The 126,681-nt window shown below is 37.7% G+C and overlaps 1 protein-coding gene across 8 annotated transcripts; it reads right to left on the bottom strand.

The window, feature by feature from the left end:
* Positions 1-7,595: 7,595 nt before the first annotated feature.
* On the bottom strand, positions 7,596-110,354 carry Kidins220 (kinase D interacting substrate 220). Of its 8 annotated transcripts, none has more exons than XM_076833957.2 (31): positions 110,213-110,354; positions 102,340-102,483; positions 94,882-94,980; positions 93,860-93,958; positions 90,986-91,084; positions 90,535-90,633; positions 84,889-84,987; positions 82,361-82,558; positions 78,669-78,767; positions 75,518-75,616; positions 73,823-73,921; positions 71,818-71,995; positions 68,691-68,855; positions 67,597-67,776; positions 66,593-66,758; positions 63,654-63,805; positions 63,183-63,472; positions 60,951-61,091; positions 59,678-59,921; positions 59,454-59,542; positions 57,820-57,964; positions 51,306-51,468; positions 31,930-32,108; positions 30,274-30,500; positions 28,096-28,209; positions 27,332-27,388; positions 21,159-21,191; positions 16,095-16,226; positions 14,865-14,963; positions 12,943-13,179; positions 7,596-10,661 (listed from the first exon to the last, which is right to left on the bottom strand). In XM_076833957.2, exons 2-31 carry the CDS (start codon positions 102,445-102,447, stop codon positions 9,399-9,401), a joined length of 5,352 nt encoding a protein of 1,783 aa, XP_076690072.1. In that variant the 5' UTR covers positions 102,448-102,483; positions 110,213-110,354; the 3' UTR covers positions 7,596-9,398. The 8 variants fall into 8 exon arrangements, with proteins under 8 accessions (XP_076690072.1, XP_076690071.1, XP_076690074.1 ...); XM_076833956.2 differs by having other exon boundaries at positions 90,535-90,636; XM_076833959.2 differs by lacking the exon at positions 21,159-21,191.
* Positions 110,355-126,681: the final 16,327 nt, after the last annotated feature.

Raw genomic sequence — 126,681 nt, forward strand, 5'->3', positions numbered from 1 at the left:
AGCCCTGGCTATAATTTTTTTAAATATTTATTTTTTAGTTGTAGTTGGACACAACACCTTTATTTTATTTACTCATTCTTATGTGGTGCTGAGGCTCAAGCCCAGGGCCTCACACGTGCTGGGTGAGATCTCCATCGCTGAGCCTCAGCCCCAGCCCATGGCTGTAAATTTTTAAGAAACTTTTCTAAAACAACCCTTTGAGAAAACCCAAAGCCTATTTCTATTTTTCCATATTTTTATTGGTGCATTATAGTTATACATAATAGTGAGACTTGTTGTTACATCTTCATACATGCACACAATACAGCAATATAATTTGGCCAATATCATTCTCCAATATTTCCCCTTCCCTCCCCTCCTTTCGCCCCAGTCCAATTCCTTTCCTGATCTCCCTTTGATTTTCATGATATCCTCCCACCCTCACCTGCTGCTTTCTTTTCCTCTCTAGCTTTCACATATGAGAGAAAATGGGATCCTTGACCTTCTGAGTTTGACTTAATTTGCCTAACACAATGTTCTCAAGTTTTATCACTTTACTGCAAAGGACTTAATTTTTCTTTATGGCTGAATATATATTGTACAAATATACCACATTTTATTTATCCATTTATGTGTTGATGGTCACCTAGGCTGGTTCCATAGTTTGGCTATTGGGAATCATGCTGCTATAAACATGGTTATGCATGTATCACTGTAGGAAGATGACTTCAATTCTTTAGGATAAGCACCGAGGAGTGACACAGCTGGTGGTTCTACGCTTAGTCTTTTTTTTTTTTTTTTAAGAGAGAGAGAGAGAGAGAGAGAGAGAGAGGGAGGGAGGGAGAGGGAGAGAGAATTTTTTTTAATATTTATTTATTTTTTTAGTTATCAGCAGGCACAACATCTTTGTTTGTATGTGGTGCTGAGAATCGAACCCGGGCCGCACGCATGCCAGGCGAGCACGCTACCGCTTGAGCCACATCCCCAGTCCCACACGCTTAGTCTTTTGAGGAACCTCCACATTGATTCCCTAGCGCTTATCTAATTGACAATTTCACAAACAGTATAAGAGTGCTCCTTTCCCCCACACCCTCTCCAGTCCTTATTATTGCCAAACCCTACTTTAAAACAAGTAGATAATGCTGCTGGTGGTGTTATAACAAATAAAACTAAAATTCAAATATATCTTGGGAATATGTAAGAATTGACTTCCATAACTGGTAAAGAACATTAAGAACAAATATTTTCTCAAGAGTGGGCATTATGTAGCTACACTGCCTGGGCCTGAATCCTGGCTCTACCAATTAGGAGCTGTGTGACTTTGCAAAACCATTTAACCCTCTTTGTGTCTCAGTTTCTCAAAAATGAATTGAGCATAGTCATGACTATTGTTATAAGATTGTCATGAAAACTAAATTAGCATGTATGTATAAATGTCTAAGAATATTGTCAGGCACAAAGATATTTTTATTATAATAAATGTATAATGATACTTCAAATATCTAAATGAATGCAGAATGACAAATAACTGATAAAATACTTAGCATAAAAAGTTGAATTTGAACGATCAGCTGATCATGAGTCACCATTAACCCATTATATTGCTAAAGATACAAATGAATGTGACCATGCCATACATTAATATCATAATTTATTAAATCCAAGAAAGACACTGTCACATATAGGGTGTCTTATTAATTTAGGGACCATTAAGAAAAATATGCTGCCATTGCTTCTATTGATTGTAAAACACATTCTACTTTCAGACAGGTCAAAATGTAAAAAGAAAACCCAATGCATCTTAGAATTAAAAGAAATTCTGATACAAAACAAAACAAACAAACAAACAAAAAACCAACCCTGGGAAGAGTTCATAGAGTTAGATGGCAGAAGAGTTTGTTTGCAATCAAAAGTGCAGACCGTGCCTGATTGCCCACTGCGGGGGTGGGGCTGTATTTCTAGGACAGGAGAGCTCAGTGGAGGAGGGTTTAGCTTCTCACTGATGACCATCCCTGCTTCAGACAGGGATAGGGCAGGCAGCTGGGGTGAAGGCTACCAGATGCACAACTGCTACATCTAGAGCTACCAGAAGCCACCATGATTCACCATTGCCATTGCTAAGGGCTGGGGAGGGCCAGGGGTTAAAGAATCCATAGCAATAGAATGTTTATATTATCAATATTTGTAATTAAATCTCAAAATCAAGCAGATTCTGGGTGGATTTGATTGTCTGAGAGTTCTTTGAATGAAAGGAATTCTAGGGGTTGTGAATTTTGGTCTTCCTACAAATTATGCCACATTGGAAACATGTTAAGCTTCTCAGAAGCATGGAAAGAACCGACTTCCTGAAAACTACACTCTCCAAAAGTCTTTCTTCCAATTAGGTGTTATGATTTTAACAGACTTTCCTAACAGAATAAAAACTAGACGGCTGGGGATGTGGCTCAAGCGGTAGCACGCTTGCCTGGCATGCGTGCGGCCCGGGTTCGATCCTCAGCACTACAAACAAACAGAGATGTTATGTCTGCGGAAAACTAAATAAATAAATAAATATTTAAAAAAAAAGAATAAAAACTAGAGTAACATTTAAGAGACATCAACAGAAAGAATTAATTGCCGCTACTGTTTAATACTAGAAGACCACCATGTTTAAAGGCTATGGATAATTCATGTCAACTCTCAGTGTTCACCTGAATGGTCCCCTTCCTCCAGCACACATGGCCACACCCAGCTTCTGAGTCTCCCTTGATGCTCACAGGGGCCGGTGACATAGGAAGCCATGTGGACAGGGGCAGAAAGCATTGGGTGTATCAGGCCAGCCTTAACATCCCTGCCTCCCTCTCTTCTCCTATGGATTGACTGAGTGCAGAAGGTGGGCCACAGGGCTCCACAGCCTTGGAGGATGGCAGAGCCACAAGACCAAAGAGCCAGGTCCTTATGTCTGGATGTGAACTTAGGTAATACTGAATTTATACAAACAGGAAATAAACTTCAAATGTATTCAATCAATGAGATTTGAGGATTGTTGTTACAGTGGTTTGCCAACCTCAACACGATAGATTTTCAAATACATAGCGGTCTATTCATTATAAAATATTCGATATGGAGTCCTAGGTCAAACTTGATCAGTGGTTTGAGATGGGAAATGGCAGAGATGGGTGGGGGTGGTCACTGAAAATAACAACTAGCCTTAGGTTAGGTTTCAGGTTGAAAAACTGAACTAGATAGGGTAAACCTCCATCTCAGACTCTGCACTGGTCCTGATATTAAAAATTCTCATTACATATCCCATTTGGGGGCTCAGAGAAAACTTGCCCAACATAGCTAAGTTGAACTTCAACATATTTTAACATGTGTTCATATTTCAACATTTGTATTAGAACATATTCTAATGTAAAATACAAAATTGAACCATTTTAGTTTGATTCTAGAATTATATTGATTTATAAGGTCAGAATCTCTATGAAGGACCAACCAAAGGGCTTAAGGCATAAGAGAGGATTTTCAAATACATCCAGTAGGACACCTCACCTAGCACTTTAAAATGACAAAGCTTATCAAGACGGGCTGTGGAGATCCATCCTGAGAGCCTTTAACACAGCATCGTATTATTTCTTGAAAGATCACTGGAATCACCAATAGGAAAGCTTATGACAGGGTGGGTATAAACTGAGAGGGAGGGGCCTATAAAGAAGTAGGGCACAGATAGTTTTAAGGCATTCACCATAGGTCCCTCAAGACCCCATGTGGGATCTGGGAACAGAGTCCCCAGCTTTGCTGCCTTGGTTTAGATGTGCTTCATTAAAATTCACTTAAGCATGTGCTGACGTGCACAGGCTCTCTGAATTTTTCTTTTTTTTTTTTTTTGGAGCTGGGGATCGAACCCAGGCCCTTGTGCATGCAAGGTAAGCACTCTATCAACTGAGCTATATCCCTGTGGCTCTCTGAAATCTAGGATCTGGCCTGAATGCTTGCTGAGGTTTGGCATTCTCCTGTGGTACAGGATGAGCACAAGGCAACTGGGGCAGGGGTGGGGAGACTCCCAACACAAAAAGACTGAACTCAGGTAAAAGAGGGAGAAAAACGCAAAGAACTAAAAAAAAAAAAAAAACCTCTCAAAATAAAAAGTTTAATTTGCATTAAGTATAACAATATGCAGTCTACATATGCTCAGAAATACAGCTAAAAAGTGCAAGTGTCAAGAACTATGATAATTTTGAAAATAACCACCTAACTTTTTATTAGATATCTGACCAAGAAGATGCTGTGAGATCTGTCAGGTTTTGTAGATTATTTACATGCTTTTTGCTATACATCCGGGCTTTTACCTAAAATTTCATAAAAGGAAACTTCATTAAAACTATTTTAAATTCTACAACTACTGAGAACAAAGAAAACCGGTAGAGGTGAACAACTCTCTCATCCAGTCAACAGGATAGTGTGGTCACCAAATGGTGGACTGTGTCTTCTTCACCCCATTTGGTGAGGAAGGCGGCTGTGAGAAGTTAACCGAACAGTCAGGAGAAATGAGAGGAAGTGTTGCGTGGGTCTATGGGCAGGGTATTGGGATCTAGAGTCCCTTTTGCCTTGAAAGAAAATGAAGTAAATGAGTATAAAATGTTAAAATTAGGAAATGGTAGTGAATAATCAAGACAAGCTTAATTATTTCAAACAGCTTCTTAATTTGGATAAGGAGGTCACAGTCCTACATTTTTAAAACAATTTCATTTATTTGTGTTTTACTAATTCACTTTAATGTTATTCCATGTCTTGCTAAAATCCCGGCAAAATTATGAAAGGACTCCTAACACATCACTAAAATAAACTACACTACAAAAGAACCAGAAAGGTCAGGACCTGGGTGTATCCATGATCCACCTGACAGCTGATCTCCAAAGGCAGATAGGAACATGTGCTCTCACTGCCTTTATTCCACAGCATGATGTCATCCGTGCTTCTTGCTAAGTTAGGGAGGTATTCACTCCAGCTAGGTTTTATTGACTTTTAAATAGCTGTCCCACTGCTTTGGAAAAACAGATGGTCCCTCTTAGGATCTTCCAACTTCACAATGGTACACTGGATGGAAAACCCTATTTGGAACTTTCAATGTGGATCTTCTCTTGGGCTAGTGAGATGTGGCCACACACTCCCTCACGAAACTCAGCAGTGGCAGCAGCCTCCCCGCCCAGGTAGTCACCTAGGCCAAGGTGGACACTGACATTCCAAAAATGCCAAAAACCGCTGTCACTAGGCTGTGATGTTCAGTAGGTCAGGACTGTTTGCTGCAACTTGACACAGGAGTCACTCCTACCAGGAAGTGATCCTGCCCCAAGTCAAGGAATATCTGTGATCATTCTTCCTTCTTGACTAGCTCCCCGCCCCCCCCCCTTTTTTTTTTTTTGGTACTAGGGGTTAGACCCAGGGGCATTCTACGACTGAGCTACATCCCTGGCCCTTTTTGAGACAGGGTCTCAAGAAATTATTGAGGCTGACCTCAAACTTGCAATCCTCCTACCTTAGTCTCCTGAGTCCCTGGGATTACAGGAGGGCACCCATCTATTCTTATACATTATTTTCCAGAATGCTTCACTGTACTGAAAAATTAGGACACTGTTCACTCTACAACCACTGAGGCCCCACTCAAAAAGGGTTTCAGCCCAAATTCCAGAAAGCGCCTGTGAAGCGACCTGCCCACAGCCCGGAGCTATAGACACTGAGGAAGGTGTAGCAGGGCTCCAGCTTGCCACTCCTTGCACAGAAACGTTTTGACCATGTAGATGACCATGGTTAATTCCTAGCAATCATTCTAGATGCTTCTTGTCTATGCGGAATAGTAGCGAAAATATAAATTCTATAGTTGGTAAGAACTGTTTTTCAGTAACTGGCTTATAGCTAGTAGACCTTGAAAACTTTTTTTTTTTTTTTTTTTTACATACCTGTGTTTAAACTGGATCCTCTGAAGATCTATCTATCTCAAGAACAGCATTTTCTTCCTAGGTATGAAAGGGTTTAGAATTACATAAGATTTTTAAGTCTCTATTTAATCAATCTCAACCAGGGATTCTCAACCTTTGATAAGTGATGAGCCTTTTAAAAACCATCCATTGCTGGCTCACTGTTATGGATAAATTTCTATTTTCCCAGTTCATTTGTATAATCATGGCCTATGCTTACATTCTGAGGGAATGGCAGGGGGCACCACAACCTGGAAACTAATAATGCAAGCATTTTGGACAACTTGGCCAGGCCCTTCCACACTGCACCCGTCACAAGCAGGAAAGCCCCCCTACTTGTTGCTTCCCGGTGCCGGTGTCAGCAGGTCCCCAAGAGAAGCTGGGGGACAAAGGAGCCTGCTGCCCAGTCTCAGGTGTTTGCCAAAAATGCCAATTTTATTGCCCTTCCCTCTGCCTGTTTATTCCCAAGGTCACTCACCCAGGAAGTAAAGAGGACTGTGCCCTTTAGTCCTCCCTTGTCCTAGCAGTGCAGGTGAGTTACTCAGGAGTTAGCCAGGAATCCATGAATTCTTAAACTCTGGGATATTTCTAAAACAGGCTGAGAATTCCTGGTGTAGCCAAAAATTATGTGGTCTTAAAACATTTTGAATTTAGTATTTTAGCCAGAAAAAAAAAAGGATTTAATTTCATTCAAAAATTTCTAACAATTAGTATTTGTAAGAAAAAAAAAATCATGACAAGAAATACATTGTACTGCAGCACTACAGCATGCAAAAGAGTTCTCAAGATGAGAACTGTGAATATATTCTAAAATTACTTGGCTAGGCAATTAAAATCATTCTGACCACTACATAAATAAAATTTACAGAGGTAAAATATAACCTGAAGACAAATTTTCCTTTTAATATTGAAAATGTTGGTACGGCTATGAATGCTTAAATTTCCCAGTATAAGAAAGCTGATCCTTAGAACACTCAGCAATGTGAAACTTGTCTCAATTGAAAAATACCAACAGTTTCTTTTCATTCCCAGTCTTCTCCACTGAAGAGGCTGCACTCAGAGGTAGCACTCCATAAGGCCACAGTGAGCACATCTGGCTTGAGAGGGTGCTGCACCAACAGACCTGAGGCCTACAGTGGAGGGAGAATGATTCCTAAAATATAACACTCCTAAACGAGGCAGAACCTCAGGGATCAGCAGGACTACAGCATCAATTTTCTATCATTTTTCATCCAGCTTAAAGCAGAATTGTGCATACATGTGAATCAGACTGAGCTCTGCATTATAAATAGATATAGACACACACACATTGACACAAACTCAAAGGGATGATGGTGACTCAATAACCCATCTGGTTTGTCAATTTCTGCTCAGTGTGAAAAAGCAAACTTGTCTTGAACATTCAGTAATAAGCTAATATCCTCCAGAGATCTGGATAACCTGCCCCTTGGAGCTGCAGAAAAGCACCATCTAGTGCTCTTGATATCAACATGCTCTTGGTCCCTGAAGTTTCTGGAACACACCGTTGAGGCACTGGGACCTCAGAGCCAGATTCTCTCAAAAAGACTCACAGAGGCATTTTTACAACACTCTGCCAACTATGTGACTGTATGTGAACCTAAAGTCTTTACAAGCTCTAGATATGAACAAAACACACACACACAAATTACTGTATTTTTAATCAAAAGATGAATCATCATCACTGTAGTGAGCATAAATCCATGAGTCAGAATAGCATGCAATTTTTTATTATTTTCTAAATCTATTTGTACACTTAATACTCCAGTATTAATTTCACGAACAATATCAAGAATATCCTCCCCAGTGACAGTAAATTGCAACCACTCACCTAAAAAGGAACAAAACTCTGCCTCTGAAATATTTACTAATTATACAATATTGAAAATGAATAAACACTGTAAATGTTAAAATATTGAAACTTTAACATGTCTGCCTTTTTAAACATTTAAAATATTTGTTAAAAGATCATGCAGAATAAACACTTCATGAAAATGCTCCATGACACTCAAACATCAAGGCAATGAAACACAAAAAAGCAACTATCTGCACAATGACTGGGCACATAAATAATTTAATCAGCATAGCATATTAATAAAATTGATTAAGTGATAAACATCACAAATATAACACTAAATCTAGGTCACGCATCTGCGATCTCACCATCTAGAATCCCACCTGTGACTTAGGATCTACTGCCAGATTAATTCTCCATAAAGAAGTTATGTTAAACCGACAAAAAATTTTAATGCATGATGACAGGCTATACTTCTCTGGTCTACACAAAACTTAAATGTGATCATTCTCTTCACTCTGCTAACAATAAATGGAAAGTATAGAGTTTCATAGTCATATTAGTTTTACCTTTTTTTTAATTCTTGCTTTGTTACATGTCTTTAATTTTTTTAAATGCATTTTATTTTCTATAATTTTTCCCTGGAATTAACATGGTGATTTAGGAACAGATGAAGTAGACAAATTCTGCCCTAATTTAGAAATTATTCAGTTTTACCTAATATTGCCTTGCTATTTGTCACTAACCTGATTTCTTCATGCGCTCATTTCATTAATAATTAGTGCCTATTATTCATGTACCCCTAATTCTCCAGAGAAAGAATTCATGTTTCTTTCCCTCTGACTGCTAAGCTCACTAAGAAAAGTTGGGCATAGGTGAGAACAGACTAGGGTGGCTTCTAGGGCACAGGTGGATGGTGCTGGGATTTGAAGAGAACTCAGATACTATGGAGGTTATCAGTCTGCCCGCCCCTACCCCCAGTCTCCGAACAGCTCATAATGGCCTACTTATACTACTATGGGTACTGTTGGCTCACTTTCTTGTCAATTTTTAAAGCCCTTCTTGTTATATATTATATGGTTCTACTTAAAATTTAAACTTCTTTGATAAGCAATTTGACACTATATAGAACACTGATTCTCAATCTACTAAGTATTCCTTCACCTTTAATATGTGGGATACTCTAAAATATGTAAATTCTTTCCTAGATTAAACACCTTAAAAACAAAATTTGCTTTTCTGCTTCATCTAACAGCATGATTTTCCTTAAATGTTTGATGAATGAATGTTCTACAAAAGGGAGCACTAGTTTTTTCTTTTGCAAATTAAGCCCTTTAAATTCAATAAAACATTTCTGATCTATCTTTATAGCATGATCTTGTCTCAAAAAGTTTTATGGAGATATGTCCCAACAAAAGACTTTTAAAAGTAAGGTTTTATGCTGCTAAATATAGAGATGATAGAGGCTGGCTGGTGAACTGCCATTTCTTAGGTATCCTCTGTTGTAAAGCACATACTTCTTTCACCAAAGGCTTGACCACCTATTAACAAACTATAAATGAAATGCATACAGGTGATGTACATGATGGTTTCAAAATATAGGAAATTTTGTTATAAGTATAGTAATACTATTCCACTTTTCCTTGCTTTTCTTAAAGAATGCTTTCTCTTTCTTCTCCGAAAGCTGTACTATCAGAAGGTGCCACTGTATGGAGCTCCGGGGAATCTTTCGAGAGCCTTGTGTAACTTGAACGCTGGCTACGCTTGTGTGTCATGCTTTTTAGATTTTCATTCTGAACAGCAGTTGGGTTGGGACTGGATCCAGGCCTCAGAATGACTTGAGAAGTCTCCCTCATTCCCTCCATTTCATCAAAATTTTGATTGGCTCTATTAGCTGGAGCAGTGTTGTTGTTCAGGGTCATGGTACTCGGGGTTCGATTCAGATTATAGGTCTTCTGGCACGCAGGCCAGCTCTCTTCAGGGCTGCTAGCTATCAGGCTACATTCAGAAGGGCTTTTCTTGTCTTCTGAGCAAATGGACATCCGAGCTATAACTGGATCTTGCAGGCCACTCAAGCTATGTGGTATTCCCCTCTTCCCACTATGACTGTCATCTTCCAGCTCGATGAGGTTTGCCTTTTCAAGCTGAGAATCATCAGCTGCTTCATTGTGCAGAGAGTGATTGGGAGAACTTTCGTTGGATCTCACTCCTGAATCCGATGAATCCTTTTTGTCAAGGAGGGCATCAGATAAATATTCCTTAGCTTTAATGAAGGTTCTGATTGGCTCCGTGCTGTGTTCTGGAGACTTAGATGCTCTCTCTGCTTTGCCTTCAGCTTTTTTCTCTTTGTCATCTTTAAGCAGTGGAGTATTATCTGATTCTTCTGCACCAGATTCATCTTCATCACTTGGAAGTTTCTGATAGCGCAGTCCACTTCCCTTAAGCTTCAGATCTGTCTGGAAGAGACTGGACCTTTCTGAGGATTTCTTGCCTAGAAGTAGCTTACTACCCGACTGGTCAGATTTTTCATCCTCTTCAGTAATAGGATCCAGGGGTGAGGCATCATTAGTGGAAACCCCTGATGATGAATAATCTATAACATCCCCCCTCTTCATTAAAAATGATTTCCTCCCATCCTCTTGCTTTGGCTCACTTTCCTTCCCCTTTTCTTGTTCTAGATTAGAATGAATAGAGCCCCCTGATGAACTCTGACCCATGTAATACGTGCTATGTGGAGAAGATCTGCCACTAATTGTTGTAGACCCTGTGCCCCCTTCTAATTGGGACATTTGAGCAATATATTCTCTATATGCATCTCTATACTCGGCCTGCACCTTATCAGTAAGCTTTGAAATTTCAATACTGGAATCCTGGGAATTGAGACTCGAAAGACTTGGGGTTCTGCGAGTTTGTGACTGTGAAGACAGAAAAAAAAATTAAGAATTCAAATAAGCAAAAAAAAGAAAAAAGAAAAAAGAAAGACATAACAAACATCAGCTTAGAAAACATATATATACAATAACAATTTTAAATCATCAAAATACCAAGTTCTTTTAAAAGAACTCTACCTAACACATGTTAACGAAAGTGTGAACTTACGACTGATTCTACTGTTATTAGGAAGTTTTATGCAAATTTTAATAAAAGTAATTTATCATTAATATTTAAAAGTATAATTAAAGTTTATATTAACAAATAATACTAGCATTTATTTTCATAATGTTACATAAAGTCACCTCACTGATAAAAACTCCTCTTGGAAGAAAGAAGGACAATGAGAGTTAAGACATATCTCAAGACAAAACACTTGCGTCTTCAAGGCATGATAGAAGGAACCTGCCTCAACTTGTGAGACATGGAAGTTTCTGTCAAATTTCAATCCAGAGGAAAAAAATGTACTTCAAATGCCAAAGGGGAAGGATTTAAAAGGAATAGAGTATAACAGAGAAGACAAAGATTTCTAATAACTGCAATGAAAGCCATGAGGCCAGAAGCTGGGCCCTAGTCAACACAGAAAATGAAATAATTTTAAAAGTCTGACTTCCAAAATAAAGTTTTGGGATTAAAATTGCTTTAGATCCCACGAAAGCTAATAAATGAGCAATCTACAAAGTACAGACTGGGAAACAGCAGTGGGCTATGGAAGAAGAGGCATCACAAGAGTTTAGAAAGGGGCAAGAGCAAAGCCTGATCCTGGACAAGAAGCAGGGCAAAGCCTGCTCTGTGGAAGGTCCTGGACCCTTGAGAAGGCTCCGGACACTGTCAGACAGGAAGGACAGTGCCATCCTCCATCCACAGTACAGCTGTTCCCAAAGGCAGAGTGTGGCCCCTGACAATGCTATCTCCCCCACCCACCTTCATCCTCCCAAGAGTGCCTACGGAGCTGCCAAACCTCATGCAGGAGACATAACAGTACTCAAGGCAGCAGCACTCAGGGGACCCAATGTTCTTCTACGAAGCCAGGCATTAAAGAGATGCGCAAAATAATCCCATTCTCACTAGATTTTATTTTGTTTTGGAAAACAGCCATTCTTCAGAAAAATATTAATTATCTTAACATGTATTTAGTTTATTTTTAAATAAATTAATAAATATTTAGAAAAAAATTTGGTTTATATTTTTAACACAATAAATATTTATAGTTAAACATATAAACAAAATTCTTTGGGGTCCTCAATGATTTTTAAGAGTATAAAGGGATCCTAAGAACACTTTGAGGACTGCCGCATGAATGGGAAACAAAGAACTTTCCAGGTACAGATGGAAATACCAGGAATAGTAGAGCTGAGGCTGAGATTTCTTAAGAAGTTTTAAAAGGAATCCTAGGGAAACGAAAGGCACTATTGAAACACAGATAAAAGAATAAAATGTGGGCTTTGTTTATTATAAAATACATAATTTTATCTGTGTTAATATTCAATAATAAAATGGTTTCTCAACTTAAATAAGATAGAAAGAAGAAAAAGGATGAAAAAAGTATTTTTACTACTAAACAAAACACTCTTAAGAATGGTGGCCCTGCCAGGTACTGCTCTTCCTGACCACTCGTCAGCAGAGGTTCCTTATGATTTTGCTGTTTTCCTCCCTTGACAGCTTCTGGATCCTGCTGTTTTCCACTAGTTCCTCTTCTTATTCTGCTTACTCCTCCTCCTGGGTCTCTCACTTGTATTTCAGTTCTTGCTTCTCACCTGTCCTCCCTTTTCTAAGACTATCCCAAGGGAGATCTCACTTATGTCCAACAGCAGGTGACAAAGGGAGGACAATACCCACAAGGAGTGTGTGTATCCTGGAAAATCAAATTATAGGCTGGGTTCACTGGGAGGACGGGGCTAACTGTCAATGAAGATGTGCTTCAGGCAGTGATGAACTGCCCTCCCAGGAACACAGCAAGGGAAAGGCGAATCTGCAAGCACCCTCAGCACTGCAGCCCAGTCCTTCTTACTCTCCACACCATTGCCCTACTTTATTTTCACTGTTCTTGTCAATTTTTGAAACCTCTTATTTTTTCCCTATTTTACTGAATGTCCCTTACCAGGTGAACACAGCTGCCTGAGAGAAGGCACTCCTCTATCTTGCCCACTTGGGTACTCATTAAGCATTTTCAGAGGTGACTCTATTAGCATACTACTGTATTCTCAGTGAATCAAATACTGCCCTTATTCTTCAATATTATGACATATGCCATGCAGTAAATACCTGCCAACTTAGATTACTGTGACGCGGGGCGCCTTCATCTAGACCAAGTGTGTTCAGTTCTTCAAAGCTGAAGTTCAGTGTGTAAGGAGTCTGATTGGAAAGTTCAGTATGAGGCAATTCGCTGTGTGAAGACCGACGAGCAGATTCCCCATGAGGAATTGGGGCACTGGTGTTTTCATTAAGAAAACGAGGGTCTTCAGGGACCACTTGGTTTTCTGCATTTCTCATTTCTAATACCTTAACAGAAGAAAAGACATCATGTCTACATTGACAAATCACAATTAAAAACTTTACAAATAGTTTTTAAAAATATAACAATATAGGGCTGGGGATGTGGCTCAAGCGGTAGCGCGCTCGCCTGGCATGCGTGCGGCCCGGGTTCGATCCTCAGCACCACATACAAACAAAGATGTTGTGTACGCCGAGACTAAAAAATAAATATTAAAAAAAAATTCTCTCTCTCTCTCTCCCTCTCACTAAAAATATATATATATATATATATATATATATATATATATATATATATATATATATATAAAACAATATAAAGATATAACGGGAATGAGAAGGCACACATACTCTAAGTGAATTTCTAATGAATTTGTACTTTAATTTAATAACACTGAAAGAATGGCAGAGATCATCTAATATATATACAGTTCTTACTCTTAATTTGTCCATTATATCATTAGTTTAGTTAAAAATCTGAGAGCAAAACAAAATGCAACTGGAGTGTGTCAAAGAAACCCAGAGCTAGGGTATAGTCAAAGCATTAAAGTAGATTTCTATCAGAAACTATTGCAGTGAGGAAGACAGCCTCAGTCTAGAGCTGGCTCATCACAGCAAGGCCAAGTGGAAATTCACAGCCAAGGAGCAGGGAGGGTTTGGTTGTAAAGAGGATTCTGACTCAACAGATTTTACAGAATGCTTAATGAAGGCAGGGGAGGGGAGGTTGGTAGGCAATGAGGAATCTGATCAGATACCAAAAGCAATCACATGTTGAGGCCAGGGGTTCCTTCTAAACCAATTAACAGGGATTCTTGCTAGAACACAGCCAAGTAGGCCTGGTAATGCTGGACACTGAGGGTTGAGGCCTGGAGGGCACATAGGGGCCTGATTAAGTAGGGAAAAATGAAGGAACTTTGGATTGTGCAGAGGGGAGGGAGGGGAGGGGTGGGGCTGTGAGGATGGGAAGGACAGTAGAATGAGACAGACATTATCACCCTGTAAGCATGTATGATTACACTACTGGAGTGACTCTGCACCATGCACAGCCAGAGGAATGAGAAGTTGTGCTTCATTTGTGTACAATGTGTCAAAATGCATTCTACTGCCATGTATAACAAATTAGAACAAATTAAAAAAAAATAAAAAGTCCATGTTAGTTAAAAATAAATAAAGAGAGAGAGAGAGAGAGAGAGAGAGAGAGAGAGAGAGAGACAAACAACAGACACACACACACACTCTTTGGCAAGTGAAAGCATGGAGAGTTGGAGAGTAGTCTCTTCCTCAGATTTCTGGGAGAAATGCCCCAAAAGGCAAAGATTACCACATACTGCTGTGTGTACTCTACATAACACAGGATGTTACACAAGTATAAAATTCAATTAAAAACACTTTTTGTGTAGTGTTGGGACTTGAACCCAGGGCTTAGTACATGCCAGGTTAGTGTTCTAGTGTTTGGGTGCACCCCCAGCCCTTTATAAATTTTATTTTGAGACAGTGTCTCAATAAATTGCCTAGGTTGGCCTGGAACTTGTAATCCTCCTTGCCTCTGGCTCCCCAGTAGATGGGATTACAGATATACACCACCACACCAGTTTAGGCCAGTGCTTGTTGGTTCTGGTTTTATACAATGTTGTAAATTGTAAATAATTTAATGTTTTAATAACAGTGTTATCCATTCATAATAAATATCTTACTGTGCTTCTGAAAAGGTGCCAGTCTCCAAAATTCATACTCATTTCTTTCTTCAGTTCATCGATATTACACTGAGCTAATACCCGGCCATTTATGTTTGCCTGAGTAAAAATAAAATCAAGTATAAAGACAAAGTGTAAAATATTCTGAATCACTAGTGATTAACAAGTACTCTTATATTTGGTTTTAGAGTCATTAAAGACTACAAAGGTTGATCTCTAAAAGGTTATCATCCACAAGACAGTAACAAACAAGCTTAATTTGCAAGTGTCAAGTATTCACATAAAACATCACCCTTCAGAGATCCACCCACAAGCTAACTCTCCCAGCTAACTCCAAAACTATTTACCCTGCCATGGGTAGCAAGAAAAATGTTAGGGTATATATATAAATGTAACTGTGGAAAAACTGACTATATCTGGACTTGGTTGACCTCAGATAGGAAATGACTTCCCTGCAACCCCAGGCATCATCAAACTGTGTGGCAGAAACAGGATCTCAAAAGAGACTTCCATGAATGCATTAGCCTTGCAAGTCCAAAGCTACATGCTTTCATTCATTGTGACAGGATCATAAATCTTATATGTCACAAAAATGTGAAGTTGTGGGAAATGTGTTGCTAGTGTGACCTACTCTGATAATTACTAAATATACAAATATAATTATAGGCCGAGTATTCTTATCCAAAACACTTTTGACCAAAAGTATTTCACATTTCAGAGTTTCCAAATTTGGGAATACTAGCATGGGCTTTTGGCATTGAGTAGTCCTAACCTGAGAATCTGAAATCTGAAATGTTCTGAAATCTGAAACTTATATTGATCCCCATGTCCAAGAAGCTTCAGACTTCAGAGGATTTTGGATTTTGGGTTTTTAGGTTAGGAACACTTCAACGGTTATTCTCAAGCTTCATGGGAAAAGATGTTCACCTAAATGTGCAGTCCCTTAGAGCTTTCAATTTCTCATCAAGGCATTTTTTTTTTACTTATATTAGGGCATTTTTTAAAAAAATAGCATTGTAACTCAGCTACTTTCTTTTGTCCATTTGTAAAATAAGAGCTAAAAGGGCAATTTTAGGACACAAAATTATGGCTCCTGCTTTTCATTTACAGCCTTCCTATTTCAGCAGATAGCCCCTGTTTGAGAGGCTTGGTTTGAAGTATGCCCCGTTCAGGGCCTTGTCTTCCACACCCGCAGGCCGTCTCCACTGGGCATAAGGATGCGCATATCACCTTTTTGATGGTAGCACAGTACTGAGGCAGCATGCTCTGGTCCAGCCCTTCTATTTGTTTCAGTTTCTCACATACGGCATCCACATTCATGGAATTCAATGACAGTACGGTTCCTGTGCCTGTGCCTGATCCCTAGATAGGTCAAGGAAAAATACATGCATGAATACCATCTAATGCCAGATACATGAGGTCATGTGACAGAAAAATCATTCAGTTACATTTCTGAAATAAACACAACAAATGCATGTAACATGGTAAGGAAACACCACTGGGAACAGATTTAGCTACTGTTTTACCTTAACAAGTAGCTTTTATTATAGCAGACACAGCCTGATCAAAACCACTTTTCTAAACTAGAATATGGCCTACACCAAGTTCTCCAAGGTTTATAGCCTATTCTCAAGAGAGAAGGGTCTTCAATAAGAGAAAGGACAGCTGGTTATAGTGGTATACGCCCATGATCCCTGTGACTCTGGAGGCTGAGAAGGGAGGATCACAAGTTCAAGGCCAGCCTCAGCAATGTAGCAAGAACCTGTTTCAAAATAAAAAGGGCTGGAGATATATGTAGCTCAGTGGTAGAAGAGTGCCCCCTGGGTTCAATCCCCAGTACTGCAAAAAGAGGGGTGGGGAGAGAGGTGAGAGGTTAAAAGGAAAAAAACATGAAAAATTAGTGATGCTTATATTATAGGACTACAAAAGATCAAGGGATCTAAAACTTTCCCTTCTAGAATATGTACAATGATCATGTAACTCTCAACAGTATTACTGCTAAACACATGTGAAAGTAAATAGAATCTAGAGCTGTTCTCATTTAAAAAGAAACGTCAAAATAATAATTCTAGTACTCAATGAAGAAAAACATTTGTTGTGATGACATACTATGGATTTGCCTGTGGTGCTCTCTTCAGTTATGGTTGTGCACATGGAGGCCCAGGAGCAGCATAAACAGTGCTGGATTTGGACCAGAACCCAACTGACGAGGTTTTATAATTTCCTATTTTCTTTCATACAACTATTTTTGAAGATGTTTTGGGAACTATAACCATAATACAGAGAAGACAAACCAACTGATATAAAGGATAAAGATAATGACATTTCAAAGAATCTTCCTGTTTACCGTTCAATCTAATCTTCAAATGATAAATAAGGTTTATCATATCCTCAAGGGTATATTAATTTATTAATATTTTCTACTGCTTTTATCAGTATCTGGACAAAAAGTAGACTACTGTGTAGTTAAAAATGCCTGTTAGGCACTTGATAAACATTGTTTGTCATGTGAAAACATAACATAGTATTCTTACTACTAACTGACAAATACATATATACACAGTATACATACAGCACATGCAAATATTACATATAAGCATAAATACAGCCAGGGAAGCAGATGCTATTGAATAGACAGTTGGAGTAGTAATTTTCTAAGTGTTAGGAAGTCTTATCAAGTTTATGAAGTATTTTACAGGCTCATAAAAGTTTATAAATTAATTACCTAGAATACACATTTCTCTAGACACATTTACTTAAGGTTTTAAATTGATTACAAATTTAAAATGTTCCATATATTATACTGTCCAGGGCTGAACTGCTTTTAAAATATGAATGGCAAAACACTAGTTCTTCCACAATTTAGTTTTAATATCTCTATATAGAGTTCTGTTTTCTGCCTGGATGAGTACAGCCAATATTCAAAGTGTTAACTGTCTACTATCTACTATGGCAATATTTTCTATGGATTTTTAGTGCCAAGCTTGTTTTTTAAATTTTTCTTTTAAACAGCTTTACTGAGAAATAATTCACATGCTATATAATACTCTCATTTAAAATATTCAATTCAATGATTATTAGGTCAATATTTATATCACTGTGAACCATGACTACAATTTTAGAACATTTTCATTACATGGAATATTTATTCTAAACATTTTATACCAGCAGAATCCTATGTGACCTTTTGTATCTGATTTCTTTTTCTTACCATGATGTTTTCAGGGTTCATCCATGTTACAACATGTAACAATCAATATTTCATTTTTTTTATTGCTGAATAATATTTACTCTGTGTGTGTGGGGGTACTGTAGATTGACCCAGGGTGCTCTACCATCAAGCTACATTCCTAGCCCTTATTTTTAGATTTTAGTATTAATTAATTAATTCTAATTAGGTATATACGATAGCAGAATGCATTCTGATTCATTGCATACAACTACAGCACATTTCATTTCTCTGGTTGCACACAATGTAGCATTGCACCATATGTGCAGTCATACATGTACCTAGGGTAATGGTGTCCAACTCATTCCACCATCTTTCTTGCCCTCACCCTACCCCATCCTCCCCTTTGCCCAACCAAAATTCTTCCATTCTTCCCATGCCCTCCCACTGATTATGGATCAGCATCCACTATCAGAGAGAAGATTTGGCCCTTGGTTTTTTGGGATTGACTTACTTCACTTAGTTTGATCTATTCTTAAAGTTTGAGACAGGGTCTTGCTAAATTGCCAAGGCTGGCCTTTTTTTTTTTTTTTTTTTTTTTTTAAAGAGAGAGAGAGGAGAGAGAGAGAGAGAATTTTTAATATTTATTTTTTAGTTATTGGCGGATACAACATCTTTGTTTGTATGTGGTGCTGAGGATCGAACCCAGGCCGCACGCATGCCAGGCGAGCGCGCTACCGCTTGAGCCACATCCCCAGCCCCGAGGCTGGCCTTTTTTGATGCTCCTGCTTCAGCCTCCTAAAATCCTGGGATTACAGGCATGTGCCACCACTGTATGACTACATTTATCTTTTAAATAATCTTTAATTCTGTTTTTCAAATTATTTTATTCCTCAACCTGTTTCCTTGCTCTGGATACATTTGCTTTTTTTGTTGTTAAAAAAAATCACAAAAGAATAGTTTAAGCAACATAATAAATGATTGTTGTGCTGGATTATAATTCATATATGAAATAAATATTCACACTCCCTACTGATATAACTAAATACTTAATACTTTTAGAAATCCAATTAATAAATGTGAAGAGAGAAGCAGAAAATGACCACCAATCAAACATCACAATAATGGAGGTTGTACTCAAGATCCACCAAAGGATGTTAAAAATCATGGGTAAGAATAAATAGAAACAGGACATTTTTGGAGTTTCCAAGTATCTACTCCAAAATATTTGTTAATATGTAAAGAAAAAATAAAGCCCTACAGTGTTGAAACCTGGTAGATGTCACCCCAACCAAGTGACCCAGGTTAGCGTTCCCAGTGGCAAGGCTTATGAGTGTCAGGAACCCTCTACCATGAGGCACTGGGAGGCCACTCTGTCGTCTTCTTGCCATGCACAACCTCTTTCCACCATGCAGAAACATCAGAGAAACTCAAATTGAGGGAGCCCCTATAAACTAACTGTCCAGTATTATTCAAAAGTGTTAATAAATGTTATGAAAATGAGGTAAGATCAGAGAACTATCACAGATTAGAGGAGACTAAGGAGAAATAACAGAACATAACTGGAGAGGCCCCTGACCAGAAAATAATATAAGTGGAAAAACTGATGAAATGCCAGCAAGTCTTAGTGTAGTACATAGTATTGTACTAGTTTTAATTTCTGCCTCTGATAATTGTGGAATTATAAAATTCATTAATATTAAGGGTATACCATTTTTACATCTTTTCTTTAGGTCTAAAATTATTTTTATAGTAAAATATTGTTTAAAAAATCCCAAGAGCGACCTGGGGACATAGCTCAGTGTTAGACAATGTATGAGGCCAAATAAAAAATTCCAAAAGAACTCTCTTTCAGGGGCTGGGGATGTGGCTCAAGCGGTAGCGCGCTCGCCTGGCATGCGTGCGGCCCGGGTTCGATCCTCAGCACCACATACAAACAAAGATGTTGTGTCCGCCGAGAACTAAAATAAATAAATATTAAAAAAAAAAAAAAAAAAGAACTCTCTTTCAGATTAAGCTAAGACAGTCAAGTATAACAGAAATAAACCATATTAACTCTGTCAACTAGGGTAAAAAGTATAAAATGACAGACATACATGCAGAATAAGATTCCCATAATTCCATCAAAACTACAGTCTGACTTTTGATTATCTATTTATATAAAGTTGGACTCTATCAAGGGAGAAATTATCAATTAGCAAAACTGTGTTATAATGTTTCTTTGAATAAAGAAAAAACAGTAATTACCTGCCAGGTCTTTTTTCCTAAAATAATCATAAATGATAAAATTATTTTGGAATCAAATAAATCTTATAACCAAAATAATGATTTTTGGATAGAAATTCCATTTTTTAAAAAAAGGAGAAAAGAGTATAAAAGTGATAAGGAAATAACAAAAAGCATATTCAATAATTCAGTAGGCAAATTCTTAATAGAAACTAAATATATTACTTTTCAAATACAAAAAATAACTCAAATGATATGTTTTAACATTTACCATGCATTCTTACTTAAAATTTACCTGTTGTAAGTAAAAAACAGATCACTTTAGCATATTGATTTTATAAAGCAGAATTTACTTATTAGAATATTTTCTAATTTGGGGCTGGGGTTATGGCTGGGTGGTAGAGCGCTTGCCTCACATGTTTAGGCCCTGGGGTCGATATTCAGCACCACAAATAAATAAGCAAATAGAGTGAAGGTGTTGTGTCCATCTACAACTATAAAAAATATTTTAAAATTTTTTCTAAATTGTAAAATGCAATGTAGCAAATGTTAGTTTAAACTGTTAAATATAAACTTCAAAATGTGAACAAATTAGAATTTTTCCAGGTATAAATAAGCAACAAAATATTAAAATTATTTTTGGGTAAATGTTTCATCTTATATTGTAAGTAGATTTAAATTGTACTCTGAAATGTTATCATCTTTGGTAAATTTATTAAATGAGCTTAAAATTGATTAGGCAGAAATGAATGCCATGCAAAGGCTGAAAGCAACTGTTGAAATACATCCGAGGTACCAAAACAAGCAGAGGTTTGTTAACAGCCAAGCATGAAGAGGCCAGTGACTGCTTTTAATAGTCTAGTAAGGAAAGAAGGAGAGCTCACTCAGAGTTGCTGTACCTGTCTCTGTCTGTTAAACCCAGAGTCACTCGGCTTTAAGGAAGGAATAAAACAGAGTGAAGGACACGAGGACAACATCACAACCACAAGCAGTGTGAACCCAGGCAGCACCCTTGGCATGCCTCATATTTCCCCTTCACTTTGAACAAACCACCCTGACAGCATCACAGAGCAGATGATGCATACATGTGTGCACATGCGTGCGCGCACCCACACACACTTATTTTCATTAACATGCACTTGGTAATTTTAAAGTTATAAAATTTCTCAAATTTTTTTTCTATTTTCTATTATTTTTCTATTTAAAATTCATATTTTCTATTATTAATCATGTACCATATAGTCAAAAAGAAAACTGGGAAATTAAGTCTGCTATAAAAAGTCAATATTCCTCCTATATATAAGTTTAGAACTTAAAAACATTTATTAAAAGGGCTTATTTAGCTTATTATATGATTAACTTATAAAATAAAATATCATGTGGATAAGATCAAACCATGTTATATGCATATAAGAATATGCCACAATGAAATCCATTATTGTGTATAACTAAAATATACTAAAAAGTAATTTTTAATTGCCAAAAAAAACCCCAAAACAAATTTCTAGCTGTATTGTAGTTAATTGTCAGAGAAACACTTCTAAATGGAGGTTTGTTTCATTGGGTATGTAGACCATAACAGATGACCTATAACACCATATCAAAAGAAAGGCCTTAAGAGTCTCACAGTCCAAGAAATCACAAATGTGATGGAGAGAACGCACATACTATGATTAACATAGTATTAGTTACATGAATTTTTTAAAATTCTAATTCAAAGCAAATAACAACTGCTGTTAATTTTTTCTATATGTATTTAATTGGTGGAAAGTACTCTTGGTATGTTTAAAACAGTCTAAAGATGATGACAATATTCTTCATTTACAACATCACTTTAGTAAAACAACAGTCAGGAGTTCTGCTGGTCTAATGTCAGATGTCTTTCTTTTAACATAATATCTGGAACTCATCATGAGAATCCCATTTTTACATTTATATTATCAAGCTGATTATAAACAAAATTTCAAAAAGTGACTATCTATGGATATTTGCAAAAATATCAAAAAAGGAGTGCTAATGAAATTATGCTTCACTATAACATACTCAAATCACAAGAGAATGCTACTCTTAACTTAGTTGGAAAATGTACTCTCCAAAGTAACTGAGAAATAATAATTTTGTCAAAGTTGACAGATAAAGTTTAGTACATTCCAAGGGAAATATTTTTTAAAACACAGGTATTACACAATTACAATGAATATGATTTGTTATTTTTTAAAATTTTACATGTATTCTCAGCTATAAATGGTAACATTACTGTAATATATCTGGTGAATTTAATTGAAGTTTATCAATTGTTTAGGAAAAAGGTTTCTTAATTGAAATCTGACAGGAAAGACTTTGAAGCAGGAAGTAAAAACACTTTTTGCTACACTTTAATAAAGGAAAAAATGAACTGAAATTATTCAAATGAAAACTCGTTTCTAAAAGTGTGAATGATGTCCACGTTGGTTTTGCCACCAGCTCCCAGGACCCCTGTCCAGAGCACCTGGTCTAAGTAAAACCTATTGTCCCAACTCCTTACCCACAGCATCTTTAACTTTCTTGTCCAAGTCTTCTCCTGAACAATGAGAGACATCTTGGTTTGAACACATACTTTGAAAACAGGATGTAAGTTCTAAGCCAGTGGTGGAAATATGAATTGTCTACAAGTGAGCCCCATCTTTTTTTACTTGGTCACTCCATGAACTCCTGTTTAATGAAAATCAAGACCTTCATTTTTAATGCCTTTATTAAACAATAGTTTTCTTCAATCTCTGCATGTAAGAGCACAGTGGAAGCTGTGTTATTGTATTAAAGCTGCATTTGTAATTCTGAAGTTCTTTATGTTTAAATTTGGTGCTATTTATTGTCATGCTTTTTCAACAAGGCATAAAGTGATCTACAGATGTCTCAAAATGTCAAGAAGACAAGAAAGAATGACTTCTTAATATTGCTAACTCCCTTGGGGGCCTTCAAGGCCACAGCCAGCCATAGAGGGCAGGACTTCTAGCAGTTGTTACCTGCTATACCCTGGCTGGCAGTGCCTTGCATGCTCAATTAATGTGTGCTGAACAATGAATGACCACACAGGCACTGCGGTACTCCAGGCTCCATCAGTCAGGGAAGGGTAAAAGGATAAAAAATGCCATGTTATTCCTTCCTTTGAAAAATGTTTGTCAGTGAAATGCTGTTACCACAGGAACAGCGAACTCTAAGTCACACCATTCTTGTGGTGACTACATAGCACAATGCCATGGGGGAATGGGAGAGAGACCTGGCTCAACCCAGCCTTCCTAAGCTGTCACAAAATGATCTCAGTGCCACTATGGTTGACCCTTGAGCAATAAGGGGATTAAGGACACTGACTCCACACATCGTCAAAAATTCAGAGAATTTCTGACTCCCCCTAAACTTAACCGCCAATAGCCTGCTGTTGACTGGAGGCTTACCAATGACGGCTGATTAATACATTTTGGTTGCTGTATGGATTACATACATACATGAGCACCTTGTGTCTGTCCAGTCACCTTGGTAAGCAGCTGACTGGACAGACAACTGCTCACACCAAGCTGGCCAGCATCCCACAGTATTTTAAGCAGAGTGTCCTAACACTTGAGCTCCTGACAAGAGCAACAGGAGATTGCTACAAAATTATTGCAGTAAGTATTACAGTTAATTTTACGTAGTTATGATTTTATACTGCACTTTTTACATTTCTCTCATTGCAAATGCACCATGGATAGTTGGTATGCATAAGTTTGAATAAATTTTAACTATAATAGATTTGTATATATTTTGTGGAAGTAAATGATAAAATAGACTTATCTATGCATACTTTATGTATTCATGATACACCATATTTTCTTAGTTTTTCAATATTTCTAGATTACAGTTTGTAAAGTTTTTTCAAAGTGTTGCAAATCCCAATGAGCACATAAATGGACTCAAATAGTCCAAATCTGTGTTGTTCAGGGTCAACTGTAATTCTCAGTGAAAACTGCACTAAAGAGGCTAAACACACCAAGTAAAATTTCCCTGAAAAGCTTTCAAAATTTTAAAGTACAGTCATACATGTATAACATTTCAGTCAACATGGGACCTCATATTATTGGTTGGTCCCATGATGTTGTACCATCTGGTGATGTCATAGCTGTTCTAGTTTGTATAAGTACACTCTAGGCTGTTTTATACTACAACAAAATTGCCTATTACTGCAATATTCAGAGCAAACTGCTCTCATTAAGTGATGCATGACTATTTAAGTATTCAAAAAAAAACCTAGAAATTCTTCTAAATTCTAAGAACACAAACCAAATTACATCTTTTGAGTCTAAGAAGTAATAACAAGTAAACTGTCTTGAGTGTACCTAGATTGACTGGAGTTATTTGTACACTGCTCCCACTACTGAGACAAAGGTTATTTAATCTGAAACTTTTTAGTTCTGAGTCTTTAAAGCTCTGTGGAGTTTGGCTTTGGAGTAGTTGTAATAATAATAATGTACTTAAAAGTATGCTAAGGCTGAGTAACTCTTAACTGAGACCTAAGAGGAAGGTGGGCTTTTTCTAGATTAAAAAAGTTGAGAATCAGAGAGGTGAATAAACTTGTCCAAGGCTAAGAGTTCATCATCAGCATCTATTTAACTCAAAGACCAAAGCCCTTCTTCACCCACAACAGAAATAGGGGCAAAGCAGGCAGCAGGGTGCTGGAGAACAACAGGCTGGGACATGGGACATGCTCATTCTGGCCCTTTATCTGGCACTCCCCTCCTGTACCTCTAGCTGAGCCTCACAGGGTTCAATGTGATGGAGTCATTTACACTTGACTTCAGGTTATTAGCTGTCCCTGAGGAAAGCTCAGGAGGAAAGGCAAGTCCAGGTGGGGCCAGAGGTCTGCTCTCCCTGATTTTATGAACTAGAGTTCTGATGAGACTTCATTTCTAAAAAAGGCTTCTCTGTCTAAAAGGTAAAAATAACTGGTTCTTTTCAGCTCTAATATTCTGGGGAGCATATATTAGGTCTAATATTTTCCCCATTTTTTCAAGATTTGGCACTTAATTTTTCTCAGTCATAAAATCCTAGGAAAAATATTAAGCATGGAAGCGTATACTTGAAATCCTCACCTTTGAGAAACACTTGCATATGTCTATATGTAAGTCCTTGGCTGGGCTTCACAAGGTATAATCTGAACTATGTCATGTGAGAAAACCCAATTGTTTTCATAAGAATATGCTTTATAATCGCTTATCAGAAACTCTTTTGGTTAAAAAAAAAGATGGGTCTACCTCTATTTGAAAAGACCAGAGCTGGCTAACACTTTTTGGTCTGTGAGCAGCCCTCCCCCATCAATAGCACATGCTGGGGATAGCTGACCATGTGGACATGGTGTCCATTGTCCATACTGTTGCCTAAGACAGAACTGGAAAGCCTTAGGAGCAGAAGGACTAAACATTTTTGCACTGAGAAGCCTTTTGGTCCCCAACAATGTTCCCACATACAAGTTCTTCACATTTCCACCACTGTTTTCAATATACCTTTGAACTACATGTTTACTTTTTACGAGTTTTTTTACAAAACACATTTTATATGTTATTGTCATTGTTAATTTCTTAAAAGCAAAGAAAGCATGGTAAGTACCTAACCCGACTAGGTCAGTTACAAAACTATCTTTTACTATTATAAAAACAACAAATAGTTTGGTTATTTTACTAAACAAAGGCACTAAATACAGGCAGAGTACCTTTACACTTTGTTACTGGGCTTCTAACCATATCTCAGATACTGCATTATTTTACCTTCCCAAAAACTCATTTTAATTTTGCCTCATGCTCCTTTTCTGCTGCTAAAAGAAACTACTGACACTTCTGATTACCAGTGTGCCCCTACACTTTTTGGCATGGTAATAGCTACTGTTTCAGCATATCTGTGCCATTAAGTCTATCAAATTCTTCACAGTCACTTATTTTCATCAAAAATTTGCTGAGGAATTTTAGCTCAGAGAATTGCACTGCATGCATGAAACTCTGTATTAAAGGCTCTCGTACAAAACAAAAACCCACTCTTGCATATAGCAGTGATGATTCATGGATTTAAGATTCCCTAAGCATCCAAAGAGAACTATTATGGTCTGCTACGTCTATCATTTGTGGATAATTGAAGTTACTCAAACACTTGAGCTGAAATGTTAATGACTTAAGAATCGTCAACCCCTAAAAGCAAACAAAATGGTGGTTCTTCTCTCTTACTAACATAAACTCAAAGGAAACTAAAGTTTAAAAAATTATTGCCTACCAAATGCATGCTTTAAGTCAAAAATTGCTGATAACATTAGGATGCAATATTTCACCCTCTGACTCAAAGTACTATGCCACATTTCAGTATAATTTTAGATTAAATTGATCATATTTACTTGGAATAATATATTCTGTAAATAAAACAATAAAAGTTATTTCCTCTACAAAGTTTTTGTTAGTAAGAACCTGCCTTAAGGTATTGAGGGGAGGCTTGAGTAACTTCCTTTAGATGCTGAACCAGCTCTGCATTTGTCTGGAAATTTTATTTTAATAAACAGAAAGAAAATTAGTACTGCACAAAGACTTAGACTACCTGTGGACACACAGGTTAAGAGACTCTATTACCTATGGATGCCCACGTTGAGAATATCCATTTTAGGTGCATACTATCTGGTTCATGTCTTCTTATAGTCTCAAAGGTGATTTTAGATATTTTCAAAACTCTTCTACATGTGCATTACCAGCTATATTCTTCATAAAAACAATCAAAGGTAAAAACAGAGCTCAACACTAAGAAACAAACACCTGAATGCTTCTGATGGTTGCTGGGAAAAACTTATGGGAGAATAAAAATCCTCATCCCATGCCAGTGATCAAAGGGAAAAGCAGGAGGAAGTAAAGGGTAAATATCAGTTTTTTAATTAATTCATGAGCTATAATTATTAGTATTCAGCTATTCTGCACTAGCTGCCATCACATAAATGCAGAGTTAGTGAACTGCTGCCGTGGCGATTAAGATGTCATTACTGCTGCAGAAGCAATAAGATGCTAGGTTCCACACCACAAGACTACTCCATTACCCTCGAGGAGTCTGTGGGTGAAGGAAGCCCCTCAGCAGCATCCTCCTTGATAACTTCCTAACAACATAAAACAGGAAAGCATGGGTGAAACGGTGCAGAGATAAGCCAGACTCTGATGAATGAACATGATGTTAAAATAATAATACATACAACATTGAATCATTTCTATGACTAGATTTTCCCTTCATGACATTTTAAAATTTAATTTAAATTATATTAACAGGGAGTTTGTTACTTGTTACTTACACTAGTTTATCATCAGGAACTCCTAATATATTAGGCAAAAATGTATTTTGTTTTGGATTAATTAGATTCAATAGTACCTTTGAGCGATTTCTCCTTATCCTGTTTAGTTTGTGACATTAGACTGAAATGTTTTCATTGCCTGCATCTATGTTTTTCATGGTGCTAATACATAATTATGCAGATATCACATATGTATAGCCTTCAAAAAAATATTAGAAATTATTAGAGGTAAAGATTTAGTTTTAAAAGTTTTGGTAACAAACATTAGTTTACAAGCCAGAAATCTCTGGTTGTAAAAAACTTAACATTAATCACTGAGATTGCTAATCATTTTCCTTCTACAGATTTTACCAGAAACGAAAACAAAATACATTTTGTGTTAGTAATATCTTACATTTCTTAAAACTATTTATAAAATAAGTTGCACTCTTTTACTCTGGAAAGGAAAAAACCCAATTTATAGTGCTATCTATGTTTATTATGAGATTAATATTTTAGTTACCCTTTTACATACTTACTAGGCCATTGTTCTGATCTCTGGGCAAATTCGTTTTTACTGATGGACGTGAGATGAGATGGTGGGAACTGCCAGGGTAATACCTTGGCGTGTAAAGGTATGGGGCAAAGAATGGCTATGGAAAAACATGTAACAAAAAAGGGCATGAACAATTATAGAAATAAAAGTGTAATGAGAGTTATCAAATGAAACTAACCAAACACACTCCAAAACTTTTAGTGCAAGTGACAAAAGAACAAAAATGCCTCCCTCATATTCTGTAAGATATAAAACCAAAATTTAAGACATATTTTTTACATTTTATATTATTCATTTAATTATAAGCGTTTTTAAAGAAAGCAACTGAAATTTTGTACCTTACAGTTTCGACATGTTTAACGTGTACAGACTTGTCAAGTGGCAGGTTCAAAGTGATTACATATATTAAGTCAATGTCTTTTTAAAAAGCAGACTGGTATCTTATTAGAATACTATTACTTACAAAAAAAAAAAAAAAAGATTAGCTCAAATAAGACCCAGAAAAGTCTGGATCATATGAGAACACTCCAGTATGAAATTCAGGAATAGCATCACTCCAAGTTCCTGGAGCTTCCTTATATCCTAACCATCCTGGAGTGTGCTCTATTTCTAAATAAGAAATTATATTTCGTAAAAATAGGTAGAGAATCCTGTTTACATGAAACCCAGAACTACGGCATTTACTTTTAATCAGCTTCACATATCAGATTATCTGGGCAAAACTACAATTCACTCGGATGTTACACTAATATATCATCTTCTCCCACCTTCTTTACCTCTGATGGCTTAAGAGAATTATTCTGTTTTTAACCTTGAGACTAAAAACCTCAAATAACTATAACAATAACTACTAAACCTAAAAAGAAAATTAAATGTTTTAAAAATAATAAAATATTATTAAAGCATTATCATATTATTGTTATTGTTTAAGTTAGTAAATATAAGAAATTGGTCTAAATGATCTGATAATTTTTTTTAAATAAACTTCTTGGTCTCAAAACTTCAAATGGTATTAATTGAATGAGTTTCTGTAAAATTATAGCCAATTTTAAGAATGTGATTAAAAATCTGCATTTGACATTGCCTATTACATGTTAAATTTTACAAGGAAAAATACACTATAAAATGCTATTGTTCTACCTTTGTCTCTTTGTCCATATGAAAAAAGGAATAACATTCCTAGGGTAATTAGGTATTCTGTACATAGAGAATTAGGAACAGAATACCTAATTACTAATATGGCCAACAGTTTTTAAAAATTGAAAATTTAATTTAAATTCTGAAAGTCCTTCTTTTGCCACATTTATTTTAAACTTCTCTTTCTTCTTAGCTCCTATTACATTTATTTAGCTAGGCAGTTGAAGTCTGTGAATACTAGCCCCTATATTTTCTTGAATTTGACAAAATAGGAAGATAACAAAAATAAGGAATTGCGATGGATCTTAGAGTACAGTCCAGGAAACATAATTCTATGGTTCATACTCCATTTTCTGGTAGGAAATATTAGTGTTTAATGTCATTAACATGAGAATAGATAAGCTGTAGGCTGAGCCCACTAAACCTCACAGTATTTTAACACCATTGATAATTAATTATACTCCCATCTTCTCATTTAAAAATTGCATATTTATATTAAGTATATAAGACAATTTGAAATAAAACTAAAAACAGGCTATAGTGGTATTAATTGGCGATTACACCTGAGTCTTACAAACAGTATTTTCCCATTATTATCTCACATTTCAAAGGTATAAATCTTAGTAAGTAGAGGTATAACAAACTACTATAGGAATTTAAGTTTATCACTGTTGTAAATGCTAGAATGAATTATACAAGATATACCAAAGGAACATTTGTTTATAAACAAAAAGAAATACATTCCTTTAGAGCACAGAATAGTCACTGCTGTGGTGTACACTTTCTTATCAAGAAAATAAATAAAAAGCATCTCTAATATTCAGACTCAAATTTTGAGATCTGTAATATGCTAAACTCCAAAGTTCTGCTGATTTTTAAAAACATATATTTTACATTTAAACTTCAGTTTCCTATTTTAAAGCCAATGTACAGTTTCAAAACAATAATAGAATCCACAAGAAGAAAAGTCCTGAGATTTTCCTGAAACAAATTCTTAAAAGCAAAGATACCACTGTGTCCTTACCCTGTTGTAGAAGGGATGTTGAGGGCCCGTCATGCCGCTGTAATAGCTGCTGTGAGGTTGTGGTGACACCACCCCACCTGCAAATGGCCCGTTGAAGGAAGTAGAGGAAGAGCAGACAGATGGGGGTTGACTGTAGCCCGAGGGTGCCCGAGGAGGAGCTTCATGTAGCGGAAGTGGAGGGTATGCAAGTCCTCCTATATTGATCTGCTCTCTCGCAGCACGGACATCTGAAAGATTCCACCATATTCCAGAAAGCCAAAGAAAACAGGGTAGTGGTTATTAGTCCAATCACCATTCCAGCTTTCTTTACTAGAGAGAAACATGGCTGTATCACTCTTGTCAGGGATTCCAACAGGAAATAGACAGAAATCTTGAATGTCGTACTGATCTTTCAGTTAAAAAAGCTCAATTAATGTTTATAAAAAGTTTTTCACCATTTGAAAAGTCACCAACATATGGATTCTGTTCTTAAGTTACCAAGCCTGCTAATTCTTCTTTTTAAAGATTTTTAAAGATATGTTAACAATTCTTATAATGCATGAAGTATTACCAACTGTAATAACCCAGATTTATCTAGTATCAACACAAAGTTAAATAAGACTACAGGTTTGTAGACTCAACCCTGTCCAAACAAAAGATTCCATAGACCCAAACACACATTTTACATCAGGCTTATGACTAATACCTATAAAAACTGCAGTAGTAATTTATTTTTAATTGCCACATAATAAAAGTACACATTTATGAGGTACACTATGCTACTCTGATACATGTATCTATTGTGTGGGATATTAGCATATTCATCACACCTCAAACATTCATCATATCTCTGTGGTGAGACCATACAAAATCTCCTCTTCTAGGTATTTTGAAATAAATATTAAGTTATGGTTAACTATAAGCACCCTGCTACTGTGTGATCAAAGTCAGAACTTATTCTTCCTACTTTGCTGTACCTTCATACTCACCACTTCTCTTCCAGTCCCTTTCTCCTTATCCTCCCAGGCTCTGGTAAGCACTGTTGACTCTACTTATCTATGAAAACAGTTTTCCAGATTATACATGTGTGGGACCAAGCAGTGTTTGTCTTTCTGTATCTGGCTTACTTCCTTACATAGCATACTAATTTAATTCCTGGAATACTCAAGGATAAGCCAGCAGAGCAGAAAGTGTGTTTCAATAAAGTTGTGGTATATATGTGTATATGTACACAGTGGTACCCCAAGAACTTCTTCTATTTCAAAATCTTAATGTTATGATCCTCAAGTATACAAATTTAAGTTAGAAACTTAAAAGTAATAGAAAGATTTCCTTAATCTTCTGGAGAGAGCCCTTTTAGGAACAGAAGACTGGTGACAGGAAATGATAATGGATTGACATTTAAATGTCACAACCATATGTGAATAAAAATCTGATTCCAAAGTTCCAAAGTAAGAATTTGGGGAGGAGATTATAATAAAGTAAGTCGAAACATTTTCTTAACATTCCCAAAAGAATAAGACTCCTAGTCCTTAATGGCAGTAATTCTCCTGTGTGATGCTTGGTTCAAATTTCTTGTTTTTTCATGAAGCAAAAGAAACTTATATGGCAACATAGAAACAGGGAAACATCTGAGGACCTTAGGGAAAAAAAATTAAATGTATTATCAACACCCACCTGCGATAATCTCCCGTAGTTTGGGATCTAAGTTTACAGTGCAAGGCAGAAATGTCTTTACATCTCGAGCCACAAGAACTGGGGTCCTTGAAGACAAAAATACTTCGAAATTTCTTATATCTCCATCAATTTCAAGCAGTGGTTCAACATCTTTAGTTGTTGGAATATTCTTTGATATTCTTCAAATAAGAAATAAATGAAAATTTTCATTAATGTCATTATAAGAAACACAAATTCTGTACAAATTAAAAACTTGTTACTTACACAACTAACACATTACACACTTGTTCTTATTTAAAATTGTTTTTTAAAGAAACCCAAAAAGTGGTATAGTTACAAAATTACTAAGGTAACAATGAACGATGTCAGAACCATATTGTCTTTAGCCAAAGGCAGACTTGACAGGGAAACACAGGTAGAACAGTAACACATACGTCAGGTATGCCACACACTAGTGGCTACCTCTCAGGGATGACAAAATAAGTTATTGGTGTACAGATGAGGACATGGGCCTCTGACATAGGAGAGGGAGTCGTGGCTCTGAAACTCATGATTTTTAAATAGACAATCACTGTTCTTCGCTTTGCAGAATTTTTTTTTCTTTTTCCCCCCTAATACTAGGAATTGAACCCAGGACCCTGTGCATACTAGGCAAGTGCTCAAGCATTGAGCTACACACTCCAGCCCCCAAATAAAGAATAAATTGTCTTAGACAAACTGGAAAAATGTTAGCACAGGTTTTTCTTAAACAAAAAGAAGATTTTATTTTCTATTGTAAAAGTATATATGCTTACTATATAAGCATTAATATGAGAGAAATACAGAAAAGTGGACTGGGAAAAAACACATTTATCAATCAGACACAGTAACTGTTAATAAAATGTATTAGTCTTTTATTAAGTAGAAGTTTGTGGAGAGTTGAGTTCAAACAGAAAGTAAACAATGTTGTATGAGATAGAGATACTTGAAAGTAAAACAAGTAACACTTGTTCATTAAAAATAATTATTACACATTCTACATCAAACTGCGTGAAACCTTGCTTTTGTAGGTTCAAATGGTGACATACAGATAACTCTGCAGGGTCCACCCAGCAGATGCCAGGCAGCAGGCTGATCTGAGGCTGCACTGGAAAATGCACCAGAGAGAGACAGAGATGAAAAAAAAAAAAGGAGAGTGGCTGAGACAGAAAGGTGGATGAGGAGAACTGGAAACAACCCCAACATTCACCAATGGGAGAATGGATAAACGATGGTATATTCATACAACAGAACACATCCCAGCAATAAAAAGGAGTGAACCATTGATACACACAACAGCATGGGTAAATCTCATTAAATGATGCTGAGTAAAAGAATCCAGCCAACAAAGAATGCATAGTTGTTTGTTTTCATTTATATTAAAGTAGCAAGTATAAACCAATCCATAGCAAGCAGGTCAAGGTCCTTGTGAAGCTGGGGATGAGGGAGGCAGGTGGGTGACAGAAAGGGATTACAAAGTACCAGTAGGAAACTTCTAGAAATGATGGATTTGTCCACTTTCCTGACGGATGATGGTGATTTTGTGAATAAATAAAAATATTAAGCTAGTAAAACTATACTATTTATTTGTCTGTTTGTTTTTGCAGAACTGGGGATTAAACCCAGGAGCACTTCACCACTGAGCTACATCCCCAGCCCCTTTGTAAATTTTGAAACTGTGCAATTATAAAATGTCAGTTTGCCATATATCGATTGTACCTCAAAAAACTGTTTCAAAATCACTGGCACTATCTTCAAAGATACTCATTTCGCAATCAAGAATATGAACTGTTAGGCTGTATTAAATGAATACAATTTCAGAGGAGCAGTAAGGTTTTCATGCCCAGGCTGGGGTTGTGGCTCAGTGGTAGGGTGTTTGTCTAAGCATGTGAGGCACTGGGTTCGATCTTAGGCACCACATAAAAATAAATGCATAAATTAAAGGTATTGTGTTCATCTACAACTAAAAAAGTTTTTAAAAAAGATTTTCATTCCCTTCAAAAATGAAATGGGAATCTTCCTTAAATAATTGTAACAGTTCTACTATTTCTTTGGAATCAGCACATTACCACTCAGACCCAGTACTCAGCAAGAAGCCAAATATTAAAAGTCATTTAAGGAAAAATCTAGAGAACAAAATTAGCAAACGAAAGAATAGGGTGCTGCTGAGAAAATAAAGACAGTAATTCTGTCTTAATGAATTTCAAGAAGTCCTTCTGTAGACATACATACCTGCATAAAACAGAAAAAGTTTTCTGAAATGGGATTACTTTTAATAAAGTAAAATGGCATTCAAACTGATTGTTAGATAAACTTAAAGTGGATGGAAAACCCAAAGATTGACTGCAGAAGCATCATTTGCAAAAGTGACCAAAATATACCAGAACGTAAATAGTTAAAAGGTAGTTCATCTATTTCAGAAGTTTAACCCACAGGGGGTGGGTGGGGGGAAAGACTAGGACTAGAAAGATTTAGATAAAAACATACAGCTGACAAGTCACATGAAACAAATTAACTGCATTTAAATGCCAGTGCTGCTCAGGCCTGAATGCGAACAGTGTTCTCAATGCCATGAACAATGGTACTGCTCACAAGCCAGCTACTACTGCCAGGTTCCAGATTGAAGTCTTTCTTCTAACCTTCTGAGCTCAATGCATTAAACTCTTCAGCTAAAAGAGATATTTATGTAAATTATAATCTTTTGGCAGAGGGCCATCAAAATCATATGGGCCTTCATTTTTTAGATGTTTTTCTAAAGGTTAACATTTAAAGAATTTAAGTAACTTCACTTTTCAATTAAAAATAAATTTAAATTTCCATTATTATGAATCATGTGAACTACAGTTGCCAGCAGTTAAATGGCCCACAGAAAGCATTTAAAAACTTGGGCATCAATGAGCTCCTGGTAAGTTTAAATGCAATTTCTTTTTATGCCACCAATGGAGCAGCACTTGTTAATGCCAACATCAATGTAAGTTAAAGCATTTTAATTACAAATGACAGTGATTTGTAGAAGTCCTTATTAATTTCTTGCAGAATTTACATAAACCATTCAGATCACTTCCATCCAAAATGAAGATTAAAATACATGGAAAAAAATTCTATTTGAAAAATATAAGTAGGTTCTTAGAGCATAATTTATGAAGAAGGTATTGTTTATCATACTTTTTCTGAAGAAAACTGCCTAGTAATGTCATTAGTTAAAAGGAAGTTAAAATTTAAGATAAATTTTTTAATCTCTCTCTCTCTCTTTTTTTTTTTTTTTTTTTTTTTTTGTGCTTAGGAACCAAACCCAGAGCCTCACACTTCTGGGCAAGCAGTCCACCAGGAGCTAAACCCTAAACCCCAGCCAATTTTTCTTTAAAAATTCTTAAATGCCTTAGAATTTTATGACCTTGAAACAAAATTAATTTCTAGTAGACTCTCAAATACCTTCTACCATGGATTGCCCACTTATTCAATACCCTCTATGCCATAAATAATGGAGATTCTGGGAGATGGATGGAACACACAGATAGAAAACAGCCACTGAGCACTATAGTTGAAGGGTCAGGAATAAACAGGAACATGAAATTCACTTGGATGACTACTGCTATCTCTGGAAATACAACCAAAACCCCTAGACTCCTCAGAAGCTAACTATCCACCCCCCACCCACCCCCGTTTTCACCTAGTTAATATCCTGTATATCAGCAAAACTTGCCCCTCATCAGGTTGGTCTTCTGAGAGCAGCACATACTCCTCTACTACAGGCCCAGAGCACATATACTTCTTGCATATTACATATCACAACTGGAACTGAACATTCACTAGTAGAATTATCTTCTTAATGTCCATATCCTTCTCCAAACTGTAAGTTCCATCAAAGCTGGGAACAAGTTTGGTTTGTTCACCATGGTATGAAAACTGTCACAACACTGTTGTTCAATAAATATTGGAAGAGTAAATAAATTACGCACAAAAAAAATATGTTCTTCCTAAAGAATTCTATTCTTTCAGAATGAAATAATTTTCACTTGTATCTTTTCTGATACTGACATAGCCTTGTGCTTGGGAAAGTGCAGGTTGACCCATTTTGAGTTAATTTTTGCACATAATGTGAGTTGAGGGTTCAATTTCATTTCTTCTTATGTGTGGAAATTTAATTGCGCCAGCACCATTTGTTGAAGAGACATTCTTTCTAATGAAGGAAGTGACACTCTTGTCATTTGTCAAAACTTGATTGGCCATAGATGTTTGGGTTTATTTCCGGACTCTCAGTTCCATTTGGTCTCTATGTCTCTCCAGTGACACAGTGTTTTGATTATTACAGCTTGGCAATGAGTTTGAAACTGGGAAGTGTGAGCCTTACAATTTGTTCTTTTTCAAGAATCTTTCAGTTATTTGAGTTATACCTTGCAGTTTCATATGAATTTGAGTATCAGCTTTTCATTTCTGCAAAAAAGGCTACTGGAAGTCTGATAGAGATTGTGTTGAATCTGTAAATTACTTTGGGTAGTACTGACATTCTATCATCTAGTTTTCCTATTCATAAACATAGAATGTCTTCCTATTTACCTAGGTCTTCTTTAATTTTAGTGATTTTGTGTGCATGTGGTTTGAAGGATCAAACTCAGGACCTTGTGCGGGATATGCAAATGCTCTACCACTGAGCACTGCCAGCCCTTTAGTATTGCTTTCTAGTTTTCGGGGTGTATGTCTTTAATCTCCTGGGTTAAATTTTTTAAAATATTTATTTATTTTTAGTTGTAGTTGGACACAATACCTTTATTTCGTTTATTTATTTTTATGTGGTGGTAAGGATCGAACCCAGGACCCCTCATGTATGAGGTGAGCGCTCTGCTGTTGAGCCACAACCCCAGCCCCTCCTGGGTTAAATTTATTCCTAGGCACTTTATTTTTTAAGATGTTATTATAAATAGACATTCCCTTTCAGATTGTTCACTGCAAGTGAACAGAAATACAATTGTTTTTTGTATTGATCTGTACTCTAAATTTTGCTGAATTTATTAGTTCTTATGGGATTTCCTTTGGATAGCATTATGTCATCTATGATTAGAAACAGTTTTACTACTTCCTATCCAAGCTGATAGGAATCCTCTCATTTATTTTTCCTATCTAATTGCTCTGGCTAGAACTTTAGTACAATGTTGCATACAGTGGATGAAGAGAGGGTATCTTAATGAGTTCAGGCTGTTACTATAGAATACCACAGACAGGTGACTCAAACAGCAGACATTTCTCACAGTTCTGGAGAACTAGGAAGTCTGAGGTTAGGATGCCAAATGGCCCAGTTTTGATGTGGGCCACTTCTTGGTTTGCAGAGAACTAAGTCTCTCCTCTTGCTGTGTCTTCACATAGATGAATGTGGCTCTCTTAATGTTTTTTTAGTAAGAGCACAAATCCCATCAGGAGTTTTCCACCCCACTAACCTCACCTAAACCTAACTGCTGGCCAAAGGCCCAACTCCAAACACCACACATTGAGGTTAGGGCTTCACAAATGAGTTCTGGTGTGACACAAATGTTCAGTCCACACACAGCTGGCGTCCTTGTCTTGTTCCTGTTTTCAGGGATGAGCTATCAGGTGGTTTTTTTTTTTTTTTTTTTTTTTTTTGGTTTTGGTTTTGTGTGTATTTGGAGTGGGTGTGGTGTGTGGTGCTGGGGATTAAACCCAGGGCAACCCAAGCACTTTACCAACTGAGCTATATCCCCAGCCCAGCTATCAGTTTTTCACCACTGTGCTTTTCATAAATGCTCTTTATCATATTTCTTAAGTCTCCTTCTATTACTAGTTTCCTGAGTAGTTTTAAAATTTTTTTTTCTAAAGAGAGAGAGAACTCTTTAATATTTATTTTTTAGTTTTCGGCAGACACATCATCTTTGTATGTGGTGCTGAGGATTGAACCCGGGCCGCACGCATGCCAGGCGAACACGCTACCGCTTGAGCCACATCCCCAGCCCTCCTTTAATTATTTTTTATTGATTTTTTAAAAATACATGACAGTGGAATGCATTACAATTCTTATTACACATACATAACACAATTTTCATATCTCTGGCTATATATAAAATATGTTGACAGCAATTTGTGTCTTCATACATTTACTTTGGATAATATTTATCACATTCCACCATCATTGGTAATCCCCTGCCCCCTCCCTTTGCCTTGCACCATTCTGCCCTAACTAGAATTCATTTATTCCTCCCATGTGCTAACTTTAATTATTATCTTGCCTTTTTTTTTTCTTTATCAGCCTAATAAGAGATTGCCAATTTTATTTTCTTTTTCCCTTCCTTCCTTTTTTTCCCTGCTATTGAGCTAGGGATTGAACTCACATTCATGCTAGGCAAATGTGTACCACTGAACAATATCCAAGCCAACATTTTTTTCTTAAAATAGACTTTTAAAAATTTCCTCTAATGTGAATTTTTTTCTTCAATGGGTTGTAAACTTCAGCAAACAAAACCACTTAGGATTGTTATTACTAACTATGTCATTGATCATCTCTACTAGTGTGGTAAAAAAAAGTTCAGATATTCATATTTTGAATGTACTTGCTATGATTTCTTTGATTAGCATTATTTTATTTAAGAGGCTGTGGGGCTAGGGTTGTGGCTCAGCAGTAGAGCACTCACCTACCAAGTGCAAGGCCCTGTGTTCGATCCTCAGCACCACATAAAAATAAATAAAATAAAGGTATGTGTCCAGTTACAACTAAATAATAATAATAATAATAAAGAGTTAAGCTGTGTGTGTGTGTGTTGTGAGTGTTGGCAATTTCAGGAATATGTGGTATACATTATGAGACAAGCTACTGACCCAGAAGTTTCATTTTGGCTCTTCTACCTCCAGCAAGTGATCTCAGGCAAGCCAATCTGCAGAACCTCGGATCCACATTCATAAGATGAAGGCAATAGTATCTGTCCTACCTACCTCACAGGGTCAACATATGTACATATTTTAGATACCTATAAAGTACTATAAAATGATAATAACAGATAAAGTTAGCAAGATTAACCATCAAAATAATTATCTCAACTTGATGCCTATAACCAAATCCTTTTAAATAAAATAGCTAAAAAGGCTCAGGTAAGCAAATAAAGACTATATTAGCCACACTATGTTCCTAGGCTACTCAATTAAGACCAATCTTGTTTAACTCACTTGAGGTGTAAAAATAAGAGTTAAGGTATTTATTAGTGTTTACACAAATAAGTTGCAACCATTAATTCAAAAATAGAAAAGTTTTTCCCAAGAAGAGTGCATTCTTTAATAGAACTATGGGAATAGAATTCCATACAAACAAATATATATATTTTAATATAAGAAAACAAGGAAGTAATACCTACATCACTAAAACAAATAATCAGTTGGTTCAATCAAGATGATTTATCTTTCCAACCAAATCTTTATCATTTATTACGCATTACACCTGGCATGTGTTGACAATCACATAACTTTAACATTTAGTAAAGTGAAGCACATTTGTTTGCAAAATGATACATGACACAATCACTTCAGATGATCAGCAACTGAACTGCTATCTGCTCTTTAATGTTTCAGTTCATCATTCTACCACCTCACAAAGGCTAGTGACTTTGCTTGCTAAAGTTGGCAATATTTGTCATTTTCAGTCCTTCAAAGCAGGTAACCCAAGTGAAGGTGCTATCTCTGTGAGAGTTACAGCCTGTTCCATGTTCTGCTTATTTGCAAATATCACTAAGATGGCTTTGAAGTTCTTCACCTTCTGATATGGCAACAACTCTGATTTGGAAATGCCAGTTTGGTATTGGTAACAGCTTTACTATATAAATGACTGCATCTATGTTTGGATAATAACATCTCCAGTATGGCTCTGTCCTTCTAAATTCCAGATTTGGATCTTGGAACTTAAAGAAGAAGAAAAAAAATATGTGTGTGTGTGTGTGTGTGTGTGTGTGTGTGTGTAATAAATCCAAAAGTAGGAATAGTGGTAGTGACTTTTTCAGCCTATAATTGCATAAATATTGTGGGATTTTTCAACTCATCTAACCCTCAAATTAAAACCCTCATTTCCTAAATTCCAAACAGACTGGATAAAATACATGAGAAGAGTCTACCATCAAATAGCTGTTGCCCTCATCAATCCTCAGAAACAGCTATTTGAGCCACCTCTGCTCATCCTGGCCTCCAGATTGAGCTTCAAACCTGGACTTCTATATTACTCATCAAATTTGTTATCTTTTCAAAGAAACAATTTTTGGTTTCATTGTTTTTATTGTTTTACTGTTACTCTGTTTTGCACTTTATTCATCTCGGTTTTAACCTTTATTATTTCTTTCCTCCTACCACCCTTGAGTTTCCTCCTCCCTTGCTTTTCTTTTTCTAATTCCTCAAGGTTTAAAGTTAGACTATGAATGCAAGATCTCTTTTCTTTTTCTCCGTCCTTCCTTCCTCCCTCCCTCCCTTTCTTGGTGGTGTTGGGGACTGAGGTCAGGGCCTTGTGTAGGCCAGGCCAAGTGCTCTACCACAGAGCTACACCCCAGCCTGCTCTCTTCTTTTTTAATGTATGCATTAACAGCAATAAATTTCCCTTTCAGCACTGCCTTTGCTACAACCTGTAAGTTTTACTCATCTCTAAGATCCTTGGAAAGATGCTTTGATAACTATTCCATGAGTCACCTTTCACACATTAGCCTAGAGGTCAGAAAATAGACACCTCACTATACCTAAAGTAATAAAAGTAAGAATGTAACCAAAGCTGAAATTGTCCACACAGTCTATCCAGAGTGAACACTGCTCACTAGATCAAAGAAGCAAAGCCTCACTGGCAGAAAAAGCATAGAGGCATCTGCGTACTTGAAGCGGCCAGCTAGGCACTCGAGACAGCCCTGGGAACAGCGTCAGGTGTTCTCTCTAGTATTCACTGTCCAGAGCCTACACAAAGATGTCAGCATTTCACAGGCATCCTATTCAGCACCTACACTAGGAAACAAGCACAGAGAATAGTCACAACAATTCTTCAAGTGTGTGCGTTTCTGGTTTTAAAAAAAGGCTTTTGCAAGTATTTAATGTGTTTCGAATTGTTTAATTAAGGATGGTCTAATTAGGGTTAAATAATGCAAACCTTAAAGGTGCTTACCTAAGTTGCCACAGAAACGACTGACAGAGCTTAACAATATTATTCTTTTACTTACTAGAAGAACTTCACATTTTTTTTTTAATATTTTTTAGTTGTTGATAGACCTTTATTTTACTCATTTACTTATATGTGGTGCTAAGAATCAAACCCAGTGCCTCATACATATCAGGCAAGCACTCTACCACTGAGCCACAATCCCAGCCCAGAACTTCATATTTTAAAACATTATTTTCCACTAAGGGTATATATTTCCAAGATAATCTACTTGGCCAAAACATTTGAGCCCAAAATTGCTTTTTTCATACAAATGGGGGAAACAAGTAGGCATGCAATTTAAAGGATAAATAAAATGTTCAGTATGCAAACTCAGGAGAAGGCTATCACACCAGTTTTCTCCACAGCAACACTCTGGCTAGGCCCTAGCTAGGTGCTAAGTACCACACCGTGGCAGAGGCACCACGTGTCCATGCACATTGAGCAGCACAATGGCCTCTCCTCCAGGTGATGCTCACTCTCCCAGATTAGAACTAACCAGAGAAACAAAGAGGTGTTTAAACTGAGGTAGGATCACAATAATTTTATAATATCCTTCACAGCAGCCCATTTTTCTAATTACATTTGTTTTACAATGTTATAATTTGAATAAATTGATTTATATTAATTCCACTTTACTTAATAAAATTCTATAAAAGATTTCATTTGGAAAAAGGTTTCCACTGATGGTAAAACTATAAAAATAAGTGCATTACAGGATGATGCCTACCCAGTTACAAATGCAAGTGATCAGATAACAGCAACTCAGATGACAAAACAAAAATTCAAATCTAGAGTAAGAGATGATTTAAGTAAAAAGAAGCAAAATAATTCACAAGTGATTCAATATGAAAATAGTATTTGTCATTAAAAAACACAGCCTGATTCTGGTATCCAGAGTCTATGGTATGATATCAATTTTTAAATGCTCAGATGTAAGTAAATGAGATCAAATTTTTATAGCTGTTTGAGGCAACACTAATAATACTGCATGTTGAGACCAGGTGATAAGATATCCATCACTTAATCATATATATGGAAACAAATGTTTTGTAATAAAACCCTGAATAACAAGCACAGAGAATAGAAGTCAACTATGAATATTTGAAGCAAAGTCAACTAATGAATATTTGAAGCAAAACCTTAATTACACAAAGTATCTTAAAATATTAGTATTTATATGGCATTTGCCAGTAAATGGATGGAACTGGAGACTATCAAGCTAAGGGAAATAAGCCAATCCCAAAAAACCAAAGGTTAAAGGATCTCTCTGATGTGTGAATGCTGACTCACAATAGGTGGGGGAGGGGTAGGAATGGGAAAGACAGTAGAATGAATCAGACATCACTTTCCTATGTTCATATATGAATACATAACCAGTGTAACTCTGCATCATGTACAACCACAAGAACAGGAAGTTATACTCCATGTATGTATGATATGTCAAAATACATTCTACTGTCATGTATAACTAAAAAGAATAAATTTTTTTAAATTAGTATTTAATATTTTTAAATCTAAATACAAACTAATAAAAAGATGTTTTTAAAAATCTCTTTTTTTCAAATCTACCCTCTGCCCAAATATTAATTCAAAAGATTTCTAGGAGAGAGCTGGGGCATAGCTCAGTTGTAGAGCACCTGCCCAGCACAGGTTTCCACTAAGGGTAACCAAGGGAGGAAGGGAGGAATTAATTAATTTTAGGATAAAAAGCTATTAGCAGGGGCTGGGGATGTGGCTTAAGCGGTAGTGCGCTCGCCTGGCATGCGTGCGGCCCGGGTTCGATCCTCAGCACCACATACAAACAAAGATGTTGTGTCCACCGAAACTAAAAAATAAATATTAAAAAAAAAATTCTCTCTCTCTCTTCCCCTCTCTCTCTCACTCTCTCTTTAAAAAAAAAAAAAAAAAGCTATTAGCAAACTTTAAAATTATACCACATGATTAGATTCATTTGCCTATAGTCATGATTCTCAGTGCTGGTAAATGTTGGGAGGGAGGGAAGTCGGGAAAGGAGGTGAGTAAATAGAGAGGAGAGAGAAGGAAGTATATGAAAATTCAACCTTTCATTAAATCATTTTCCCTTGTTTTTCTGCTATGGAAAGGGGGAACAAAAAGCATCACAAAAAACATTTCATGGTCAAACGTGCTGACGGTGTTTGCAGTGCCACACTCCCATCTTGTGGACTTGCTGAACATTGCTAACAGAAGCCACTTCTGCAGGTGGTCTTCCATTACCATTAGCACCTCATGTTATTTTAGCCTTGTAATGGCTATCGATTTTTGTGGCATATTATTCTAGTTTTTCTTGTATTTTAAAATGGTTTAAAATATTTTGATTTGAAAATCTGAAATCACAAACCTCCACTGAAAAAATTAACTTCAGAAAAAGAAAAGTTAACTGATCTCTGAAGACATATTAATTTGGGGTGGTAAATTTGAATTCTTCAATAATTAGATGTGTCTAAAAATATACTTACAAAATATTTTGCATTATAAAAAATATAATAGTTAATTTTATATATTAAATGTATTTTTAACATATTAAAACCTATTTTAGAAAAACTGACCTTGTCACTTGTTTCTAAAAAGCTTTAGTTAATATATTTGAGTTTTTCTTGTTGAAATTAGAACCACACAACTTTGGAACATTTAAAGTTCTTTGTTTTACATTTTGCATGAAATGCTAAAAATGACATTGAGTTAAAAGTTCAGAAAATATTTTAAAAATCAATTTTTTCTATAAAAAGTGAAAGAAAAGCTATTGAGAAAGCTACCTAGGAAAAAAATTATAGCCACTTACTAAAAAGAAAAATAGTTCAAAGGATTAAATAAACAGATGTACCAGCTGTTAAAGTACTAAATTAACACAAATGATATTTTTAAAGCTTTCCTTACAAAATCTACTGCAGTTACTAGGCATTTATTTAGAATTTTCTACAAGTTGATAAGAAGCTTGTATTTTTTTTCCAATAGAAATGACAAACTTAAATTATTTAGAAAAATTTCTACCTGAGGTACCTTCCTACTGATATGTATTAACTATTATAAATATTTATGGGCTTATCAATGAGAATTGAATAAAATATATCTGGAAATAAAATCAGTTTAATCTTGAGTTTCTACTATCCATGTGGCTACAAAGGCTGGCTCCTGGCTCTGAAAAACAGGCCTGGAGAAGCTCCACACAGTGGCTGGTATGTCTCCCTCCTGCTCCGCCTCCTAGGCAATAAAGAGAATATATTAAAGTGCTTAATCCAATGCACAGAACATACAGAGGGATCAAATAATATATCAGCTAGTACTTTTTCTAGAATGTGCCCAGCACAAAACAAACTCTGTATATGTTTAATGAATGAACACAAAAAGTTTTATCCTTTAAAATCACACTGAAAATCTATAAGAAAAAAATTGAAGGGGGAAGGATCCATCTAAGTCTGCCAACACAAAGCAACTCTACCATGACCTTCATGAAAGGATTATAAACATGAGAACCTCAGAAAGGCAGCTGAACTCAAAGTTACAGGTAAATGCTCAAGAAAAAATGACTGTGATTTTAGCATCACCTGACAAAAAAGCAGAAGCCATTCAGTGTGAGGTGAAGAACCCAATCACCATTCAATTTATATGGCCCGCGACCTTATTATGTACCTGGGACATACTGGGGGGACAACATAAGAAACATTTTATCCACATTTAGAACCAATGAACCAAGTCTAGACTGACAGTGTTCTTTTCAAAATGAAGTGAGTCTTCTCTTCCATTCCTCAATCCAAATGTCAGCATCAGATTTCTTTATTCTTTCATGAATACTCACTACTGTCTTCTCTATACCAAGTCACTGTAAAATTTTCAGCAAAAATGTATTTAAAAAGCTACAGTGCAAAAAGAGCAATGCAAATATTTGTAAGAGAGTACCTATGGCAAGCATCTTAGTACACAATGGATACATCTGAGATGTGGGGTATCTGGGCTTCCTGAGATAGTGGCAATTAGATGAGAACAGAATAATGAGGTGGGATGGAGAGGAATACGGGCCAGAGACAGGAGAGTGTGGAAAAGTGAACAGTAAGTGAGAAGAAAAAAGAACTGGTGAACCTTGCTAAGGTTGCTTGAAACTCCAGTAAAAACCTGAGTCATGCGTGGCAATTTTTGAGTACTTATTTCCCTTTATTCTTAGAACCCAGTGTGTTATGCAAATTCCATCATTTCCATTTTACAATGCCACAAATTAAATTCAGTGTTACTCTAAAAGTAGTTCATCAATTGTTCTACTGCCTATAATATCTTCCTACACCTAGAAGTCCTCAATAATACTAGACATCAGCTTTCACTCTCAAGTAGGGGTTTAAGTACTGGGAGGGCAGATCATGAAACCGGCTACAAGGAAGAAGGCAACTTTAAAATATGATCCAAAAAGTAGGCCCTAAACCTACCATTTTATTAGAAAATAAAGAATAAAGTGACCCTGAGACACCAGAAACTATTTCGACAGGAGAGATACACAGGGAAATTGGTCCTATAAATTCTGACAGATGTACAGAATAACTACAGGATTTTCTTTCAGTGCACTGAGGTTACTACCCAGCTCTGGCATAGTCACGGCGTGCCACCCATGCCATTTCCTCCCACTCATTTCATCTTTATTATGAGCTAAGTAGTTGGCAGACCATTTTCTGTACCTCTACTTATCTTAATTTTCCCACCAAGATTCACTCCTATCCCTTCCCAGCAAGACATTCATAAGATATGCTTCTCTTAAGCCACAGGGTTCCCTAGGACAAGTCTGGACAACCAAATAGTAAACGTTACAGCATCGGGGAGATGGACACCACTTTTTCTTTCTTATTTTAATGTGGGTTTTTTTTAATAACTTTATTTTATTTATTCATTTATTTTTATGTGGTGCTGAGGATCGAACCCAGGACCTTGCACATGCAAGGCAAGCGCGCTACCGCTGAGCCACAACCCCAGTCCTGACACCATTTTTTCTTAACCCTGCAATGAAACTTCATTTCCCTCAGAGCAAAAACCAAAGTCCTTATAGTGATCTTCCAGAAGTGGCCCATGACCCCACTCCTCCGACCTCCCTAAGCTCTCCTCTCCCCACCTACCCTCACTGCATCCCTTCTCAACAAGTCACATCCTTTGTTGTTACTGTTTCTCCAACATTGATTCCATGTGCTTTCTGGCCTTAGGACATTTGTCTAAATCATCCACTCTGCCCGAAAACACTTCCCTAGAATTCTGCTTGGCTAAATCTCTGGCCTCCATGCCTTCCTTTCCCAATGAGGACTGTCTGACCTGTACATAAGATGAAACCTGCCCTACTCCCCCTCTCCCTAACTCTCCTCTACATCTTCTATTCATGGTTTGCAGGCTCACTTTCCACACTGAACTTGGCAAGTATACTATTATTTATTTCTATCCATATAAAATGTGGTTTCTATTATTAATTATGTAATCTTGATTTCAGTATAAACTTGCTTACTTTCCTCTTCTAGATGGAGAATTATGAAACATGATTTTGCAAAGAATAAGATAGGGCTATTTCTTTAAGAAGATAATGATAAAATATTGAACCTCTGCATTCCAAGCAAATGTGTTTTGGAAATAAGAATGGAAATAATTATGTACAAGATAGTAATTTTATAAATTTTAAATGTTGACAACACCGTATCTACAGAAAGGTCCCATCATATCAATAACACAGAATTTCAGTAAGGTTCCAAGCTATACATTAAAAAAACAACAACAACAACAAAAAGCTAAACAGCATGCATGAAACGATGTCTGCAATAAATGTTTCTAGTGTCTGAAAATATTAATTAAGAGAAAATTTATCAATACAAAAATGATGTACTTATCTTTCTAATTTTTTTTGGTACTGAACCCAGGGATACTTTACTACTGAGACTCACTGTAGTCTTTTTTTATTTTTTATTTTGGAACAGAGTCCTACTAAATTGCTTAGGGTTCTCACTAAGTTGCCCACACTGGCCTTGAACTTGTGATCCTCCTTCTTCAGCTCCCAAGTCGCTAGGATTATAGGCATGTGCCCCTGTGCCTGGCAAAACGATGTTCTTTGTACTACAAGACAGGTGAGACAAAATTTCACAAACTAACTAAGGTCTAATTTTTCATGCCATTCAAATTTAAAGTTTAAGTCCATATGAAAAGGAAACAAGCCTGTTCGAAATCCACTCCAAATGATGAAGAGTAAAAATGAAAAAAAAAAAAAAAAAAGAAAGAAAGAGCAAAAAGAGGTATGAGATGACTAGAAACAATCAAATTAAGCTTTTGAAAGCTTTGTGTGAACACCAGAAGGAAACATCCTAAGACATGACGTTCATTCATAAGACATGATGGAATAATTTTAAAATATTAAATAGGTCTAAAGGCCAAAACTTAGACATCCACAGTATCCATTCAGCAAACAGCTATTTTAATGAAAGGAAAATGGCTACCATTCTCAAGCTGCCTCAAAACTTGTCCAATTGTTTTTTTAAAAAAAATTAAACGAGTAAAAAATGAAATATGTTATCTTTTACACAAAATGATTCTGACCATATCGTCCTGAGTAAAAGATGGATTGAGCAGAGCCAAAATAAAAATTTAAAACATTATCTTCACAAAAACTTTACTTAAATTGATTTTTTAAAAACCTTTATCATTGCTTAAAATGCAAGAAATAAACTTTTATCCTAAAATATTTTAACAGTTATCTAAAGTGCTGCAATAAAAAGTCAACAGAAAATCTATCTAGTTTTTATTTTACTCACATTCTTCTTACTAAATGTATGTTAACAAAAAAAAATCCCTCTCAAATGATCTAGACAAAAGCTTTTAACTCAACACATAATTGCAAGAAAATTACAATAATTGTACCAATTAAAATAATCTTGAATGAACAGTATGTCATCTTAATGTTCCAATGGTTTATAGAGGGATCTACTTAATTAGCTGAAATTGCTTTCCAGTGTTAGTATCAAATGTCATTTGTTAAAAGTTGAACAATTTAGAAAATAATTTAACAAAGCAATTTTACCAAACACCAAGAACCAACATTTTCTTTCTCAGATGAATAAAGCAAGCAGATGTGTCATCAAATTGCTATAAAAATAAATGAGGCTTTTTATGGATTAAAAAAATAAATTTTACTACTAACGTTAAAAATACTATTTTCTGATTGTTTTTACCAAATCAGATTTCTTTAATAAAATAAATGAATATCAATTATATACTGCTGCTTTTTATGGCTGTAAATAAAACTTTTTATTATTCAAATGACAAGCATCAAAGAACTCAACCACAGCTAACTAGAAACAGTTATCTAAATTATTGTAACATCCTCCAATATATGGTCTTTCAATATGCTGATAAAATTGTCTTCCTATAGTTAGTTGTTCATTCCAAATCATCTCATTATATTTAATCATCTTAAGTCAACTCCTCATCAATTCTCAAAGACTACTTTCTACACTTTTTCTTGGCCTGGCTACAAATATTCTTCGTAAGTATTTGTTAGCATATAAGAGAGACTTATTTCTCCAAAAAGAAAAAAGTCACCTTGAATCCAACTGACTCAAGGACTATGAGCTGCAAGGGCTGAGGTAAAAAACCAGTCTCTTACTGGTTTCATCACAAAACAAAGTTGACCTCACTTCATTATGCCTCCAACACACAATATTCTATATTGACTTGAACAACAACAAAAAAATCCCTTACAAAAAATTCACTCTGAGTTATTTTTGTTATGATGAAAAATGCCCACACCCCCCAAAATAGTTATTTCACAAATATTCTATTTTTTATAAGCAGGGTACAATAATTACTATTACCTTCAAACTATATGTTATTTATTCTTTTACTATAAAATACATTTCAATTAATTTTAAAACAAATTTTTGAAAATTTTCTACAAGGCTCAAAATGCTGGAAATTAGGATGAAAATTTTTAAAAGGTCAGGCAATTTTCTATTGGCAAAGAACAGTGGTTTTAGACTATGAAGTTTTAGACTAAGATTCAATCTGATACCAATTAAATTTAACTGCTAATTGCATAAGCCATCTTATTTTAGCTTTCCTCCAGTTGCTTCAAATGTGTTTTCTTTTAATCAGAATTCAGGTTCCTCAAAACTCAAGCATTTAGTAACTTTTGGAGCCTACCATTAAGATAATGGCTTAATCCCCCCAAACCAAAAGTTTAATGTTCTCTCTCTGACATGTGAATGCTAACCCACATCAGGGGGAGGAGAGAACATAAATTCAGTGGATTAGATAAAGGGGAATGAAGAGAAGGGAGGGGGGATAGGAACAGAAAAGATAGTGGGATGAATCTGACATAACTTGCCTTTGTACATATATGACTATACCACAGTGAATCTCAACATTGTGTACATCCACCAGACTGGGATCCTAATTAGAATAAGCTATATTCCATGCTTGTATAAATATATCAAAATAGATTATACTGTCATATATAACTAAAAAGAACAAATAAAAATAAAAATGATAATTTTTAGATTATGAAATATGTAAGCTGAGGCACACACATATGAACACCCTGTCCAGTATTACTCTGGTGATTATTAGCAGAATAAGGACTGGAGCGAAGGGACCTAGACTTCTGAGTCATTGCTCTGTTCACTAAATCAGGCTGCTGGGCTGGCTGTGACAGGTGCCATCACAGTGTGAATTCACTTTAATGTGACGCCCAGCATAACGACATCATGGACCCATTCTAATCACCTCTCTGAACTTTATAAAGAGACAGAAATATATAAGGCACCAGGCAGAGCTTCTGGTGCTAGGGAAAAAAGGCTGGCGATGCTAATCAACCTGCCCTACTTAAATAGTCCTGTGAGAGAATTAGCTCCCTGTAAGTATTCAAATTTCTTAAAAACTAGAAATGCATTGCTAGATTAATACATTAGTCTAAGAACTATGTCAATTCTCAGATTACTTCTGCTACGCCTTCCGAAGTCATCCTTCCAGTTTGGATAAAGCTTTTTTTTTTCCTAATTTCAAATTCAATACAGTTCTAAGGAAGATTTATCCTTTTCTCTGACATATTCTTATTTATACACAAATGATAACAACACAAATATCTCAAGGATAAATGAAAGTTCTCAAAGGACTGTTGTTCATGTTAAATAGGGCTTTATGAGATCATGAGAAAAATAAATCCCATGATATTGGTATTAATTATTATTAAGCAGTAATACTTTTTTAAAATTTTTAACTATTTAATAACTGTGCTTATCTAGCAAGCATTTATAATTTCACAGCTTCTGTGTTCTGATAGACCAGTTTTTTCAAGAAATAAAGTTAGTAATTACTGCAAAACCAAAGGAAAAACAGACTCATGTGTCTCATAATACTATGATTTCCAAAAGATCAAAGACCAGAAACAATTTGGTGCCACCTTCACAAGCCTAAGGGAATCGTGTACCACTCTACCTGCTGCTACTGGAACACCTGCAAAATCTGGTACTCTGGGTTTAATCTACTGATCAAACTACATAAATTATACAGCAAAACTTAGAACAGCTCAAAATCTTTAGATGAATACAATAACAAACTTCTAAAATTCTAAAACCAGTTATTTACCTAGAAAATATTTAATAAGATGTGCATAACAATAGGGATTGGAAAATTAGGAAAACCATTTGCTGACAATACTTTAAGGGAATAAAAATTACTTGAAATCTTAAAAGTTTTAATATATGAGCTATATGCTAAATATTTTGTTAGATTTAATATTTCATTTACATTTTCAAAACAGTTTTGATTAACCCAATTATATCAAACTATATAGTTCCTTTGTAATATCTTTTTTTCTAAAGAGAGAGTTTTTATAGAATGGGAATAGGAATTAAAGTTTTTAAAGGTATTGAAGTACTTTTGTAATAAAAAGCACTGACTTTATTTTTGAATTTGATAAGAAACCAGTAACTCTAAAAACTTTACATACCCGGAAAAAGAAAAATACGTCCAAATAAAGATGTAAATTTTACATGAAAGAAAATATACCTGTGCTAATACCACTCCAAAATTATAATGGAATTAATAAGTAGTTGAATTCAGAAGTATTCATTTTATACATGATTTTGTATTCTGTTTGCTTTATGTATGTTTAATTTTATTCTAAAATTTCAACCTTAGATGAACTTAGATACAAAGAAGTCAAACAAATTACCTTTCATAGATGGTTTTTAATGTCATTTGATCTGGAACACCCTCAGTCTCTTCCAAATACAATATTAGCCATGAAGTCCGATATGGCCACTGCTCAGTAAGGTTGATCCAGCTAGCAAGCCTGTCCCAATTGAAACTAATCTGATTGGCTCTCAGTAATCGCCCTTTGAAGAACACAGAAACATTTAAATATTAATATATGTGTAATATTATGTCAAATAAAACACTTAGTTATTCACAAATAACTTAAACTTTTAAAATTTGCCATTTGGTTATATTACAAATTCATAACTAGTATTTATACACTAAAATTCAGATTTTAAAGATAAAGACTTAAGCATTATTTTATTTAATTCAAAATTATTTTTTGTTTAATTTGATATTAGTGAAATACACTTCTTTAAACACATACATGCTGGCAAAAATCTTTCAAGCTGTGTATCACATAATCTCAATGCTTCCTACAAACATACAATGGAGCATCAATTCACCCACAGCAATCCCATCCTTTAAAGTACCATCAGCTAAGATCCTAGTTTTACCATGACTGAATGTGCAACCCCGTACACTTTCATTTTTATGTACTAAGGGCAGCCTATGTAAATGACCTAACAACTGAGCTATGTGTCCAAGATTTGCTGTCTACGTATCTAATAGAACAAGCCTGCCTGCTGCTGGAGTTTTCCGAGGACTCTTGTTCCACCACAGGTGGCTGTAATCCTGAGACTTTCACACCAGTGCTTCCTCTCACTGCACTGCCAGCTTCACTGTCATTTGGTAAGGATCCTGAATTGCGGTATTTTTGCTTTTTTCTTTTAAGATACTGTTAGTTTTATTTTCATTATCATCAATTTAGTTTGTCTGGACTAAGATAGCTATTTGCTTCAGTTCAAATATGAAGCATCCCTCTTCTTGCTGCTAATAGACATAGATATATAAACCCCAACCCAATTCTTCCCATATCTCCAGTCCCTCATTCCTTCAGCAAATCTGCTTCTACATGCAAACTACATTTTCATTCCTGAACTCTTTTTCCCTGGAAGGTGAGGTTTGGTCTGCCAGAACAGCAACAGGGTCATTACGTTCTATAGCTTATGAGCTATGGTCAAAAGCATTTGAGAGCTATGAAAACTTAAGAATTTCATAATCAGTGATAAACTAATGCTGGGGATAAAATGCTTAACAAAATAGATTTGCTCCCAAACTACATGAAGCCTATTCTCAGTGGAACAGAAAATAAATCAAACAACAAAAAAAATATGAAATGAATTAACCAAAAATCATAACGAAAGATGTGGAGATCTACTCTCAATAGAAAAGTACTCATAGAACTAAATGTTTACAAAAAAAACAGGCAATGAAAAGCAAAAAGTTAAAATATACCTGCAACACTGTTAATATACTTAGACTAAAACTTCTGAACTGAAAAATCTTTGAAAAACATTAGAAGTTAATTGTACTGGTAAGTTACAGAAATGTAGGATGAAACTTCATCCCCTAATGGCTGGATTTGATCCTCAAAATAACGAGTTGCTTCACTGAGTTTTAAAATTCACTCATTGAGCATGTTAGTGACTGATGACGGAGACATCATTACGTCTACATTCTAAAAGAACTCAAGACTGGGTTGAGCAAGAGAAGGAGAGAAAATCAGTTATAAAACCACAGGACACAAACACACAGCACAATCCAGAAGCAGCAGCTGGGGGAAGGCCGCCCCAGGGGAACTTCCTGAAGGAAGCTCTGAGGGAGGAGCAGTGAGCCCACTGAGGGAGAGTGGAGGAGAAGCCTGGGACCCGCCTGGGCTGAGCTGTAAAGGAACTAACTGATCACACACACAACTGGAAAAGTGTAAGTGGAAAAAAACCAGCCTTCTTCCTTAAGAATGTATCTACCCTGAATTAGTTAAGAAATAAGATTACAGCAAGAGAAAATTCTGTTCAGTGAAGGTTTTTAAGATTATTTTTAATTTAATTCTCCAACTTTACCCATAAAATAAAGCACATTGCACAAAATAAAACATGCTTTTTAAACAGAAAACCACTCAAGTAAATACTTACCAAAACTTATCTACTAAAACCCCAAATTAGTTTCTGATATGAGCCCGTCTGTCACAGGTCTTTTCTAAGAATGACAACCATTTGCACAGTGCTAACAGACAGCACGTGTTTTTACATAAATGGGAATGGCATCTTCAAGAGGCTAATGAACAAATCCCAGGGCTCAAACCCAAGACCTGTACCTTGACTTGCCCTTCCCAATAAAATATATTTCCTTATACACTTCCAAGTAATTTCCCCCAATTACATGTAAAATTCATCATGAAAACAATAAAAAATTCCATTAAAATACAAAGATTTCAGTCTGTAAGTTCTTGTTACTATAATACTTTTAATTTTAAGCAATTAAACAAATGGCATTCGATGCTTTTATGAAATGGAAATTTTACCAAGAAATCTTTAATTTTCAGGCAGGGTTAGAGCTGATGAAACATAGAATAAAAATATGTCTGGTGTAACAGTATAAAAAGTTTCCCATTAAAGACTAATATTAGATGGGGCTGGGGTTGTGGTTCAGGGGTGGAGTGCTCGCCTAGCATGTGCGAGGCCCTGGGTTCGATCCTCAGCACCATATAAAAAATAAATAAGTAAATAAAGGTATTGTGTCAGCCACAACTAAAAAATATTTTTTTAAAAAGACTAATATTAGAGAAGTTCTTAGATTTAAGATGTGATTTTGTTTCTACTCTGAAATATATAAACATCAGTATTTTTAAAATGCAAATCTCCGTATCAATTGTTAAATGATATTGATAATTTCAGCCTCTTTAGAGTGTCCCCAAATGTCTAACATATAAACATAATCTGAAGTTCTTCCTACAGATTTTAGGCCACTGGTTGCCTCTCTCACACCACTTCCACCCCTTTCCTCTTTTACTCTCCAAACTCCAACCACTGTGACCTCCAGCTATTCCTGGAGCCCTACCTCAGGGCCTTTATACTTGTTCCTCCTTCTGCTTAGGAAGCTTTTCTTAAGAAATATGTAAAACTTAGTTCTCACTTCATTCAGGTCTCTTTCATTCATTCACAACAGTGTGTCGCAGATATTGTGGGTATTAAGGAAACAGCAATAAACAAGAGAAGCAAAAATCCTTGCCATGTGTTTTACATTCTTCTGAGGAGAGATGGGCCAAAAAAAGTTAAACGATAGAATGTACTGGAAGACAGAGTTAAATCAAGCAGGAAAGGGATAAAGCAAGGCGGGTCGATGAGGGGAGGTCATTCTGTGTAAGACAGTGCAGGAAGAGCTCACTGAAAAGCAGACAATTAAACCAAAATTTTAAAAGAAGGAAGAAAACCCAGTATGCACAGATCTAAAGAATAATCAATACAATTTTCATTTCTTCAAAACAAAAGTGGGAAGCCCTTAAGTGGGAACATTCCTGGCATTTTCCAGAACAACAAAGGAAGCCAGCAAGAGATAAAGGGAGAGACAGGAGGAGAAGAGGTTGTGGGGAGAGAGAAAGACAGATCCTAAAGGGCCTTCTAAGAAACTGTAAGGACTCGGAAGTTCACTTTTAGGAAAATGGGGACACATAACAGAGTTTTAAGCAGAGAAATAACATATGACAGTTTCAATTTATAAGAATTACTGTGACTGCCACATCTCTAGACAGTAGAAAGAAAAAGATAAGAGGAGGGACCAGTTAGAAGACTGGTACAACCATTAAATCAACAGCGGTGAGACACAACAGTACATCAGATAAGGGCAGACTGTGGTCAGACTCTGAATCAGACCAACAGTAAAGAATTAACCAACAGAGGACTGGGATGTAGCTCAGAGGGGGAGTGCTTGCCTAGGCCCTGGTTCAAGCCCCAGTACCCTAGGGGGAAATTTTTTAATAAACTGAAGGTAGACAATAGGGTTTTATTTTTCCCCCAAGGGTGTAGCGAAAAAGTTGGATTAATACAAATAAATACCCACTTGAATCTAATGTATGAAATATGATATGTCAAGAGCTTTGTAATGTTTTGAACAACCAATAAAAATAAAAATTAAAAAATACAAATAAATAAATAAACATGCTAAAAAAGCATTTGATAAAATACATCACTTCTTCATGTTCAAAACACTAGAAAAACAAGGAATAGTAGGATCATTAAAAAATTTTTGATTAACAAATGGGAAAGACTGGATTAATATGGGGGCAAAGAATCAAAAGCTCAATTTTGCACATATAAAGTGTCAGACATCAAATGGGCAACTGGAGAGCTACAGGGTGAAAGATAGAGATTTAAGAGTCTAGGGCATACAGTCTAAGGTATTCAAGATGAGACAGGGTCACTAAAGGAGCTGTTCTAGGCAGAAGAGAAAGCTCCGAGAGCTAACCAAGGCCAAGGGTGTCCCATGTAAAGGTAAGGAGAGAGGGAGATAACCACAGTGTGAGAGAGGGAAATACGGTACACGTAGCTCTCTGGAAGCCAGAAGGGGGCAAATAACGAGGACTAAGACCTGGCCCCTGGACTTGTCACATGGAAGCCACCTTAAAAATGCAATTGTGCTCAAGTTCTAAAAGCAAAGAGTATGGGAGCATGCTTAGAGGATGAATAGTATGAGACCAGGGACAGTCAACTCTCTCAAAGAATTCTGCTGAGAAATGAAACAGGAACTAGAGGCAAGGGAAGGGAGGGAGAGCTCTTCTTGGAAAGGGAGAACAATCTGTGGATCCACAGGAGTGATTTCCACGTGTGTGGGGGTATGATCGCCATTTAACCACCGTGTGTTCATGGCACTATCCTTACGAGACATGACATGAAGCCTCCAGTCTTTCCACTCAGGGCAGGGACTCTGTCATGCTCACTGCATTCTCCCTGCAACATCTAGACCAATACTGGCCTAAGGCAGATTCACTACATATTTGTTAAACAAGTACATAAATGCTTTTGTAACATAATGAACAGTCCCATTGTTAAACATGGCCTAGTGAGATTGAGACCTCATTTAAAAGGATTTAATGATCAAAAATATTGTAATATATCAGATACAACCTCACTTGTCTTTTTGTTTTCTGTTGTGCTGGGGATTGAACACAGGGCTGTGGGTATGCTAGCAAGTGCTCTACTGCTGAGCTACACTTCCAACCCTCATAGCTTCACTTGTAATACAGTTCACATTATGAACCTCAACCTTAGTATAAGATATAATGCAGTTTAACTATCAGAGTCAATACCACCAGTTAATACCATGCAAAGTAAGAGATATACTTTACAAACTGAATTACAAATATTTATATGACTGCCCAAATGCTGATTAGTAATTAAGTCTTAACAAAACAGAGAGCAGAATTCTATGCAAAGAATTTAGTCATAGGGCAATAATCCTCAATTTTGTTGTCAATACCTTTTATTAAAATATTATATGAAAATAAAAACAGCATAACAGTATATAAAATCTAAATTTCAACATTTTAAATTATAAGTATAATCAATTACATAAATCAGCATAAAATTATCTTTATACACAAGGAAAAATTAAACCAGAGACAAAAAGAACAATTTTTAAAACCATCTAAGATTTCATCTCACCCCAGTCAGAATGGCAATTATCAAGAATACAAACAACAGTAAATGTTGGTGAACATGTGGGGGAAAAGGTACATTCATAAATTGCTGGTGTGAATGCAAATTGGTGCAATCATTATGGAAAGCAGTATGAGATTCCTCAGAAAGCATGGAACGAACCACCATTTGACCCAGCTATCCTATGCTTCGTTTCTACCCAAAGGACTTAAAATCAGCATACTTCAGTGATGCAGCCACATCAATGTTTATAGCAGCTCAACTCACAATGGCTGAACTATGAAACCACCCTAAATGTCCTTCAACAAATGAATGGATAATGAAAATGTGGTGTATATATGTGATGGAATATTACTCAGTCTTAAAAAAGAATGGATCTTGTCATTTGCCTATAAATGGATGGAGCTAGAGAATATCATGCTAAGCAAAATAAGCCAATCTCAAAAAACCAAAGGCCAGTGTTTTCTCTGATAGGTGGATGCTAATTCACAATGAGTAGGGTTGGGGGCAGAATAGAATTACTTTAGGTACAGGGGAGTGAAGGTAGGAGAGGAGATATGGGGGTAGAAAGAATAATAGAATGATCAGTCATTATTACCCTATTACCATAAAAGACCGGTGGGATTCCACATCATGTACAAACAGAAGAATGAGAAGTTATACTCCATTTACATATGATATATCAAAGTGCATCCTACTGTCATATATAACTAAAATTAGAATAAATTTTTCTAAAAAAGAAAAGTAATAACAGTGTACAACTAATGGCCGATTTTCATCTCAACTAACACTGACTTACCAGATCCATTTGATAAAAAGCTGTTATTCAGCAATGTAAAAATATAAATCTAACACATGCCTTTGCTTCTCAAATGAAACCACTTTGTTTATTTTAAAGCTTACTATCTGTCAGAGACAGTAAGAAACAAAATTCACCTGTAACAGATACGATATTAAGTAATCTTCTCATGGTCTGGGGACTGATATCACTGAACCAGTCTTCAGTAACCAGCAATTTTGTAAGATCAAAGGACATCTGCCGAGTGATGGTCCTCTGCATCTGCCTTCTTCGGTAAGTGTCCTGAAACAGAATATCATCAGTGAGACTGTGCCCACACTTCCAGTCTGAGAATACAGGGCTTTTTAAGAAGTTAATATATGTTTACAGCAACAGCAAAATGCACCACTTTAGTCAAAGAGGAAGATGATATGCTAATTAAGCATTATTATTACCACCCCCTGAGGAGAAACGTCACAGATAAGAGTCGCATTACTGACAACTGCATCCTATGCTACGGTTTAGCTTCACATGTACTGTAGTTTACAGTTGTACAGTCAGAGAAAGCTCAATGCCTTTAAGATAATCAGCAAACAGAATCCAGTAAAGAGAATTATATTCAAACTCTATAGAGGCTCAGTATTACAGGAAGCCTAGAAAAATAAAGGAATTACGCCTGTTTCCAAGGACTCCCAGACACTGGCCCTCTAACTCTCCTCACAGAGCTCCATAAAAATGAAAGGCACTCTACAGGGGGTGGGGGGGAAATTCCGTCTCACACAAGCATGGTCCCTCACCTAAGTCCTGGTGTAAGAGAACAGTGGATGCAACCATGAGGTGACCAAGATTCCAACTCCCAGGGGAGACATTCAAAAGATTATCGCAGACCCCTCTGAATTTAGTGCTATCAAATGTCATTTGTCATATTAACTCCCATCCACAACCATGAAGGGTAGAGACATAAAATCAAATGGTCAAAATATTACCAGACACATTAAAAAAAAAAAAAAGTCAAGTATCTAAATTTAATAGTAGCAAACCAGAAAAAAGACAAGGTGCTAGATCAAGTTGGCTGGTCCTAAGTGGCACAATTCCTGCAGGTAGACATCTTCCTACCTTATCATACGTAGACAGACATGAAACACACTCCTGTTCCACATAAACAAGATGGAGGCAGACAGGGACAACCAAAGTGTCAGAAGAGAAACACAAGGTAGAAGGAAAGGGCACAGAATCACTGTGGGTACCAAAAAGGAGCAAGTACTTCCTGCAAATCTCAGGAAAGAGGAAGGCAGGTTAGAAGACAAAGCCAGGAGCTTTCTCTCACTACAAACCTTTCTCCCCTACGGTTATAGTGGCAATAGGAACATCTCAACCAGGGGAAGTCATTAGGTGTACTTAAAAATCTCACTCTGAGCTTTCTATTCAACTGGCTTAGGATCTGGGTCAGCCCTTGGGCTGAGACTGTGCTGGGAGAGAAGGGCTCCTCCCATTTAGGGCTGCCAGAGATGCAGATGCAGACACTCCTCAAGACACTGCAAGGGAAAGAAAATCAGCAATCACATCTAACATTTAGCTGAAGAGTTTCAGGTAACACCACAGACGGTTGAGGTGGTATCTTTAATCTCATCTGAACAACAGCAATACACACAGCGCTGATAACAAACTGGACTTGGGGTGCACTCAGTGTTGAAGTGCTTGCCTGGCACGTGCAAGGACCTGGCTTCCATCCTGAGTGCTGTAAGACTATTTAATTAATTAATTAAATCTAGTAAAGCAAATGGCATCTTACCCGTCTATTGAGAGCTGTCCTGCTACCAAGTTTTGTCATCTCCCCAAGGCTGTTTTGTGAAACTCTCCTGTCAGCATCTTCCTGAATCCCTGAAAGAATGTACCAAGAGAGTACCATTTGCTCTCTATGTATTATAAAGGTATAAAATACTAATATTATTATTCAAGGTAAAAAAAAAAAAAACTACAAAACTCTTTTAAACACTTTAGGAGCTTGATCTTTACCTGTAGTATCTGAGCATGAAATGTCACCATTTGCTGTTGAAGTTACAAGATATTTCCTTGCATTGCTGAGTCCACGACTATTAAGGAAAACAGGTAAGTGAACTATGTTGCGCATATAGTCGTGCCCGTTTATATTTGAGTCGCGAAGCACACTACTGAGGTTCTGGTTGATAGCCTTTATGATAATATGTGGGTCACTTGCAAAAATGGCAATAAAAGGGCCTTTTGAAAACAGAACTCGGACCTGAAGCAGAAGAAACGTACAATGTGTCAGAGAGTTTAAGTTACCCCAAATAATAAAATAGCTTCTCAATATCTGTGCTTTCCTCTGATGACTATAAAACAGAATTCATTTTTTTGTCACAATGTATTCTACATGAAATCAAATTTTACTGATGGCTTGATCTGGGTTTGTCACATCTGACAGCAACAAAACCTGAAAAGAAAGCAACACAGTTCTCCATTGAAGCACTGCAGTCTACACAGGAGGTAAGATCAACACAGGTGAAAAATAACTGTGAACATGTGAGGTATCGGGTACACCAGCCCTTGCTCATACACTGCTGCTCTTTATAAGACACCTTCCAGGGCTGAGGCTGGGGCTCAGTGGCACAGCATTCGCCTAGCATGCGTGAGGCACTAGGATCAATCCTCAGCACCACATAAAAATTTAAAAAAATAAATAAATAAAGATATTGTATCCACCTACACCTAAGAAATAAAAATATTAAAAAAAGATACCTTACAGAAAGTCTTCAATGTGCCTCTCTTTAACAACAATAAAAAAAAACCCTGCACATTCTGTAGATTCCTTACATTATATCAGAATCTATTCATAACTATTTGCAAAGCAAAGGTGGGTTCACACTCTAGACTTAAGAGATACATTTGTGGTTTTCCTCAAAATGCCTTTATGTAAAAATTATGTAAATGACTTCACAATGAAACATTTACTCTTCTATGTCTCTGCATAAAGAATGGTTGTTTCCAGGGGCTGAGGCTGTGGCTCAGCGGAAGAGCATTCACCTGGCACATGCAAGGCGCTGGGTTCAATCCTCAGCACCACATAAAAATACTAACAAAAATAAAGGAATTGTGTCCAACTACAACTAAAAAAATATTTTTTAAAAAAGGAATGGTTGTTTTCAGAGGAAAAATCAGGAGAGAAAGACGGTACTACTCCCATAACAAGCACATTTTCATGAAGTCATGTTATCCCCCCACTGCCAGGCTATAGACGACAATGACAAGCTTCAAGGCACTTGAAACATACTGTGTCCAGCATCTGAAGCACTTTGTCCTGCTCACAGGCATCGAGTCCATCAATGATAACCACCAGCCTTGTCTGATTCTGGGTGAAGCTATCGATGGTCTTAGCCATCTTGGCCATCAATTCCACTTCACACTTCAGAACCTGCACAAAGCAAAATTGACAGAAAGCACTGAAGATATGAGAAGGTAAAGTACATTCTGATAGAATGTCATCCAGTAGGAGGAAAGAGAGGCACAGTCCTTGCTGCCACCTATAGTCCCACTAGAAACTGTACCCAATACTTTACAGTGCACCCAGCGAATACACATAACTTAGAGCAGTTCACCTTCAAAATGACCCTAGGATGTTGATGCTGCTATAGCCACTTAAAAAGGACAACCGTGGGGGGCTGTGGTTGTGGCCCAGTGGTATTGCAGAGCACTGTCTCCATCTCCATACCACAGAAACAAGCTAGTGAACAAATGGAAAAGGACCCCCTAGGTGAGCAACTGGCTTGCCCAAGCCACAGCTCTGAAGCCAAAGACTTGGATTTGAATGCAAATCCAAATATTTACTGATTGATTACCAATTTCCACACTGTCATTGGCGTCTGAATGACATGTTTGACTCTGGCCAAAGGAAGTAGCTGTAGAATTCTAGAAAGTCCCTTTCAGCAGGAAAAGTATGGTCCTATTTTATGTTTCCGTGGTTCAATTTGCTATTTTTTAAAACAAATCTGATTACTAGGCTCTAGTAGTAACTACACCTATGGAATAATCTACTAAGTCCTTTGAATAGCCTATAAAAGTCTACTTTATAAAAACATGCCATTGTGATAACCTTTTTCACTCTAAATATATATTTCCACAGGAAAATATAATAAAACTACAAATGTAGTAATGTCTGGTTTATGGTTCAGCATAAAAGCACTTTGGAAGTCATTACTCCTAGTGTGTGTGTGTGTGTGTGTGTGTGTGTGTGGTTGTGCATATGTGTGGCTGGATATTGTATGCGTGTATAGTTGTGCACATATTTCTATGTATGCATGTGTAGTTATGTGTCTGCATGTGCATGTGTGAAATTAAAGACAGCAATGATACAGAAGATAGAAGGGACTTCAAAGACTTCAAAGCAAGGAATGTTCTGGATAGGTTTTGGTTACGTCTTATCCTGAAGACCACAACAGACACTTTATCAAATATTTACAGATGGCAAAATAAGCACATGAAAAGAAGCTACACAACATATGTCATCAGGGAAATGCAAATTCAAATAATGATATGCCACTAAACACCTACCAGAAGGGTCAAAATCCACAAGACTGGTTATACCAGATGATGACAAGGATGTGGAACAATGGGAAGTTCATTCATTGCTAATGGGAATGCAAAATGGCATAACCACTTTAGAAGACAATTTGGTGGTTTTTAACAAAATTAAACACACTCTTGTCATCCAGTGATCATGTTCCTTGGTATTTACCCAAAGAAGCTGAGACATTTCTACCCAAAAATGTGCACACAGATATTTATAGCAGCTTTACTCTTAACTGCTAAAATTTGAAGCAAAAAAGATGTCTTTCAATAGATGAATGAATAAATCAACTGTGGTACATCTGGGCAATGGAATATTATTCAGTGCTAAAAGACGACGTGCTTCCAAGCCACAAAAAGATATGGAGGGCACATAAATACACATTACTAAGTGACAAAAGCCAATCTGAAGAGGCTCTGTACTGTATGATACCATTGATATGACATTCTGGAAAAGGCACAACCACAGAGACAGTATAGAGATCAGTGGTTGCCAGTGTTAGGTGGACAGAGAGATACAGGTGGATTGCAAAGGCTTTTATTGACAATGGAAATACTCTGTATAAGTATATTTGTATATTTGTCCAAATCCATAGAATGTACAAAACCAAGAGTAAACCCTAATGTAAACTACAAACAGGGTGATTATGATGGGTCTACGTAGGTTCATCAGTTTTAACAAATGTATCACCGGATGGGGATGACAGTGATAGAAGAGATGGTGCATATGCAGGGGGTGAGGGGCAAATGGAGTATCTGAATTTTCCTCTTCATTTACCTGTAAACCTTAAAACTGCTTTAAGAAAATAGTCTTGAATAAATAAACACACTAAATGCAACACCTTAACATTTGAAGATCATACTCCCTAAAGCCCAAATGATCATGGTAGGAGTAGCATATTCATGTTACAATTTTTTCTAATATTAAATGAGTGCTTACTTTCATGAATCCTTCACTTTTCAATTTGTGCATTTTGGAGGCAGCATTATGAAGGCGTTTTCTTTGAGAATTCAGCAGAGAGTCCAATACTTGCCACCATGTACGGCAGTTAAGCACAAAAGCCAGCCCCACTATAGATGCAATTGATATGAGGACAGCATTCACTGTCATGTGTTTTGGGTCAACTCTGAATATGGCCAGCAGAGTGATCCCAGCAATAATGCAGCCAAAGATAAAAAGGAAGATGACAAAAGATGGGAGACAACATGTTTTTTTCCATTTCTTTTTACCTGTAATACAACAAATGGTTTTAACAATTATTAACATATCAAGTATCTAGAAAAACCCTAATCATTACAGTCACAGCATGGATGATTCTGATGTTCAATTCATGTTTTCATGAAAATAAACTGAACATTCATCCATCTTAATGCTCTAGACATGAATACAGAAGAAGGAATGGAATCCTACCCTGAGCATCTTCAGTCTTGAATACTCGAAAAAGCCTGGTTGCCAAAAAGCCAAACTCTCTTTCACAAGCATCTGAGAGGGTTGCAATCATCTCAGCCAAAGAAGTTTCTCCACCTACACTGGACAGCCTATTGTAATCTGTAAACAAAAACCTGGGGAAAAGATCAAACAAAACATGATTCAGCTGTCTAAAGCAAAAATGAACTTTTTAAAAAAAATATTTCTTTTTTTAGGTGTAGATGGACACAACACAATGCCTTTATTTTTATGTGGTGAAGAAGATCGAGCCTGGGACCCGCCCGTGCTAGGCGAGTGCTCTACTGCTGAGCCACAATCCCAGCCCCCAACAATGAACTTTAACACACGTCAAGCTCTACATCCTTTACTTTTTTTTTTTAAATGTTCCTTTCAAAATATTGCTTTTAAAATTCTGAAGAGGGAATAACCTGTAAGTAGGTATCTTCTGCTTTCAATATTTTACATACTTCTCTATGGAGGGGCAGAATAAATGCTAAACGTAGGAGAGTTACATAAAGTAACTCAAGGGCAGAGGGGAAACAGCAATGACAGAGATTGGACAAAGAATATCAGACACCTGAGCAGAGCTCACTGTTCTCCATGTGAGAATACAGCCAAAAGAGTTGCACAAAGCAAGCTTTCTAATACCAACAGAAGAGATTGGAACAAAAAAAAATATTCCTTAGAGTCATTAAGTATTTTGAACCCACTTGAAAACTCAAGGTTTTCAAGCATCTCATTTTATTTATAGCTTTGACATCTAACAAGGATTTAGAAATAGTTATAAAACATTCTTTTCATAATTGCTCTTCAAAATAACTGAATTATTTGCATCTTGAGTTTCTGAATAATTATTTCTATATTAGTTCCTTGCTCTCCTTCCATCTCTAAATTAAACCCTCATCTCAATCCAGTAAATAAGCATTGCTTTCAAAATATAATTTAGGATCACATTATACTATACTGTATGGTCTTTAGTGATATTATTTTAATTGTTCAAAGTTTAAAAAATATTCTCATTAAAGTGTTTTTCTTGTTTTCTATAAAAATAATTACCCATGTATTTTATTCTATTGTTGGGTCTTCCTTTGATCTTTTTCTTTTTAAACTTCTCATTTCTTTTCTTTTTTTTTTTTTAAGAGAGAGAGAATTTTCATTTTATTTTTTTAGTTTTCGGCGGACATAACATCTTTGTTTTTGTATGTGGTGCTGAGGATCGAACCCAGGCCGCACGCATGCCAGGCGAGCACGCTACCGATTGAGCCACATCCCCAGCCCCTTAAACTTCTCATTTCTTAACTTTTTTCTTAATACTTGATCCAACCTGCTAGCTACAGTAGTTCTTCAGTACTTGTGGGGACTGTTCCAGAACTAGCTCAGATCCCTTTTATAAAATGGCATAGCACTATTTTCATATAACCTATACACATCCTTTCACATACTTTAAATCATCTCTAAATTATGTGAAATACTCAATGTAATGCAAATGATTTGCAAATGATTATTATACCGTTTAGGGAATAATGACAAGAAAAAAGTCTGTACATTTTCAGTTTTAAACCATGGTTGGTTGAATTTACCCAAGGACACAGAGATCTCATTGCTCTTGTAAGCTTTTACTTTTATTTTTCGCCCTCATATTCAAAGTATGGATATTTCATTTGATTTGGTCTTTTTATTTTCATCTTCAAATTACACATATTTTATCTTTAAAAATCCTTAATCCCTAGCTGGGCTTGGTGGTGCACACCTGAATTCCCAGAAACTCAGGAGGCTGAGACAGGAGAATAGTGAGTTCAAAGCCAACCTCAGCAAAAGCAAGGTGTTAGACAACTCTGTGAGTCCCTGTCTTTAAATAAAATACAAATAGGGCTGAGGATGTGGCTCAGTGGTTGAGCGCTCCTGAGCTCAATCCCTGGTACACCCCCCAAAATAAAAAAATTCTTAATCCTTAAATACACTTTTAATTCTTTCCTTAATTTTTTAAATTTGTTTAATTAGTTATACATGACAAGAGAATGCATCTTGACACATCATGCATAAATGGAGTATAACTTATTCTGTTGTACATGGTGTAGAATTAGAACAGTTATGTGATCACATACGCACATAGGGTAATAATGTCCCATTCATTCTACTTCCTTCCTATACCCATACCTCCTTCCCTTCCTTTTTTTTCCTAATTCTTATTGAATTTCTTTTAATTTTATAACCTTTTTTCTCCCTTCTTTGTCATTTTATTTTCATCAGGAGCCCTATATCTTTCCCCTATTCCTTGGCTTAAATTTTTTTCAATTTTCTCATAAATTTCCTATTTGATATAATAATTTTAGACAGATGAGGAAAGAGCCTCTCAGAGAAGCAAGCTGGGTTTCCTGAGGTCACACATTCATTGAAGAAGGTATTGGGTCTCCAAACTGGAGCTCTTGACACCAGGACTCCATCCTCAATCTAATGCTCTCTTCAGAGTGCACCAAAGAATAAGGTGTGACAAGGGAGGAAAAGGTTTATGCACAAATAATATGTGGGCAAAGTTAAACAGGCTTCTTTATGGAAAAATGATTTAATATGGGGTTGTAGCTCAGTGGTAGAGCACTTGCCTAGCACGTGTGAGGCACTGGGTTTGATCCTCAGCACCATATAAAGAAAATAAAGATATTGTTTCCATTTACAACAACAACAACAACAAATACACACACACACACACACACATATAGAGAGAGAGAGCGAGAGGGAGAGAGAGACTGTAAAGTAAATTTCCTAAATGCATTTGACCAGGAAATGTTTATGTTTTCACTTTGTTCATATAAAAGGTTCAAGGTACTGAGCATTATAAACTTTATTAAGCAAATTTTTTTTAACTTTTTAAATTTTTTTTGCCTTATCTAATAAAAGTTACTCTGTCAAAGGGACTGACCTACCTCACAGGTAAAGCTTTCGTAGTTTGCTCTGGCAGTTCAGGTGGGTTTACAAACATCAATTTGAAGAGGAGTTCCAAATACCCAATGTGTCTTGCCAATCTGGTACTGAGGACCCAGGCCCAATTCCACCTCTCTCCTTCCCTTCGTCCACCAAAATAAATGACAACTGAAATGCACAGTTTTTAAAAAGTATTGAAAACAACCATTAGTGAGGTGCTTTCTTTTCACCAAATAGTCAATTATGAAGTAACAACAGCTAAGCTTCCTTAACATTTTATGGCACAATAGTATTTCCTAACTACTCCTCAAAGAATTCCTCAATTAACACCAACCCCCCAACAAACAGAAGATGTGTGAAAAAACCGAAAGATGTGACTGAAATATGACCTAAGAATTACAATCAGAAAGATAATGTCTTAAACAGAGATATGCTCACAGTTCAAATTCAAATGTAAACAACTTTGAGTTTATCATAGTTTCCAAGTGTTGAAGCTGCCAGTTCCTCCAAAGGTGAATCTATTTCCTTTCTTGTAATGAATGGCACCCCAAGACCAGAGATTTTGTTTTTCAGTGCTGGAAATCAAACTCTTGCCTTATACACACCAGGCAAGTACTCTACCATTGAGCTACATCCCCAGTCCTTATATTTTTTTCTTACTCTGGTTTTAGAAAGTAAAAATTATAGTGATTGTCAAAATGCTTAAGAGCATGCTAGTGATGCCTATGAAGTTTTCTCTTCAGAAAAGACAAAAATGGGTCATTAATTAACATGTATAAGAGTAATTCCTGCTTCAATATTAACAAGCACCTAGTTTTTAAAGGTACTCTAGCCATGCTGTGAACAATGTTCCTCTGGGCCAACTTAAAAAATAGTAAAAAAGATCAATTTTTTCATCCAATTATGAAATTCACATATAGGTTTTAAGAGATAGATACAAATAATGTTTTACATTAAAACAATTAGTTTTGATACTTTTTCCATTTTTGAAAAAGTAAAGACTTACTGAAGAAAATATATAAGAGAGCCAGGAAGCTCAATGACACTGCTATTCCAAGATTTGGGTCAACCGTAAAAGCAAACAGTAAGCCAACACTTCCACACAGTAGCATTGTAATAAATACTATAAGCCATGAAAACTGAAAAAGGGGTTCAATCTGTTGTCCTGCAAATGTCTTCATTTCATCTGAAAGAGAAATTAATATAATAACTTTATTCCTGTTTCAAGAAATACAAATTTTAGCTTGATTTTCAATTTTCACATTTCCAAGATAAACTTTTATTAGGCACTAAGTCCCTAAATAGAATGCTGTTACTCAATCATTTTAACCAATGGTCTCATTCCATAAACACAGCACCTAATTTTCCAGAGGCTCACCTACCTGTCTTACCCACTGTCCTGTTTCACACTGAGGATACACAAAATCCTTTTCCATCTGTCAAGATTTTATGGATATTTTTGTGTTTTGTATTATATAAACAATAATATACTGTTTCCATATGCAAAAGTAAAAATAATATTCTGTGCCTTCAAACTGCATTTCACCAGCATTCTTCTCTGATCCCCTGACCCTCTCCCTCCAATCACACTCCAGAATCACAGTTCTTAAAGGTGTGTGGAGCCCAAATGCACACCATGCAAGCTGTTTTTTCTATAAAACTTGGAGCAATCTTTACAGGCAATACTAAAACCTGTCCTCAATGAATGAGTACATTTTGCCAAGCAAAAGGTGTGTTTGTTGTGTGTGGGGGGTAGCTGTGTAGGAAGCTCTTGAAAGAGGGACCAAGTCAGGAAAAATGTCTGGTCTGATGTCCCAAAATGTCTGGTCAATTGCAGCAGAGTGCACCAGAGGTGCAAACTGACAAGAACGTGAAGGGCCTGAGGAGCCTGCACCAAGGGTTTGACCTGATGTTAGCACACGACTGGATGTTTTTGAAAGAAAACGCCAAGGACCATGGGGAGGACAAATGAGAGGGAAGTAAAACCCAAAAAAATTCATTTTAGCAAATCATGTAACATACGCACCCATACATAGAGCACTTTTTCTTTACTGCAGAGAAAAACTTGTTAAATAAACAGATTTTGTACATGTACTTTACCTTCTAGTTTCTTAAGTAAGAAAGATTTTCCACTTCCCCACTGTGCATATAGCCCCACACAAATGGGTGGCTGCATGGTAGGTTCACTGAGAATATCTGCCAGGGCACTGCTATATAAATCATAGCCAAGCATGTCACCATCTGTTTCAGTAGGGGACAAGTGTCCTGTAATTAGAAACACACCAGACCCTTACATTAAACAGTGGTATTATCTGTTGGAAGAAACATCAATTCTAAACTTACTGTGAAATGTTTAGATCTCTGTAAAAATAGGTCCAGAGACTCTGATGTAAATACCACATTTCATGGAATTTAAGCTACCTACCAATACAAGATACATTATTTTTATGTACATCTAAGAAAAAAAGCTACCAAATTGTGACAATGCTTTTTTATCCATCACTTACAAGACACATTCCAACCTCAGAGATATTAAAATATGGAATAATGTGCATTTTGAGTCAGTAAAATGAAAATAAAAACACAAACTAGGTAAGGTGCACACCTATAATCCCAGTGATATGATACAGGAGGTAGATGCAGGAGGATTGCAACTTAGCAATTAAGCACCTAAGTCACTTAGTGAAACCCTGTCTCAAAAAATAAAAAGGGTTGGGGATATAGCTCAGTGGTAAAGGGCCTCTGGGTTCAATTCCCAGTACCAAAAAATAAAAAGAAAAAAGAAAAGAATCCTAGCTAGACTAGTGGCACATGCCTATAATTCCAGCAACTGAGGCAGGAGGATCAAAAGTTTGAGGCCAGCTTGGGCGACTTATTGAAACTCTGCTTCAAAACAGAATTAGAAAAAAAGAATTGGACATAACTTTCTTATGTTCGTATATGAATATACAACCAGTGTAACTCCACATAGTGTTCAACCGTAAGAATGGGTTCTAATTAGAATAAGTTATATTCCATATTTATATGTATCTATATGTGTGTCAAAATATACTCTACTGTCATGTGTATCTAAAAGAACAAATTTTTTAAAAAAAGATTTAGAAAAAAGTTAAGGGATACAGTAGCCCAATAGTAGAGCAGTTGCTTAGCATGTGGAAGACCCTGGATTCAATCCTTAGAACCAAAAAGAGAATACTAAAAATAATAGTCAATGGGTACAAATCGTTCATTGTAGTACTAGTTGGTAACAGCAAAACATCCAAATATTCATCAATACAAAACTGAGCATATTATTAGAATTCTATGATGAAAGATTATATAATAATTAAATTACGACAGTTCATTATTAAAAACTTTTCTAACATAACATTGTCTGATCTTTTTTTTTTTTAAGCTATACACATAGTATAAAACATCTTATACGTGTTTTTTTGTTTTGTTTTGTTTTGTTGTTTTTTGATGCACTGGTGATTGAACTCAGGGGCCTTCTACCACTGAGCTATACCCACAGCTCTTTTTATATTTTTCATTCTGAGACAATGGCTCACCAAGTTGCCCAAGCTGGTCTTACACTTATGACCCTCCATCTCGCCTCCCAAATATCTAGGATTACAGGCATGTGCCACAACACCTGGCTTTAAAAAAATCTTCATAAATGTAAAGAAAAGCCTGGAGGGTCATTCAATTAATTACAAGTTGGAAGGTAGAAGACAATGAAGAATTTGCTTTTCTGCTAAATTCATATCTTCATTTTTCAAAATTTAATGACTGTGTATTACTATTATAATTAGACTAATATTTTAAAACTCAAAAAGACATAACACATTAGAATCATAAAACAAGATATGAATAAGAAGTCAAACAGGAAAGTGATAGAATTCTACTATCTCCTATTGGTTTCTGGAATTTTTTTTTTTAAATTTTAGTAAAAAATAATTCTGTATTTCAAAACATCATATATTAATGATTACATTCTCATGTGTATCCTTTTCAGTTAAAAGCTACTTTAGGCCAGGCATGGTGGTGCATGCCTATAATCAATCCCAATGGCTGTGGAGGCTGGGGCAGGAGGATTACAAGTTCACAGCCAGCCTCAACAATTTATCGAGGACCTAAGCAACTTAGTGAGACCCTGTCTCAACATAAAAATAAAATGGGCTGGGGTGTAGCTCAGTGGTAGAGTGGTTGGAGTCCCTGGGTTCAATGCCCAGAGTTGAAAAATAAGAATATATAAACACAAGTACTTAAGATTCAAATGAGACAACATTTTTTTCTGGTTAGGCAGATCAGTTAAAAAGTCATGAAGAAGGGGAGAGTGGATATGAAACAAACTTTGGAAAAGATGGTTTTATTAAGAAAAGAATATTCACAGGGATAGACAGCATGGCTTTTTGTAGACAAAACAAAGAGAACTGTAAATCCCCTGCTTCCTCAGATAACAGAGTACATCTGATGAGAGCACAAAGTGAACCGGGGGAACAATGGGGGAAGACTGGGGGAGAAGCAGGCTGGGCTTTCAGAAGTCTTAAAAATTGACTGATGGGGGCTGTGGCTATGGCTCAGCGGTAACGCACTTCTTGGCATGTGTGAGGCACTGGGTTCGATTCTCAGCACCGCATATAAATAAATGAAGATAAAGGTCCATCAACAACAACAACAACAACAAAATAAAAATAAAAAAAAAACCTGACTGATGACTCGGTGTATGTAACTTAGAATGCTGACTACAATGCAAGATACTTTTAGATAGGAAGGACTATTCCTCAACAAATAATAACTTTTTTTTTATATTTTAATATTTATTTTTTAGTTATGGGCAGACACAGCATCATTGTATGCAGTGCTGAGGATCGAACCCGGGCCGCATGCATGCCAGGTGAGCACGCTACCGCTTGAGCCACATCCCCAGCCCCCAAATAATAACTTTTTAAACTTCAAATTCTCCAGTTAAATGACACCTCCAAAAAGTTGGTTTTTTAAAAATTTTTCTTAGTTTTTAATTGAACATTCTTTATTTAAAAGCTTTGCCAGGGGGGCTGGGGATATGGCTCAAGTAGTAGCGCAAGCGCTTCCCTGGCATGCGTGAGGCACTGGGTTCGATCCTCAGCTCCACATAAAAATAAAATAAAGATATTGTGTACACCTAAAAGCTAAAAAATAAATATTTATGAATAAATAAATAAATAAATAAATAAAAGCTTTGTCAGGGACAAAACCCAGTACTTACTGGCTCCAAATATCTGAGTTAAAATGCTTTTCTGATGGCTACAGTCGATGTTATAAGGAGTCTCACCAGCTTTGTTCGGCCTATAAAGTAACCGCCCATCTTTAGGATTTCTTAAAAGAAGTTCTGCCAGTCTCCGACTCCTTCCTCGAATAGCAATATGCAAGGGAGTATCTCCTTTCTATAAAATAGCAACAGGAAAACTGACCTTTCACATTTTCATGTCTATTGCAAATAGACAACAATTTTCCTGCTTCTACAAAATCCAGAAAGTCTGAACTTTTCGTATTTTTCAGAGTATATACATAATAGGAATTTTTATCTCTAGCTTCCTCACAATTTCTTTAGATTTTCTCAGAAACTATTTCTGCCCTAGCCCTCTAGAATGAAGGCCATCTTCCTCCTCATTGCAGCTCACTGAGAAAGGACACAAGCTTTCTCCCCATATTCCTCCCAGGCCAGGATCTGCTTCCTCAGAATCATTCTGCCATCCAAATCTTCATTGCCCAAGGACATCAGTCATCTTTCTCATCAAATTTGTAATTCAATTCACAGCTTTCTTTCATCAGCTATGACCTTTGGTCAACCTCCTGTCCTTACGGTCAGCCCTTAAATTCCATTACTCTACATTCTCCACCTCTGAGCCCTCTGCCAATCTGTCTTTCTCTGACCACTAGAATCTCTTGCACTCTCCTCACTTTCCCTAACATCAACCTACCTTCTTCTCTTATTAGAATCCCATCTGTTAGTGGTTATATCCAATAATAAGAAAACTTTAATATAAAAAACAAACGACCTCTTCATTCTGCAAAATGCTCTTCTATTTATTCCTTCACAAATACCTCTTGCCAACTACTAATGACCCCAAATTTAAATTCTCAGTTCTCATCCACTGTGATCACTCTGTGACACTAAGTGAAACTGACCTTCAACATTCTTCCTGTGGCTGCCATGGCACAATCTCATCTTGATTTTTCCTCTTCTTTCTCAGGCCTACTGCCTCTCTAGATTCCCTTCCCATGTTCTAAATGCAGCACAATAACTGATCTCACTACTGTACACAGCACTTTTTGCACTGGGTGTCTTGGAGAAAACAAGACAGTTCTAGCCTTAAACAGCTAACATTATAAAAGGAATAAATGAGTAAACTATGATAATACAATAGAATAAGTAGAATAAGCACAATAGAGTAAACTATGATAACACTCAGCATAAAAGAGGTGAATTTTGACCATAACTTCCATCATTCTTCACAATGATCATCTTTGTTACTCCCAGGCAACTCTCATGTTCTGGAAATTAACTGCCGAATTTCCATTCCCAGACTAAATTTCCCACCCAGATTCTAGTCCCTCGGTTCCCACAGCTTCCTGAATGTCTTATCAATCCTCAAATTAAACATATCTGAACCTGATTTCACCCTCTTCATTTCCCCAATCAACTCCACTTCTCATCTCAAACCTGTGAGAAGGAAAAACATTAGCAGTAGCACTTCCACCAGACACAAAATTTCTGAAAAGACAAGGAAAACATGAATACACCTAACATTCTAAGCCTGTTTAAATTGAAAGCAAACTAAAACCAGGAATGGATTCTACATAAAGTATTAAGCAATTTGGAGGGATTTCACCATGAAAACTCTATAAAAAAAATTATAGTAAGGACACACAGCAGAACATTCCGTCTCCTGTTAGTGAATGTTAATGCTAATAAGCTTCGAGGGTCTATTCTCTGCAGACCCTTTGGCCTCTTTCCTCTGCAACATGCTCTATCCCTAATAATGTCCTCCTTGTGTCAAGGGCAGTGCCCACATGGGTATGAGCCACAGAAGGAAAATATGAAGCAGCTTCCCCAACAGGATACTGAACCTACCCAGTCCTCAGCACAGACACCCCAGCAGGTCATCTCTCCTACATACAAGAAAATCAGACTCCAGTGAGTTCACCAGACATAGAGGCCAGTCTACCAAGGCCTCTCCAGAAAGCACACCTCTGCATAAATGCTTTACCTTATCTACAGCAGACACCTTGGCTCCTTTATCTAGCAGCAGCTCTACTACTTCAATATTCCTCATCTTGGTGGCCTTTATCAGTGGTGTTTCACCATCCTGTGGGCACAGATAAAAGGTTTATCACATTCACAGCTTACTCCTAAGTGTTGAACATCAAACAAACGTAGCTGTCAAGAAATATCTGACAATAGTTAACAGGCTATATTTACAATGTTCTCAGGAAAATACATTTTAAAAACTAACAAGAAAAATGAATTTCCTTTCACAACCACACTACTAAATAATTGCATCACTTAGCCAAATATGGGCTGTACTCAACTTGCTCCCAAACAACACTTGCTGCAGTGGCTGCTCCAGCCAGGTCCCCAGGCTCCAAATGTGACCTCTGGGGCAGCCTCCAGAGAGGTGTTCTTACACTCCCCCACCAACTAACCCACAGTCCACCTGCCAGTGTTCAGTGTCTAGAGTCTGTTTAGAAGAAACATGAGAACCCAAGTAATATATATAACCCAAGGAATTTGTATAACAGGAAAAAACATTTGATGCAAGCAACCTGCCTTGGGAAAACTTTGAAAAGAGTTCATGGTAGCCTCCAGAATCAAATGAAGCAAAGCAACAGATTACAATGCAGCACTAAATTTGGAAAGTCAAGAAACTACACAGAAGCCACAAAGTCACAGTAGTTGACATGGGTTCCAGAAGAAAAAGAAAAAAGATGATCAATAGCTGGGCCTGGTGGTGCTCATGTGTAGTCCCAGCAGCTTGGCAGGCTGAGACAGGAGGATGGCAAGTTCAAAGCCAGCCACAGCAACAGTGAGGTGTTAAGCAACTCAGTGAGACCCAGTAGGGCTGGGGATGTGGCTCAGTGGTGAGTGCCCTGAATTCAATCCCTGGTACCCACCCCCTCCCAAAAAAAAAGATGATCAAGGAGCCACCCACATGGGGCTGGGGTTGTGGCTCAGTGGTACAGCTCTTGTCTTGCATGGGTAAGGAACTGGGTTCGATCCTCAACACCACATAAAAACAAACAGAAAAATAAAGGTATTGTGTCCATCTACAACTAAAAATACATATATTAAAAAAAAAAAAAAAGAGCCACACAAAGAAGCAGATATCCCAAGTAATTTTTTCCCCCAGGGAACTGAAGTGACCATCACTGATTTAGAAATATGCTGGTCCAGGTAAAGCAGATGAAATAGGATGGTCTTATGGATGAGTCCATAATTTTGCTTTATTCATTAAGAATTCCCACCATTTCAATCCAGAATTCCAAATATATTTTTCCCATGGAAAACGATTACACATACGGCTAAATATAATCACCAAAATCGGATTTAGCTTTGTATTCTTTGTGTTTTGTGTAAAATAAGCTAAAATGGCTGATTTGAAGAGCCAACAACCACTCATAATGGTCTTTAAAAGAAAATATGTTCTGCATTCCAAACAGGAGCCTGAAAGAATTTGGGAGAAATGTCCACAATTTATGAATAGTTGATAGTACTTTCTGAAAAGTAACAAATTATACACTGTGTTTTGTTATGAATGTAGAACTCTCTGAAGAATACAGTTACTCTTCAATTTAACATAGAATAAAATCAATATAACACTAAAATCAAACACAATGATTTAAAAAAAAGCAGTACTAATATTCAGCATTAGTATTGCTAACAGAATAGAAATGCTAATTTATACCTTTGTGCATATTTCAGTATCAGGATTGCACTGTAAGATGTCTCTCACCATGGTTGCATTTCCTTTTTCAACAGCCCAATATAGAGCAGTTTTATTGTCCTACATAATTAAAAAAAAATCAATAATCACTTTATTTAACATAAAATGTTAAAAACTGCTATCTATAAATATAAACTATCATTAACATTTCTACCAGAAACCACTGCAACAGGTGTCATGGTGGAAAATGATATTAATTCTTTTGCTTTCTGGGATTTACTTTTGAGAAATTCTTCATGAAAGAAGACGAGGAAAATATTACTTGACTTAAAAGTAGTAATCCCACATAGTTAATAAATTACACTTTTGTAATGCAATCAGATTTCAGAAGCACGCAAGGGGTTAGAAATAATCAATACCCGAGCTCAGTAACCTAGAGAAGTCACATAATTATTCTGACCCATGGATTTTCATCTGTAATATGAAATGAGTATACCTGCCCAGTTTTTCTAAGAAAATGCAAAGGACATACTTTACAAACAACAGGATTACCATCTTTAGCTTTCTTAATCTCCACATTCCCTGCACCTTATACTGTCTTGATTAGATCCCTTAACATCCTATCAAAAACAAAAAAATCAATCCACACAGACCTGAAAAGAAGAACTAGAAAACAAAGAAACACTGATTAAAACAGAAAATAGGATTGACAGATACAAAGTAGTTTGGCAAAACTAAAACAAATAATCTAGAAACCATCTTTTCATGAAAATATTACTTTAATCCAGAAGATAATGACTTCTTACAGCTGCTACATTACATTTACTATTCCAAAATGTCTCCAGTGGAGTTCTCATTCTAAAATGATCACTAGGTGCCCAATTTCCTTAGTGCATCACTCAAACCTCTGCCCCTACTTCCTTTCCATTTCTATCCCTATCTTCTACCCCAACACCCCAATACCTCAGTGTCAATTGATTTATTCACTAGCTATGGAACAACCTTTAACTTTTACATTTTCTTTTATTATTTCCCCAGCCTTTGCCTAAAATACCCAGCCTTCCTTTTTTTCTACCTATTAAAATCAAACTCATCTTCAAATTTAATACAAATTCTACCTTTTTTGAAAACCTTCTTTAATATTCTCTTTCCTTACCTCAAGACTCCCATATTTGAACCTTCCATTAGATACACAATCAATCATATATCATCCTGTCACTTCACCTTTTATGTTTATATAAAAGCATAAAAATATCTCAGTGGTATACACTTGTAATCCCAGCAGCTTGGGAGGCTGATTGCAGGTTGAAAGCTAGCCTCAGCATTTGCAATGAAATGGCTGGCATTAGTGCAGATTATGCTAAGTGAAGTTAGCCAATCCTTAAAAAAACAAATGCCGAATGTCTTCTCTGATATAAGGGGGGTGACTCAAAATGGGATAGGGAGGAAGAGCATGAGAAGAAGACTACCACTAAATAGGGAAAAGAGGTGGGAGGGAAAAAGAGGGAGAAGGGGAATTGCACAGAAGATGGAAGGAGACCCTCATCGTTATACAGAATACATGTATGATGTTGTGATGAGCAAAAGAAAAAAAAAAGTGTGTTACATTAGACTGGATAGAGAGAAATGATGGGGGGGAGGCATAGGGGGGATAGGAAGGGCAGCAGAATAGAATAGACATTATGATTGCTGTATGTATATAGGTGACTCTATGACCAGTGTGATTCTGCAATCTGTACAATCAGAAAAATGAGAAATTATACCCCAATGATTCAAATGTATGAATTGCCAAGATCATTGTAATGTCATGTGTAGCTAATAAAAAAATAAATAAATAAAAGAAAAGAAAGCCAGCCTCAGCAACTTAGCAAGGCCATAAGCAACTCAGCGAGACCCTGTCTCTAAATAAAATACAAAAAAGGACTGGGGATGTGGCTCAGTGGTTGAATGGCCCTGGGTTTAATTCCCAGTACCAAAAAAAAAAAAGCATAAAAATAAACTAAAGCAGCCCGAAAATATTTGTTTCTTAAAGGCCAAGGTCCCATGTTAATTTCTCTGTAGCATGAGGCATAACAGTTATTGATTAAAAAAAAAAAAAAAAAAAAGACTTTGGATACAAGAGATTTTTGGCTGCACAATCCCAGCAACTCAGGAGGCTGAGGCAGGAGGATCAGAAGTTTGAGACCAGCCTCAGCAACTTAGCAAGGCTCTAAGAAACTAGCAAGAAACTGTCTCAATGGGCTGGGGTCATGGCTTAGTGGTAGAGCGCTCACCTTGTATGTGCAAGACCCTGGGTTCGATCCTCAGCACCACATAAAAATAAATAAATAAAATTAAGGTATTGTGTCCAACTACAAATAAAAAATAAATATTAAAAAATAAAGAAAAAGAAACGGCCTCAAAATAAAAAACAAAAAGGGCTGAGGACATAGTACAGTGGTAGAGTACCTCTGGGTTCAATCCCCAGAACCAAAAAAAAAAAAAAAAAACAGGGCAGAAAGGCAGACTGTCCAAAATGGGTTATCAAAACAAAATTTCATAACTCTAAAGCTCTTGAAGTAGTAGATCTATTCACAAGTTTGGGCAAGGCTTTTATACAATCTAGATTTTTTTTTCCAGTGCTAGACATGGAACCCAGACCTTGCACATGGAAGGTAAGCACTCTACCACTGAGTGAAGCCCTGAGTCCCTGTCAACAATTAATAACCTTTCTAGCCTTGAGTTCTGACCATCTGAAGCAAAGTTCACAGGCACTGCCAGGTGGTCCCAAAGAGGTGACCAGAATGGGAAAGAAGAGAAAACAAAACACAAATGAAAGAACAGCAGTACATGAATGAAGAAAACGAAACAAGAAAAACACTTAAAAACAACAACAAAAAAGAAATCATATACTCAGATGCCATTGTCTCGATACCTCAGAAAATTTCAGAGTCAAATGTTTTTGTTAGTAAAACCAGTATATTCTAAAAACATGAGCTTTTGATTGCCTTCAATCTGAAAATAATTCAACATTAACTCAGAAATTTTGTAATAATAGCATATTACCCATGAAATGTATCACAGTTTACAAGCTTTCATCCCCATAGGAAGGCTGGAAGAATAACATTATGATCAGTCGATATATACAACCAATTACGCTCCAAGATAACAACTGCACTATGATCATACACACCTGTCCTCTAATGTCTATATCAGCATATTTTTGGAGAAGTGCACGAACAATTTCAACGTGACCACCTCTAACAGCACCAATCAGTACAGTATCCCCACTCTAAAAAGACAAAACACAGGTTATTTGATGAGAACAAATAAGAACTGTTCTGAAGTTAAGATTATTCATTTATTAATATGATAGATTTGTTTCAAATATTTCTTGGAAAAAGTCTCTATTTCCAAATAAGTGAAACTTTTGAATTAACTGATAATAATATCTGATATCAGTAGTCTTCAGAGTAAGGGACAGAGGATGGTATGCTTCAAAACAAGGACTTGTGAAATTTCATGACAAAAATTTAGGAAAACAAAGTACCAAGACAAGAATCTATTCTCTCTGAATGTAATTCACAAACTTTAAATAAAATAATGCCTTAGCTGTCAATAAATCAAATGAACATTTGGAAATTATATGATAAAAATTCCTTGGAATAATGCCATATGAAAAAAATAGTCATAGATTCTAGAAAAAGGATTTTGTAAAGCTAATACCATCAGTGGTAAAATAGCCACATTTATTTAAGGGGTAAGTCTGGTCCTCGGACTAGCATCCATGACTATTTGGTCAACTGGACAGTATTAGGCCAGTAGACAAGACTGCTTCATTCCCCAGCACAAGACTCAGACCAAGTTGACTACCTTATGAGCACAACTCTTTGCCTTGAAATTGTATTAACCAAACAACAGGCATTTTTAATCCTATTTTCCCATTAATTCAAATACTGTTTTGGTGATGGACACAAATATCTTGTTATTTATTACTGATTTACAAATCAGTTGTAGGCTTTTAAACTGGCTGAGCTTAAAAGCTGTGACTCAATTCAATCTTGAGCAAGCCCCAATGGGCTGTGAAGTCAACACGACATCCCTGAGGACTACTAAGTTTTTTTTTTATTATTATTGGTTGTTCAAAACATTACAGAGCTCTTGACATATCATATTTCAAACATTAAATTCAAGTGGGTTATGAACTCCCATTTTTACCCCAAATACAGATTGCAGAATCACATCGGTTACACATCCACATTTTTACATAATGCCATATTAGTGACTGTTGTATTCTGCTACCTTTCCTATCCCCAACTATCCCCCCTCCCCTCCCATCTTCTCTCTCTACCCCATCTACTGTAATTCATTTCTCTCCTTGTTTATTTTCCCATTCTCCTCACAACCTCTTATATGTAATTTTGTATAACAATGAGGGTCTCCTTCCATTTCCATGCAATTTCCCTTTTCTCTCCCTTTCCCTCCCACTTCATGTCTCTGTTTAATGTTAATCTTATCCTCCTGCTCTTCCTCCCTGCTCTGTTCTTAGTTGCTCTCATTATATATCAAAGAAGACATTTGGCATTTGTTTTTTAGGGATTGGCTAGCTTCACTTAGCAGAATCTACTCTAGTGCCATCCATTTCCCTGCAAATTCCATGATTTTGTCATTTTTTAGTGCTGCGTAATACTCCATGGTGTATAAATACCACATTTTTTTTATCCATTCATCTATTGAAGGGCATCTGGGTTGGTTCCACAGTCTAGCAATTGTGAATTGTGCTGCTATGAACATCGATGTGGCAGTATCTCTGTAGTACGCTCTTTTAAGGTCTTCAGGGAATAGTCCGAGAAGGGCAATAGCTGGGTCAAATGGTGGTTCCATTCCAAGCTTTCCCAGGAATCTCCATACTACTTTCCAAATTGGCCGCACCAATTTGCAGTCCCACCAGCAATGTACAAGAGTACCCTTTTCCCCACATCCTCGCCAGCACTTGTTGTTTGACTTCAGAATGGCTGCCAATCTTACTGGAGTGAGATGGTATCTTAGGGTGGTTTTGATTTGCATTTCTCTGACTGCTAGAGATGGTGAGCATTTTTTCATGTACTTGTTGATTGATTGTATGTCCTCCTCTGAGAAGTGTCTGTTCAGGTCCTTGGCCCATCTGTTGATTGCGTTATTTGTTAACCTGTTGTCTAATTTTTTGAGTTCTTTGTATACTCTGGATATTAGGGCTCTATCTGAAGTGTGAGGAGTAAAAATTTATTCCCATGATGTAGGCTCCCTATTTACCTCTCTTATTGTTTCTCTTGCTGAGAAAAAAAAACTTTTTAGTTTAAGTAAGTCCCATTTGTTGATTCTTGTTATTAACTATTGTGCTATGGGTGTCCTATTAAGGAATTTGGAGCCCGACCCTACAATATGTAGATAGGAGCCAACTTTTTCTTCTATCAGACGCAGAGTCTCTGATTTGATATCAAGCTCCTTGATCCATTTTGAGTTAACTTTTGTGCATGGCGAGAGAAAGGGATTCAGTTTCATTTTGTTGCATATGGATTTCCAGTTTTCCCAGCACCATTTGTTGAAGATGCTATCCTTCCTCCATTGCATGCTTTTAGCCCCTTTATCAAATATAAGATAGTTGTAACTTTGTGGATTAGTCTCTGTGTCCTCTATTCTGTACCACTGGTTCACCCGCCTGTTTTGGTACCAGTACCATGCTGTTTTTGTTACTATTGCTCTGTAATATGGTTTGAAATCCGGTATTGCTATACCACCTGATTCACACTTCCTGCTTAGAATTGCTTTTGCTATTCTGGGTCTTTTATTTTTCCATATGAATTTCATGATTGCTTTATCTATTTCTACAAGAAATGCCGTTGGGATTTTGATTGGCATTGCATTATACCTATAGAGAACTTTTGGTAATATCGCCATTTTGATGATGTTAGTTCTGCCTATCCATGAACAGGGTATATTTTTCCATCTTCTAAGATCTTCTTCTACTTCTCTCTTTAGGGTTCTGTAGTTTTCATTGTATAAATCTTTCTCCTCTTTTGTTAGGACTACTAAGTTTAACACCATGGTGTGTTATAGTAACTGGCTCATTAACAGCAAACAAAACTAAAGACGGACAGATTTTAGTTGAGAATGTTACCATTTAACACAAGTGAGAAACACAAATGACTGTAACAATTTCACTGCTTACAATGTGCCACAGACCATTCTTGCACTGGGAAATAAGACAGACAAGGTCCCAACTCTGAGCAAATTAAATCAAGCAGAGAAAGACAACACACAATAAACAAAAAATAAGATAGCTGCTATACAAAAACATTAGAGTAAGGTGACAGAAAATGACTGGATAGCTACTTTGCATTAAGTAGTTTCCTTTCTGAGGAAGCAGATTTACGTTGAGGGAAAACGACAAGAAGATTAGATGAAGCTGGGTATGTAAGTGTGAATTCAGACAAGAAATCAGGACAAGAGAAAGAACTGTGAAAATCTTAACTGTAAAAAATGGTACTTTAAGTCCTAGGATAATGAATAACATCATATGTGAAAAATACCCACAGTGATACATCAAGAATAGTTACAGACTAATTGTAACATGTGACATTCTTTTTTATTTATTTTTTATTTATATATGACAGCGGAATGCATTACAGCATATGACATTTTCAATAACAAAACTGACAAAAATAAAAAAGGATATTCTTCAAAAAAATAAATGGTTTTAAATGTATTAGTTTCAAAGGTAGAAATAAAATTATCTTTAAACAAGTATATATCATGCATGATGAACTTGAAAGAGAAGAAGCCAGCAATGAAGGTAATCTTCTACCCACATCACCACTATAAACAAATCTGAAATAGGTAACCTACCCTGTCAGGTATATTTACGTATGTTCCAGCATCAAGCAGGTCCTGTACAATCTCCGTATGTCCCTCCTTCGATGCAATCATTAAAGCTGTATTTCCATCTTTATCTGTTAAGTTTACATTTGGATTCCTCTTTAAAATTTCTTTTACTGACTGTGTGTAGCCTCCTTTCACTGCCACGATAAGTGCAGTCATTGAATTCTAAAAAAAAGTCCAAGAAATTAGCATACCTAGAAAACATAATTGCTGTCATAATCAGAAAATTGATGTTTTCAAATAGCCTATTCTCAACAGTTATTTCCGATAATGAAATGCCAACATAATCAAACACATACCAAAAAATGACAGGAGGCATACTTCAAGTTTGTGAAATATGTAATCCTCTTGAGTCATTAGAATTAGTAGGAGGTTCAGTTCATTTAAATGACAATCATACACTGGACTCATTTTCAATGAATGAACCCTCTTATTAATGTGATGAAGTTGCAGTTGATAGAATGACTCAGAATTAAACATTCTAAATTAAATAACTGAAAAAAGGTGAATCAAATTCCAAACTAAGAATGCTTTATAATAAGCCTATAGGAAAAACTGAAATAAAACAATGAATTTGGGCTGCGGATGTGGCTCAAGCAGTAGTGCGCTCGCCTGGCATGTGCGGGGCACTGGGTTTGATCCTCAGCACCACGTAAAAATAAAATAAAGATGTGTGTCCACCAAAAACTAAAAAAGAAATATTTAAAAAATTCTTTCTCTCTCTCTTTTAAAAAAAATGAATTAATGCTACGGAATATTTCTTTTTTTTTTTAAGAGAGAGAGAGAAAATTTTTTAATATTTATTTTTCAGTTCTCGGCGGACACAACATCTTTGTTTGCATGTGGTGCTGAGGGTCGAACCAGGGCCGCACGCATGCCAGGCGAGCACACTATCGCTTGAGCCACATCCCCAGCTCTGCTATGGAATATTTCAAGAAAAAGCATAATGTATGTTCTTCACAGTAATCTAAAAACTACATTTTCAAAAATAGATAAAAATCACTTAAGTAATTCTAAAAATCACACATCTCATTAAGCCATAATTCTCTCACATGTGAAAAACACAGACTTTTCAAATTTCTTAGCAGTCCATCATCACAGAGACAAGCCACTCATCCACTTGACAAGCTGTCCAGAAACGAGTCAAGTGGAAGGCATGATGTTTGCGGCTGCCTACGAATCGTGCTGTTTCCAAACAGCATGAAAATACTATATAGTCCTTAAAGGTCAGCAAATAGGGGCTTGTGACAAGATGGAAAACAGGAGGAAGAGTTGCCATTATTCCAGTGCAATGTGGAGAGTTTACTCTTGTTTTATGTAGCTGGAGATTTGGTAGTATATCTTCTCAGAATAATTTATTGTTCGGCTCACACAAGGTAGTTATGTAAACAGCAGTCTACATTATTTTAACTGTTTCTTTACACATAAATCTTGGTATCCTGTATATTCTTATAATCTCAAAGAAAAAGCAATTTATGAGGCTTCTCCGGTCTTCCCAGTACTAATACCACAGGCTGGGTACTCAGCTGGTGCTCAGTTAGGAATTAACAACTGCTAGTCAGTAAGCAGTATTAAACTAATTTTGAACTTTCTAGGTTTTAACAGCTGACTTCTGATTTATTATTTATTTTACTGAAGAGGGAGAATAAAGTACAGCTAAAAAATTCAAAAAAATTATAATACTATTTTAAGTTTTTAAGGAAAAAGCATTTTAATAGAGCATAAGCTTTTTTCCTACAACTAAGATAAAAAAAACTATTCAATTTGGGGCTGGAGTTGTGGCTCAGTGGTAGAGCACTTGCTTGGCATGTGTGAGACACTGGGTTTGATCCTTAGCACCACAAAAGAAATAAAATAAAGGGAGGCTGGGGTTATGGCTCATGGTAGAATGCTTGCCTAGCATGCTTGATGCACTGAGTTCGATCCCCAGCACCACATAAACAAATTAAATAAATAAAATAAAGGTATTATGTCTAAAAAAAATAAAGGTATTATGTCTATCTACAACTAAAAAAAATTAAAATTAAATAAAATAAAGGGATTGTGTCCATCCACAACTGAAAAAAATATTTAAAAAAAAACTATTCAAGGGGCTGGGGTTGTGGCTCAGCGGTAGCGCACTGGCCCGGCACACACTCGAAACCCTGGGTTCGATCCTCAGCACCACATAAAAATATATGAATAAAATAAAGGTATTGTGTCCAACTACAACTAAAAAATAAATATTAAAAAAACTATTCAATTTGAAGAGTTTTTTAAACAATTAGATTACTGAAAATTATACTTAGTAGTTTTAGCCTCTCAAAATTTGTATGCATTAGCACCTGATTCTTAAAAGTACCTGATTCTTAAGTTTTTCATTTTATAACATACTTAGGATAATAGGGGAAAAATGCTTGTTTTTCTAAGAACTGGAAGGAAATATTTATAGGTATATACTAAGGAAAAATATCCTCTCTCCTAAAACCAGGGGTTAAGATACGAAAGATACTTACAGCTCCCTCTTGATCAACATCAGCTCCCATGGCCAATAAATGCTTTACACACTCCAAATGACCCTTTCGGGCAGCCCAAACCAAGGGGGTGGTTCCATACTATCAAACAATAAATGTAAAATCAGAAATATACTAAAAGAAACTAGATTACAGCATGAATTCTGATGAAATCATAATTTCAGTGTTCTTTAGATAAGTTTTTGTAGCAGTCATAATTGTAATTTTAGATAAATTCTATGTCCCCCATTTTACTTTTTCTGAATAGGTGGTAAATCAGAGAATGTCTTTTAACCAACTTTACATATTTATTATAATCAATGATAATTTTTCCATCATAAATTCACACAGTCGCTAATTTAACAAGCTTTCACTTCTTCCCATATCTTATGAAACAGAATTTAAAGTGCAACAGTCTACTAGAGGAACAAAGAATAACAACCATGTGCCCAACAGTTCTATCAATATGGTTTCTTTACACATAAATCTTAGAATCCTGTATATTCTTATAAGCTCAAAGAAAAAGCAATTTATGAAGCTTAAATTTAACCTTCTTACAGAATCTGTGCAATTCATAGTATCACATTTTCATAGATGAGGAAAGTGAGGCCATTACCAAGGCTGAGGTCACAAAGCTTAAGAAATGGAACAAGATCTATGAACCCAACAAGCCTGGCTCCAGAGTCCACACTTTAACCACCATCCCACATCGGCCTCTATTGTTGACCACTTCAGCCTACAGAGACTGTGCTCAAATGGACCTTTTTTCTGGAACTTGATTCAAAAGACATCAGAAAACCTAAATCATGCATAAAGGGAATGTTGAGGCTTTGGGGAGTCTGGACATCAATAAACAAATGAAAACCCATGAAGACCTTTAAGAACAGGGAACCTACAGGTGGGAATCAACATTTAATGAACTCTTTATCACAGCCCTGACCATAGGATGTTCTGTGTTGATGAAAATGCTCTATAATTCCATACTGCCCAACACAGCAGTCACTAGTCATCATGTCTCTTATGTACTGAAATGTGGCTAATGTGACTGAGGAACTAAATTTTTAATTTTACTCAATTTAAGTCTAACTAGCCATATGTACCTAGTGACTATGACACTGGGTAGCACCTCTCTACAAATATGAAAGACACCCCATCAACAACGTTGTTGCAAGCTGTAGCAGCTGGCACTCTCCCTTGGTGAATGTGACCTTGTGACAGGCAGAATCACAGGGCTGCAAATACGGCATATGGGAGGGGAGGCCTGACAAAAAGGAGAAAGGCCATAAAGAGAACAGCTGTCACCATCACTGCCTCCAAATATACTCAGAGAGATGGAATAAGGGCTACAGGAAGAACTTCCCAATTTTACTCCTGCATCCACAGTCTTCGCCCAGAATTAAATTCTCTTTTCTAGCCTGCTCCTTTGTGGATAAAATTTTTTCTTACTGAAATGCCCTCCCCTGCCCTACAAGCAAGATCCTAGACCTGCCAAGGTAACACACACACCCATTTACCACTCATCAAGCCTTCTTTAAATATTCTAATTATAATTAAAATCTCACCCTGTGAAAACCTATTACATTTGATTTTCACAATCCTTGGAGAACTGTGGAAAGCTGTATGCCATTGTGCCTGCTCCCCTCCCCTTCACACCAGTCCCCGGACCTCACTCATAAGTTCAGCTGACATCTCACTTAAAACATCACAAAGAGCTCTTAAGACCAGCAAGACCTTCTGTGCCATGCTTCCTGTCCACTTCAAAACAGCTCTGCAGCCAATCATCTTACTAAGCCTCTCTATTCTCTTCTCCTCACATTCTGGCCTCTATTCCTCCTAAACAGAATACCTCAATGCACTCTTGATCCCATCTTTCCTTCTTCACCCAGACCCTTACCCATACTTAGAGATCTTCTCCCACATCATCAGTCTTTTCCTATTTCCCCTTCCTGTTAGGCTCCCAACTTAAGTTCTTCCTCTTTAGGTTCTCCTGTCCAAACAAACTTTTCCAAAATAAGCTACCCTCTCTCTCTCTCTCTCTCTCTCTCTCTATATATATATATATATATAGAGAGAGAGAGAGAGAGAGTATGAATATATTAAATATACTAATATATTAAATATAATAACATTCATATTTATATGAATATAAATATATATATATTCATCCTTGCCCTTTCTTTCATACTTTTCAAAATAATGTATAATGCGTATTTCCAATTCCTCACCAAAACCCCCTCAAAAACTAGTTTTTACTACAAATATTACAAAATCAGTATTCCTGAGTTCACCAATAGTTATCTGAATCCCAGATCTATCACATATCTTTAACTCAGTTCTTTCTTTTCCTGAAAGTTCTGCAGTGTTCTGAACTTCTGACTATATCTTTTGGTACAGGGGACTGATCTCAGGGACACTTAACCCACTGAGCCACATTTCCCAGCCCTTTTTTGTACTTTATTTTGAGACAGGGTCTCACTGAGTTGCTTAGTGCCTTACTAAATTGCTGAGGCTAGCTTGAGCTTACGATCCTCCTGCTTCAGGCTCCCCAGCCACTGGGATTACAGGCATGTGTCTGACTGTATCTTTGATCTTGAACATCCAATTCATTCATCGCCTTTGACTTTTTTGCCAGCCAAATTCTCCTTCCTCTGGAAACACTCCTAATAATCAGCCCTCTAGTCATCACAATATATTACTATGAATCTTAGTTATCAAATCCATGTTCCCAAAATTTCAAGAACCATCTCTATGCAATTCCTTCATCACCAGCAGTTCAAATCTCTATGCCTACTACCCAGTGGGACAGACACCTTTAACTACCAATGCACCATTACTTCAAAGTTAACACATCCTTTTTTAAAAAATTAGTTACCATAAAAACCTATTTTTTGTCAGAATAACAATACTCCCTTGGTCTTTGATGCATCCCACTGTGCACTATTAAGTGATGATTTTTTTCTAAAATACCAGTTTGTATCAATTAACTACTCAAATTCTCCAATGTTTTTCATTATCTGCAGGAGAGACAACCACTTCCTCAGTAAGATGTTCAAGGCCGACCGGAAGCTGGCTCCTTCTAGGGCCATGGCTTCCTCCCACAGCTCCTCTCTTCACACCTGGCTCAGCTCTACCCACACTGGTCTGCTCAGCATGAGCAGTGAAGTCACATGAACATGTCATATGAAGTCACGTTCTGGAGATTTCTGCTCTTATTTTTACCTATGCCTAGTAAGGTTTCCTCCCGTACTGTCCATGGATATAAGTTCTGCCCTTTCTTTAAGGCTACACTAAGTGTCAGTTCTTCTATGGATTCTCCTATCTTCAAACTCCTAAGTCACCTGACACTTAGCTTCACATTTTATACTCCCATTTTTCTACCTGCTTCTCTAAACATAGAACATTTTTTGTTTTTGTTTTTGAATCTTCTGTATTAAGTGTGGGGACAGGACACTGCACATAGCAGGTAGCAAACATCTTCTCAAAATGCTAAAGAGTAACAGATTGAGTAGCATCATAAATTATTCTGGAGGGCCTAGAATGTCAGGTTATATATAAATAATTTTCAATAGGCCAGAAGGAAAAAATAAAGGTTTGTCTATATTAACATAAGAAGACTATATACAGAACTGTGCCCATTTTACATTTGCCTCAAACCTCAATCTAAAGTAGTCAATATTCCTAAATGCCACATTATAAATGTTTGAATAGGCTTACCCTCCTCATTAACCTATTATTTTATGGAATATTTTTTAAAAACCAAGGCACAGAAACCATAAAGTATAAAAATAAACTAATCCTGAATATACTACTTGAAGATTTATATGTGTACACAACTGTATGACCACCATCCAGATGGGTGATTCCCAAGTAAGCAATAATGTGTACTTAAAGAAGATAATGCTCAGAATCTACTCCAATTACAAAAAAAAAAAAAAAAGTCTTCAGGAAATAGCTGTTCTTTTCTATGTTCAGATATACAGTTATTAATCTGAAAAGAATATAATCATCACAATAATATGCCAAGCTCTAAGTTACCTAGTGAAAATAATGGAGGTTAAAAAATGACACCCCCCCCAAAAAAAGTGAGGAGCATATTCCTTATCTTCATGAAATGTACTCTCCAGTGGTAAAACAGACATAAAAATCAATCATTATGAGACAATAGTTTGTGTGCACTGATGGAAGGATGCATAGAAAGCACTGATAGTACAGAGAAAGGGCACCAAGGAGGAGACTTAACCAGGCAGGTAACAGCTCAAATGAGCCTTGAAAAATAAACAGGAGTCCATCAATCAGAGGAGGTAATAATATCATTCCTAAGAGAGGGAACAGAATGTGAGACATGCTGTTGTATCTAAAAACAGAGTGTATATAGAAATGAATGGCAAGAGTTTAGCCTAGGAAGACAGACTAAAGCCAAACTGAGACATCTGACTGGGCTTTACCCAGAAGCAGTGAAGCTCTTCAAGAGCAAGGAAGAATAAGAGGATTAGACTAGCATCTATTCAATGTTTGAGAAGAGTGTTAAGGGTTAAAAAAAAAAAAAAAAGGAATAGAACAACAATGTAGGGAGCTTTTCTAGAGATGAGCCAAGCCTCCAGAATTAATAGAAGCTATAGCAGATAAGAAGGAAAGGACACATTGAGAAAGAGCATAGGAGCTCAGGAAACCATGTCATTTGGCTAGCTTACACACAAGGTAGTTGGGGTACAGGTAGCAGGGGAAAAGGGAGAAAGGAGGCACAGCCTATTCCATCCATAATACCAGGGATAGTCTTTAGAATCTTAAGCACAAGAGAGAGAAAATCAAACCTGAATTCTAGAAAGATCATTCCTGCAACAATACAGAGAAAGCAGACAGAACTGAAGGTGGGAGGAACAGTTATAACAGAAAATCTCAAATGATTACAACAGTGAATCTGCTGGGAGCCATCAGCCAAGTAGGTATGACAAATTCCTCGCCAGCTTACTCCCATGCTGTCTAGTGGAAGGACTTCTAAAAGGTGACCTTGATCAAGGACCAGGGCAGGATCCATGTTTAGGGTGTTCCCCCTTTAGAATAGGGCGGTTTAGCATAATAGGAGATTAGGGTGTTCCCCCTTTAGAATAGGGCAGTTTAGCATAATAGGAGATTAGGGTGTTCCCCCTTTAGAATAGGGCGTATCCTGCTGCTGAGTTCCTCTTGAGTGCTTAGGGTCAGACAGTATATTTTTGGAGACAGAAGCCCATGTGGTGTGGATTTGGGCAGAAGAGTGAATTTGGGAGAAGTGGATTTGGGCAGAGAACGTGGATTCCCCCAGAGCGTGTTTGTAGACGGCCGGTGTGAGTTCGGGAATAAAGAATTGCTGTTTGAATCTACAAGCTGTGTGGAGACTCGTGATTTGTGCCCAGCCAGAGACTGCGACATGAATCCATTATCCCTATCTATCTCCCTAAGAATAAGGAATGCAACAAAATAAACATCAAAAGGATATTTAGTAAAAATACATACAAGGGATTCATCCATGAAATATATATATCTATCTAAAAATACAATGATGTACAAAAATATGAGATACATTAGAGCAATTACACTTGAAAATGTTTATAACTTAGATACCTCAAGTGGACATAATACAGACTGGAATCTGGCCACATCCTACCAACTTACCTTATCAGAGCAGTTGACCTTAGCACCATTTTGCAGTAAGATATGCACTATATCTGCATGACCTCTCCCTGCTGCCCAAATGATTGGATAAACACTGTACTGCTGGGATGGACAGATAGATAGGAAGGAGGGAGGGATAGAAAGAAGGAAAAAGAAAAAGGGAGGGAAGGAGGGAGAAAAAGAGAAAATCTTTTAGGTGGATATTCACAAAACACATCTGCTAAGTAAAGTTAATGTTAACATTCGAGCTCTAAGATTTACTTTTATGTTGACAAAAATTGAGAAATAAACTTAGCTTACAAAATTCTTATTTTGTTTAGAAATCACATTCTATATTTAATATGACCTAGAAAAATCTCCATCCACCTGGAAGTCACATGTAAACAGTCTAATGCATCCCTTAAGAAAATTTACCCCTTAGTCACAAATGAGCTTTTTTGTTACTGCTTACCAGACCAGTGACATTTGGATTGGCACCATGAGAAAGAAGCAACTCTACTACTTCAGTACGACCTTTGTAACATGCCCACATGAGAGCAGTCCATCCCCCCTAAAGAAAACAGGAGGAAAAAAAGGGCAGGATAAAACTGGATATTTTCCAAGCATAAAAATACTACTAATAATCAAGGTACTTCTGTGTATATCTTTATGAACCATTGTTTCACGAAGGTAGTACTATGTAATTTTACAATATTTCCAGAAACATACACAATTGTACATGAAATGAGACCAATCTCTTACATTCCCAAATGACTCTAAAGTTTATGCTATATCACAAATATTGAAATGGGGAACATTTTTGTTGGACATTTCCTAATTTCTACATTAATTTTGGTTACTTAAAAATGTTAGAGAATTAATTTCAAGAAACAACACCTAAATTTGTAAAAATCAAGAGACTGTGGTCAATTATAGAAATAGTTTTATATTTCATTAAACTCATTCAGCTTAGTGCCTACAGAAAGAATCCTCCTGAGGGCTGGGGTTGTGGCTCAGTGGTAGAGTGCTTGCCTAGCATGTGTGAGGCACTGGTATATAAGGTAGCTTGTTGTTTTGCAGTAATTTTGGCTACTTAAAAATGTTAGAGAATTAACACACCTCGGCACCACATAAAAACAAATACAGATATTGTGTCAACGGACAACTAAAAATATATATATTAAAAAAAGAAAGAAAGAAAGAAACTTCCCGAGACTTCTTGACAATATATCGTGGAATTCTTTCTGAATCCCACAGGACCCCAATAATCACTCTCCTCTCCTTGCACAAGTCCCAGGACTCTGTCTTCCCTACGTTGGTAGCTACTACCATCTGCCAATCCTTTAATGTTAAGTTGCCACAATAACTACCGAGAGAGACAGGGTCCCCAATTTCCCCAACTCGTGGCATTTTAAAGCCAAAGATCCTTTAAATGTTAAAAATTGTATGATCATTACTTTGGGGAAATAGGAGAAATCAGGAGAACCAAAAAAAGTTTAACAAATCATTCTTTAGAAATCTTATCAAAATTCCTAAATCTTAACTTCCTTGCAGACGTATATAGAAGAATGATAGAGGAGCAAGGCTTTGGAGAAGGCAGAGCTGGACTCAAAACCCACCCACACTGTCTGCTTAGTATTGCTTAGTAGTTCTGTGACTTTGGACAAAGACTCTCCTCTTCCAGCCCCAATTTCCTCAACTATACACTGAAAATAAAAATCAACCTTTAGTTCATGGGATTGTCTGAGAAGTCAATTAAATGATACAGAGGCCATAAAGCACCTAAAAATGACAGTCACAGAACTGGTACCTAATATATTCATCACATGGTAAACTGGTATGGTCCCTTTAATAAAATATTGAGAACAAGATACCTTATATAACAATAAAGTAAGAGCACCACCTTTTACTCTCAGCTGCTATATCCTTCCTTTGCCTAGGCTACTGACATTATTATCTTCTCTCCCTAAACTTCTATTGATTATACTCAAACATCTTTTTGGAAATCGTACAACATAAACATTTCTCTGAATATGTTAGTGAGCTTTCCATCACTGTGACAAAAACAAAAAAACACCTCAGATCTGAGATAAACTCCTTGAGAAGGAAAGGTTAATTTTGGGTTTGTTTTGTTTTTTAGTTATATATGGACACAATACTTTTATTTTACTTGCTTATTTTTATGCGGTGCTGAGGATCGAACCAGTGCTTCTCCTGTGCTAGGTAGTGCTCTACCACTGAGCTACAGCCCTAGCTCGAAAGGTTTATTTTGGCTCCTGTTTTCAAATGTTTCAGTCCACGGTCACCTGGCCCATTGCTTTTGGGCTGTGGCAGTGGAGCACAGCACATCATGGTAGGAGCACACAGCAGAGAGCTGTGGATCTCATGGCAGCAGGAAGCAAAGAGAAAGAAGAAGGGACCAGAATCCCAATGTTCTTTCCAAGGGCACATCTCCAGTGACCTGACAGCCTTCCACTAGGCCCCACCTCTTAAAGGTTCCACCACATCCCTAGGGCCATGGCTGGGAACCAAGCACTTAACACTGCAGTCTTTGAGGGACATTTTAGATACAAAGTATAACAGAATCTTCTTATAAAAGTAAGTATACCACCTATTCTGCTATGTTTTAAGAATACAAGACTAGAGAGAGAAAATCCATACATAAATCATAATATGCTATTAAGTGCAAAATGGGGAAATGCAGTAGTTTTTTTTAAAGCTCAGACCACCTGTACTTCATAAAGCACCATCAGCTAAGTAATAATTGTATTATATGTCAAGGCAGATCATCTCATTCCTTTCTTCTCCTATTAGAATTAACTTTTAAAAAGATTAAGCATTTTACAGAATAACACATTTTACTTTTATGCTTTAACCAGATGCCAAGGTCAAATAAAAGTTAAGTGATAATTAAGGACCTCAGCTTGTTAAACTTGTAATGTGCACAGATAGCAAGCCTGAACAAAATTACATTTTATAAACAAAAGTACAAGTATTATTCTGAAAGTTATAAGTGACAAAAATATTTTTAAAACTCTACAAAGTCCTTCTTAAAGTTGTGTCTAAAGGCAACAATTTTTCAAAAGTTATAAAATATTGACATGTGGAAGAATAAGTTTTTTTAACAATATTTCAGAATTTTAAACTCTGAAATAAACTAAAGATGATGCGTTCTAAAAGAGGGACATTATTATGCTTGGGTTCAAAACACCCTTGAAGGTCCAGTCCCAAATCCTGAAGTCATAATGATATCACCTCACACATAAAAACATAGGACTTCACAAGTATCTGTTATTCCTGATAAGATTTCAGATAATTAAAATCATAATAAAGAAAATGTACATACCATATCACGGTGCTCCAGATTAACCCCACATTTAAGCAGTTCTTCCACAATGTGCACGTGCCCTTCTTTTGATGCAGATATAAGTGCTGTCCAATTATCCTTGAACACATAAAAATAATGGTGGGTTTTAAAACCAAAAATAACGTTCCAAGGTGAGGAAAAACAAATTTGAATGATCATACCAAACTGCCATGATGTGGCTTTAAACTTCTATAAAATAATGCTAAGTTTCTCTTAAGAATTTATCTACCTCTATCACTACTAATGGTGCAGAAATGGTTTCACAAAGCTTGTTCAGTCTTCTCACTGGCCTTCTAATTGCATACGGTGTTTTTTAAAAGGGAGAAAAGATGAGACCACCTAAACCTCAAGGCTAATTCTGTGGCTAGCAATCTTTACTATAAATTGAAATTAAAAAGCCTATAATCAGATCTGAGAGCACATACATAGGCCATTAAATTAGAGTGAGTCCACGTGATGAATACAGAAACTACATAATAAAAAAAAAGCTATCCTTTATTTTTTTAAAAAAAGGATGCAAGTATACTATTTTAACTTTTATTCATGAGAGCAATTTAAATGATCATTCAATTTGAAAAAAATATGTAGCCATGTGACCCTCAAAGTGATTCTAAGAATTAGAGATAATGTAACCTTTTGGAATGATGATTTATCCCCCAGAAGTGACATCAGAAGGGACTACCTCTGACTGTTATCAAATGTGATATTTGCAGTAAAGCATCATTAGGGGATATTTTCTAGGCAGGCATTTAACTGTACGAACATGTGCTCTCTATTCAGCCATCACCATCTATGTAAGAAAAACAAAAAGAACTGACATCCTTCATTTTGAAAACAAACTTTTTTCTCCTAAAATACTCTTTAAAAAACTGATGTAGCACACTAGACAAAGTTAAGATATACCTGAAAGTGCAAATTTAATCAATTACTTTGAAATCATTTCTTAAAACTGAAAAAACACAGTTAAAGGAAAAAAAACCCAAAGAATAAATTATAAATACCAAATCTTCCAAATTGCAGTTAGCTCCATTCTTGATCAATTCTTTCACTATTTCCAGATTGCCTTGCTGAGCAGCTATCATCAGTGGAGTCTGGCCACACTGGAGGATATAAAACACACCGGGATGATATGCTTTCTTTTTTTTTTTTCTTTTATTTTTTTATTGGTTATTCAAAACATTACAAAGATTGCAGAATCACATCGGTTACACATCCACATTTTTACATAATACCATAATAGTAACTGTTGTATTCTGCTACCTTTCCTATCCTCTACTATCCCCCCTCCCCTCCCCTCCCATCTTCTCTCTCTACCCCATCTACTGTAATTCATTTCTCTCCTTATTTTTTTCCCATTCCCCTCACAAACTCTTATATGTAATTTTGTATAACAATGAGGGTCTCCTTCCATTTCCAAGCAGTTTCCCTTTTCTCTCCCTTTCCCTCCCACTTCATGACTCTGCTTAATGTTAATCTTTTCCTCCTGCTCTTCCTCCCTGCTCTGTTCTTGGTTGCTCTCATTATATCAAAGAAGACATTTGGCATTTGTTTTTTAGGGATTGGCTAGCTTCACTTAGCATAATCTGCTCTAGTGCCATCCATTTCCCTGCAAATTCCATGATTTTGTCATTTCTTAGTGCTGCGTAGTACTCCATTGTGTATAAATGCCACATTTTTTTTATCCATTCATCTATTGAGGGGCATCGGGGTTGGTTCCACAGTCTAGCTATTGTGAATTGTGCTGCTATGAACATCGATGTGGCAGTATCCCTGTAGTACGCTCTTTTGAGGTCTTCAGGGAATAGTCCGAGAAGGGCAATAGCTGGGTCAAATGGTGGTTCCATTCCCAGCTTTCCCAGGAACGGGATGATATGCTTTCACTGCAATACTACAGTTAAATTCACCACACTTGTATTTTCATGAAGTATGTTAAGGACCACTTGTTTTTACTATATTTCTTTCATTTAGAAACAGCTTTAAACCTTTAGTTTTTTGTTGTTGTTGTTGCTTTGTTTTTTGTTTTTTGTTTTTTTTGTGCAGTGGGGAGGGCTACTGGGGATTGAACTCAGGGGCACTGAACCACTGAGCCACATCCCCAGCCCTATTTTGTGTTTTATTTAGAGACAGGGTCTCACTGAGTTGCTTAGTGCCTCGTTTTTGCTGAGGCTAGCTTTAAACTCACAATCCTCCTGCCTCAGCTCCTGAGCCACCAGGATTACAGGTGTGCATCACCGTGCCCAGCAGGACATTTACTTTTGGTTTACTGACAATTTAAAAGTCAAAGAGATAATTAAATCAAATTTTTTTCTTTCCATGGTGTTATTAATCTGATTTTGACACTATGAATTCATTCAAACTCAGTAAACATGCATAGCATTAAGATCTGGAAAGTTAATTCCCACAATGCATATAACCAAATATGCATCATTCCAAAAGGCTACATTAACTATTGTAACCAAATACTCTAACAACATAGGAAAAATATGATGTAGAATGAGGTTTTAATCACACTTGTTTTATCTAAAGCAAAACATAAAAGCAACACAAGTGCTACTTATACAATACACATATGTAATTTAAGCCTTTCCTTACAACCTTGACTCATTAAAATAAAGTCTGGGCTAGTTGAGTCAATGTTTCCAGTCTTCCCCAAAGTAAACGCAGTGGGTAGCTCCCTTGGTCCTGGAAACAGGGCAGGGTCCTGCAGCTCGCTCTGGGAAAAGTCACTTTCTCCACTGAAAGTACAGTACAGATTAGGAAATCACCAGATAATTCTAAAGATACTAAAACAAAGGAATAAGAGAAAACTTTACACCAAAACTTAAAAATACTTATTTATGCACCTACTTATGGGATGTGTACTGTGTATCAGCATGGAGGAAAAATCTGTAAATTTTTTTTTAATGCCAATTTGACATCATTTCTTTGCTTCAAACCCTTCAATGTTTCCCCACTGATCTTCTGGATAAGAAGTCACCAAGGCCTACAGAAGCCCTGAATGACAGAGAGACAGGCCTGCCCTGATCCTGGGATTGCCCATTACCATTTAATCCTTGCTTGGCGATACATTTTTATTTGTGTGATTAACAACTGATTTTTGTCTATCTTCCCTAAAGGCTTTATACTCCCTGAGGAAATGTATCTATTTTGTTCATGTGTATAATATTGTACATGGAAAGACAGTGGAATGAATCGAGCATAACTTTCCGATGTTCATATATGAATACACCGAAGTGAACCTCCATATCATATACAACCACAAGAATGCGATCTTAATTAGAATACATACTCCATGTATATATTATATATCAAAATATTCTCTACTGCCGTGTATATCTAAAAAAGAACAAATAAAAAATATATTGAAATGGAATATGAGGGACAGTTGACACCAACCAGGTGCTCCAATTTTTTCAAGTATATAAGTGAGCCAAGCTCTTAAAATTAAGAACAACACAGAAACAAGCAAATGATTATAATAATAACTGTCAAGTACAATTAAATACTGCAAAGATAATACAAATAAAGAGTTTAACACAAATACTGGTACTAATAAATGCAAAAGTAACTCACATTTAAATACAGACATTCTTAGTAAATGATTGATACCAAACTATATATGGCTACCACATCATTCAACTGGAGTCATTAGGGAAGGAGGGGTTATAAATAAACAGATTTTACAGGTGAAAAAGTTAATCCTTTAAACGTTAAATTTGATAATCACCATTCTAAAAAGCAAGTGCACATACTGCTACTTGTTAAACAGATCACCTTAAAGATTATGTTCTGAGTCAGAGTACAGATATCAATTACTATACCACACATGCCTCTGTCAGCTCTAAATTGTTCAGTGTATACTCTACAGCATGCTTTTCCCTTCTAATCTACTCAGATGAAGAGTGAGATATCAAAGTCCCTGGTAAAATACAGAAATTAAAGCTAACAAAATGAATCCAAGACACTAAGAATGCATGAATTTTACATCACCATTTCCAAAACAGTAATAGCAAAGACTCAGAGGTACATTCTGTTTACATTCTGGAGTCACTGCTGCACCTCAGATGGTTCACACAGTTAAAGAGTTTCATGAAACAAGATCTTCAAAAATAATGTAAATGTGCATTAGTACCCAAACACGAAGAAAGATGATATAAACCTTATTTACTAGAATTACATGCCACATGACTTAAATAGTCACAATTTTCTCTTGCAGAAACTCTGAACTGTCTTCCTGTATCCAGAGGAATCACATTTGGCTGGGGTGGCAATGTGCTGGCTAAAAAGTCCCCCTTGTGGCCAGAAATGATCCCATGACTCTGCTCTTTGGCTGTGAGGGGACTAGTTCAGGTGGCTTATATCCTTTTTCTCGTTTCTTGCCCAATATGCAGACAGAATGCTGAAGTTGAGGTGAGTAACTGGGACAATGAGGAGTGGCCAGAAAAGTACAAAAAGCCTGGGTCCTTGAGATGTCCTGAATCCACCACACCAGTCTTGGACTGGCTCCTCTGTTTGTAGCTTGTCATTATCTGAGGACAATAAAACCTTCAATTTTAAACCATTGTCCTGAGAGCTATTAGACACAGTTCAAAGCAAATCTTCACTGGTAAACCTTCGTAGCTACACTATCCAAAAAAGTAAAAGAAATTCAGGAAAGGTTGCCATAAAGTTTTATTATATTCTAAGAGAAGGATAGCTACCTTATAAATTGTCTTAAAACAAAGCCTATCTTTGGACTCTCCTGGTTTCTTAACCAATCCAGTAACTACAGTTGCAGAAATAAGGACTAACTTATTATGTTATGACAACTTCACCATTCCACCTGAAAATGAACCACTGAAGTTCCCTTCCATATCTAAGCCCAGATGCCCCCATCAAACCCTGAACCTAACTCTTTCCAAAAAAGCACAAGATTTCATAATCCACAACCCCCCGTTATGGTTTGAGTGTTCCCTTAAGTTTGCGTGCTGGAAACTATACGAGGAGCCACCTGTGAATTACTTGAGGATCTTCACTTGGTATCCAGCCATGGAGATTTAGGTTTTTCCTTGGAAACTACCCTGGCTCCCCCAGCAGGCATTAGATTGCCCAATGCACATGACCTCTATCTCTGCTCTACTAGGAAGACCCCTCTTGTAGTTCTGGAGTTGGGCATACCCTTTGGGAACTGGACAGCCCACCTCCTATCTTATTTGGCAAAGAATATTCCATGAAAAACCTTTGATGTTCCCCAATATAAAAAAAAAAGCAAGCCAGGGCTCCATTTTGCTTGCCCACTCTTTTTCCAGTGTGGAAGCTAGATCCCTAAGATCGGCAAACCTGTCCCACCCCAGCTTTTTAAAAGTATTTCCTGTGTTCTGTGGTTCTTTCACACTTAGATCTTTAGCCTTTATTTCACAGCCAAACCAGTCCATGAAGAGGAACCCCATTTCCACCGCCTGCGCAGGTCATGGGCAGGAAAACTTAATCCTCAAAGCAACAGTGTTGGGGGGTAATTAGATAATGAGAGCACAACCCACACAAATGGATTGATGCTACCATTGTGAAAGGAATACGTTCCTAATAAAAGGATACAAGAATGAGTTTGGTTCCCTTCCCTCTTCTCTCATTCTCTTTCATGTCATCTCTTACCCATGGAATGGCTACTGTTATGTTGCCTCATCAGATGCCATCTCCTTGATCTTGAACTTCCTAGCCTCCAAAAGCATGAGCAGGGAACTTCTGCTGTTGAGAAATTACCCAGTGTGTGGTATTCTATTCTGAATGCAGCACAGACAGACTAAGGGATCCCTGCTCTACTACACAATGACCTCAAGCCAAGACACCATACACAAAACTGAACACTCAGCCCAAATTCAAAGTCCTAACTGGTACCATCATTTCTTTCAATTTCTCAAAAGCCTACAATGCAGAAACAACCACTATTCCATCATCTTTTTGTTCTTTGTAATTCCTACATTCCAATTTCTACTTAATTTTCTTTAGCAGCTATTTATAAACACATACAGTGTATCTCTTTAAGTCCCATTTCATTTTCCTAACCAGCAGAATAATGTCCAACCTCAACTCTACCTCATGTACAAATGAGAGCTGAAAGTGACTTTGTTCTTTCCAAAAATAAGTCTTTCACTGCTCAAAAAGGGCAAAGATATGCCATCATTGAGAATATTTACAAAGCCAAGAAAATTTATCTAGTTTATCAATAAAGTAGGAAGAAAACAAAGGAGGAGGCTAGAATTTACTGATTATGGCTGATTATATTCTAAGCACAGTTTCAGACTATTTTATCTACATTACTTTATTAAATTGATCTAATATTTAAGAATCCTTTTCAGAAGTAATAATTAAAATACATTACTATGAAGTTACTTAAATACTTTCAAGAACAAAACAGAAGTGAGAAAATTCAAAAAACTTTTAAAAATCTTTAAAAAGATTAAATTTTATAAGCTGTTGGGCAGTGGATGTAGCTCAGTAGTACAGCGCTTGCTTGACATGCAAGAGATCCTGGGTATTATCCCTAGCACTGGTATTATCCCCAGCCCTATTTTGTTATTCTAAATAAACTAATATACACTAATAAAATACTTCTTTAGGTAATTCTTTTATAACAATAATCGCCAAGTTTTAATCTTATCTCTTTATGATAATTCTTGACTATTCATAATCAAAAAGGGTTAACTGGGGCTGGGATGTGGCTCAAGTGGTAGTGCGCTCGCCTGGCATGCGTGTGGCCCGGGTTCGATCCTCAGCATCACGTACAAACAAAGATGTTGTGTCCGCCAAGTACTTAAAAATAAATATTAAAAAATTCTCTCTCCCCCCCTCTCTCTCACTCTTTCTTTAAAAAAAAAAAGGGGGGGGTTAACAAATGTTAACTAACTATATTATATTTTTTTCAACACAAAAACATTGAAAATATAGGCATTATCATTAGATCAAACCCAGGGCCTCATGCATGCTAAGCAAGTGCTACTATTGAGCTGTACCCGCATCCCCATGGAAAGTTGTCCAATATGCAGAGCTTTGGTTTTGCAAGATGTAAACATTCTGGAGATCTGTTGCACAACAAGGTAGAAATACTTATGATGATTCAACTGTATGTTTAAAACTTCAGATGGGCCAGGCGCAATGTCACATGCCTGTAATCCCAGTTATGCTGGAAGCCAAGGTAGGAGAATCTCAAGTTCAAGATCAGTTTGGGCAACTTAGTAAGACCCTGTTTTGAAAATGAATAAAAGGGGCTAGGATACAGCTTAGTGAATGCCTAGCAAGTGCGAGGGCCTACATTCAATCCTTAGTACCACCAAAAAAAGGTTAATAAATAAAATTAAAAATAGTTAAGATGATAAATTTCATATTATGTGGGGTTTTTTACTATAATAAAAAACAAGTATTTTTTACATGTGTATACACAGAAATGCATAAGGACACATATAAATCCAAGTACATACACACATTTTACACATGTATACTTACATTACATTAAAAAATTATTCCTTATTCAGCTTTTCTGCTAACAAAAAAAGCACTATTGAAAATACAGTTCTATGAAATGTTTATTTTCCTGAGGTTTTATAAAATACACACATATTTTGCCAGTTACAAAATTCACACAAAAAGTTTATTCATCTTTAAAACGGCATGCCAAATAATCTTCAGATTGGGCTGTACATGATAAAATAAGATCAACATTTTGTACTCATATCAATAAACAGAAATATCTAATTTGTTAATGTTTATGAATTAATTAAACAATAACACATAACTTATTTAACTCTCTTTTAAAGACATTGCACTTAAAATTCCCCAGTGTGTAGAATGAAAAATTAAGGACAAGAGTTAGGACTCCATTGAAGAAAATATTTTTAAATTCCTAATTTTTGTCTGTTTAGTCTACTTGTAGGAAGAGCAGGTCTATATGCTCTCTAAAGCTTCCTAGAAACACTTTAATTTTCAAAGAATCAAACTTCCTGAATATTGATTATTACATCAGGGTAAAATCAATCAATCATCAACCTTCATTCATTAATTCATTTATATAAGTTAAAATGTAGTCCAAAAACATGGACTACATCGAGTATTTTCAACAATAATGTCACATCATAAGTCCAATAAGACATGGCTGAGAACTGCTATTCCTACTCACTTCTATCCTGAGCATAGTGCCTGCGGGTTAGCCAGGAAATTATCTCTGAAAGAATTTAATTGTAAGGAGGGCATGGTAGCACATGTCTGTAACCCCAGAGACCTGGAAGTCTGAGGCAGAAGGACTGAAAGTTCAAAGCCAGCCTTAGAAACTTAGTGAGGTCCCAAGTAATCTAGCGAGATTCTGTCCGAAAATAAAAAATAAGAGGGATTATGATGAGGCTCAGTGGTTAAGTACCCCTGGGTTCAATATCCAGTAACAAAAATAAAAAACAAAAACAAAGAACTTAATTATAGAAATGTGGCCTTACCTCATTTCTCTCATCTACATCTTTGCATTTTTCAAGAAGAGCTTTCAAAGCAGGAATGTTTTCTTCTTCCACATAATTTATTACACTCTGTGATATCAGAACTGACATTTTCACAGAAAGCTGTAGTTATCTTTATTTCAATACCTGTTAGAAGTAAATTAGACAAAAGATGTATAATTTGTGGTAAGGGAAAAAACTAAGTTCTTATGAAAATATTATCAGTCTTAACCAAGTGGCAAGAAGAAAAACAAGGCCCCATAGCTGAGCAATTAAAATGCTGTCATGATGTCTTTTCCCAAGACTCACACTTTTCTCAAACTTAATCATTCAAACCTCAAATTCCAGATACATCCCCCAAACCCTCACCATCAACTCAAATACAAAGACATGATTCACTGCTCCTCTTATTGTCTGTATCTCAGTACATGGCAGCTCCAGTTCCATTCTTCCAAGGCCAAAAATCTTTGAATTGTACATGACTTCTCTTCCTCTTATACCCTACATTCAATATATTACCTACATGTTTTATAGGTAGAGCAAATATTTCACATTTGATTATCACACTACCACACTACCTCCATCACTACCACACTGGACAACCACCCTGACCTCAGCTGAACAAGCACAGCTTCCTTCCCTTGCTTCTGCTCTGCCTGCCCTTCCCACTATCCACCACAACTTACTTACAGTGATTGTCTGAGAACATAAGCTGGACCAGAGCTACTAAAGGCTGAAGGAATGTGGGGGTGGTCAGGAAAAGGAGCTGTTGGTCCAAGAATGCAAAGGGCTAGTTAGATAGGAGAAAGAAGTGTCATTAATCTATTGCATAGCATGGGGATTGTAGTTAATAATAACGTGTATTTCAAAATTGCTAGAAGAGTGAATTTTAAATGTTCTCACCCCAAAGTAATGATAAGAATGTGAGCCTGATGTGATCACTCCACAATGTATAAATATGCATGGAAATATCACACTGTATCTTTCTTCCCCCGGCCCTCTCTCTCTCTCTCTCTCTCTCTCTCTCACACACACACACACACACACACACACACAATTAGTATTTATCAACCAAAAATTTTAAAAACCTTAAACATGTATCCGAATCATCTGGAAAGCTTAGAGCACAGATTTCTGGGCTGCATCCTCAGAGGTCCTGACCCCACAGTTCTGGTCCTTGAATCTGCATCTTTAACTCCCAGGTAATGCTATCACTGCCAACTAAAGAACCACACTGGGGGCAGCACTGAATCAAGAGGGCATCCTCAATGGCTTCTCAAAGCACTCAAAGATCATTTTCATCTGGCAGAGGACTCTAGGTGGCACAACCTCTTATCTCTCTAATACTGCTGATCTCATCTCCTCTCACATTCTCTTGGTCACTTCACTGCATGACATCCAAGCACTGTCCCCCAGGTCTCTGCACTATACTTCTGTCTGCCTAAACTCTTTTTCTACAAGACATGCACAAGGCTTGCCCCTCATCTCATAAGATCAGAAAACACAATGTGATGTGGGATATAGGAGAAATAACCTTCCACTGCTCCACCATGGCCCTGCACTCCCACCCCCTTGTCCTGCTTTATTATTCTCCATCACTTTCCACCATCTGTTTACTATCTGTCCACCTCCACTAGAATGTAAGTTTCAACGGAATGGGAACTTCATTATATTCAACTGGACATTCAAGTGCAAATAAACAACCCTTAACCCATACTTTGTACCATAAACACTGCTATCTCAAAACCGGGAGTTGCCCTCACCCCATTCTGGGTCTGTTTCTGCTCAGTTAGCTCCTTCCATTTACAACTCCACCCTCATAAACCCCCTACCAAAGCAACCATCTGTCTCTTCACAGCTGCACAGCTACCATTCTCTATCTAGTTTACCTCCTAAGTAAGGAGATGAGGCAGTCCCACTCTCAGTGCCTCCATTTAGGGCTTTATCATCTACCCTCATTGGACTCCTATGGATGCAAGGGGAAAAGTAATCTAGTTTAAACCAAAACAGATAAATGTACTTCAGGGATACTAGTTTACTTCCCACAACCAGACAATGGAAAAGGTACGAGTTACTGGACCTGAGTGCCAGTGGCCTTCTCGTCTTTATTGGTTTCGTCTATTTTCATCCTAGACCAACTTCTCCATTAATGGGAACATGGCTTCTCACAGCTATTTAGCCTCAAATCAAACAGCTTCTAACACTAGAGAAAGCAGTTATGCTTTGTTACCAGACCCAAAGTCTTAGGAATAAAGGTCTGACTGCCAGGTGTAATAGTACACACCTGTAATCCCAGCTACTTAGGAAGCTGAGGCAAAAGGATCACTTGAGCCCAGGAGTTCAAGGCCATCCTGGTCAACACAATGAGATGCCATCTCAAAAAAATAAGATTTTTTTTTAAGGGGGTAGGAAGGCCTGAGAACCCAGACTGAGTTAGTTGCCAGCCCAAGACCAAACAACAATAGACACAAGGTCGGGAGGGAGTTATGAGCTCATACAGTACTGACACTGTTTCTAGAAAAGAGGAAACCATCAGCATCTAGGCATCCATCCTAAAAATGTCTAAAACACATCTCTCACCTAGTTCATGCCCCTCTCACCAGTCCTGCTCTCTTCAACTTGGTACCCTGAAGCAAGAGCCATCTACTGTCGTGAGCAGTAAATAAATCACGGCTTTAAACTATATAAGCATGGATAGTGAGACGAAGCTTCTAGGAACCCTTCAGTGTGAGAGTGCCTAGAGGAAAACCATTTGCAAGGTGACTCCTGTTGACAGGGAGAATTCCGTGCATTCATACCTATATAAATAAACACACAAACAGGGTGTGCTGGCACATGCTTGTGATCCCTGCAGCTGAGGAGGCTGAGGTAAGAGGATCACAAGTTCAGAGCCAGCCTCGACAAAAGCAAGCTGCTAAGCAACTCAGCAATACCCTGTCTCTAAATTAAAAAATAGGGCTGGGATGTGGTTCAATGGTCAAGTACCCCTGAGTTCAACCCCTGGTACTCCCCCAAAAATATTTTTTAAAAAAACAAATACATACACAGACTCTCACGCTGTTTGTTAGAGCCACTCCATTGGAGTTGGTTCACCCACTGAGCACTGTTTTCACTCACAATTGAGTCTTTATCTTTATTTTTATAATTTTTTTCTCCTCCAGTCAGTTATATAGACTGTGCATCACCTTTGGATACTTAAAACATTTTTTAAAAAAATATTTATTTTTTTAGTTGTAGTTGGACACAATACCTTTATTCCATTAATTTATTTTTATGTGGTGCTGAGGAACGAACATAGGGCCCTGCCCATGCTAGGCGAGCTCTCTACCGCTGAGCCACAATCTCAGCCCCTTAAAACATTTTTTAAAAGGTTATTTCCAGGCTGGGGGGTGTACTTCAGAGGTACAGCACTTGATCAGCACACACAAGGCCCTGAGTTTGAACCCCATCACCACTAAAAAAGGTTATCACTTTTATCCTTGCTTTAAACTAAGATTACACAAAAGTATTAATAAAACACCTTTTTAAATCTTTTATATTGAATTTGCTTTGCCATAACTCCCCAAAGGATGTCCTTTGAACTAATCTCTTATGGAAAAATGACCTATTTTGACATATAATTATGTGAAAATGTATACAACTCACACAGTTCAGGTGCTTCTGAACTTGTGAAGTTCTATCAACAGTCCATTGGCAGCCTAAAATCTGCAAGACCCTATGTTATGGATTCTGACTGACAAGCTGGATAAGACATTATTCCTGCCTATGAAGGGTCAAGTCTCTTTAAAGAAGGAGGGCACAGGGAAGGGTAACGGGAAGAGAACAATTCCTGGAAATAAAGTTGGCAAAACATTCGTAGTTGTTAAGAGTGTCATGAACACTCATGACATCATTCTCTCCTTTGTGTACTTTGAGGGAAAAAATAATATAGGAGGCTTTGCGGACCATCAACATTATAAGCTTTGAAATCTGGTAATCTCTGCATTCCTCCATTCTTTCCTTCCATATTATTATAAGTTTCCTGATAGTAGGAACTTCACAAGTTCAGAAGCACCTTAAACACTTCCTTGCACATATTAACTGATATATGGATGCTGAACTGAATTTGATCAAATCACATAAATACATTTATGTTTAATAGGAGAAAAGAGTTTGTCAAAACTGTAGGCAACAAAATGACTCCCATCATCCAGACTTCTAACAATAAGTGAAGCAGGTTTGCTTCCAAGTGTACCCAGTAAATCAGATTATGTTCTCAAAGGTCAAATCTCCCTATCCTTCCCTCAGAGGCTTCACTTCTGGTCAGTCCCACTTTCTCCCACTTGAAGCAAGCTCTATTCTTAGCTATCTTAGAATAAAAACCCTTGGGGCTGGGGCTGGGACTCAGTGGTGGAGCTTGCCTAGCATGTGTGAGGCACTGGGTTCAATTCTCAGTACCGCATATCAATAAATAAAATAAAGATCCACTGACAACTAAAAAAATAAAAAAACCTCAAGCCCACATTCATACTCCTCTTGTCATTCCCAGAAATCCCATCAGTTTCAAGTCATTCTCCCCTTTACCTTCACTAGCACCTGACTTGGGCCCAACTAATCTCTATACAGTCTTCAACTTTCAATTTCAAAGTCAATTCCACAGTGAGACTTTCCTGTCAAGGTCCTACCCCTCCAGAGCAAGGTGAGGGCCTCCTCCTCCTCCTCCAACATTTGCTCAGTGCCTGACACATTGCCTGAAACATACAATAGGGTCAACAGACCTTAGGTGATCAAAGAAAGCCCAGAGGGCAGTCTTATCTGTTTTACAAGTATTATTGGGCAGCATTATGTTCAAGACCATGCTAGCCTGCAGTAGATTGCAATCGTTCCCTCAATAAGGTTACAGTACACCCTAAGACATCTTCAGGAAAACAGCATCACTTTAGTTTTTCATTTTACAGATGACAAAAAAAGGTTTGCAAAATAAGTACTGTGCCTAACATGATACAAATAGCAAGTGGTAGAGAAACTAGATAAACCCAAGCTGTAATTCAAAGTAAAACAGTGCTCTGAGAGTTCTGAGAAATTTCTGCTCCAGCTGGGAATCATGGAAGCATCATGATTCTGTGTAGATACCTGAAGAACCAGCAGGTCCACTAGGTGGGAAATGAACAAAGGGCACGCCAAGCAAAGGGAAAAGGCTGAAAACAGAAATCGAGGGTGTAGATGAGTGGTTATGTGCTGTCTGCCCAGGATATGATGAATGATAGGACTGGGATGTATAAGTGTGAAGTGAGAGCCAACGCCAGAAAGTTGAGGTGGGTTAGATCTGTCATCTCTTCAATGATAAAAGGCTGTCTAACCCTAGAACCTATTACAGGTCTAGAACAAACAGAAACTTAATAGAGAATTATCAAACTGAGTAACTGCAGAGGTATACTAAAGATGTATCTTCTTTGCCCTCCCACATCCCTTGCTATCCTCAACAGCTACCTTCAGCCACAACCAGGGATGGGTATACAATCACTACAAGTGATGTTCAAAAAGATAAGTTGGGCCAACGTAGAATTGGAATTCAAAACTATGCCAGTTATTAGGGACCATGTATAAAATAATGCATTTGGGGCCAGGCACGGTGGCTGGCACACACCTGTAATCCCAGCGGTTTAGGAGGCTGAGGCAGGAGGATCTGGAAGCCATCAACAACAAAAGCAAGGCACTAAGCAACTCAGTGAGACTCTGTCTCTAAATAAAATACAAAATAGGGGTGGGGATGTGGCTCAGTGGTCAAGTGCCCCTGAGTTCAACCCCTGGCACCCCCTCCCCACCCCCCCCAAAGAAAAGAAGAAGAAGAATGCAACTTGGGGCTGGGGTTGTGATAGAGCCCTTGCCTAGCATGTGTGAGGTACTGGGTTCAATTCTCAGCACTTGTATAAATAAATAAAAAAATAAATAAAGGTCCGTCGACAACTAATAAAAATATTTTTTAAAAGGCAATTTTGTGCCAATCAGCAGAGAGAGAACTCAACAGCTATGAATAATCAAACGAACTTCTCCTTAGTAAGAGAACAAATGTGGCCCCCAAGAAAGATGCAGAAGATTAAATTGCCTGGGATCCTGACTTCCCACATGGTCTTGAATGTCTCAATTTCCCCGAGGTTTCTGTTCCTTGCCTTCTATATACCTCTACTACAGTAGCTTATGAGTAGACAATCTGACAGTTCTTGAGCAAAAGCACAAAGAGAAGAATGACACACTCATATGCAATCCTATAAAAATTAAACCTCCTAGCAGCTCAGACTAGAAAAACACACACACACACACACAAAAAAAAATAGAACTCTAGGACCAGTCAGGGATCCACCAAAATAGGCCACAGCAGAAGGATTGGGCAGTGGGAATGGAGAAGATATTAGCTTGATCAATATAAAATCCCCAATATTTGACCTCTTTGATCCACCAAAATATATAGAAGAGATATTCTGAATGAAAAAAATAAGTAAAAGAAAGCATATGGCTGGAGAAGAAAAGAAAGGGTCAGAGATGACTAGATGGCACATGCGCATGACTAGAGGTTGGTTTTGCTCTTAATGAAAAAAGAGCAGCCAGGAAAAAGAGGAGACCTACCTCTGCATGGTTATGCTGGCTTCCTCTCTACCTCCCCAGCTTGATGAAGGAAGCTGTGTGGTGCTAAAGGTGAACAGCTCTAAAAAGGTTGGGTTGAAAAAATCCATCCAGTGTTTGGAAAAAACAGACTTAGAAATCAATCACACAGTGTGTAGAAAAGGATTCTCAAACTGGTGTGCACTAAAATTATCTGTGAAGCTTGTCAAATACTATTCACTGTCTCCTTCCCCACAGAATCCCATTTAGTAGGTCAGTGGTAGGCCCAGAAACTAATATTTAAACAAGCACCCCAAAATAATTCTGATTAAGTAGCCCACTCTGGCAAAGATAGAGAACAAAGAATACACTTTGACGCAGCAGTCTATCAACCGAGACTTCACTCCAAATAACCTACAGATGTCTGGTTCTCAGTGTTGCCAAAATGTGGGCAGGGACTTATCTACTAGAATCTCCCCAAGAGGTGACTCTTGAGCCACACCCCACGTCAAATGAATAATAATCTCTGAAAGGCTAAGAGAGCTGCATTTTAACAATCCCTCTAGGGAGCAGAGATGGCTCCACAGTTATTAATAAATACTTTTAATTTTATTAAATCTTTTCTATATGTCAAAACAACCTCAAAGAATAAAAACCCCAAAATCGCTGGCTGACAAATCTTGGACGCCTGATAATCAATGGCTTGCTGGTAGTTTGCGAGGCGTTTAAAAGCCTGCACAAGACAATGGAGCAATGGAGCCCGGAATAAAGCAGAGGAGAAAATAACACCACCTCGCAAAGGAATCCTAGGAAAAGAAACCTAGACCGTCTTCCTTAGCTGCACCTGCTACAGGAATCCTCGAGGGAGTGGGTAAGCTAGCATCTGCTCCGCAGAACCGTTTTCCTAACACCTTTCACCTCCGCACCCTGGAAGACTGACCCACCCAGTCCGGAGACCTTTCCCGCGTCCAGCCAGCGGTCACTCGCCCTGAAAGCCGCACCGAAGCGCCCTGCCCAGCCTCGCTCGCCCAGCACCTTGCCCCCTCCCCTTCCCGCGCGGCTCGCCCCTTCCCCGCGGCCTGGACACCGCCCTCCCCGAGCGGCTAGCCCCTTCCCCGCGGCCTGGACACCGGCCTCCCCGCACGGCTCGCCCCTTCCCCGCGGCCTGGACACCGCCCTCCCCGCTCGGCTCGCCCCTTCCCCGCGGCCCGGACACCGCCCTCCCCGAGCGGCTCGCCCCTTCCCTGCGGCCTGCGCACCCCTCCACCGCGCTGGCCCCGAGACGGCCCACACTGACCGTCTCACAACGTGGCCTGAGAACTGCGCCCTCAGCTCGGAAGAACCCGTCCGCTGGGCCGCCGGCGGTGTCAGAGGACGAAGGAGAAAAAGACTGCGGCTTTAGACGCGTCGCCCTCACCACACCCGGCGGCCATTTTCCGTCTGCCCCTGAACTGACAGATCACGTGGCTGGAACCCGGGCGGAGCCTTGGGTGGTCACGCCCCCGGGGCGTGGCGGGAGGAGCCCGGCGGAGGCGGGGCTGGAGGGGCCGGCGCGGCCGAGCGCGAGGTGACTGCCCTCGGCGCTGGCTCTCTGGTCTCCAAATGGGCGTACTTTTGACAACTGCCCAAGCCACATTTTTTCACTGTAAATGTTTCTCTTCCTATTATAGTTAATTTATAAGCCCTATCTTCCCTTTTAGTCAAGATTATTCAGAAAAATAAACGATTAAACTTCCAATGACAATGCAAATGGAGACCCGCTCTATTCCTCCCGAGTCCAGAAGGCAGATCTCTGTTCTGCGGATCTGCCAGAGGCACACAGCCTCCTTGCCCCCACCCCAACCCCCGCCTCCTCCATCCTCCTGGCCCTGCAGCTCCCGCCCCCATCCTCCCTTCCATTTTCTGTTGCTCGGGAGTCTGCAAAAGGTACTTGTGACTGTCCAGAGACCAAATGTGATGGACAGCTTTCCATCCATGGAAAACTGGATGCGACTCCCTTCTACAAATATTCCCTTCGTTGTATTTACTAATTCTCCTAGTTTTCCTCCCATTCTTCTGGCTGCTCCTTCTCAGACTCCACCTCCTTAACCTTGTGAACAAGCTGAACTCATCACCTTGATACTGCCCGTTATCAGTGGCAAGTCCTGCTTCTCCGTGTGTCGAAGTTTGAACATTAGAGAAGTACCCCGAGGCAAGCATATGAAGCAGGGTTTATTGAAAAAGGGATGACATAGACTTCTCCAGCGAGGGAGAAGGGGGCCCTAGCTGGTATCATGGTACCCCAAGAAGCGAGGTGTTCTGCCCTTTTTATCTGTCCTAGGATTCCTTTGTTCTCCTGCTTTTCCTCCTTATCTCTTTCCTTTAGGCCCAGGGATGGCCAAAAGGTGGGAAATAGGTGGGCTGAAGGGGGAAGGGCAGGATGGAGTAGACAAGGACACATTAAGCTGTAGAGAGGGAAAATTCCTGGGACAGGTTACCTTGGCAACAGGTTGGAGCAGGGGCAGGTTCTTGATAAGATCCCTCAGGGACAGTCTCTGACTTCCCAGACTCACTCAAAATTGGCCTCCTTGACGGACCTGACTTGATTTACCTATCTACTGCCTGTCTAACTCTGGCTTCAACCTTCCCCACCCAGAGTGATCTGTCTCTGGTGTGGCTAGTCTCAGGTGACCTGGCTCCCTACCCAACAAAGAAGACAGAAAGTTTGAGGTCATTTTACATACTGGCTCCCATATTATCTAATCGGATCACCCCTGACTAGGAACATTCATCCTCTCTGATATATTTAAAGGTGCCCAAAGCAACACACACTCCAGGACTACCCTATCCCCAAATTCTCTCCTGTGTTCATGGTGGCATTACTCACTATTTCTCCAAGAGCTTGCTAGGTCACTTCCTTTAAAGCTCTTGTAGCTTTCCACTTCTTTAAAGTTAGTTCCCAATGGTACTTTGTTTGCAAGACTCTCTGTGGGTCACCCCCACTCTGAGGTTGCTCCATCCTTAGATTCCAGGGCGCCATCAACTCCCCTCACCTAGTTTAGAATGGTGTCTGACCTCAGCAAGCCACCATAGAAGAAGCTATACATTTTAGCTCTTTATTATATGCTGTTGGAGTATTCTCTTATTGTTTCAGGAGGGTCACACCAGCTTCTGAGGAAGCCACACTCCTTTTTGGCTTTTCTCATGAGTGGCCAGGTCGACACATTGGTGGAATATCAATCAGAATCATCTGTGGATTTTTTTTTTTTTTTTTTTTTTTTTTTTTTTGTACCAGAGCATGAACCCAGGGGCATTTAACACAAGGGCTGGCCACATTCCCAGTCCTTTTTATTTTTGAGACAGAGCTTCACTAAGTTGCTGAGTCTGGCTTTGAACGTGCAATTCTCTTGTCTCAGCTTCCCAAGTCATTGGGATTACAAGCATGAGCCACCACTGTGCCTTCTGTGGAGCTTTTTAAAAATCAAGACTCTGCACTTGTTGGGGCAAGGAAAGAAATGTGAATTTTTAAATTTACATTTATTTATTTATTTGTGGTACTGGGATTGAACCCAGGAATGCTCTGTCACTGAACAATATCCCAAGCTATTATTAATATTATTATTATTTAGTTGAAGATGGACACAATACCTTTATTTTATTTGTTTATTTTTATGTGGGGCTGGGGATCAAATCCAGTGCTTCATGCATCTAGGGAAGCACTCTACCACTGAGCCATAGCCCCAACCCCTATCCCCAAGCTTTTTACTTTTTTATTTTTTAAATTACTTTGAGACAGGGTCTCACAAAGTTTCCCAGGCTGGCTTTACACTTGCAATTGTCCTACCTCAGCTTCCCATGGAGCTGGGATTGCAGGCATGCACCCCCAGCCCAGGTGCCCCCAGAATTTCTGTTAATTCCAGCAGTACTGCTTGGTTATAGAAACTGCCATTCCACAGCAAGCCTGGGAGAAGGGCTTTAGGCAGGTCCAGACTGGTAAGTAGGCCAAACTCTGCCCACCAGCAGTGAGCTACCCTGGTGGGGAGGAACCCACACAAGCAAAGAACCTTCCTTCAGGCCTCTGGAATGCAGCTGTAAGTACGGAGGCAGAAGGGGAGTCGGGCTCTCCAGCCCAGGCAGCCCAGCAGTGCTGAACTAAGCCGGGCCTTCTCAGTGAAGATCTTTGCCAATTCCCATCTCGGCCCCAGAGGCTGGCGCCTGCTACCTGGACTTACTCCTTCTCCACCAAATGAAAACCCCTGTAAGCTGGTCTCCTGTGGGGATGTTTCTGAGAGCAGGTCAAGTGCCAGCCTGGGAAAAAGCAATGAGAAACAGTCTTGATATCAGCCCACACTTTAATGGTGTGGGCTGATATCATGCCTGGGCTGGTGGGTGAGGACAGTCACCATAACAGAGGACAACTTTGTCAACTAGCCCAGGCCCCACTGCAGGCCTGGGGAGGGGAGAAATTCTAAGTTCACATTTTTTTATTATTATTATATGAGCCACGTACTTCAATACTAAAATGAGGGGTTTTGATGATGAAAAATTACTAGATAACATTTTATGATCTAAAGGTAACATGAAAATTATGAGATCTACTCAAAATGCCATCCAGGGACAGGAAGCAAGGAGACATAGGGCATTTGCAGAAGCCATCCCTAGGAAAAATGAAGGTTGACTGTAATCCTACTCTACTGCATTCTCTTGCCTTGAATATGGTTACATTGAATAAATTATCTCTATTTTGATAATAAATATTTCCTGAGGTCAAATGCTGCTGATTCCTTTCCTATTTACTGGCCCTAACTTGCAAAGGCAGAACTGTTACACAATGTAACCAAATGCTTTGTCCTGAGTTTTATTTCAAAGACAAGCCTCTCTCCATGTTATTTAGTCTTTTGTGTTTTATGTAGCTTGCCTAAAACTTTCTGGCAAAGGCATCCCCAAGCTTTTACTCCAGCAGACTCACTCTGAGAGTCTGACTTTTCTACTTGTCATGTGGTTTTGTGTAGAAGGAAAAATAGGAGTTATTTTTCCATTCGTCACCACTCTCTCCATCAAAACTGTAATTTAATCACCCTTTCATCTTTTTCCACAGGATCAGCAATTGGGATGGTGATTTCAGTAGTCCAGCATTTTTATATGGCTTCAATTTCACTGTCATATTTTCTGTAAAAATTTCAATATTTTTGCATACCACATCACTTTAAAAATTGTTCTGATTATAAAAGTATGTACTCATCATAAAGAATTTGAAAAATATATAGAAATTTGGAGATAATTCCCCTGTTCTCACCACTGAGTTCTTTTTTTTTTTTTTTTTTTTTTGTTGTTGTTTTTTAGTTGCAGGTGGACACAATACCCTTATTTTTTTTAATTTTTATATGGTACTGAGGATTGAACCCAGTGCCTCAAACATGCTAGGTGAGCACCCTACCACTGAGCCACAACCCCAACCCAAGTCCTCTGACTTTTTAAATAGAAATTTGAAAAAAAAACATTATTGATCAAACTCATTTTAACACTGTTTGAAAGGAGAGAGTGATGGGGATGCTCTCCTCTCTGGCCTATTTGATCAGCATATTCCTTCCACATTAAAAAAAAAAAAAAAAAAAAACATGTAAAAGGAAGTTTCTTCAACTCTGGGATGGTCCCAGAAAGAAAAGGAACACACAAGAAGACAGTTAAGGGCAGACCTGAGATGCAACACAGGAAGGGCCAATGCAAAACCTCACATTGCACTATGGTTAAAATTGGATGGGAAAGAGTTATAACTAAGCTCAGGTGAAAAAGACCTGGGGTTTCAGCCCATCGCAAGCTCAGCAAGCAGAGCAGACCCGTTCATGCTGCCAGCCCACTGACTGGCCACAGGTGTGACACACTCAACCTTTTGTCATCACCAAATTCTGTCTCACTGATAGAAATTAAAAATTCAGAGCTTGTATTATGAGAATACAACCTAATTAGGGAGACAGGTGATATGCTAGTGGGGAATGTTATCAGTACGAGATAGGTTAAGAGCCAAAGAAGTGCTGGTTCAGGGCAGACATGAAGATTGCACATCTGTAATCCTAGCAACTCAGGAGGCAGGATTGCATGTTTGAGGCCAGCCTCAGCAACTTACCAAGGCCCTAAGCAACTAAGCGAGACCCTGTTTTAAATAAAAAATAAAAGGAGCTATGAATGTGGCTCAGTGGTAAAGCACCCCTGGTTTCAATCCCCAATACCAAAGCTGGGTGGAGGAAGTAAGTGGTAGTTCAGAAGAGTGAAAGAAAGGTTGAGTGAAAGGTCTCTGGAGGTTGGTGGGTTTGACCAATGTCTTCCAAAAAAGAGACAAGCCTGATTAGGGGAATTATGTGTACCAAGAGATGTAAATGGGCATTGTGGTGGTAGGAACCACTCGGGATTGACATCCAACACCATTGGTTTAAAGGCTTATATTTAAAATAATTTTTTTTTGCAGTATCTGTATTTTATTTACTTATTTTATGTGTTGCTGAGGATCAAACCCAGGGCTTGACACATGCAAGGCGAGTGCTCTATCACAGAGCCACAACCCCAGCCCTATCTAAAGTATTTTTAGGGCAATATCAACTTAGCAAAAGTCCATTTAAAAAATACTTTTTATTTGAGACCACATCTCACTGAATTGCCCAAGCTGTCCTAGAACTTGGGATCCTTCCTTCCCTTCTGAGGTGGGAGGATTGCAAGTTTGAGCCCATCCAGGGCAATTTAGCAAGACACTGTCTCAAAATTAAAAAGGGCTGGTGATGCAGCTCAGTGGTAGAGCACGGAGGATTTGATCCCCAGTGTAGGGATCCTTCCTTCCCTTCTTTTTTTTTTTTTTTTTTTAAGAGGAGAGAGAGAGAGAGAGAGAGAGAGAGAATTTTAATATTTATTTTTTAGTTCTCGGTGGACACAACATCTTTGTATGTGGTGCTGAGGATCCAACCCGGGCCGCACGCATGCCAGGCGAGCGCGCTACCGCTTGAGCCACATCCCCAGCCCCTTCTTTTTTTTTTTTTTAAACATTTTTTTTTGGTTGTAGTTGGACACTATACCTTTATTTTTATGTGGTCCTGAGGATCAAACCCAGCACCCTGCTGGTGCTAGGCGAGTGATCTACCCCTGAGCCACCCACCCCACTCCCTCTTCCTTCCCTTCTCGAAAACTGGAATCACTACTCATTTACAGGGTCTTCCTATCTCATCCAAGCAAAATGTGCAATTCCATTAGTCTCCAAAGCCAAATTTCATTCACAAGCACAGATTTCCATAAAAGGAAAAAAATAGCTGGAATACAAAGAGAAGAGGTAGTTAATATTGTATTAGATTCACTGGTTAATATTTTTAGCCCCTTCACTTCTAGGAGACATGTTAATGTTGAATTTTACTATGGTGTGTGTGTGTGTGTGTGTGTGTGTGTATCTGTGAGAATTTCAGTTGTGTTGGTGCATGCCTATAATCCCAGCTTTTCTAACCTTTTTCTAAAGGTTGAGGCAGAAGGATCCCAAGTTCTAGGACAGCTTGGGCAACTCAGATGTCTCAAAATAAAAAGTAGTTTTTAAATGGACTGGGGATGTAGCTCAGTGGTACAGCATTCCTGGGTTCAATCTCCAGTGCAAGATATAGATAGATAGATAGATAGATAGATAGATAGAATGAATGTAAAATTCAGATCTGCTAGTTGGTATATTTTGAAAATTTATCTATGCTGTATCTTCATCTAAAATTCAGTTTCATTTTATCATATCTTAAATCAGCAATTTTTCCTTGCTAAAGACATATTAAAAATTTAGGCCAGCATATTATTTGGCAGCATTAGATTCAATAACTTTTTTAAAAAAAATTTTTAGTTGAGATGAATACAACACCTTTATTTATTTTTATGTGGTGCTGAGGAAGGAACTCAGTGCCTCACACGTGCTAGGCAATCTCTCTACAACTAAACTACAACCCCAGTCCCAACTTCTTATGTTATTAATTATTCTACTTCTCTCTATACTTTCTTCCCCTGTATCTTTCTCTAAAATCAAAGTTTAACCTAGAGAAAGTTGCTTTTCCATTTGCTTCTCTTGAAGTATTAAATCTTTTCTTTACTTCCAAATTGCCCTTCACGTGCTTCTTTGGGTTTGTGTTTTCTCTCTTTCCCTACACTGGGGATCAAATCCTCCGTGCTCTACCACTGAGCTGCATCGCCAGACCTTTTTAATTTTGAGACAGTGTCTTGCTAAATTGCCCTGGATGGGCTCAAACTTGCAATCCTCCCGCCTCAGCCTCCCCAGTCCCTGAGATTACAGTCTACATCAGTCCTTTCCCGGTGAGCTACAGCCCCAGCACCTGGGCATCTTTGAATCAATATAGCATGGTATAAATCACTCTAGTTTTATAATTAGTCCTAATATTTTGTAGAATAAGTCCTCCAATATTATCCTTCTAGGCCCGTGAATTTCTGCTATTTGGCCTCCTTGGAGGTTAGTTCTTGGTGCCTCCCATTAATGTCAGAAAGTTTTCTGGCATTCTCTCTACTTACCTACTAGAACTAAGCCTGGAGCAATATATACTTAGCATAAAATTTTGGTAACAGAACTTCCTGGAGGCATAGTAGGAGAGACTGCTACTATGGGAAAATAATGGGGAAGCTATAAGATATCATTAACAGACTGTGGGTTATGGATGAGCTTCCATTCACTCATTCATTCATTTTACTCATGCAAATCAATGAGCCTATTATGTGCCAAATACCACTTTTGTGTGGGGTTGGGGGTGGCGGGTGTATTGAGGATTGAACCAGGGTATACTCTACCACTGAGCTACATCCCAGCCCTTTCATTTTGAGACAGGTCTCACAAAGTTATTGAGGCTGGCCTTGGATTTGTGCTCCTTAGGCCTCAGCCTCCTGAGTAGCTGGGATTACCAGTGGGTGCCACCACACCCGGCATCAAACACCCCTTGGATGGATGAGTGAGCCACTGTAGGACTCTCTCATTTGACAAATATTTACTGGGAAAATGTTGCATGAGTGGGACACTATACTATCCTGACAAGCTTCCCCCTCACCCTTTTCCTTTCTGATACTGAGGATTGAACCCAGAGGCACTTAACCACTGAGCTACATCCCTACTCTTTTAAAAAGAGACAGGATCTTGCTAAGTTGCTGAAGCTAGTTTTGAACTCGAAATCCTCCTGCCTCAACCTTCGGAGTTGTTGGGATTATAGGCGTGCACCACCATGCCCAGCCTTGAAAAGCTTTTCTGAAAATCTAAAACTGTTCTAAAATTAAACTTTCGTTGAATATATTTATATTTCTTCAATGATTCAGTATATTTACAATCCCCCACACTTTTTTTTTGATGAATCTTATAGAATTCATGTGATTTTTAGTATTAGATATATAGAGTATATCTATATGCAAAGGTGAATATTTTATGCATCCTAATAATCAATACTAAAAGACAAACTTCAATCAAGCATGCTAGTGGAAAGTCTGAATTATGTGTCTAATTACAAAATCAAGCATTTTAAAATGCAAAGTATATGTCTAAAACATTTAAGGAAAAAAGTCAACCAAATAACTATTTAAAATATCAGATCATAGATAATAACAATCTAAAAATATAAGTCAAAAAATTTCTAGATTTTATTTATAGTATTGCTCAGATTTTAAAAACTTATTTCTTTTTCTACCTTAAATATAAAAAAGCAAATGCTTTTTTAAATAATGTTGTCACCCTTATTTTCTAGAATCTCATCAATTTTAGATTCCCCCTGAAACCAGATTTTGCTCTTCAGATAATCACCAGTAATGAAAGGGACAAAATTAGGTGTGGGGACACTTGCAGGTCGGAAGATGTGGATGGTATGGGAGTGTGCAGAGGTTCTACTCATTGAAATGAAAAAAGTTACTCTGCTGCAACTGAAAATGGGGAGGACATGCTGGAGTTGGGACGGGCAGAGGAGGCACTAAAAAGTCTTCTAAGGGGCTGGGGTTGTGGCTCAGTGACAGAGCACTTGCCTGGCGCATGCGAGGCACTGGGTTCAATCGTCAGCACTACATAAACATAAATGAAGGTCTTGTGTCCATCTATGCATATATGGAGGAAAGTCTTATTAGGGAAGGCAGAGTGAGTGAGGTGGAGAACTGCCTGACCTTGCTGGACATTGCCAAGGTCAAACTAGTCAGCAGAACCATCAGGTGCCCAGGGGCAGTTGTGGTGGAGGAAGCCACTTAAAAGGACTTGTTTGGCTTTGCTGGATGAATCTGAAAAGGGAAACAGGAAAAAAGGAGTTGAAGGCATGTGCCACAGATGGTTAGAATCCCCCACTGGGATCTCAGCAGGGTAAGAACTCGGGCCAAGATCCATGGAATAAAAGTGTCAAGGGTCAATGGAAGCTGTATACTAGAGGGAGGGAAGTGGAAAGTAGGAGATGGTTCAGAAGGGAATGCCTAAAATGAGACCACTGGTAACAGTTGGGTCTAAAACATGCTATTTGTGTCCCATGTAGGAAAGGGGACAAGACCATCAGAGGACAACAGGTCAGGGAACTGAAAGGCCATATTGGATGGGTCTTTATAGAAGGACATTGAAATCAGCAAGAATATGTTGTGCCAGGCGAGGTGGCGCATGCCTGTAATCCCAGCAGCTCTGGAGGCTGAGGCAGGAGGATCACAAGTTCAAAGCCAGCCTCAGCAGCTTAGACTCTGTCTCAAAATAAAAAATAAAATGGGCTGGGGATGTGGCTCAGTGGTTAAGCACAAGTGGGTTCAATCCCTGGAAAGAAAGGCAGAAAGGCAGGTGGTGGACGATTTGGCAAACAAATACATGAGTGTTGAGTATGACATAAGAAAACCCCACACGATCACTATGGCAGCATCAAGTTCAGGTGGTTAACTATTCACACAGGAAGTCCCACCAAAAGGCACCTGATGATACAGCAAGAACACCTACTCACACGGTGGTTTCCAGGTCCAGTCCACATGGACTAAGCTGTCAGGCGCACATGACATGGTGTCAAGCCCCTACTTGGTGCTAGTCAGTTCCTCCAGGAACAAACTGGGAGTCACCCAGCTGGCTCTTAATAGGGGAAGTATCTTGATGTGCTGTTGTCTACTTTCCTAACATTCTGGGTAACATTCCTAACATTCTGACTGAATAAAAGACTTGTTTTATTTTATCTGGGTATGGCCTTACACTCACATGAAGAAAATTACTTCCAGGAAAACATCATCTAAGTGAAGAGACATACAGGTCCCGACCCTCTCACTGCTTCAAAGTCTATAAATGTGACTAACTGAACAACCTATTTTTTTTTCTTTTTTTTGGGGGGTGGGGAACTGAGGGTCGAACCCAGGGCATTGCGAATGCAAGACAGATGCTTTGCCACTGAGCTGCATCCCAGCCCCCTATTTTGTTTTTATGGGTTAGAGTAGGGCTAACATGGACTTTCCTTAATCTGCGTATTAGTCACGTCCATAATTTCCTTTTCTTCCTTTTTTTTTTTTTTTTTTATGATACTGGGGACTATACACGTGGCTACAAGCTGGGCAAGTGTCTAGTGCTGAGCTATACCCCGACCTTTCTATTTTGAGACAGGTGCTGTTAAGTTGGGGAGACTGGCCTTGAGCTTCTGATCCTCCTGCCTCAGCCTCATGGGTCGCTGGGATTACAGGCATACACCAACACACCTGGTGAATTTCCTTTTTCTTCTTGTCCTTTCAAGTAAGATAGGTGAAATAGGTAGAGAGAGACTCAAAGGAGGTTCAACAGGAAGTTTAAAAACTATTTTGCAAAATACTTCTCTACCAATCTAATAGGAAAAAGACCAGAAAGAAACACACCAAAATGTGAAAACCATCTGTGATAGAATGACTCATGGGTTTGGGGGGCTTCATTCACTTGAATGCATTTTACTACTCATGTCAAGCCAATGTGAAGATGATGGAGGGAACAAGTTAGTGTGGATGTGGACAACTATAAAATAATTTCTAATCAGAAGGTCTGGACATAAAGTATCTGTTTATGGTACACCCTAAGTCTTATGTTTTTGTTTTATTTTGGGGGGAATTATAGTGTGGGTTTTCTAAAATTCATCAAATTTCACAACTTTCTTGCATTGTACATACTTGGAATTATTTGTATCGAGATTTAGTTTATTAAACAAAGAAATAATTTATTTGCTGAGTAATGGTTTATTACTTAGCACATGTTGACATGGTCCTCCCATCCTAAGCATGGCCCTCAGGACTTAAAATGTTTGGGCTGTTTGGCTCTCTACCATGAAATACAGAGACTTGGGAATTGTACCTGTATATCAACCAACTTATGGCTGCTGATGAAGACCCGTGGAAATGAAGTCCCATGGCTGCAGGCACCATAGTGTGGAGTAAGCACCAAATAGTGCATTGTTCTACATTCATTACTCCATGTTTGGTTATGATTTTCAACTTCCAGCTACATCTAGCATTTACTAACATTATAATCACCCTGTGGCCACTTTAAGGCATGCACAGGAACAATGAGCATAGAACTTGGCGGTGGGAGGTTCAGGGGAAGATGGAAGAGTACCATGGCTTTAAATGCCTCTGCCTCCATCATAGCCTGTGGTCTGTGGTGTGAGCTCACTAAACACTTCCCCAGTAATACTGATGAAGGGGAACTCGGCAGCAAAAGGAGCAAGGGGACCGCAAATGGGAAAGTCAGGGGTGACTCAGTGGATAGAGGACATGGTGAGCTGTGTGTAGGGGGAGGGGCCGAACTGGGGCAGAGATGCATGAGGATAAGCAGGTACTAGATCACCTCAGACTTCATGCTGTTCTCAAGAGTTTATCATGAAGGATTCAGGGAACAGTTTCTTTCTTCTTTGATACTGGGGATTGAACCCAGAGGAGCCTAACTACTGAGCCACATACCCAACCCGCCCCCCCCCTTTTTTTTGAGACTGGGTCTAAGTTGCTGAGGCTGGCTCTGAACTTCCTGCGTTAGCCTCCCAGTCAGTCTGCTAGGATTATAGGTGTGTGCCACTGTGCCCAGCAAGTTTCATTTTTGAAGCAAGAGAATAAAAATCTGATCTGTGACTTCCAAAAGGCCTCCAGGTTGCTTTTCAGAGCATGGGCTGGGTGACAACAGGCCTGGGGAGTAGATGCTGGGTCGGGAGGCTGCTGCTGTAACTGAGTGAGCAACTGAGAGGCCAGGGTGAGGAAGACAGTCATCCTGCAGCAGGGACACAGCTGACAAAGGCAAGGATGGAAATCAGTCTCTGATTTGTGTTAACCAGGGAAAGTTTTTATTACTATTTTGATACCAGGGGTGTTTAACCAACTGAGCCACATCCCCAGTACTTTTTAAAATTTTGAGAGAGGGTCTCATTAAGTGGCTTAGGGCCTTACTAAATTACTGAGGATGGCTTTGAACCTGCAATGTGCATGTGCCACTGCACCAGGTGCAAGTCATAATTTTTTGAGATGGGGACCCCAGAGGAATTCAAGCTTGGGCAATGGTGTTATGAGAAGACAGTTTGGTCTGATGTGTTGAGCTTGAAGGTGCCCATGCAAATACTTAGCAGGAACTACTCATACATTAGGTTGGAGTGGGGAGAGGCTGGAGGAAGGTGGAGTCTGATGGAGATGTGTGGGAGGCAGGCTCTGCAGAGCAGAAAACATGGGAGGTGTTAAGGGTATAAGCTGGTTAGAGGAACCTGGATTGGGAAGGATTAATCAGAGGCAGAGAGAGAAGCAAGGCAGAAATCACACAAAAGCCAAGAATGCATCTCAAGAAAAGAGCTGACCTGGTTAAATGCTACAGAGATCAAGTGATAGACAAAAACTCAGGAGATTCATCAAGAAAGAGGCCAAAAACAACCCCAGTAAGTGGCTCATGAAATGCTGGGGAGAGTGAGTGAGCAGAGCTACCATGCTGACTCCCTTCCCAGCAGCCTGAGAGGCTGAGACTGTGGGCAGCTTCCATGAGCTGTTGACAGATGCCTCCTTCCCACAAGGGCTTGATCCAAGACAATCTCTTTGAAGCTTACAACATGAATTAAGGAGTATGGGGTGACAAACAAGAACTCCACTTTCCAGTCCCTGGGCACTGGGCGAAGACTTTCCCAGGAACAAATGTTAACACTGACATCTATGCTCCAATTGCAGGCCAGCATTTAAGGTCACTCTCCTGTTCACCTTCCACAAATGGATGGCAACCAATGAAGGGCTCCTGCCCCAGGGTGTCCGTCTGATCTAGGACCAGACCCCCTCCTGGAGGCGAGCCAGCTTGTACCAAGATACCACTGGTACTGTCCAGAGGAGACCACGGAAAAAAGAAGCACAGAGCCAAGCCTACTTGGACAACAAAAGCTACACATTAAGATAAGGTTTTTACCATTATGGAGAAATGTGATTTTTCATGACTAAAAATCTAAGCTGCTGGCTGGGGATGCAGCTCAGTGACAGAATGCTGGTCTAGCAAGCCAAGAGCATGGATTAGACCCCCACTACCTCAGGATCGGTGGGGGGAACACACAAATCTGACGCTTGGCAGCAGCAACAAGTGGACTGAGCCAATACAACCAGTCTGCATCCTTGTTAAGGAAAGGGGGCAGTAAAGCACCATGCCTCTCAACTCCCCCTCCTTCCCATTCCCCAAACCCTAGCCAAGATAAGGGAATGAGAGCAAGCCTGGAGGGACATCCAGGTACACAGCATCTTGAAGAACACTGGCTACCTCTCCTGCCCACTGGCTGCGCATCAGTGCAAAAAGTCAACACGAGGCATCTTTCCCACAACCGCAGCATGCAGCAGAGTCCCTGAGTCTGCACCTAAATCTCCAGTCACCATGTCTGCAGGGGTCACAGTGTTCTGCTTCTAAGAAGCAAAACCCAGGTCCAGTTGCAAGTGCTGGGAAAGAGACCATACAGAGCTCGGAAGGCCAACTCTCCCTGGTAGGCAAAGTCAGTAACTTCTTCACTCTCTGTCTGAGGAGAGAATACAAATGCTAAATGCGAACTTAAGGGTGGTTTTAATTTCCTCCCAAGTCTCTTATGTGACAGTAGATTTATAAAACTAATGTTTAGGCAATTAAAGAGCCAATGATTCTTAAGAACATCATCATTACATTGAAGACTCCTTCAAGAAAAAAAACTGTTCATTCTTATGACAGTGCCCCATTCTGCAGATGAATTTAAAGTCTAAAATAAGCAAACACACACCATTTCTTTTAAACTACTGTTTAATCAGTTTTAAAGACACACAAATTAGAAAAAGAAAACATGTACATTCAACACACCTTCAAACCCAGCAGTAAGCCACCAGAAGAGCTCTGGGGACACAGGTCAGAAACAAGTGGTAAGAACTCAAGACACCACATTGAACTGACAGTGGTGGTTGCAACTCACTGTACAACAAGAACTGACTTATGGATCTGTTGAAAAATAACACTTCTTTAAAAAAATATTTTAGAATAATAAAAACAAGCAGCACAGAACACCATATGGCATTCTTGCCTGGGAAAGGGAGAGAACACTGCTGACCGTGGCTGCTGCAGCCATACTCCCCTGACAATCCAGTAACAGAAACTCAGCAACTTCCAGGCAGAGGTCCAGACAGAGGTCCAGACAGAGGTCCAGACGCGCTCTGAAGGGAGGGCAGGATGAATCACACACCTCCCTGCGTGGGACACAATCTCTTGCTTTACCTCAAGTATTTTTACCTCCTTCCCTATGCCTTATATTATGCCCCTTCTGGTTTGAGGCAATCCCGTAAAGGTGACAGAAGACGGACAAGAATGGTTTGGAACATTGTGTTCAACATTTTTTCCCTTGCAATAAAAAGTCAGTAGCAAATGTACTTCATTGACAAATTCAACTAAAAATACTTAAATTGGGAAAGAAGCATATTTAAAATGCCCCAGTACTTAAGTTTGTCCTTTCCTGGGAAGGGACAGAAAAGAATATTAACAAATCAATTTCTCAAAGAAAATCCAAACTATAGCTGGAAACAGTAAACAGCAGCCACTTTTTCCACTTCAAACATGCTGTTAAGAAATTGGTTAGTCATTTTGCTTATGTTGCTCTGTAACTTTCCGTTTTTCATTATATTTTTGTTTCTTTTTATAGTTGCAAAATTTGATAAAACATGGCTGGAGAGATGGCTGTGTATCACTGGTAAGTGTCAGACAACAGTTTTACATGGATCTTTATACTATTTATAGAACAGAGTCTTGGGTTTTTTTTTGCTTTATAAAAGTCATACTAAAAGAAGAGTTATAATCAGTTTTAAAGGCAAGACAATTTAGTTGGCATAAAAATGTGTCTTTACTTTTAGTTCACAAAATTTTCCCAATCAATGACCTGAAGCTTGTCAGTTCTTTACTGGGGTTTAACTTTATGTTAAAAACCTATTAAAATAAATATTATTTTAAAACATATAAAATATTATTAAGCAGCCTATCAATTAAAATGCAAGTGGCTGCATCCTCTGTACAACAAGAGCCTCAAAAAGCAGCTTAATCACTGATTAGAAGTGCATTCCTACAAAATATCAATGTGGAAAATTTCATTTTAAATTTTCTTCTGTAAGGAGAATTACTATAAATAGAATTGACTATATGGTGTTGCAGAAAAACACTGCAGAGACCCTTTACATTCTAATCCTTCAAACTCAAATTTCAGTGTGGATTTATTATTTTTTTTTAAATGCAATCTGTTCCTTCAACCACAGTGGTACAAACCCACTTTTATTAGCAGAAATTTAGCATCCAAAGAAAGAGCATGATGATCAACCACTCATTGGGTGCCTCTGGGTCAAGTGCAACAGGTGTGTAAGGGCCTCGAGAGTAGTTAAGATTGCATTCACAGTGTTATTCAGAATCCTGCACCTATGTTAAATTTGATGCATTAAATTTCACCAGAATGGACTATTAATGTCTGACTAACCCTCAAAATACTGACCGATATCTAGAAGTTTGGACAAATCCTTAGCTGACAGCAATACAGGTACCATTTTGAGATAATCATTCCCTCAAGTAATTTTTTTCAATCTTATGTAGAACTCAAAAATGTTTTCTTCAATAGAGACCATTTCACTATGAAAGTCATTTTTAAGGGCTATGTTCAGTAGAAATAGTATATTGCCACACCTTCTGATCTAATGGTTGTTTGCCCTCTGAGCCGGGCAAGGTGGCACACTCCTATAATCCCAGTGACTAAGGAGGCTGAGGCAGGAGGATCAAAAGGAGGGCTAGGGATGTAGTTCAGTGGTAAAGCGCTCCTGGGTCCAACCCCCAGTACCAAAGGCAAAACAAAATAAAATTTTAAAAAGATCCAAACCACAACTAAAACAATCACACAACAACTAAAAAGGTTTTCTTCTGGCCAGGTGCAATGGTGCACACTTATGATCCCACTGATTCAAGAGGCTGAGACAGAAGAATCAGAAGTTCAAGGCCAGCCTCAGTAAACTAGTGAGTCCCTGCCTAAAAACAAAAATAAAACAGTTGGAGGGTGTGGTAGAGCATCCCTGGGTTCAATTCCCAGTACCACACACACATACACACTCACAAATACTCTGTTGCTATGATAACCTTTAAAAAAGTCATGGTTTTGAGTGTCAGTAATGACAATCAGCAACCACAATAGTTCTCCTTGTGAATCTGCCCATGCCCTTGCACTTGGCTCCCCTTCTGGTTCCTCTCCCTTGCAAGGGAAGGGAGCATGAGCGCTAGAGAACAGGCACTCAACAGGCAAAGCCAGAGAGTCCAGTTCCTCCTCCAGGTCAGGCAGTGCTCACAGGAGGAGC

Source organism: Callospermophilus lateralis, chromosome 14 (genome assembly GCF_048772815.1).
Source record: "Callospermophilus lateralis isolate mCalLat2 chromosome 14, mCalLat2.hap1, whole genome shotgun sequence".
NCBI lineage: Eukaryota > Metazoa > Chordata > Mammalia > Rodentia > Sciuridae > Callospermophilus > Callospermophilus lateralis.

Excerpts from the sequence above, each read along its gene's own strand:
- Kidins220 (XM_076833956.2), bottom strand. The coding sequence starts at position 102,447 with ATGTCAGTTCTGATATCACAGAGTGTAATAAATTATGTGGAAGAAGAA. Across the intron at positions 63,806-66,592 it reads ACGAAAGCTTTACCTGTGAG|GTTTTTGTTTACAGATTACA; the intron begins GTAGGTCAGTCC and ends TCTTTTCCCCAG. Across the intron at positions 27,389-28,095 it reads GAGATCAGAACAATGGCCTA|GAAGTTATCAAGGAGGATGC; the intron begins GTAAGTATGTAA and ends TTATGTTGTTAG.